The 142,872-nt window shown below is 32.9% G+C and overlaps 13 protein-coding genes, 3 long non-coding RNA genes and 5 pseudogenes across 24 annotated transcripts; 8 read left to right on the forward strand and 13 right to left on the reverse strand.

Moving 5' to 3' along the window:
* The first annotated feature begins 4,974 nt into the window (after positions 1–4,974).
* Positions 4,975–7,254, forward strand: LOC120218392 (annotated as a pseudogene).
* Positions 7,255–7,905: 651 nt separating this feature from the next.
* LOC120218506 (uncharacterized membrane protein At4g09580-like) lies at positions 7,906–10,733 on the reverse strand. The gene is made up of 4 exons (XM_039215420.1): positions 10,318–10,733; positions 9,186–9,453; positions 8,876–9,046; positions 7,906–8,336 (listed from the first exon to the last, which is right to left on the reverse strand). The coding sequence occupies exons 1-4, from the start codon at positions 10,581–10,583 to the stop codon at positions 8,205–8,207; spliced, it is 837 nt and encodes a 278-aa protein (XP_039071351.1). The 5' UTR covers positions 10,584–10,733; the 3' UTR covers positions 7,906–8,204.
* Positions 10,734–12,835: 2,102 nt separating this feature from the next.
* On the reverse strand, positions 12,836–17,307 carry LOC120218435. Its single transcript, XR_005525237.1, has 4 exons — positions 17,080–17,307; positions 16,955–16,995; positions 15,752–15,754; positions 12,836–12,873 (listed from the first exon to the last, which is right to left on the reverse strand). It is a non-coding gene; the product is annotated as an uncharacterized LOC120218435 (long non-coding RNA).
* Positions 17,308–21,687: 4,380 nt separating this feature from the next.
* On the forward strand, positions 21,688–24,807 carry LOC120218509. Its single transcript, XR_005525241.1, has 3 exons — positions 21,688–22,305; positions 23,330–23,667; positions 24,758–24,807. It is a non-coding gene; the product is annotated as an uncharacterized LOC120218509 (long non-coding RNA).
* A 37-nt stretch (positions 24,808–24,844) lies between these two features.
* On the forward strand, positions 24,845–26,111 carry LOC120218507 (annotated as a pseudogene).
* Positions 26,112–27,276: 1,165 nt separating this feature from the next.
* Positions 27,277–29,506, reverse strand: LOC120218394 (annotated as a pseudogene).
* A 106-nt stretch (positions 29,507–29,612) lies between these two features.
* Positions 29,613–30,324, reverse strand: LOC120218508. Its single transcript, XR_005525240.1, has 3 exons — positions 30,228–30,324; positions 29,785–30,152; positions 29,613–29,700 (listed from the first exon to the last, which is right to left on the reverse strand). It is a non-coding gene; the product is annotated as an uncharacterized LOC120218508 (long non-coding RNA).
* Positions 30,325–36,013: 5,689 nt separating this feature from the next.
* On the reverse strand, positions 36,014–61,760 carry LOC120218510 (sucrose transport protein SUC2-like). 2 transcript variants are annotated; one of them, XM_039215422.1, is made up of 6 exons: positions 61,756–61,760; positions 53,515–54,783; positions 52,967–53,030; positions 51,518–51,561; positions 51,258–51,430; positions 36,014–36,055 (listed from the first exon to the last, which is right to left on the reverse strand). In XM_039215422.1, coding segments are annotated over exons 1-6 (1,554 nt in total). In that variant the 5' UTR covers positions 61,759–61,760; the 3' UTR covers positions 36,014–36,054. The 2 variants fall into 2 exon arrangements, with proteins under 2 accessions (XP_039071353.1, XP_039071352.1); XM_039215421.1 differs by lacking the exons at positions 36,014–36,055; positions 61,756–61,760 and having other exon boundaries at positions 51,032–51,430; positions 53,515–54,779.
* LOC120218512 (protein SENSITIVE TO PROTON RHIZOTOXICITY 1-like) lies at positions 37,819–39,780 on the forward strand. Of its 2 annotated transcripts, XM_039215424.1 has the most exons (3): positions 37,821–37,923; positions 38,319–38,424; positions 38,497–39,780. In XM_039215424.1, exons 2-3 carry the CDS (start codon positions 38,358–38,360, stop codon positions 39,705–39,707), a joined length of 1,278 nt encoding a protein of 425 aa, XP_039071355.1. In that variant the 5' UTR covers positions 37,821–37,923; positions 38,319–38,357; the 3' UTR covers positions 39,708–39,780. The 2 variants fall into 2 exon arrangements, with proteins under 2 accessions (XP_039071354.1, XP_039071355.1); XM_039215423.1 differs by having other exon boundaries at positions 37,819–37,923; positions 38,319–39,780.
* LOC120218513 (transmembrane protein 18-like) lies at positions 39,978–42,971 on the reverse strand. Of its 2 annotated transcripts, none has more exons than XM_039215427.1 (4): positions 42,565–42,971; positions 42,021–42,126; positions 40,454–40,606; positions 39,978–40,380 (listed from the first exon to the last, which is right to left on the reverse strand). In XM_039215427.1, exons 1-4 carry the CDS (start codon positions 42,703–42,705, stop codon positions 40,286–40,288), a joined length of 495 nt encoding a protein of 164 aa, XP_039071358.1. In that variant the 5' UTR covers positions 42,706–42,971; the 3' UTR covers positions 39,978–40,285. The 2 variants fall into 2 exon arrangements, with proteins under 2 accessions (XP_039071358.1, XP_039071357.1); XM_039215426.1 differs by having other exon boundaries at positions 39,988–40,380; positions 40,458–40,606; positions 42,565–42,959.
* On the reverse strand, positions 44,647–49,257 carry LOC120218658 (annotated as a pseudogene).
* Positions 61,761–69,347: 7,587 nt separating the features above from the next.
* LOC120218514 (protein PSK SIMULATOR 1-like) lies at positions 69,348–81,700 on the reverse strand. Its single transcript, XM_039215428.1, has 13 exons — positions 81,528–81,700; positions 80,651–81,273; positions 79,672–79,997; positions 79,452–79,544; positions 79,271–79,361; positions 78,797–78,890; positions 71,555–71,652; positions 71,275–71,344; positions 71,021–71,124; positions 70,662–70,778; positions 70,425–70,501; positions 70,261–70,305; positions 69,348–70,180 (listed from the first exon to the last, which is right to left on the reverse strand). The coding sequence occupies exons 2-13, from the start codon at positions 80,981–80,983 to the stop codon at positions 69,667–69,669; spliced, it is 1,962 nt and encodes a 653-aa protein (XP_039071359.1). The 5' UTR covers positions 80,984–81,273; positions 81,528–81,700; the 3' UTR covers positions 69,348–69,666.
* Positions 81,701–89,193: 7,493 nt separating this feature from the next.
* Positions 89,194–91,608, reverse strand: LOC120218516 (probable arabinosyltransferase ARAD1). The gene is made up of 3 exons (XM_039215431.1): positions 90,960–91,608; positions 89,952–90,205; positions 89,194–89,845 (listed from the first exon to the last, which is right to left on the reverse strand). Exons 1-3 carry the CDS (start codon positions 91,591–91,593, stop codon positions 89,294–89,296), a joined length of 1,440 nt encoding a protein of 479 aa, XP_039071362.1. The 5' UTR covers positions 91,594–91,608; the 3' UTR covers positions 89,194–89,293.
* A 4,037-nt stretch (positions 91,609–95,645) lies between these two features.
* On the reverse strand, positions 95,646–98,554 carry LOC120218515 (NAC domain-containing protein 17-like). Of its 2 annotated transcripts, XM_039215430.1 has the most exons (5): positions 98,208–98,554; positions 97,355–97,632; positions 96,459–97,256; positions 96,251–96,380; positions 95,646–96,072 (listed from the first exon to the last, which is right to left on the reverse strand). In XM_039215430.1, exons 1-5 carry the CDS (start codon positions 98,416–98,418, stop codon positions 95,747–95,749), a joined length of 1,743 nt encoding a protein of 580 aa, XP_039071361.1. In that variant the 5' UTR covers positions 98,419–98,554; the 3' UTR covers positions 95,646–95,746. The 2 variants fall into 2 exon arrangements, with proteins under 2 accessions (XP_039071361.1, XP_039071360.1); XM_039215429.1 differs by having other exon boundaries at positions 96,251–97,256.
* A 2,051-nt stretch (positions 98,555–100,605) lies between these two features.
* On the reverse strand, positions 100,606–107,453 carry LOC120218517 (tRNA pseudouridine(38/39) synthase-like). Of its 2 annotated transcripts, XM_039215433.1 has the most exons (15): positions 107,266–107,453; positions 107,110–107,169; positions 106,575–106,647; positions 105,427–105,499; positions 104,801–104,846; positions 104,490–104,600; positions 104,289–104,376; positions 103,290–103,386; positions 103,022–103,082; positions 102,796–102,926; positions 102,514–102,631; positions 102,117–102,240; positions 101,774–101,881; positions 101,603–101,674; positions 100,606–100,842 (listed from the first exon to the last, which is right to left on the reverse strand). In XM_039215433.1, exons 1-15 carry the CDS (start codon positions 107,347–107,349, stop codon positions 100,799–100,801), a joined length of 1,290 nt encoding a protein of 429 aa, XP_039071364.1. In that variant the 5' UTR covers positions 107,350–107,453; the 3' UTR covers positions 100,606–100,798. The 2 variants fall into 2 exon arrangements, with proteins under 2 accessions (XP_039071364.1, XP_039071363.1); XM_039215432.1 differs by lacking the exon at positions 100,606–100,842 and having other exon boundaries at positions 101,532–101,674.
* Positions 107,454–108,497: 1,044 nt separating this feature from the next.
* LOC120218350 lies at positions 108,498–110,392 on the forward strand. Its single transcript, XM_039215313.1, has 3 exons — positions 108,498–108,662; positions 108,747–108,884; positions 110,250–110,392. The coding sequence occupies exons 1-3, from the start codon at positions 108,572–108,574 to the stop codon at positions 110,264–110,266; spliced, it is 246 nt and encodes an 81-aa protein (XP_039071244.1). The 5' UTR covers positions 108,498–108,571; the 3' UTR covers positions 110,267–110,392.
* A 4,222-nt stretch (positions 110,393–114,614) lies between these two features.
* LOC120218518 (MA3 DOMAIN-CONTAINING TRANSLATION REGULATORY FACTOR 2-like) lies at positions 114,615–117,640 on the forward strand. 4 transcript variants are annotated; one of them, XM_039215436.1, is made up of 4 exons: positions 114,615–114,683; positions 114,718–114,781; positions 115,054–115,133; positions 115,277–117,225. In XM_039215436.1, the coding sequence occupies exons 3-4, from the start codon at positions 115,071–115,073 to the stop codon at positions 117,107–117,109; spliced, it is 1,896 nt and encodes a 631-aa protein (XP_039071367.1). In that variant the 5' UTR covers positions 114,615–114,683; positions 114,718–114,781; positions 115,054–115,070; the 3' UTR covers positions 117,110–117,225. The 4 variants fall into 4 exon arrangements, with proteins under 4 accessions (XP_039071367.1, XP_039071368.1, XP_039071366.1 ...); XM_039215437.1 differs by having other exon boundaries at positions 114,616–114,683; positions 115,054–115,134; positions 115,305–117,223; XM_039215435.1 differs by lacking the exon at positions 114,615–114,683 and adding an exon at positions 117,362–117,640 and having other exon boundaries at positions 114,712–114,895; positions 115,036–115,133; positions 115,277–117,115.
* A 2,445-nt stretch (positions 117,641–120,085) lies between these two features.
* Positions 120,086–123,112, forward strand: LOC120218354 (ras-related protein Rab7-like). Its single transcript, XM_039215315.1, has 7 exons — positions 120,086–120,245; positions 120,364–120,390; positions 120,505–120,604; positions 120,702–120,848; positions 122,157–122,237; positions 122,330–122,475; positions 122,787–123,112. The coding sequence occupies exons 1-7, from the start codon at positions 120,193–120,195 to the stop codon at positions 122,848–122,850; spliced, it is 618 nt and encodes a 205-aa protein (XP_039071246.1). The 5' UTR covers positions 120,086–120,192; the 3' UTR covers positions 122,851–123,112.
* A 232-nt stretch (positions 123,113–123,344) lies between these two features.
* LOC120218395 lies at positions 123,345–125,473 on the reverse strand (annotated as a pseudogene).
* Positions 125,474–126,078: 605 nt separating this feature from the next.
* On the reverse strand, positions 126,079–127,574 carry LOC120218654 (MRN complex-interacting protein-like). Its single transcript, XM_039215579.1, has 4 exons — positions 127,374–127,574; positions 126,970–127,288; positions 126,727–126,894; positions 126,079–126,537 (listed from the first exon to the last, which is right to left on the reverse strand). The coding sequence occupies exons 1-4, from the start codon at positions 127,425–127,427 to the stop codon at positions 126,224–126,226; spliced, it is 855 nt and encodes a 284-aa protein (XP_039071510.1). The 5' UTR covers positions 127,428–127,574; the 3' UTR covers positions 126,079–126,223.
* Positions 127,575–128,524: 950 nt separating this feature from the next.
* On the forward strand, positions 128,525–129,374 carry LOC120218442. Its single transcript, XM_039215370.1, has one exon. It carries the CDS (start codon positions 128,552–128,554, stop codon positions 129,026–129,028), a length of 477 nt encoding a protein of 158 aa, XP_039071301.1. The 5' UTR covers positions 128,525–128,551; the 3' UTR covers positions 129,029–129,374.
* The last annotated feature ends 13,498 nt before the right edge of the window (positions 129,375–142,872 follow it).

Here is a 142,872-nt window from a genome sequence, read left to right on the forward strand (position 1 = left end):
TAATTTATTAGTCTTTTAGATTATAAGTTCAGATAAGATTCAAGTTTAAGGTAAAAATATTTGATTTAATTTAACCCGAAAAATAATGTAATTATAGTTTATATATTTAAAGATAATTACAACAATATCATTCTTTTTTTCAATTAAATATCTATTTTATCATATAAAATTAAATTTTAAATATATTTATCAGGATGGGTCGAATTGGTGTGAGTTTTATCTTAAAAGGTGGGTTAAGTTTTGGGTTGGGTGAAGCTATCCTAAACCTGGATCATGTAGGTTTGAGGTGGAAGGCATATTTTTATCGAGTCGGATCGAGTTAGTCGAAAACCTAAACGTAATATTAAATATAACTTTAAAAGAATTAATAATTGGATGGTTGAAATAAAAATTAAATATGACACTTCAAAGCATCATATAGAATTGAAGTGAAGGTATATTTGTTTTATTTTCTCAGATGCAATTATGGTCTCGGATTGTTATATTTTTAACAATCTTAAGATATAGTAAACTGTTCTTTATCATTAATTTTTCATAATGATAATGATTATTTATCATTATTATTTATATATATTCTCGGATTAACAACTTTGTCCAACAAATTGAAGTGAAATCTCCATAGAAATGCATAGTCTATCCGGTTCAAAGAATTGTTTTAAGAATAAGAACCCTTATTCCCAATGTAATAAGCAAAAAAAGAAAGAAAAAAAACACTGATATAGGGTAAGCTAAACAGAAAGAGCTTGACGCTCAGGGTCGGAAACTCGAGTTCTGAATCGGTCGATGAAGGCCGAGGCTCTACGGTCGATACCCGGTTCAGCGGTCCAGCGTCTCCCGTCTTCGTCGCTACGCCATGTCCTCCTCACGTAAATGCCGTCCTCGCTCATGTCGTCGGCTCCGTTCGAACAGCACGATGCGAATATGCTGAATATGGAGAAGGATGAAGGAGATTTCCTGTGCTTGGTGTAACCGGTTGAACCCATTGCAGTTCCGAGTCTTTAAATATCTCACGCCCGTAGCAGCTTCGCTTGTTGTTGGTTTTGGCTATGCTTGTGGCTTGAGAATGAGAGATTGTGTGTAGTATTTATAACGACAAACCACTTGAATGGGACACGCGGTTTTTGGATTTGGTCCCTTTATTATACTCAAATTTGAGATTTAGTCCCTTTATTTTAATCTGATCTAACTTAGTCCTCATCATCAGTTAGTCCAAGTAGCTAACACCAATAGCTATTCCAATACAAAAACATACATGTAAACATGATGAGTTAGAGGTGGAAAAGGGGGTCAATTAAAAGTAGGACTAAGTCCTAGATTCAAGCATAGTAAAGGGATCAAAACTACAATTTATACGTAGAATTTTATGTTAGAGGGGGCAAACTTATAAAATTTTAGGAGTAACGAACTTATAAACTCTTTTGGAGCAAAAATAGATTATCACTATAAAATACAAAGAAAATACTTAAATTATTTGAGAATTTAAAATTTTGAGAAAGCGACCGTCGTGCAGCCCCCTCGGTCCATCCGTGGATATTCGACAATGACATAAACATAGAGATAGAGATAGAGATACATATTAAGAATGAGGATGCATGGCTGTAAAAATTGAGGAAAGCAAAAGCATAAATGTTATAGTCCTCTGCTTTAGTTTATTGACCGAACCACTTTGTTTTTGCTGTTACTTTGGTATCGTATCTTCCGTCTTTATTTGTATATTTATTCATAGCATAAGGTACAGAGTTCACCTACCTGTTTTCCTGTAAAGTGTTTCCCTACGGCTACTCAGCTTGCTTCTATCACTACTTTATTATCCTTTTTTTGCCTATGTGGTGCTAATGGTACTGTCGCATGCAATTACTATTATTTAATCCACCATCACAGAAAACGTGAAGGAAGGGAGTAGGAAGCACATTGGGCACAATACCTAGCTAATTAAGCAACCACTTTCGAATATGGACCCTTGGATTGGATTCCATTAGATTGCAGCCAGATTAGTCGATTAAGAAAATTTAATGTTTAGATTTTAGGATTCATGTATTTGGATATAGCAAAATAATATTGTATTTTGTGTCGAAGTAAAGGGGTGATTAAAACTCAATTCGACTAGAAAAACCGACTCGAATTTCATACATTTAACTTGACTAGAAAAGCACGAACCAAGCAACCTTGGTGGTAAAGAAATTGTTGTTATTTCTTGAGGTCCCGGATTTGAGCACCAACCATACGAGGAGTGTGAGCGTTCAATGTCAAATGGTTGAAAGTTATCTTTAAACGTACTACCTTGTAGTACTTATCACATATTAATAAAAAAAATAACTATAAAAAATTTCAAATAAAGTTTGAATGATAAAATATCACTTGTCAACCAACTAACTAAAAATTATTTAACTCGAGTAACTTGAATATTCACCCTTAATTCCTTCTACCCATAATCCCTTCATCGTTTAAGTTTAGTTTTGATCAAATTTGAATCACATGTTATTGTAACACTATAGAATGACCATGTAACTTCAATTCTTATGGAATATCTATGTAACTCCAATTTCTATTTTTAACAATAAATTTACTATTTTTACAATTTAATCTCTTAACTTTATATTTTATTTAATTTATTTTTACTGTATTTATTTGTGCAAATTCTTTCTTTCGTTATTCCTAAGCTCTTTACACTTTAACCGATACTTTTTCCTTAAAATACATTCTTTAAAAAAATTATAAATATATTTTATGATTTTAGATGTCATTTAATTTATTAAATAACAATAAAATTTGAAAAAATATGATATGAATATATATATATATGTGTGTTGTGTATGATTAGAGAAAGTTATTAAATTGTATCAACTCACATCATAATCTTATAAATATTGACAAATAAATTTAAATAGAAACAAAAAAATTTGACTCGAAAGTTTTCTATTAAAGTTTGAATCCTAAAATAAAACTTATCAGTTTGACTAATTCAAATTTTTTTAATTCGACTCGACTTAATCAAATACTTAATTCTAATCAAAGTATAAGTATAGCAAGGTCGTGATTGTAGTAGGACTGTTCACACTTGGTCTATACTTTAGGTATAGATGCTTCAATTTCTTTATCTTTGTGATACAAGTTGCAATTAAGAATTTGGTGAACCAGTCGAAGCATAGCTGCATAGGGACTTCTTCTGGGGAAACGTTGTTCAAACTTGGCTCCCATGGCATCAATCGAAAGGTGGACGGTAACCTCAACAAGTGGGGATCAATGGGTTGACCGAAGTGGTTATTATTTTCAAAAAATTTAAATTCTCATATGATGTAAATATTTTTTTTATCAATAATCTGTTTTTGTTTCTTAAAATTTTATAAATTTGCATCCTTAAATTTTATAAGTTTGTCTTTAACATAAAATCATGTATCCGTCCCTTAGTACGATATAACGATCACATCATGCCGTGATTAGCTTCATATTTCACTTTGGTTTCATCTACTATTATCAATGTATGTTAGGTTAACTTTCCCTCCAACGTAAGAGCAAGAGTTAACAAACACTGATGCTTAAGCAGCAAATACATGATTTATATGTATAAAGAAGGGTAAACTATACGTTTAGTATTTAAACTATTATTTTTATTATGTTTTGCTCATCTAACTATGTTTTATTTCAAAATACACATAACATTACATTTTGATTTCATTTTAATTACCCATCGTTAAAAAATTAACATAACTACTGGCGTTAATTTTTTAAAAAAATTTCAATGATGAGATGACATTACCTTATGGGGACATATCAGTATAATTATTAATTTTTTAAAAGTGGGTGACCAAAATGAAATCAAAATATTATATTAAACATGATTTTGAAACAAAGAATAGTTGAATGATCAAAACGGAATAAAAGTGATAGTTGGAATACTAAATATATAACTTACCCTATAAAGAGCCTAGACATCCTTTAAGAGCCCATGTATCACGAGATTATATCACTTAAAGCCCAAAAATGGTGGGATTATTTACTGTATTTTATTCAAAGGATATTGTTGGAGCATATTCTAAATATAATTCGTGGAGATATTGCTAAGATATCACAGAGATAATCATAGCTGGAACGCAATGGGACCCAAACTTTGGAAAAATATTATTAGATTAATTTTAAGAAATATTTAATTTTCTTAAAAAATATTTAATTATTTAATGTATTGTTAGTGGACACCAATGCCATTGTGTCTCATTGTGTACTCTCAAGTGGTGTCAAGCCTGTCACCTAACTTAAGTGGCGAAGATCTTGTGTTTGATTTGCACCATCGAAACTATGAAGATGAGTAGCTTTATTTTAATGTCCTTCAGCAGATGTCGAAGGTGATGAACTGCTCAGAGATGCCTCAAATCCCTGATGTTTTAACTTTTAAGTTTCATATTTCTTTTTTAAAAAGGGAAAACTAGTTAACAACCTAATGATGCCTTCATGAACAAGAACCACTCCCCTAAATTTCAAACTCTAAAACAGAATGAGTGAATAAGTGGCTGAAATTGAAGCCAGCAAATAGAAATGGAATGGATGGATTGAATACACGCAACATATAAATATAGTAATCCTATACAGAAAAATCCAAAAAAAAAGAACACCCAAACTTTGGAGCTTCGTTTTCATTTTCATGGATGCCACCACGTCGTTGACGTCGAGTCACCAATGAATAGAAAATAAATACTTAAACATTCTTGTCAGAAAACAAAACGATAATTTAAGAGATCCTGTCTGAAGATAATTTGTTGGCAATGACCACGAAACTAGTAGGAAATCGCACGGTTTTGCCATACGAGACCCCGAGACTAAGGGACCATTACGTGTTGGGGACGAAGCTCGGGCAAGGCCAATTCGGCACCACCTATCGATGCATCCACAAATCCACCGGCGCCATTTACGCCTGCAAGTCGATCCCGAAGCGCAAACTCGTGTGTCGGATTTACGACGACGTTTGGAGGGATACAGATCATGCACCAGTTGTCCGACCACCCGAGCGTGGTGCAGATCAAGGGAACTTTTGAAGATTCTGTGTTTGTTCATTGGTCATGGAGATTTGTGAAGGTGGTGAACTTTTGATAGGATCGTGGCTAAAGGTCATTATAGTGAAAGGGAGGCTGCTAAGCTTATCAAAACCATGTGGGTGTTGTTGAGGCTGCCATTCTTTGGGGTCATGCATAGAGATCTCAAGCCTGAGAATTCTTGTTCGATTCCCCTGGTGATGATGCCGTTCTCAATATATGACCTCCATTGGTCCTTTAAATAATTAGAAAAAGTTAAGGAAAATCATACTCGTGTCCGACACTCACACCGAGTCTGAGTATCATAGCTGTGGAATGTTGGTTCTGGTTTGCTTGGTTTGAACAATGTTCTGTTATACAATGATGTCCTAAATAGTGTAATACAATGTATATAAACCTTGTTCAACATTTACTGGGATGTCTGTAACCAGAAATTGCTTGGAAAACTCCATGCTGATGTCGAGATCGGCATCGCCTCAATTCCGGGTTGTGTCTCTGGTACCAAATTCTGCTTGCTGCTATGATACATTCGCTTGGAAACTTCACACCTATTCCACTTGCTAGCGATTTCCCTTGTGTTTTCATGGCGTTTCTCTTGTCGTTAATGGCGGTTGCTTTTGCAGGACAACGTTATTCCGATGTTGTCGGGAGTCCCTTTTAGTTGCACCAGAGGTCTTGTGCAAGCATTATGGACCAGAAATAGATATATGGAGTGCTGGTGTTATCCTTTATATCTTATTGAGTGGGTTCCACCCATTTTGGGCAGGTAAGAGTCATGTATCCTGCAACAGTTGGTCTCATTCTCACGTTCTTAAATTCTAGAGCAGTGTTTTACTTTTCGTCTCTGCTCGTAGAGACGGAATCCGGGATATTCAGACAGATTTTACATGGGAAACTTAAACTTCGCATCCGAGCCATGGCCTAATATCTCTGAAAGTGCGAAAGATCTAATACTAAAGATGCTCGAGAGGCACCCGAGGCAGAGAATTTCTGCTTATCAAGTCCTATGTAAGTCATTGATACTTTGTCATCCAAATGCCATTTCCCTACCTTTTCTTTTATGTGTGGAAGTCACTGCAGTGGGTTCATTATGCTCAGGTCACCCGTGGATCGTCGATGATAGAGTTGCCCCGGACAAACCTCTGGATTCAGCCGTGCTGTCACGCCTGAAGCAGTTCTCGGCAATGAACAAACTTAAAAAGTTGGCTTTGCGCGTATGTGATCATCGGTTATCTTCTACACCGAATTGCTGAAATAAGTAGCCTTTATATGTATGTTTCGCATCCCATTCTGTTCCACTGGAAACCAAAATATTGCAGGTAATTGCAGAAAGACTCTCGGAGAAGAAATCGGTGGTCTGAAAGAGTTATTCAAAATGATCGACACGGACAACAGCGGGACGATAACATTTCAGGAACTCAAAGATGGTTTAAAGAGAGTGGGATCTGAACTAATGGAATCCGAAATCAAAGCTTTGATGGAAGCTGTAACTATTCTTTCTCCTCAAATCAATGTTACTTTACAACATGATTGAGTGATTGATGAAAATCACAAATGTTGCCATGGCAGGCTGATATTGACAACAACGGAACGATTGACTACGGCGAATTCATCGCCGCGACACTGCACATGAACAAGATGGAGAGAGAGGAAAACATACTTGCCGCTTTCACCTATTTCGACAAAGACGGTAGTGGCTACATCACCATAGATGAACTCCAACAAGCTTGCAAAGAGTACGGCCTAGGGGACGTTCCGCTTGAGGACATGATCCGAGAAATCGACCAAGATAACCTGCACATGAACAAGATGGAGAGAGAGGAAAACATACTTGCCGCTTTCACCTATTTCGACAAAGACGGTAGTGGCTACATCACCATAGATGAACTCCAACAAGCTTGCAAAGAGTACGGCCTAGGGGACGTTCCGCTTGAGGACATGATCCGAGAAATCGACCAAGATAACGTAAGTGCATAACTGTTTCGACATTATAATTCCGATTGTTGTTGCTGATATGATCAAAAAATGGTAGGATGGGAGAATAGATTATGGGGAATTTGCAGCAATGATGAGAAAGGGAGATGGGTTGGGAAGAAGCAAAAGCTTGAGAAATAACATCAACATGAACATAGCTGATGCATTTGGAGTGGGAGTGAAAGACATAACATCACTGCCCCCCACTACTACTACTACCTCTTGTCCTTCTTCTAGTTAGCTACTTTTTTAAAAAAAATTATTTTACATTTACGTTTATAAATTACCATACTCAAATCCAAACCAAAGGTTAACCTACAGGAATGTTTTCTTTGGTTGAGATTTTGTATAGACACTATGATTTTATTCATTTATTTTCAAGCTGATTCTTTTGCAATGGACCAGATGATGTTGTTCTTTGCTTTGTGCCAATAAAAACACTTTTATCTATTATTTATTTAATTTTTTTAATACAAAGAATGAAATTTCGATAATTGAAGTAGCTTTCTGCAAAAGCAGTTCAATCGAATCCACCTCCAGGACCGTTACAGTTAACAGTTACGGAGTCTCGACATTGAAACTTGACATAGATTACTTCAACAACACTGGAAACATGTTATCATTGAACCTGATTGTAAAGTGATAACTAATGTTACAAAAACTGAGTTTCGTAACATGTTATCATTGAATCTGACTGTTCCGAAAACAGGGTTTCGCCCCCAAGGGAGTTGCAAGACCTTTTGTAACTTTATCTTCTTATGATGAATGTCGAACCCAGAAAAAGAATGGCACAAATCAGCTATATTTAAAATGACAAACTATTATTACTGGATACGCTACATATGAGTACAGCTTTTACATATTCTACAGCAACATTATCATGTAGTGCTGTCTGTAAAAGTAAAACTGGAGAAAATGGCGTACAAAGCATTTCTAGTAAAAAGAAAAGTTGACTCCCAAATGTTCTAAATAATCTAATTGGGAGATGACTTTGAGTTAACATAACATTGAAAATAAAAGTTACCTGCCCTGTGCTTTTCATATTTTGTGACAATGCCTAGATCTTTTCAATATCCTGCTGCAGAAATGAGGATCTTCTAGTATGCACTATCGTTTCTTGGATCCTAAATTTGGAGATTGTAAATTTTGTATTCTTAATCCCCCGTTGTCAGTCAGGAGGATGCCACAAACTTCACCAACATCGCCTTATTCATATATCTTCTTTTTCTTCAGAAAGGTAGGAAATATGGAGACCATCCCGATAAGGAAAAGCACGGACAAGGTCTTGAAATCGTAGAGGTCCTTAACAGACCTGAGATCCCCAAGTGCAAGGCCAGCCTGAAAGAAGATACAATGGTGGTCCTAAATCAGATAAGGTATCTGAATATATATGGTTGCCATCTTTTTCTATCATTTGACTTGCATACGACACCAACAAATTGAAATTAATTTAATCTCAACACAAAGTTATAGACCCAACCCGATTCCATTACAGCGAATGATCCATTAAATGGAGACAAATAAAAATATCCAATGACATCCATTAACCCAACCTAACATTAGGAGAATGTATGACGTAAGAACCCTATTACAATGAGAACCAGTTCTTTATCAACAAGCACCTACTTCAACTTTTTTGATTGAAATCTCCCTAGATAGTCTATGGTTGAACAACTCCATATTTGGCTAAAAGTAGAAAACTGATGTAGACGGAATATCGCATCAGATTATATGTATAGTGATCTTGTAGAAACTTTTCTCATTCCAAATTGTAAAGAATGCACATCAATACCAACAGTAACCGAAAGAAATAGAAAAATGAAAATCAATCCGTAAGAATGCATGAAATTAACTGAGGTACATGGGAGGACACTTACTTTGACAGTTATATAGGAGGCTGGTATTAGGCCGATAAAAGTTGCTAAAAAGAACACATGAAACGGTATGTCAACAATTGGTGATGCCAAGTTGATAAATAGGTTGGGTAAAGTTGGAGTAATTCTCAGAAAGAGCATGTAATTCAGCAACTTGTCCCTTCGTTTTGCAATCTGATTCCACAGAGAGAAAAAAAGAGTCAAATTCAATAATAAAAAGAAGATAGGGTAAAACAAGTGAAAGATGCTAAATTAAGAAAAAACACAAACAAATAATTACAAAGACTGTAACAAGAGGAAAAAATGAGGGCACCTCAGCTTGAAAAAATCTTAATTTATCAGGCCACAACCAACTGACCAAAGGCCTGCCAATCAGCTTCGACAGAAAAAAGCAGGAGCATGCTCCAGCTGTGGCATTGAAGACAACCAAGAAAAGGCCTTTAACACCAAAGAGAGCTCCAGCTAGCAAAGACATGAAAATCGTTCCAGGAATCATAAAAGTTTGCATGAAGATATAAGTTGAGCAGTAACCCAAAATGAATTGTGTTGGGTAATCGTTTGCATATGTTGCAATATTATCTCTGAAAAAGAACAGAAAAACACGGACTTCAGTAAAATGAGTTGAAGCTAAAACATGAACACAGAAAGAAGTTATTCATGACAAAGTAGAAACACCCGGCAACAAGAAAGTAGTGAATAAACAAGTAAACTAAAGCAGATGATAGAAATAAATTAGGAATGGTAATTTCAGCAACAATGCATTGTTAATACATAGTGAGAGAAACTAATGAAACTTAATGATGGAATTTTGCATAAGAAAACACCAAATCAGAACTCAGCAACCAAAACAACCAAATCAAATGTTGATGCTGTTGTTTTAAATAAACAAGTGAACTTATACGCTAACTGTGATCCCTCAAAATACGACCACTCGGTATTGAAGGATCTCTATACAAGAAATATTTAGTACATAGTTGGATCCACTCGGTATGAAATATTCTCCCTACAATTTGCATTATCTGATGCCCTCACAAGATCCACATATGAACTAAACTCATCATTAGTCATAGATTGCTTTTAAACTCCCTAGTGCTTCACATTAAGGTGTATGGGATAGGGTAAGGACAAAACAAATGAAAGGATTCATTCCGGACAGAATATATATGATAAGAGTTCTCATCCACCGTTATCTTCACCTACAATCTAACACAAACGGAGGCATATTTCAATTTTAAAAAATGATTTGAACTATAATTATAAGCTAAAATAATCTCAATAGTTCTCTCTAGCTCAAAATCCTATAAACCACACGAAATCTAAAATGGGCATTCCGAAAATCAACAACATTCATCAAGTCCAAATATTTAAACCACAAATTATGCTTATTTCTTAGCCAATTGAGAGAGAACACCAGTTTTGACGATAAAAAAAGGGGGGAAACCTACTTAAGCAATCGCAGATCAGAGATGGAACGTGGGATCTTGAGTTTCCCGTACTCGGTAGCGGGCATGGTAAGGTAGATGCAGAACAAGCCGGTAGAAAAAATCAAGAAAACCCCGAAAAAGGCAGCCAATTCCCACCTTGAAACGGGAAATCTTTCCGATTTTAACCTCTTCCCCGACGGGGAATCGTCATCTTCCTTGATGCTGATGCTCAACAACGCCGCCGCAGCACTCTCCTCGTCCCTCAACACATTCCTCGGCGCCGCCATTTTAGAACATCGACAAGATAAAAGTGCACAAAAACAAAGCTGTGGGGGCACTTAGGATCCCGAAAGAATATAAATGACGACAATAAATGGAAACAAAAGATTGCTGAAGAATTAAAGAATCATTTATATGGGAATGGAAAGGGGTATTATGATGAACCCTAATTTGAAAATTTTGAATTGGATGTCCGAGACCCGAAGCGCTTTAAAGCAATGCTTTCTTTTTCTTGCGGTTTTTTTCTTTTCCTTTTTTGAATGAAACAGAAGAAACAGAACTATTTCAAAGACAAAGTTGTTCTTTTTATAAATTAAGAAAAATGGATGAAAAATGTCAAATATTTATATTTTATTTATTTAAATAAAATAGTTTATATTTTATGTTCAAAATATATATTATTAAAACTTAACACTTATTTATTTAATAATAATTTTTTACATAGAAATTAAATAATTATATAAAAGTATAAAAATCTTATTTTAATAATTTGTCTTGTTTAACCCCAAACTCAATATTACATCACAAAACCTCCAATAAAACTATTATAATATTCTGAAATTTAGGTTGACAATTTCAGGCAGAAGATCGGATTTTGAAAAAATATCGATTTTTTTAATTAAATTAAAAAAATGGAAATATTGTTAAGGGTGAAATTAAAAAATTAAGATAATTTGGGGTTTAAATAAAAAAAAGTATAGTTGATTGCTGAATTAATTTACAAAATTAAATTAAAGATTAACTTGAAAGAGAACCAAAATATTACGCTACCATTTATTATTATTTTTTTTAATTCATTGAAACTACCGATAACGAGTCTCCATTAAATATCACTGCATCTCATTTCTTCCATCAACGGTATGAAATTGTTAATCGAATATTGGAACATCATAGAAGTCCAAGTCTATCGGACAATGATATCCAAAAAAACACCGAACTCCGAAGAAATGCGTGACTGTGGAGACCAGAATAAAAATTGTGCTTGTGATCAGTTATGTCATTCTAGTATCGTGATTGTAAATCTACGAACATTACGATAATTTATTTAAAAATAATTGTGATTTTATATTATGGATACGATTTTGATATCGTGATAACCTTTAAAAAAATATCACGACGTGGATGTTGACTGTATTACAGCGGTCATTTAATATTACGATGGTGACACATAAAATTCAAAACTTAATAGGAAAGAACAAACACAGCGAAGGTGCAGCACAACACAACTTACTGTCGCTGGGCTTGATTCATTCAGTAGCGGATTCAGAAATTTAAGAATGAGATTTAAAATTTTAATTTTTTAAAAAAATAATAGGTATGAAAAAATTGTAATTTTTTCTTTTTTTTTAACACATTAAATTAAATTTAATCAATTTTCTAAAATAATAGAGATACATTTAACCTCTATGGGCCACTGGCTGGGCTTTCGCTTTGAGCTTTGAGTTTCATGAATTCGGATGCAATAATAACATACAACCAAGTGTATCTCTGTATTGCACTATTATTAGTTGACATTTCCAAATATAAATACAATGAAGTTAATTCATTTCCAAATATTCGTTATTCAATTTAATGGCCAAACCTGTATTGTCCAAACTAACCCATCTCTCGTTTATGACAAAAAGATATCATATTTGATTGTTAAAAAGGTCATAGATCCAAATCCTAAAGTTTGATAATAGAATAAACTAGATTAAGAAAGTAATCTTCACCGTTACGATACCCGATCCGAATTAATCGATTAATAGAATAAATATCAGTGGTTATATCCAAGAAAAAAAAGGAAAATAGAGTTCTCACCAACTTCAGGGCTCATGCCAAAGCCCATCCTAGATCCTAAAATCTCTATAAAAAGGCAGGTTTCCTCATCTACAGTCAACCGACACTCTTCGCTTCATCACATATAATCTCCATTAACAAAGTAGCAGGAGATGGCAAGCACCACCAAGGCATCATCATCACTGTTCCTTGCATCATTCTTTGCCTTGTGCTACTCTCAGAGGTATGCCATTGACCATTCATCCCTTTATGTACATGCATCGTAGCTGGCCGTTGTTAATTTTCGACACGAGCCCGATTTCCAGGTTGAAATGCTGATGGCTCAAGCTGCACCAGCACCGTGACAGGTCCAGGCACCCAGGTAAAACAAATGAAGTACTGAAGCACTCGTTTTTAGTATTGCTTTTGTGTTTTGAGCTGAAAACAATCATATGTATGCGCCATATGCAGTTGCAGATGAATGTTCGAAGAAATTTATTTTGCTGCATCTATATGCACACTTCTTCGGGCATTCATCTGCTCTTAATTCGGAGGTCTCACACGGAAGCTGCTCTTAACCTGACATTGGAAGCAGCCTACTATCCTATCTCCCCTTACTTCATTACATATGGGAATAAGGGTAAGCTAATAGATGCAGCAAAACATGGAGGCAAAAGATGTGTAACAAAACATGTGTAGCTTGCTGCCATAGGTGTCCTGATCATTGTGTACCTGATGGTCCTATAGCCTCTCGAGATTCATGCTATTGCTACTCCCATATCAGGACACATCATAACAAGTACAGGTGCCTTAGAGTCTACAGTTTAGACTCTATTTTTGCTTATTTATCTTTTTTTTTTGGTCAGTGGGAGAGTTTAGGAAATGGAATAAAGGAATAACAAAGACGTTGCTGTTTCTGTTGATTCATTACCATATGGGGGTATTTGTTTACAAGCTTAATGTTGGATTTTTTCCCTTTTCTTTTACTTCTATATACTAATAACAAAAATTAGAATAAAATATCATAGTATTTCATGTTATCAGTATTATTTTACTTACCATTTCAGTTCACGGGTAAACTGCAACAATGATTACTAAAGTTGGGTTAGGTTATTTTAATCACTGAAGTTTAAAAAATTATATTATGAACATTAATGTTATCAGTTTGTAAAAAAAAAAAAACTAAATTAAGGTGATCACAAAAACTTGATGTGATCGATGTATTAGGATGGTTGAGTTGGTATTGTTTGATCACTTTGACCTCTCTTTGGTCGATCATTTAACTTTCACTTGAAGAAAAAAAAAAATTCTAACATCTTGCCCTGTTCTAATCGAAAATATGAGTTGGAAATGTCACCCTAATTTACCCTTCACACATTTGACCCTCACTTGAAGATCATCATCGAGTATTCTTTTACCTAGGGATGGGCATGAGTTGAGTTGGATTGAAATTTTTGTCAATTCGACCCAACTCAAAAATTTTATATCATTCATTCGAAACTCGATCCGATCCAGGGTAATTTCACTAGACCCAAAATTCGACCTGGCTTTTGAGATAAAATTTGACTCCGACCTGAAATAATATAAAATTATTAATTTTATTCAATAAAATAAGGACTTAATTGAAAATAAATAATATAAAGAGGGTATTATTGTAATTCTCCTAAATATATAAGGTATAATTATATTATTTTTAGGTCGGGTAAGATATTTACCCTAAACCTGAATCCAACCCAACCCAAACTAATTTTTTTTAAAAAAAACCGACCCAATTGAATTAAGTCATATCAAAACCCATCAAATTTGGATCACATGTTCATCCCTTTAGGGGGTGTTTGGATTGGGGAATGTGGGATTCCCATGGGAATGGAATCCACATTCCCTCGTTTGGTTAGCCCGGGAATCCTATTCCCGGTAATGTAAGATACCAATAGTGGATTTTTTGGGGTATATTACCGGGAATGTCATTACCTCCCTTTCCTTAGGTATTGTTGGATTACCGGCGTTTTGGACTAAAATGCCCTTAAATTTTTATTTTTTTTCAAAAAATATATTTATTCTGTCATCGAATAATAAAAATTTTACGAATGTTAAATTACAAATTTATCCTTAAATTATTTTAGATTTACAAAAAAAAAAAATCTATAATTAAAATTTTATATAAAGTTCAAGGGTTTAAATAAAATTTACCCTTTCATTAAACTTTTTTTTTTTTTAATTTTGTAAAAAAAATATAAATATTATGAATTTAATTTTTTTAAAGAAAATATATAAATATTTTCCAACTTGTAATATTACACAAAATATAATTAGGACAATTTGGTCAAATATACATTCCAATAATCTTTTATTCCTTTAACCAAACGGTAATCTTACATTCCTGCTAAGCCAACCAAACACAAAATACAACATTCCCAGTAATGCTATTCCTTGGTAATTACATTCCGACTGGTAATCTTATATTCCGTGAAAAAACGCACCCTTAGGGTGTGTTTGGTTGGGGAATGTGAGATTCTCATGGGAATGAAATCCACATTGCCCGTTTGGTTGGCCTGGAATGTTATTCCCGGTAATCTTACATTATAGTAGATTTTTTTGGGTATTACCGGGAATGTCATTACCTCCATTTCCTTAGATATTGTTGGATTACCGGTGTTTTAGAGTAAAATGCCTTATATTTTTTTTCGAAAATATCCTTATTCTATCAATGAATAATAAAAATTCTACGAATGTTAAATTACAAATTTATCCTTAAACTATTTAGATTTACAAAAAAATATATAATTAAAATTTTATATGAAGTCAAGGGTTAAAATAAATTTTACCCTTTCATTAAACCTTTTTATATTTTCAATTTGCAAAAAAATATATAAAATTTTATGAATTTAAATTTTTTGAATAAAATATATAATATTTTCTAAATTGTTAAAAAAACAAATATATAATAAGGACAATTTGGTCAAAATACATTCCAATAATATCTTATTCCTTTAACCAAACACAATAATCTTACATTCCTGCTAAACCAACCAAACTCAAATACAACATTCCTAGTAATCATATTCCCTGGTAATCTTTTTTCTCACTGGTAATCTTACATTCTGTTAACCAAATACACCCTTAGAGGTTTTATCAAACCATCTTTTCTAACGAAATCAAAACATATATTCAAAGTTAAGTTTATCATCTAAATTAATATTCATATGAATCCTTAATTTCTCAAAAAAAATGAACCATAAATTCTACGAACCCTAAATTAATATGCGATACTAAACGATGGGGAATTGCTTGGTCTTTACAAATTTATGTTCAATTCGGGGTTTCATCCACTAAATTAGAGTGATTTAAGGGTTTTCTTAATGGTGTTTTGGCAAATTAAGGAAGATGAATGAACTTCTCATCTTTATTTCCCTTTAACCAACTTGGGATAGAGGAGTTAACCCTCTTGGAAGGGTTCCTCAATTTTAATTCATTTTAATCTAATTCTCTATCAATTTAACTAATTTCTAATATGTATTTAATTTTAGGACTCAAATGTAAGGAATTGACACCTAGCATGCTTACTCGTCAAAAAGTGCTAATTAAGTTGAAAAGGTTAATCACACAAGTGATCCTTTGATTTCTCTGTTGTTTTTAATTAGGCATCAAAAATTTTAATCTTTACACTTTCACCCATGAAATTTCAGTCTTTACAAATTGATCCTCAATTGAAAAAAAACTAAATCATAATTAACCAAGCTAACTTCTTTTGTTAGATATATTCAAGGGCTTAAAATATCAAATAAATCCCACGAAATTATGTTATTGCTTTGTATATTTTGGTTATGTTATTTTATTTAATTAGTCTTTCTCTGTTCATATAAAAAATGAATGATTTTATCTACTTTTGTAAAATCGTCTTTTCTCAAGATTGGATTTACATCACCTTTCCAGTTGGTTTTTTATTTGGTATTTTATGATGTACTCCTGTTTTGACTCATATTAATTTTTTGTAACATCTTTAATATTTTGTACTGAAATTTTTAGCCTAATGAAGAGAAAGTTATTTTAAAAGATTAAAATATTTATTGTTAGTATTGGAAAGTATTCCATATTCAATTAAGTTCAATTGGTTAAAATCTAGTTTGATTATGGATTAAAGTGAAAATCGATAAGTAAAAGGTGAAAGTTTAAAGACCAAATTCTAAAGGAAGCAAAAGAAGAAGCTTTGCATGGTTATTGACCCAAAAGTCAATATTAGTGGGAAATTATGAAAATTTGCAATATATGTATCAAGTACCATAATACAGGAATAGTGTAAAGTGATCATTAGTAATTTCATTTATTATATTGGAAAATAGGTGTTAAGGGCACTTGAACTTGTTATGGGTATTGATCTGGGAATAGCAATAACAGGAATCTCGGGGAGCTGTAGGACCCTTAGGCACACAATGATCGGGACACCTGTGGCAGCAAGCTACACATGCTTGGTTGCACATCTCTGCCTTCCATGATTTGCTGCATCTATACGCACACTTGTTCGGGCATTCATCTGCAACTGCATAATGCAAACATACATGTATGATTCATACACAAACACAACTAAATAAAGGGTTTTACACATACGCTATTCATTGTTTACCTGGGGGGCCTGGGGCTGGTGCTGCATGAGCCATCAGCAACCTGGAAATCGACATCGTCTCGAAATTAACGATGGCCAGCTACGAAACATGAACATATAGGGATGATGAATGGTGAATGGCATACCTCTGAGAGTAGCAAGGCAAAGAAGCGATGCAATGAACAGTGTTGATGTCTTGGTGGTGCTCGCATCATCTCCTGCTACTTTGTTGAGAGTGACGATGGAGATTGTGTGATGAAGCGAAGACAGCGTGGCTTTTTATAGAGATTTTTAGGGTCTAGGGATGAGCATCGGAGTGCTGAGAAACTTCCTTTTTTTCTTGATGCAGCTTTTCCCATGGTGTTTTCCTGATAATTGAGAGACGAATTACTATGGACAATATAGGTTTGGACATTAAATTAAATATAAAGTATAGCCCACACACATTATTTAATATCAGACATGTCGGTTAATTATTAATATCAGCTGCTACGATATTTTAATTTCTGTGTTGCACATAAAAATAATTTTAATAATTTAGTAAAAGGAAAGTTAATTGGATCCTACAAACTCAAATTATAATATCCATTTTAACTTGATTCTAAAATTTATATATCACTTAAAATAAAATATTCATATTATTACTTTAAAACAAGCGACAATTTCCCGTTACTATCTATTTTTATTGTTAGTGAATTAATAATTTTAAATCGATCTAAAAATTTTAATAAAAATAAAATATTAAAATTTAAAATATTTTTTTAAAAATGAAAATCAAAAATTAATTATGAATGATTTTTTTTTCAAATTTAAAAGTTATATTTATTATATTCATTTTCATTTATGTACTTTGTTGTATCTCCCAAGTAGATGGACTAAATCCATTGTATTTTATGTGGAAATCTTAAGAGTAATAATGATGCAGTACAGCTGCAGTTAGTTGTATATTATTATTGCATCAAAATTCAGAAAACTCAACGCGCAACACGACAGGGACAGCTAGTGTGCTGTGTTGCGTTTGTTTACTCGACGTGCCCAAATCCCTCTTTGATTAGTATTGTAATGAGTAGAATCGAAATTTAGTATTATTAAATTTGATTCGAAATTAAAAATTTAAAGTTGAATTTCACTCTATTTAAAAGTTATGAGTTTAAAAATTAGATTCGACTCGAATTCATAATCAAAAAATTAAAGTTCGACTCGAGCTTGATAAAATTTGAATTTAAATATATCAGTTTAACTCGATTTAACTTAAACTCAATTTCAGACCTAAACTTTAAATACATGGAAACGACAAATCTGCTTAGATATTACATTCAAAAATGAGTTTTTTTTCATAGGAGGTGGTACATATTTTATTTGTTCAAATGGAATAAGTTTTACAGTGTTCGAGAAAGATGTCTTAACCACCTGATAATATCAGATAGACAATTTTACTTGAATATTGTTTTTTTCTCTTTGGGCAGACGTCGGTTCTCATGTGTTTCATGATATAATGTCGTGATATACTAACATCTAAAAAGATAATATCGAAATATAAATACTTATTTCAAACAAAAAAAATTTTATACAATAAGTAAAAAAATATAGTTTAATCACATATTTTTCCATTAATCCTTTTATTAACAACACTACTTACTTGTGAGGATTTAACAACAAAAATGCCTTCTCTTTTACTCAAGTTATCCACCAGTGGTTCAACAATCATAGCATCATTAACCACAACCTCTTCCCCTATATCAGTAAGAGGATGGATCACATTGGTCCATTCTCACTAATGTTTCAAAGGTATAGAACCTGTAACAATCTCTGCTCAACAATAATGTAATCATGTATGTAGGAATGACAAAATCAGCAGTCTCTACACATACCTTAGTTAAGATCATCTCTATTGCTGCCGTATCGCATCGCGGTTGCAGATGTTATAATTTATTTTTTCAAAATATAATTATGTTTTTATATTACACATACGGTGTGGAAATTACTTTAAAAAGTAGTACGAGATGTGGTGTCGCAATTACTTTGGAAAATATTAATCCACATAGCTAAACTCTTTTGAGTGAAGAGGAACTCCGCTAAGATGAATCCACATCGGCATCTTCTTCAAGTCAAAATCGAGTTTCTTCAGATTTGGTTTCCACCTTCGCAAAACCACAGGTTTGTTCTGAATGTGCCAAGGCCCATTTTCCAGAACCCAATCTCGCGCCATAGCATCCAAAAATTGAAGAATGAACAAAATATTCACCAGTAGACTTTACTTCTACTGATCCCATATTAAGAAGCTTCTCCATCAACCAAAATCTGGTGGAACCCCTAAAATTGGGCCACCAGTAAGTCCGGCATCTTCAAGCACCTCAGATGACAGCTATATAGGGATGGAACCATCAGTAGAACTCTAGGTTTGATTCACACCCGCATCAAACAATTTCTTTCAATCAAGACCACTACCATATCTCGAAAGAAAATACAAAAGAAATCAGAAAGAAGAAGTAGAGAAATCGAACAATAATCGAGGAAGAACGAGGAGAACCTATCAGATGCACAAAAGACTTGCTAAAATGCACCTCGATCTCCCTTAACGTGCGCCAATGAAACTGCTTTTCTAAATCTTTGTTTCCATGAAATGCCAAATCAAGAAAAAGGATTTAAATTCTTGATTGCACGGATCCGACAAATTAATCCGTTTTCTTCAGGAAAACCCAAAAGAAGTGGCAAAGTATCGTGTAGTTTTTATTGGACAAAATACATTAAAGATCATTAAATTGTATTTAAATAAATTTTTAATTATTAAATTTTTAAAAATTATAAATAATTATTAAATTTATTCCGTTATTGTAAAATAATTATTAAACTTATTCAGTTATTGCAAAAAAAAAAATTACCATAATAACTATAACGATAAAAGTATACAATGATTCATCGATTATAAATATTACTTTGTTGAGTCTTTAAAATATTAAAAGTTACAAATAATTTTATGACTATAGGACGTTATTTTGTGGAGTTTTCTAACTATTAAAATTATAAAATGGTCACATTACTATTAATATATTCTAAACTCGTCATTTTTATTAAAAATTGACGATCATCTTAGCTGGACATTAACATGGTAACAAGATATAAATGTGATCTCATAACTATTTCATTTGTATTTTGTGGATCGACTATCCGTTTATATTATGTCGTCGAACCAATGCTTGAAACACATGCCATCGAGCTAGTTTGAAAGCACGGTGGTACCAATAGACATCATTAAAATATGATTTTATTATATCTTAGTAGCAAATTAACGTCCAACTCATACGACTGTCAATTTTTTAATAGAAAATGATGAGTTTGGAACACGTGAATAGTTAGGTGATCATTTTGTAACTTTTAATAGCATGGGACTCAACAAACTAACATCTTAAATTAGAGGGACATTTTATAATTTTTAATAATTGAGAGACTCAACAAAAAAATCTTATAATCGATGAACAATTTATGTTAATAATTTTTATAGAATAATTTAATAAATTTTATTTTTATATTTTTAAGTTTAATTACTTCAGTGACTTAGTATGTCATTTAGCCTTTTAAATTTGATTCAAAACTCATCTCCGATCCTTTCTTCCCCAAACTCTCTCAAAATAATTTATTTCTTTTTTGTTTTCTAAAAATACATTCCTTAATTCACACTTCAAATCTTTCTTTCCTTTTTCTTCTTTTTCTCTCTCTACACAGAAAATTTATAATACAAATTTTATTTTTATTTTTTTCTCTTCCTAGAAGGCAGAGTAAGCTAAGTAGAGAGTGAGAGAGGAAAATAATTTTACAATGCTATAATGGCTCAGTACAGGCAACAGTATCAATACAGCAATGGGACGGCGTCAGATCACGTGGCCATTGGTGTTCGGGGAGGAGGCGCCGGGAACAAGGCTGTTCGATGGCGCCGATCGGGACGCGCCGAACCGCCGAATCTCCTTTGGCTCTCTCGTCGTTGTTTTGTTCGTCGTGCTTTTTGTAACTGTTCTCGTATACTATTACATCTCTGCTGATAATAATGACATCGTAAAGGTTGGTTTTGGATTTCTACTGCGAATTTTGGAATTTTCGATCTCCTTTTTGTTTTTCTTTGGGGAAAAAAGGCGAGAGAGTGAATTTTCAGAATTCGTTTGCTACTGGCTATCAGCACATTTTTATAGATTAATTCCTTATTTATGGATCAATGCTAGTTGTTTATACTAGGATTCGTTGGATTCAGAAAATGGATAAAAAAGAGAGGAACAATTTGAATGAGTTTAGGTTCCAAACATAAGAGAAATTATTATTTGTGGCTAAAATAAATTAGAGGTTTGGGTGTTTGAAACTTTCCATTGTTTAGTATATGCGATTTTATCATGTTGGCACTACCTTTTCATGTCATTAGATTAACACAAATTTGATTTGTTTCGGTTAAATGAGTGGAATAACTTTCCTTTTAGGGCTTAAGTTTGACATTTTTCAGTTAATGTAATAGAATGAATGTTTTTTTATATTAATTTTAACATTCCAAATATGAAAATTCAATATGATCTGTTGCTGGGGGAACTTGTGAACTAGATGTATGTTTCTGCAGGGTTAAATAGTTACCAATCGGAGGAGATTTGAAGGTTGATTCTGATTTCCTCACAATGTGACACGAATGGAAAATTTTAAAATCCTTAACTTTGGCAATGGTTCTGTATCACATGGCCGTGATTCACGATATCGGGATAGGGATGATAGGAGGATGATGATTACAATGATGCAGTAGAGAACAACATCACAGATTCTAGATATGTGCATCTTGATGGTGGCCATATTCCCACGAAAGTAAAGAATAAGAAAAGGGCTTCCCTTGATTCCGACAAGGAGCTAGATCGTAGAGTTGCTGGGTTGTACAATGAAGCTGGTCGCAATGAATTAAAAATGTATGAAGCAGAATATGAGGCATCTCTAAAGGGAGGGGGCAAATCTAAAAAAAGAACTTGGAAATAACCATCAGTTTTCTGATGGTAAGGATTTTGGAATCAGTGATGAGGTTAATGCTGATGACAATTATGATGATGGCATTGATTCTAGTGATACTCAAAAGGATGAATATGATGATTTTGCACGGGACAAGGACTATATTTTAGATGAAGCGAAATCTCATGATGAGAATGTTACTGAGTCCTCTACTTCCTTAAATGCTAAAACTCACAAAGAACATATTGTCAAAGAGGTTAGGAAAAATCCACTTTCTCTAGGGAGGCCTCTCAAGATGTTGATGATGTTGGTTCTGGTTCTCATCATGTTGGTTCCTTTAGTCGTAAATCTGGAAAAACTCAAAAGCAGATCAAAGAAAAAGCCAAGGCGCCGGAAATTTTCAGGTATTCTACAATTTTTAGTTAATGTCAGATATCCTTACACAATGCATAGACTTGTCTGTCTGTGTACATTAAATTCAGCTTGAGGATTGAAAGAACCTTGAGGATTAGGATTCATTTGGTGGGTTCGTATGCAAATTCTGTTTACTTAAACGGAATTAGAAGGAAAGACTGTGGATTTATATGAAGAGCTTAAAATACTTGAGTTGGGAGATCAAAACTGAAATTCCTGATGGCTTTATGCCAAACATATTTCATACCTTTAAATTTCTTGATGACGTGTCACCCATCTAAACAACAAAAAACTTTGTCAGGTTTGATAAAACATTTTCCTACGTAGCACCCTAATCAAATTACAAGAGGATAGTTAAAATTTAATCTCAAAGCAGTGCAGGAAAGGCTAAAACACCAGTTTTCAGCTAACATGTATATTATACATTTGATGCTTGAGCAGAACTTTAAAGTTGCAGTGACATGGTATAGTAACTGGTCTCTTTCATATTTTGGTCTCCCAACTCTGTATTTTAAGCTCATATAGGCTCTTATTTTGCTACACATGATAGGAGTGTTAATTGGTCTTAACCCACATTTGTTGCTTTTAGGTTGGATGCTTAACAGTCACGAATTAAAAATTTTAAGTACCCATTAGCTTCATTGAAATTAATTTAGCTTAGTTTGAATCTCTTTACCAATATACATCTTGATGGAATTGCTCTCATTTGGCAAATAGTTCTTCTCCTCCATATCAAGTCAAGGATGGTTGATATTTGCTAGCATTTTTCTTTAACAATAAATTTGCTTCAGTAAGCTTGCTGATAGTGGTGAGATCCCTGCATTTTAAATTCATATATCAGTTCTTGTACACCATCAAAGGCCTTCTTAAAGAAAAAGAAAAGATAAGAAGGAAAGAAGAAGGGCCTCATGAAATTCTAGATCTAAGTTTTCTCCTTGTTCTTTATCTGCTGAAACTATGTATTCTTTATATTTGCCTCTTCTTCTAGAGTAACATTTTACTTTTAATTCTTAGGCTCTTGTGAGATGAAATTAAAAATCAACACACCTTGTGGAGCCTGTAGAAAGTCGAAAGTTGCACGATTTTCCTTACAGTATACACAAATGGAGAAGCCTGAAGGAGAACAATGGATACATAAATTTGCGGGGATCAGAGTTTACAAGAACGGAGGAATCTTTTTTGGCGCGTGATAAAAGGATAATTGTGGGTTTGTTAAAGGTCCACAAGGATATCCAACCACTGGCTTTGATCTGGCAGAAGATGATGTGAATTATATCAGCAGGTGCCACATTGCTGTCATTTCTTGCATTTTTGGAAATTCAGATCGATTGAGGTTACCTGCTGGCAAAATGGTACGGGGATAATCTTTTTTCTGGGAAACTTGGTATTAATGTCCTTTGTGGTTGTTTTTGAATTATAGAATAAATGCATGCATGTTTCTAGTGGTAGCTGTGCATTTCTTCATCTTCTGTTTGATAACTTGATGAGTTTTAGCCTCAATCATTAATCAATAAGAAACCTTTATGTTGCTGTTGACAACCTAACCCTGCACACATTCATGTGTATCTATCCAAATATAGTAGAAATAAGTTGGCATTCTCTTTGCCGTTCTCCTTTCTTTACTCAGCAAAGCATTACTTTGGTACTTCCATTCGTCCTCCCTCCCTGTTATCTCTTCTTTAGACCGTCTTCACTCATAACCCATCTCTTCATTTGGGTGTACTGATTATTATTGTTCATATGATATGTTGATGTTTGCATTAGATTTGTGATTTTATTTTAGAATTAGCAAATTTTGTTCTCCTTTTGTATGGCACTTTTAGGTTTCCTGAACGCCGAAGGCTGTATTAATTCACAGACTTCAGACTGGAAAGAGAAAAGAAAAGAGAAAAAAAAACAGTTTCAGAAGCCAGAAGAAACAAGTAGATTCTATTCCACATTCCACCGATTTATAACTGGCCAAAATTTTATTGTTTGGCAAAGATGTCCCAAAAACATTGTTTGGTTCAGTAAGGTGGATGAAGGCAAGATTTGGTTCTGTGCCCACCAGCATTTCAATTCAAATCTCTGTCCCTTTCCTCAACCCAACCCCGACTCTTATTGGAGGTGACATGATATGTTCTGGAGCTAAGATTTTTAGAGGGAAAAGGAAAACAATCGCATAGCTTGAAAAACAAAAAGCTTGCTCCTGTTAGGTTGAATGGCACAAAATCTAACCGGGAGGAAGGACCTGCCATTTCTGTCGGCATTATTTGAATCTATTTGACTATTTTGCTACATGGTTTCATTCATACATGTATTATCGCACTGTTCATACATGTATTATCGCACTGTCATTCTTAAATGGCTATAATGCACATCCATTTTGTTTATCATTGAATTACTTGAGCAAAATGTGGTATGAATTATAACAATGGCACAATCATCATTTTCTGCTGGTAGGTTACTCATCAAGGAAAAATGCCTGCTTTGTTATGTTTTGGATGAGTTACAATGCAAACACTTTATTCAGAAGGTCAACACCGGATGGTGGTTTTATCGGTTTATGGAAGATGTGGTTGTAAAGAATCTTCCTTATGATGATATGCGCAGAGTAGGAAAAATACCAAAAATGTTACCGCATCGACTATTTCCTTTTGCAAGGTTTGAATTGGATATTTGGAGATTTTTATCTCATAATGCATCCACTAGTTTTTTTGTATGTTTCGGATTTTGTATTAGTTAGTATTCTCTTCTTCTATTAGTTATAACATACTAAAACCCTAACCGACAGTTAGGTTGGCTTTTTATTCGACATTTCGTGACAGTTTTCGCGAATGAAGTTTTCTTTAGCAGTAGTAAGTTGTATATTACGATTATTGGTTTTGTGATGTATTATTTAGACAGGCTTGACGTTTGTTTCGTAACGTTTCCGCTCTCAGGTACTCAATCTGGTTAGACAGCAAACTACGTTTACAGCGTGACCCTTGCAACTCCTGGACTACTTCTTGTGGCGAAAAGGTCACGAGTATGCCATTTCTAATCACTTACACTCAAGCATCCTTACAGGATTTTGTGCTTTTATTTTGTTGTTTGAAGTGTTTGGTGTGTGTATGCAGATGTGCCTGAAGGTTCTTTTATTGTTAGAGCACACCCCAATGTCGAATCTGTTCTCGTGTCTTTGGTTCAACGAGGTTGAGCGGTTTACTCCCGTGATCAGCTAAGTTTCTCATATACATACCAGAAATTGAGAAAGATGAATCCCGACAAACCCTTTTATCTAAACATGTTCAAGGTAAAGAACTCTGACAAAAAATGGTTTTGGATTTTAAAATTGAACATCTTATTCATCTCTAGTTTCTTCAATCTAAGGATTGTGAGAGGAGAGCCGTAGCGAAGTTGTTTCGACATAGATCGGATGAGAAGCTGAACGTCCAACAACGGGCAACTGTATAAAACATGTTTATTATCAGACCTTTGCCGTTGAATATGAAAAAGAAAAGAATTTTGTACACTTTCCTTGGCCACGCCGGTTCAATTGCTCATAAAGAAAGTAACAAGTTGCAGCAGTGCTGGTTATCGTGACATAGTATGACAGATTCCGAGGAAATGAGAGAAGCAGATATGAATTTTCTCGAGCTTGGTATGTCGAGCATGGCTCCGTCTGCTTCATTGTTCATCGTTCTTTGTTCTTTTGTTCACATTGATTGCTTCGTCCGTAGGTAATGAAGCACTTATACTAATGTACTTCTTACACCCAAAATGTTGTATTATTGTTACTATCATCAATTTTTTGAACCACTTATGTTTATATCAGTTTTAGTACACCAGAGTTGCTTGGATCCGACCCGAAAATTAAATCTCTCACATGTATTCGACCTGATCTGGGCTTGGGAGAGTCCCACCCAACCCGAAATCCAATTTGATATTGTAAGTCTAAATTTACATTTGACCTGACTTAATATATATATTAAAATTTTCATTTTATAAGGTAAAACAAGGACATAATTAAAAAATAAAATAAAATAGAAAGAGGTATTGTTATAATCATCTCTGAATTATAAGGGATAATTATAATATTATATCGAGTTAGAATGGGTTGGAGTTTTTTATCCTAGACATGACATGACTCCACCTTAAAAAAACCCGATCCAATCAAATCTTAATTTTTAAAATAATCGACTGGACTGAGTTGGAACTTGTCGGGTCCGAGTTAAATGCATCCCTAGCCGCAAGCCTATCAAGCACAGCAAGCCAAGCCATGTATGAATTACCAAGGCATTGTTAGCCTTAAAATCAGTTTGAGAGCCACCCACAACAGGCAGAAGGGCTCTAAGCTTCAGCATCTTCTTCCACAACCAACTCTGACTACGTGTGCCTTGTAACACATCATTACCCTTCAGCCTATAAATCTCCACCCCAAGCCATCCAAAGAGATCATGATTTACTCCAGACAGAACACAAGCTTTGTTCCATGATAATGTCTCATGTCAAGTCTTCATTCTTTCTTTGGTGAACAGGGATGGATTGAGGAGGATAACGGAAGTGATCGTCCCTTAAAAGTTTCAAATTCTAGTATAATTTAGATTTTTTTTTTTAATTTTCTATTAGTAACTTATTTTGTCCCTAATATAAAATCTTTTCTCAAACCTTTAGCACCATTCTTCATTAACAACAACAGAAAAACATAGGCAGAGTTATGCAAACTCTAACCCCTTCTCCGTCAAGCTCTAGTGACTTATCATTCATGGGAAACAAAAGCAGCATTCACCTCCTCTTTTGTCACTTCCTAGTTAGATTTTCTTTCCACATATCAAAAACCAAATGTTCGGTTCATGGTACTTTTAACATCAATCTTATGTTTTGTAATCTAATGTGATGCTCTGAATCTGTTCTTTGAATGGATCGGATCGTGATCGGGGTGTTACAGTTTTACTCTTAGAGACGATATTGTTAGACAAGATAATCACAAACTCCGAACATAAACCGTAAAACGAATATATTAAAAAAAGAATTTCTTATCAATGCAGCTGGTTACAGAACTAGCTGTTTCTAAAACACTTGAGAGCTCTGATAACTTTATATATATAAATCCCAACACAAAATAAGGCTGCAATCTGCAAAATGCCATTTCTGTATATTCCAGTTAACTTCGATCCAATCTCTACAAGTTTCATCCTCATACAGGAGATGAAGATGAAGACCCCTTTGCATTAACCTTCTGCATCTCAAATACCAATGGAGACTCCTCCTTGGGACTAATTGGTTTAGACTCAATGGATCCCTTATTCTTCTTCTTCGCCTTCTTGCCCAACCAACAGCCCTTCGCGAATATGCTCCTCGAATATGGCCTTCTTATACGAACTTCCCATCTGTGAATTAATCCCAAGCTTTGTATCAGTTTACAGAAGAAAATAGCTTATCCTATTCTGGTTATTGTAGTTCATAATGAATGTTACCTGTGTGACAAACGCATATAGGGGCAGGGTACTATAACCGCAGACGAACTGAACGAATACCCTAATAACAACCAAATAAGATCACGTTAATGCTTGAACGTTGAATATGTTATCGGAAACATGGAGAAGTAGTCGAGTTGAAACCGAGTTTGTTTGTTATGTTCATACCCTATGACTAGTCTGGGGATAATGAAACGAACTTGACCCATCATGCATGAGTGGAAACCGTATTGGACCTGTATGGAAGATGAAAAGGTTGTTATTTACTGAATATATGGAGAATGACATGTAGGTAATGTTGCAAGGACATTGTGTATTTTACCCATCCAGGCGAAAAAGGCCATTCAAAAGAATTTTGGAAGAGGATGATGTGAATGAGGCGGAGAACGAGTCGTGGCCTGTTGAACCAGAAATGGTTATCTGAGGGTTGAACCACCAGCTCCCTTCCACCACTATGTGTTTCTCAGCTACCTCTTGAGCTAGTTGTGTGATTATATGCTCCAACTTGGTGCCAACAGCAAGCAAAAGCTGCCAAAGGGAAAACCATTGTCAATACACTATATGCCTGCCTAGCTGATTCAACATGGTACAATAATTCTTAAGTGTTTATTTGAATCACTCACGATGAAGGGAATGAATGCTATCCAAAAATACGTATGCCAACCTGCGAAAGGAACCGAATATCGATTTTTGAGTCAAAATTAACAATCTTCACTGGCTGATTCAGACATGAAACCAGTAACTAACACCATAGTTCATGTCTCATCAAGTGGCAAGTGCTTGTATCTAAGAACAAGACACGTGGGAAAAAATTATTCGGTAACTTACCAACAAAATTCAGCAACAGGAAGATGACAACAAATGCCCAAAGATACCAACTGCAGGTAAGTGATTGATGAAATGAAAGTTTAGCATCTGGTACATGTTGATGAATAGAAACATAGAGAAAGTATCATTCTTCGCCAAAGGTGAGCAATGACATAAAAGCTTATGAGGCTAAGCATATATTGAACTATTTGATTGAAGTTTAGCTGTGTAGGACACAAGAACACTGCAGCTAACATCTTGTTGTCATGAACTGACCTTATCCCGACGACTTTCTTGAAATCGGCTTCGAGAGCACGCATCATGTAGTTGTGAAAATTAAACTTTGGATTTCCCCTGCAATGAGTCTAAGAAAAGAAATTTTGCAGAAGGTGAGGGAAGAGAATTGACGCATTGAAAATGAATAAAAAACAGAACGAAATAAGATTAATTCGATTAACTTACCATGACGAAGCCTAGTCTTAGTGCTATATAATCCGATTTTGTCACAGATCCGTAGAATTGCTTGAAAAAAGAATACTGAAAGCAAATCAAAGCCATTAAAACTATGGTACTGTGTTATTATACCAATGAGTTAGATGATCATGACAAGATCTTGACTTACCACCCATCCTTGTAGCTCTGAATTCTTTCCAATGCGAGGAACCGATTCCGTATAAATCATGTTCTTGGACCTGTGTGATCTTGTTTTCACAACTGCAAAGTAACATTTACATCACAAAATAGCTATAAAAGTTAAAAGTTTTGAAGAATCCCAGAGCTGCATTGTTGATAAAGGATAGGCATATCATACAAGTATATCCTAATGGCCATTGATTCAGATATATAAAAGTTTAGGAATTAGCGATCGGTATTTGGTACCTCCAGTCGGATCATTCCATATCCTTAGTAATTTCCTCCCAACGTTTCCATTGATGGATTGAATCATACGTAAAAGGACATGTCAGAAGGAGCAGAAAGCAATGGCATTAGAATCAGATGAATCAGAGTATTTTAATGGGGAAACTACTTTGTGCTTCCGAAAACAATGGTTAGAGCACAGAAAGTCACATGTACGACCGCCAGCACAAAGATCATATGTAGATGGTGCAACGCTGTGGTCGATAACAATGGAACTTTCTCCTGGATTGAAATTGGACATAATTGCAGTTAATAAAGCACATGGTTTCATTCAAGCCAGAATTGTTAGCATTAAAAAAGGGATACCTTAGCAGCACAGTAGGCAACAGCGGGATCGGAGGCTCAGCAAGAAGATGACGACCGATACCACCGGGGAAGAAAGGAGGAAATAGGGTCTGGAAGTGTTCTTTGGTTACTTCTTTTTTTCCGACAAGGAAGCCATTGATCAGCCAAATTATTTGACATACATATTTTGTTAATTCTCTCTTGGAACACTGTCAGTAACAGTGATATGAATCCCAGCAACAAACTCTACAACCACACACAAAACATTATTTTGTATGCATATCGGCACGACACGAAACCGAATTCCGACACGATTTTTTAGAGTGTTACATACCTTCTTGATCTTCTGCAAGGCCTCAAGAGAGGTTCTGATTTCTCTTCTTCAAGTACTGAAAAACCAAAGGGTCATTGAGACACTTCATCAAACACACACACACATAGACAATGCAGAAATCGAAACATACCTTGCCAAGGAAATGGAGGAGTCTTTCAACAGCAAGGGAAATGAAGACAATGACGAAGCAGACAACAGCCACACCCATGTCGGAGAGTATTCCAAGGTTGTTCCTCTTCAGACATAATTCCCAGATTTTCGATATTCACACGTCTTGTAATGTAAATACCACGTCATTCGATGTGGTTAAGTTTTAACGGTGGGTATCAAATTGAAACATAAATCAAACGTTAGGGATGATTTAAAAAAACTAAAGTTTAAGTATTAAAATGGAAGAAAAGTGATAATTTAGGTACTAAATATGTAGTTTACCCATTTAACTTTTAGTTAATCAAAAATTTAATGCAAAAGATCCAAACAATTCAATTCATTGAGATATGAGGATATCCAAATCAAGGAAAAAAGGGTACCTAGGATTTTTATTAACAAAATTACGTGCTATATTTAATTTTTGACCCTTAAAAATACTCAAAAATATTAAACTCTTATTCGATTTTTTTTGAACAACCATATAATTATTTGAGTAGATATTTTTTTAATAGTCTAGGATGTTTATAATGTAGTATATGTTTAGAATTTTCTTAGTCAACTGACAACAAACATGTACCCTACAAACGTAGTTGCTCAAACATAAAACCTATAGGGAGAATAACATTTCTCTTTTCCACTGAAACCACTTAATGTGTTCTTATTTGTGTAGATATAAACAAAGTTAAATCTTTATTCGATTATTTTAAATGTTAAGCCCTTATTTGAACAATTTCTAAAAAGTTAGACCCTCTTTAAGGGATGTGGGGTAGTTTAATCACGGCAGTGATGACGCCGCCATCACCGCTCATTTTATCTACTTAAACTCAAGTCAATGAATATGTTGATTTTTTTATTAATTTAAGTTGAATACAAGATATTATACATATAAAGATTTTTAATTATTTAATATTCGACGTTTATATCTATACATACGTAATACTCGAATCTAATACTTCAAGAAATAATAACAATTTATTAACTATAAGTTACCATCAACATATTGACTTGAATGTTCATTTACATGTTACTGCGTGCAATTATGCAATTTTGATATATATATTGGTTTTATATGATATAATTTAATATATCTTAATTATTAAATATAATCCATATACAAATAAATTATTTGCGTTACTTAAATACTTGTTAATATTATATTTTAGTATGTTTTCAGAACCGGACCGGTTAGCGAACCGGTCATGCTATCAGTTCACTGGTTCAATCGGTCGAATCGGTCCGACCGGTCGAAAGAACCGGACGACATCATAATTATTTAAAAATTAAATAAAAATACCAAAAATATTTAATAAAAATAATTTTTTTATATCACAAGTCATATTCAAAGCCAGTCATAACATATAAGTTAAAACCATAAAATCAAGTGAAACAAAATGATTCAAATTAACTACAACATAATATTTAAGGTAAAACATATTAAATAATAAATATAATTATATAACTATAATTAAAAAATAAATTTGGGGCTAAAAAAATCATAACAAAATGATGTTGTTTGGTTTAATTTTTTTTTTAAAAAACAATCCCACATGACTAAGAAACATAGAAGAGCATCCCAAAAGTCTAAAGAGTAAAAATATGAGAACAAAACAATACCACATTGCTAAGAAACATATAAGAGCATCACAACTAACTTCTATAAATAATAAAGGTAATTTGACATTCAAAATCATGGAGCTTTTTGGTGAGCATTGAGTGAACTATTCTTTCACTTCAATCAAGCTTGAATTTTAGGCTTCAATTGAGCTTCTAATTTTTTTAGTTCAAGCCTTTTTGAGTTCAAGTTTCAATATTATATTTCGAGTTCGAGTTGAACTTTATAATTTTTAACTTGTGAGTTTGAGTGGAGTTGAGATTACTTTTAAAGTTTTCAAGTTCGAGTCGAGCTCAGCAATACTCGAGTTCGACTTGGCTCGTTTAACAAACGACGTTTGGTTTAATTTAAAAAAAAAACAAAATTTTTGGTTTTTTCCGGTTTTCAGCCGGTCCGGTTCGAACGGTTCAGCGGTTCTAGTTGGTTCACTAGTAGAGGTTCAATCGGTTTAGATTGAACCGGACTAGGTAACGGTTCCTGATTGAACCGGTCGGTCCGGTCCGGTTTTCAAAACAATGTATTTTAGGATGAAAGAAAATATTTTATGTGAAAATATATATATATATATATATATATATAATTTTAGATTTATTTAATAATAATCTTAACAAATTATATATTATATCAAGAACAAGTTCAATATTTAAAATATACTGTTCACCTTTTCATTATTATTTAATTGTATTTTTATTTAAAACTATATTTAATTGTTTTATTTATAATTATAATTTCATTTGAATATGTTTTTTCTTTATTAATATGAGATGAGTATAAAGTAATATATGTTTAAAGACTCTTAACCATTTAAGATTGAACACACGTACCCCTAGAATACATGATGCTTGAAATCGGAACCTCAGAGAACTATAACAACTCCTTAATCATTGAAGTCGCTTGATTCGTACTCATTTGGAAATATTAAATATAAAAGTAAATATTTTTAAATAAAAAAACTTAGTAATTATGTTTGATAAGAAACTTTAAAAACTTAATGATATCGTTTGTGAAAATTACATATCCAAATAATTAGATGAGATAATTCAACAGATGGCCCCTAAATTAATCTTATTTTAAATTGATTCTTAAACTTTAAAATGTTTTTATATTAAGATAAAATTATGACTTCTATTCTATTGATTCCTGAATCTTAAAAATTTCTTTATCACTCCTCAAACTACATGTATCATTCTTCTTTTAATCTTTCTATTAATGTGTCATTAACTACACTAATTAAAAAAATTTATCTATTTTTGAATGTCTTGTGTATTGAACCCGTAACTTTATAAAAAAAATTTTAAGACTTCTAAAAATAAATTAATTTTTTATAAGTTCACAAGTTCAATTTGAATGACCTTTAAAAACATGTTAATCTTTTTAATCAATTGAATTAACGACACGAAACAGAATATTCAAAATAAAATGATACAGGTAGTTTAAGAATTGATATAAAACATTCTAAAATAAATGAGTCATAATTTCAAGACTAAAATAAAATATTTTAATATTTAAAAGTGAATTTAAAATAAAAATAATAGTATGAGGACCTCTTGGATCAAAAGTGAAACTTCAAAGAACTATGATGAGCCCATACCCAATCAAGCCTAGCAGTCAAGCCCAAATGTTTTTTTTTCCTATTCAACATCAAACATCATAACTCGGGTATTTATGGTCGGTTAACCGCACCGTTTAGTCTAGATGATTATAACGGTTTCTAATTTTTTTAATCTTAACTTAGTCATTAAAATAATTAACCGTTAATATTTACTCGTTATTAACGGTTCAGTTACAAGTTAATCGGAGGTTAACCTATTATAATTTTTTTGATCTTAACCTAGTTATTAAACTTTATTTCGCACTAAAAAATTTGAGGTTTGAGGTTTGAGAAAGATGATGTAATTCTATATTTAAAAAAAATATTTATGTAGGGTTTCCTTTAAAATATAGGAGGTAGAAATTATGATTTAAAATTTAAATTTTAAAATTTTAGGATCTAAACTCAATATTTTTCTCTTCTATTTATTCAATCTATAAGAGAAATTCGAAGTTAACTCTTTGTTTTGTACATTTGAGATTGAGTTCATAATGAGAGGTAATAATTTTTTTAATAGTCTGGAGTGATTATAAAGTAGTATATGTTTAATTTTTTCTTAATTATCGACTAACATATATTTACAAACGCAGCTGCTTATACTCGGAACCTTTAAAGAGAACAACGTTTTCTTTAAGATATCAACTGAAAACTTTTAACCACATGCTTGAGATATTATTTCACATCATATTAAAATATTCTAACTTTATATAATCCCACTAATATGTGGAAAATGGGATCAAACATTCACAATAATTTAGAACATTGCCTTATATATATAAAAAGATTTCTAATTGCGTGACAATTATTATAATAATACGGTCACGAAACAATTTATTGACAATAACTAGCAATAGATTTCAATAGATATGAAGAAATATCGAATAATAAGTTGATCTGGTGAGATGAGACATTATATTGTTTAAACAAAGTCAAAATTTATAATATGATATTTACAAATAGAACAAACTAGTCTAGAAAGGTCACATAATAATGATTACAACATTGTATAATGTGACATAACTGAAAGGATCAAATGGTATATCTCTCCTTCTCTCTAGAGGAATTATTTGGGAGGGGTCACCATCTTTGAAGACAATTAGTTTGGTGGAAGAGATTATCCCTTATGATCTACCTAGAGCGTTTAACTCGAATTTAAATTGGTATAAATTAATTAATATATAAATACTGAAAAATTATAAAAAAATATTTTATTTTTTATTACCTTTTTAATAAATAGAATTAATAATGTTTAAAATTTTATGAATCAAATATTCTTTAATATACCGAAAAATAACATTTGATTCAATGAAGAAAATAATACTCCTACAAGAACAGAGGAGAATCCTCCATGAAAGTCACCAATCAGGGTGTGTTTGGTTCATAGAATGTAAGATTACTGAGAATGTTGTATTTTATGTTTGGTTGGTTTAGCAGAAATGTAATATTATTGTGTTTGGTTAAAAAAATAAAAGATTATTGGAATGTATATTTGATCAAATTGTCCTTATTATATATTTATTTTTTAACAAGTTGGAAAATATTTGTATATTTTCTTTAAAAAATTTAAATTCATAAAATTTGTATTTTTTTTACAAAATTGAAAATATAAAAAAGTTTAATGAAAGGGTAAAATTTTATTTTAACCCATGAATTTCATATATAATTTTAATTATAGATTTTTTTTGTAAATCTAAAATAATTTAAGAATAAATTTGTAATTTAACATTCGCAGAATTTTTATTATTCAATGATAGAATAATGATATTTTTGAAGAAAAAAAATTTAAGGGCATTTTAGTTTAAAACGCCGGAAATCCAACAATACATAAGGAAAATGAGATAATGACATTTCCAGTAATATATCCAAAAAAATCTACTATTGGTAATAAAACACTACTGTAATAAGTTTTCATGTCAACCAAATATGAGAATGTGGATTCTATTCCCATGGGAATCCCACATTCCTTAAACCAAACAACCAATAGGATAAAGCTTCTCCATCGTCACTGCGTGCGTATGCATTTGATGTTAAATATGATGGCTTGCTTTAGGCGTGCCGTGACATGGCTTCACCTTCAATATGCACCGTTTATTTCTACAATTATTTTATATAAATAGTATACAATTACTTTAAAACTGGATTATAATTATCTTTAACATTTTGAGTTCGAAATTACATATGCACTGATGTACGATGTTTATTTTAAACAATTAAGATTTTTTTAATAGATATTACTTTGTATTAATCATAGACTTACAACAATATTTTTAATCAATATCACGTTAAAAATAAAAACTATTTTTTATAATCATCAATATTCAATCTATTGATTAATTAATCAGATAATCTAGCGCGACAATCTATTATAAAAGAGAGTTTCACATATTTACAATATCAAATTTTAAATATTGTATCCTTTCAGAAGATTTAACGACAGAGTAATTGCATTTGTAGGGGTTTGTATACCTCGTTAATAGTCTTTAAATAGATATTACTTTATAATCGTATCATAAATTATTCTCGAAAAATATTCGATTTAGTGATGGAATAAAATGGCATGGGAAAGGATTGGGGGAGTTTGTTGGATGAAAGGCAACTCATTCATCTCCCACCAACTCAACAACTTGGGGTTGGAATTTGGGGAGGGGTCTACAATTCGGACCACCATTGTGCATCTGTCCATAATTTTAATAATTGTGTCCCATGTATGATTGTTGCCATTATTTGGTTGGCTCACACATCATCATGTTGGAGTTGGAAAAATCACGTGTCGAAATTTGGAGTTTTTACTTCAACAAAAACATTATATAAAAGGGAAAGCGAAATTGAAAATATAGTTGGAGTTAGCCTAAAGAAAAAAAATATATAAAATGATTAATTTATTAAATGTTAGGGGATTTTTTTTTGTTTGAAATGAAAGTTAGAAATCTAAACGTTTTAAAAACTAGAATAAGGGATAAAATAAGTATTTTATGGACATTAAGGACTAATTTTAATATTATACCAAAAGAAAATGTGGAATCTACATGCACACTCACCAGCCACCACCTTTGTGCGGTAGAAAGTGGGGAAAGAGGGTCCTAGAACCTGGAGCTGGCGTAGTTCCTGTCACCCTTCCTTCACAGTCCCCAATAAAATACCAAAATTAAATAAATAAACTAATAATACAAATCCTTAGCAATAATAAATATATTTAGGTTAAAGTATATAAATGAGTACTCAATTTTGATAATATTTTTTTAGTGTTTTGATTATTAAAAGTTATAAAATAGTACATCGTCTATAAGGTATTACTTTATTGAGTTTCTCGACTATTAAAATTATAAAATAATATTATTTTGTTATATTCCAAATTCTTCATTTTTCTTTAAAAACGGTAGTCTGAACATGTTAACTGGGATATGATAGTTGTTTGAGATTATGAGATCATATTTTATCATATCTCAGTCAGCACATTAACGTCTAGTTCAAACTTTGGCAACTTTTTAACCAAAAAGACGAGTTTAGAACATATAAATAGTCAGATGACCATTTTGTTACTTTTAATAGTCGGAATACCCAACAAAACAATACTTTATAGTTAATAAATTATTTTATAACTTTTAATAATCGAAATATTCAACAAAATAATATTCTATAATCGAAAAACTACTTTTATACTTCACCGATAAGTTTAATGATTTTAATTTAATTTGATGACATCTTCTATTTTTTTAATTTTGGTCCTATTATTCATCAAAGAAAAAGGTCAATTAAATTTGTTGCATGTAATGGGTCCCTTCCACTCTTATGAGTCTTTTGTCTTCATTTAGCCTCCACCCTCCTTTGTCCAAACCTTAAGATGATGAATTAAATGAGGGGTAAATTACATATTTAATTATTCTTAGCAGTGATGTAGTTTATTCTTAGGGTAGATATGTATCTATTTTGAAATTTGGTTTTTTAGTTAATTATTCATTTTATTGATCATATTTATTTTAAAATTTTATTTGTGTCTATCCCATATAAAAATTTTATTTTATTAATATATATGTGTTCACCCTAAAAAATATTTCTAGATTCATCACAGACTATTATTGTAATTTTGTTTTGGTCACTCAATTTGGTTTTTAAAAATCACATCTAATGTTATTGATTGAATAGTTGAGCACTAAAATAATTAGTGATTAAATGCGTAATTTACTCTTAAATCATTAAAGTTTTAAGCCACCAACTAAACCCAAATCAAACCATCAAAAAGTTTATTGATTGATTGGGTTGACTTCTCCTTGTCTTTGTCTTTGCTTTTACCCCACTTAACATTAGCAACTGTAATCTCTCTTCTTTGTTAAACAGAAATATTACAGTAACCATTGTTCTGAACCTCATTTTGCAGATAAATTGGGTGGGGTCCAAGTTTATTTCTCCTATTCTCCATCTCTCTTTAGAACCTTGAAATTGGAACCAACAGCATCTGAAGCTATCTTGAATATGGTATGTTCTCTCTTGGTTAATTTTATTACCCTTTAGTTTAAAGTTTTGATTTTTAAGCTTTGGTAGCTCAAAAAATTGGCCTTCCCCCCCCCCCCTTGTGTGGGTATTTAGGAGCATGATGAGATGTTTTCTGAAACTTCAAAAAGAGTTTTGGGGATTTTGATTCATTCTAAGGAAGGTTTATGGGATGTTGAGGTTGTTTTACTGTTTTTCTGCAACTCTAAAGAGAAAAAAGGCAGTTTTTTGTCATTTTAATGGTGGGAAAGGAAAGGGGTTGCTGGATTTCATGATTAAATTTGGTGCGTGAAATTTGATTCTTGTTTCCTTGCATGTTTATGGTACCAAAATAGTATTCTATCTGGTGATTGTTGTTGAAATTTGTTGGAAATTTGCAGATTTGAGTACAAATTGGATCTTGATATCAAGGCCAAACAATGGATCATAAAGAGGGGAAACACACATGTTTTACCAGTTTCAGCACTCAAAATCAGAAGAAATGGGAGGATCCCTCCATTTTGGATTACAGCAGGAGGATTGAAGCACCTTTGCAGTGTGACCCCAATGCCCAAATCAAACTCCCTGACCCTCTCAATGAGTTGCTTCAAGCCAGCAAAGTCCAAGACTGGGATCCAACTACAATGCTAAACAATCTCTCTTTCTTGGAGCAGAAGATCCATCAACTTCAGGGTCTGGTGCATTCAATCATTGGAAGAAGGGGTCAAGTGTTGGGGCAAGTTCAACCAGGTGAATTTGTAGCTCAGCAGCAACTGCTGGTCACTGCCGATCTCACTTCGATCATCGTTCAGTTGATATCGACCGCCGGTAGTCTTTTACCTTATGTTAAGCGTGCACAGAGTGCACACTCACTATCTCTTGGACATTTTCAGCCACAAAATGGTGGTGGTGGTGGAAGCGGTGTCTCCGAGCTGCAAAACTCTGTTGATTTTAGTACTAATGTGGAACATGAATTGAAAGATGAGGAAGATGGTGAGGAATTAGCGGAGAATCTTTTTCCAGGGACATATGAGATATTGCAGTTAGAGAAGGAGGAGATCCTGGCACCCCACACTCATTTCTGCACCATATGTGGCAAAGGATTCAAGCGAGATGCAAATTTACGGATGCACATGAGAGGGCACGGAGACGAGTATAAAACGCCGGCAGCACTCGCGAAACCCAACAAAGAATCCGGCTCTGAACCGGCCCTCATCAAGAGATATTCGTGCCCTTTCGCAGGTTGCAAGAGGAACAAGGATCACAAAAAGTTTCAGCCTCTTAAAACCATCTTGTGTGTCAAGAACCATTACAGGAGAACCCACTGTGACAAGAGCTTCACTTGCAGCAGATGCAACACCAAGAAATTCTCGGTCATCGCCGATCTCAAGACTCACGAGAAGCATTGTGGTAAAGATAAATGGATTTGCTCGTGCGGCACGACATTTTCGAGGAAAGATAAACTATTTGGTCATATAGCTCTCTTCCAGGGACACACTCCAGCAATCCCCTTGGATGACACTAAAGATTCCAATGGGACATGTGATCCGGGCAATAGTGGTGAAGCCATGAATAAGGTTGAAAGCATGAATATGGTCAACTTTTCGTCAAGTGTGAATGTTAAAGGGAGCATCGACGATTCTGCCGGTTGTTTCTCACCGTTGAACTTTGAGACATGCAATTTCAGTGGGTTTCACGAGTTCCCTCGACCACCATTTGATGATTCAGAGAGTTCATTGGCATTTCTCCTTTCAGGGTCTTGTAGTTACACTCAAGAGACTGGAGAATAATAATAACAAATAACAATAATGTTGGGTGGTCTTGGCTATTGTCTCTGGACTAGATTTGTATTGTAAGGCAGGCTTTATGTAATTAGTTGTTTAAATAAAATGCTAATTCTAAGGAAAAGAAAGTCCTTCGTTCGTTCTTCATGCCGAGGCCCGAATATGAAAATCCAATCCGGTCAACTTGAGCAAGTAATAGGAGATAACCAGAACCTGAAATAATCAAAATTCTAAAACAAGTTGAAGTTGGAATGGCCTGAGCAAAATACAATCCGAACTCGAAATTGACCCGAACAAAAATGACTTTAAAACCCAAATTGAATGAAAAGTAGTACTAAAATGAAAGTTGACGGAAATATTTGTCTATATTGGTGTTAAAACCAACTCCTTTGAATAGGTATGTTTCGGCTGCATGAACCAGCCAAGCTAATCTCCGGATTCTTCGAATCGGCTTTCTGCCATCTTTTTCTTGTCACCAATTTCCAGCTTCTCATCCTCTTTCTCAGTCCCGATTTTCCTTATGCAGTTGATAAATGCACATGCTATTGAACTAGGAGAGGGCAGCAATGCACCACCAGCCCATTTCAGTCCTGCTTGTTGCGGGAAAGCCTTGCACGGTGTCTGAGTTCGGCCTTTTTCCAACGAACTATTAGGTAACACTGCAAAACAGAGTGTTTATCTGCAGAAAGTAGCAGGTTTAGAGAAAGGGGGTAAAAGTTTTCATAAAGGAGGACAAAGAATGAGTTCCTCACTGACCAAGATGATGATGGCAATAGTGAGAAGAGGTCCGGACCAGAGCACCGATAAGAAAAGTCCACTTGGTTCAAAATAGTTTTGGGTTGCAAATTTCTTCCAGTTGTCACCAAGTAATCTATTCAGTGACTCGGCAAAATATACACCAAGCACTACAAAATCATAATCATGCAAATAAATTAGAATTGCAAAGTATATTAGAAATCAATAGTACTGGATATATTGATGGAAAGTAAACAGTAGTTTTGTCTTCTTATGCTTATGTGCCTTCGGATCCAGCTCACTGCTTTGGAATGGTTGTTGACATAGGCAAGTTTAATACTAAGTTACTGATGGTTACTCAGGTAGGGCAGGTAGATTGTATTTACTAAGATTTGTTAATCAAAATTTCCAACAGTAACAAAAGTAAATACATGAGTAAGATCTGTAGCCCATTAATGGATATAAACTCGTTCTCTCGTGATTCCTTTAATGGCAAGACGACCCCTTGTAGGCTTAAAACCATCTATATGTATGACAACTTCAGAAATTTCAACTTTGTTTTGTGCTACATCGACTCTATAAATGGTTCACAATGGAAATTTTATAACGAATTCCGAAATGTTCAGTCCTATTTCTTTGATTCCTTGCTTGAAGTAAAGAGTAATTAGAAGGTACCCTGTAAGGAAGATTTGCTACTTTATTTTCCATATCTACATGGCTGACTACCAAGGTTACAGACTTACGGGGCTTGGGGCCAGGAGCAGAGCAAGGAAGTGTGCGTGCCCTCACATATGAAGATGAACACAGGTTCTTTAACCTTTCAAGTCATCTACTATTATTATTTGGAACCAGCAAGAGTTCTTTCAGGTAAATCTCATCCATTTGATCGACACCTCAAAGACTAGGCTTCTATCTCCAAATCACCAACTTGGCATGCGACAATTTGATTATATTCCTATGATGCAAAACAGGTCATATATAATTTCTAGGCCAGCTGTAGAATGAGACAACTATATTTTGCTTCACAATCTATATGTTTTACTCACTCTCATTACTTCTGCGTTTCGATCACTGGTCATATATCTGCAAGGTATCACATTGCCCATCTAATATGAAGTATATGTATCAAATATATGCATCAGCATGTATCCTTCTCACATCTGGAATTTCAGATTACAAGACTACGTATTACCGTAAGACGTAAGACAAAACGAGTAATTAAGACATCAGAATTCATCAGGAACTTTAAATAACCATGGCCTAACGAAATATTGTTAATGGGATGGAAGCTGTTAAATTCTATTCAATGTCCTGGAATATCTACCACCTGATTTAAGATTAATAGCAAACTACTGGGCCAACTAATTATGATATATTAAAGTGCAATGTTATGTGTCATTAATCATTCATGATTCAACCAAAAGAAGAAGGCTTATTTACGAAGCTTCACATTTAAATAAAGCAAGTAATCAATATGATTAGTAACAACTATCATAAATACAAAAAGGAAAGATCGAAGACTCTTAGTCAAAATACTCGTATGTGTACAATGATTATCGATAACACATAAAGCGATAAACTTACATGTCAGAAGGAACAGACACATCTGGAAATTAGTATTCTTCCTGGAGAAGATTGTTGTTATCAGTAAGACAACATGGAATGCCAGTAAGGACATCAACCATGGTTCCTGCAAAAAGAGGGCGAAAAAGTGAGAGAACTGTTCTCAATAGATGGCGGGTCATGAACTCAAGCAATAAAGAACCATAACATTTTTAGAGAAACATATATCCATGGTTCACAAACCATGTTCATCATCTTTAATTAGAAAACCACTTATCAGGAGAGATTTAAAGAGTGATCTTTTCCGGAATAACGGCCATTATATAACGGTAACTGTAACGACTGAAACACTTGTTGCATAACCACAATACCGCAATGACCGCGATGCTATTGCAGTCCTTTAACCGACACTAACACTTAGAAATTCTAGAACCAACATTAGCACATTTTCATATGTTAAAAGCTCCGAATTGAACCCTCGCCTCCCGCGATCTGAGTTTCACCTCGAATTCTTGGAAACAATTAGAAACAAACAATATATAGTGGGAAAAGAGAGGAAGCGGACCTTCCAGTCGATGGCGTGGAAGAAACCGATGAAGTTATCGTAAGCGGGTCGGATACCAGATCGGATCTCCGACGATAGCTTTTGAACTAGATCCGACATTAATTCCATGTGCCCCTCCATAGCTGATCTCAACTCTTCCATGCCTTCTTTTTTTATCAGATTCAGATCTCAAAAGCTCAAAACAAATATTACGTACATCAAACGGTCAGTAAATGGAAAACGAGATCGGCGGACAGCGGAGTCTTTGGTTTTATATATACTTTGCAGTTTCTCTCTCGACTTACGTAGAAGAACGGTAGCCGAGAGAAAGGATGAAGAATTGCGGGATTTTCTGGGTTTTATGATGAATTTGCGAAATATTTGCTTCATTGTTTATTTGGGCTTAAATTCTGGTACAAGTCCCTATACTTTTCATGTATTTAAAATTAAATTTATATTTTTTAAATTGAAAAACTCAAATCCAATTTTTAATACCGTCGATATATTTTCTTTAAATTTGTTGATTTGATGTTTTAAAATTATAAATTTTATTTTGGGTTAAATTTTGATTCAAGTCCTTCTACTTTTCATACATTTAATATTTAATCTATATTTTTAAAATTTAAAACTCAATATCTAATTATTAATATCATTAATATTTTTATTAAGTTTGTTTATGTGAATTTTAAAATTAAAAAATTACTAACTCTATAGTCATGAAACCCAAAAATATGATGTTATAATAGACTTGAATTTAATAAAAAAATCTAACAATATTAATAATTTAATTTTTAAAATTTAAAAATAAATATTGAATTTGTAAAAATAAAAGAAAAATGACTATATTTTAAATATATGAACAACATAGAACCTTGGAACATAGTTTAACCTTTATTTGGAGTACGCTTTCATCCTTGAGACATTTTTTTCTAATTAATCCTTGACACAATTTTTTTTCTAATTAATTTGAGATGAATATAAAGTAGTATATGTTCAAAGACTATTAATTATTTAATATTGAACATTTATACTCTTACATACGTGGCGCTTGAATCCAAAAATTTTAAAAAATAATAATAATTTTTTAAACACTAAGATCACTTTATTCGTGTAAATTTTTATCGATGTATTATATTATAATTATAATGTATATTATCATGTTATGATTGCGGATGTTACACAACATATAACAATTATGTTTATGTGATTTGTTTATTAAATTTTCAATTTTTATTTTTTTTCTCGAATGATACGCTGATTTTTTATTAGATCAAAGGTAATGTACAAGAAAGATAATATAATCCTGATATGAAAATTTAAAGGCCATGAAGAAAAATAAATTCAAAATCTTCTTTTGAATACATGATTCATCTTCTAAAAAACTTCAACAATTATCAATAATCTCTCGTCTCTATTCGAACTTACACATAATATTAATGTAGACATAGAGATTGAGAGAATTAATTTGACAGATAGTTTCATGAATAATTTTAAATATATTAATAAATTGACGTAAAATATAATCTATCTATACAAAACCATCAATCTTTCTTGATCAAATGGTACAACGTACCAAATACAATATCAAATAATCTTATGAACTTTTGAGGAAGATTTAGAAAGTGTCATTTGTTAGATAATCGATTTAATTCCATCAATCGATGTTATATTTTAAAGTGTTCAAGTTCGATTTAGTTCACATTTAAATAATGTTAAAAGCACCCTATATAGATGGTTCACACGTCTTTGACACACAAAACATGTAGAAAAATACAACATTAGTTACCTTACCCTACCTTGCAGCTGAAGCTTTCTTCAGTTTCTTCCTGTTAAAGATGCGGAGAGCTGAACTTAGTATTGGCAAACTTGTGCTCATGTCAATGTAAGCCAGTAACCACATCGATTTTCCGTTATGATGGAAAGATGACTCAACCATCTTTTTGTCGTACGATCACATCGAACGACTTGATGCGTTGCAGGCTTGAAGATTCTCCCGAAACCTCACAAATGCTGCTGCCTGCAACTTCCGACTTTCCTTCTGCCAACTGCTGTTTTTGTTCCGATGCTAAAACCACCGTTTTATCGTGAATATTCCGAACTTGGCGAAGTGTTCGACTACTTTGTTTTCCGCATGCTCTTTTACCAACTGCAGCCACCATTCTGTCTTCTGCAATGTTCACGTATGGACCCTGATCGACGATGATTCCATCGAGACCTCCCGTGCTGAAGTCTCTGTCTGCAAATGCATCAAGACTACTTCATACACCTAGGAAGGGCAATTTAAATGCAATGAACATGAAAGAAGCAAACCTTGTTTATGTGCATATGTGGATTAGAGTGAAGTACATCGAGAAATTCATCGGCGGCCCTAACCCACCTGCATAGTTAAAAGAAAAAAAAGTACATGCCGTAACACGTCCGCCATTCGACGTCTGAAGAAATTTCTTGAAATTCTTTTATCATGGGAAGCCTGATATAGCATCAATTGATTTGAGAAACATGTTAAACTCGTTAGTTACGTACTAACGTGAAGCTATGAATTACCAGAGCCTGGATGCAGTTATTCCCTCGAAAAATGCCAGATGCCCTCCATGTCGTGATGTGGCCAACACGATATTTTTATTTGCCCTGTTAAAGACGGATTTACATGATCAGTTGCTCAAAATAACACAAGAAACTCGAAGATAGCACTCAGCAGAGCATGTTTGCAAGAGCTCCACCTGCATTCATCCCAAGGAATATCTTCTCTTGCACAGATGGGATCGTCTAGAGAACCGATACAGAGCAACTGCACCGACACATTTTGCACATAGGGAGAGCTGCTAGAAATCCTATAGTAGGTATCCACAGTCTGAGAGAACAGTATGATACTTTTGGTAACTCGAAATATAACAGCAAAGAAGAAACAATGGATGAAGTTCCAAATGGTACCTCAACTTTTCCAACAAGGCATGTAGCAAAGTAATCGAAATCTCGAATCGAATGCGACTATTGAAGGCCAAAAGGATAAACCATCGAAGTGTAAGATCTAAGGAAGAGAAGCATAACAAAATAACTTGAATGGAAATTGACACTTCTCGTGAAGTACTACCGAAGGTGATAAGTGATAACCAACGAAGTCGGCAGCAACGTAAAGGAGGTAACGTCGAAAAACTATGTACTAGCAGTAAACATAAGTATGCAAGTTGTGAAAAAAGGGGAGCAAAGTTCAGAATCCAAAAGAACAGCATGTTTTCATTTTTGGATCTATATTATAACCATCCTAGTGAAAATCCAAAATAAAGAGGGTCTTCATATCAAAATAAAAAACCGACCTTTTTTTATTCCTTCCCAATTAACCAATTGAGAATAGCGAGGATCATGCCTACAATAAACATCGAGCTCGAAACCGGTTACTAGGACCGCCATTCAGGATTCAAATCTGTCAACTTATTCGAGGAAAGCAGAGAAGACGTACATTTTTGCATAACCTTGAAGGCCAATTGCTATGGCTCTATCATATAACTTCTGAAGTAGCCTGTGGCATATAAACCTGTCACCGATCTGCATAATATTTAACCAGATGATGAACAATTGCAGATTCATATGGATGAACACATATCCAGCTATGACGTCAAAACACGAGTAACTCGATGCGGCTAAAGCAGATATAGCATTATAACATGTAATGGAACTTTGAGAAATTGCTTCCATAATACTTTTTCCACTTAAAAACCTCAAAAGACAATAGCTACATTTTGGTATAGATAAAACACTAACCACAAGGTCCCATGGGGAGCAAACAGCAACTGCTCCAGTTACAGGTACTTTCTCCCTATCCTCTCCGAGATATTTCACCTGTCGAAAATAATTCGTACTACAATGTCAAACGGCCTACAGAAAAACTACTTTTTATCTTTTTATGTGGAAATCATACAGCCGTTTATAGGACCAATAGGATGGACTTCAAACCAACTTATTCCAATCTAAATAAGCTGAAAAGAGGGAATTCACAAGAATCAGAGATGCTAAACATTTGTTTCTTTTAAAAAGACGAAGAAATATCCTATACATCGACAGTGAATAACTGGCATATGACATAGACGAGACCAGTGGTCGACGTAAATCGAGCAATAGAGTTCGTAATAAAAAAAATCCCAAAGAAAAAGAATTGCAGACCAAGTAACACACCAGAATCTTGGCACCAATGCTAGTTCCAATAGCAAAATAAAGGAGCCTTCGGGTACTGATGATGGAGATAATCAATGACTGCTCGGGCATCCTCTGTGCAGCCAGCATTATAAAAGCAATCAGACTGCAAAAGTGTTATTACAAAATACATCATTAAAGAAATAAATCTATTACACATTAGCAATGCTAAGTTTCATAAAAATCATGAAGAAATTATTAGTATTAACAGAATGGTTAAGTGAGGGCTGATCTTTATTCGACTTTACGATAGCTCTTAACATCTCCAAAATTTGCCAGAGGAGGTACAAAACACCTCAGCTTTTAACCAATTAACTATAGTTTTCATTCATAAATCATACATACATCTTCATTGGAGCATGGCATACAGGCCAAATACAACCTAATTCTATTTTAATCAGACACGGAATTCAGCGCTATATACAGGTACGGTAAACTTTTTTCGAAGTATGTCCATTTGGTAGGAAGGACAGATCCCCATAGCTCTTGAATATCTATCAGATACAGGTATTTTAAGGAAAATGAAACATCTGAGAATCATAGGCCTAATTGATCTACTATTATCAGGTTGAATACCTAATGTTATATCCTTTTTTTTTAATCAAACTATTACTGCATTTCGATCAACCGTCCATGAACTTCATTGTTTGTAAAGCTCATTAGTTAAACAAAAAACCAAAGTATTTCTCAATGTTGATTGATTTCACTGGCCAATAGAAAATAGTTATATGGAAGTTCAAATGTCCAGTAAAATTCCTACTCGAACAGACTAACTGGAAAAAGAATACATAGAACACATGTTTAGTGAGCTGAAGCTAGGAGGGAACATAAAAGAAAATGGACAACTCACAGTAATCGAAACGCCACCGAGTCCTTGGTGGTTGCTAACAACAACATTCCATCCATGTTTTGCGAATCCAAATGCAAGGTGCTTGATGTACTGCCATAAGAATTATATAAAGAAAACTCCAATTTAGTAAACTATATTCCACAACAATCTCTTTAATAGTGAGATTATCAAACACATTAAAAGTAAGAACTTTTATTAAAAAAAACCATGAATTTTTTAGTAGCTCCTATCATATATCACCCAAGAGAGAAAAAGAAGACATTAAATCTTCAAAACTTAACCTTGCATAAAATACTAAAAGATTCCAAAAAAAAAACACAACAAATCTAGAAGTCTTGCACTTTCCATCAGAACTTGTGAGCCAGTCTAGAGCTATGGTTCCACCATCAGAAGCATGAAAAAGTTGTCTGAGTAAACATAGACATACAAGTATTTGTGAGATAAAAGCACGTGGACCAACATATATATATGCTTTCGTTCCAAATCAAAAACATCCTAAGAGAGAGCAAAGTGGAAATTTTGGGACCTGCGGCAGCTCAAAGCTGGAAGGTTCCCCAAGAAATTGAGGAAAGCAGTCTGAAAATGAGGACTTGATAACCATGGGGTCGCTAAATACCTGCAATGATTTACCAATTCACAACAAAACAAGATCATGGTTCAAAGCGAAAAAACCTTTTATGTACCTCTGGAGACACTCTCCGAAAACCTCCCAATCTCCTAATACTTCATCAACAATTAATCTTTACACAGGCCTTCTCTTGCTGAAGTCCTTAAAAACTTACGTCCTCAAACACAAACTTTAAAGTCAACTGCAGTGCATAGACGAGAACTAAAAATGACGTCTGACCACCAGATCTTTCTGTCTACAAATAGTTATAATCTGACAAGCACACTAAACATCAGATTCAGACCCACTGTAAATACTACAATCGAGATTGGAAAGGGTATGATGAACTACTCATATCCAGTGATCCTCTTTCTTCCTCCTGATAATCCATCTCTTCTTTTTCAAACACCAACGAACAGTCATTCTCTCATCGACAGTATCGACCGTGAATCTTCATCTAAACTAGACAGTTGAATCTCCCACGACCCACGATATCATCTTATTCTTATCAACAAAACCAAATTTGAATGTAAAACCAGGAAAAGATTGAAAAAAAAGGTACCTGCCATGAAGGATCCGACACTTGGAAACCACGCCATTGTAGATATGGGAAATCGGGTGAAAGGTTAAACCAACAGGAGCACCTCGGAATCTCGAAAAAAAATCTTCGAAGAAATGAAATTCCAGGAAATTGTAAAAGAAAACTACCCATACCAGCATACATGCCAGCACATAGTGCCAAACGGCAATCGAAGAAAGGGCGGCGAATAGCTGTTTTTATGCATTGAAGGTAGATTCAACCATGAAATCAATCAGTCCATGTCCATTTGACTAAGCTTTGGAGAAAACATCAATGGTTAAATCATATAAAACTTGGGAGTTTGGGAGAATAAGCATTTCATGCAGAAAAAATTCAAAAAAAAATGTCGTCCTTTTCTTTTTAATGGGTTTCCAGTATTCATGGAAAGAGTGAAAGTAGGAGAGAAATATGGAGGAATTTACTTTTGGTTTTCTATTTGGATGGAAAATGGTGGCAGTTGAGAATTTGGTGTTGGTAGGTGAGAAATTTAAGTGCATTAATGTCGAACAATGGCATCATCATCAATCATATCCCAATTATGAGAAGATAAACAACATAAATTGTAATGAGTAGAAAACATTCACAGCTCTTTTGATTGCCAATTGCCAGCAGCTGAGAGCAAGGGCTTTTGACCATAATTGTTTAGAGTGGCCTGAAATGGAGAATATGATCACTTTCTCCTAATTGATGAAACAAAGCATTCAAGAGAACTTTGCTGCCCCAATTGAACAATCTTTCATGGTCCTAGTTGGTAGCTTGATAAGGATTTTCATAGCAATGGCATACCTTGGAATGTGTGAATTGAAACTTGCACACTTCCGTTCTACAACACCAAATCTAATTAATTTAATGACTAATTAGAACTTGAGTAAATATATAATAGTTTCTCTTCACACAAACAACTTTAATTCTTATAAGGTAAGGATTCTTAGTGACCAACTTTAATTCTCTCTAGTGAAGAGAGATGAGTATTTATTTTCCCTGTGCATGATGTTACACTTGGCATAGTGATATCATAGTGGAATAGTCTTCCTTTTACACGCTTTGTGTAGGATCTTTACTTATCATCTTTTCATTACGATATTTGCATGTCGATTTTATTTGATCTCTTTTTCATCTCTTAGTGATTTTTTACTCATCCTCTTCTCGATTGACATTCCACCAAATTTTAGAGTAATCTTTTTTTTCTCGTGCCAATTGATTTTACTTGCAGATCGCAGTGGTTTAGATAGTGGGAAACAGAAAGATTATGTTAACGATTAGCGGTTCACTCATGGTGTTGACGGATAACCATTAATCAACATAGGTTATCTCTGGAGGATTTTTTTTCTCAGCAACAAAACGAATTTCATCACGGTTTACAAGGGAATGCGAACCCTTCCCTGTTGATGGAAAGAAATCAATATTTATTTTTCTCGTGCATGGTGTCATACGTGGCTTATGATGTCATATAAAAGCAATTTTTTTATGACACTTTTCACGAAGGTTGTAATGGTTTAGCCTTTATATCACAGTTAATTGTTTTATAGGAAGGTAGCTTTTTCGATGGGACCTATCTGTGGAGGAGCAAGATACAATAGTCTTAATCTCTAGATTTATAAAAAAAATTATTTTAGAGAGATATAATTCTTTTTTAGTCGAGCTAGCTTTCATGTCTCTCAAACTATCACATCACCCAATATTAACAGTCTTACTTTCACAGTCAACTTAACAACAACCATCCCATTATCAGGCAACCTGATTTATGATGCAGGTAGTCCTCCAGCTACTTGCCTTTGAACCTTGCACAACCTCCATTGTTCGTACTTGACAAAATATTTCTTGTACTCGTTTAAACACGACACGACAACAAGATATGTGTTAGATCTTTTGGATACTACTGATTATAGGAATATATATAAAATTTTATATAATGGGAGTAAATAAATTATCAATAGAAAATATAATAAAAATATCTAAATTTTATAAGAATTTAAATTTTTTAGAATTTAATTTTTTTAAGGGTGACAATTGCTTCCGTAAGCCCCATCAGTTCATCTCTATTGCTTGTGATAGGGTTTTTTTTTTTTTAAGTAAACACATATGGTATCATTGTCTATTGTTTTTAATTGGGTTATATTTTTTTACTCGAATGGTGTCTATCTCTTTATCATTTGATCTAACATATATCGATTAATTTAGTTAGAGAATGTATGGTAGAAAGCAAACATAACTGAATAGTTATTTCCAACTTTCATTGATCAAAGGCCCATATGCAGAAATGCAAGCTGAGGTTATAAACTTAACGGAAGATTTCTTTTCTTTTCCCTGCAAACTTCCCTATAAACTTAAAACAATACATAAGGATGCATGGGACTGAGCCATGACTGCTTTGCATCAGAAGCAAATATTATGTCGAAAACAAGAAATCTACACCAAGCGGCACATGCATGCAAAAGGCTTCCGAGTACTGCACATAATCAGACCTGCTTGATTTATTCATAAATCACTAATGGCCTCCGCCCATTCCCGGCGAAAGGGATACTTGTTTTGGTGGGTTCGGCAACGCCAGTATCGCCAACAATGCACTGACGGCCGCCGCTATTGACCCGAGCACAAAGGCCGGCAAGTTTCCTCCCCCGAATGCATCATCCAAAGGCCCACTAACTACAGATATAAACATCTGCAAGTTTTTTTTACATACAAATCAATCATCTTTAGAGTTAAAAGTGTTCATGATTATGCAACTCAAATATCACACGTTTCTCACCTGTGGGATAACTATAGACATGTTTAACACTCCTAGAGAAAGACCTGCCATGTTCAGAAAGTTCCATTGAATCAGTGTATATGGATATGCATATGTATATGTATATGTATATGTATATGTATATGTATATGTATATGTATATGTATATGTATATGTATATGTATATGTATATGTATATGTATATGTATATGTATATGTATATGTATATGTATATGTATATGTATATGTATATGTATATGTATATGTATATGTATATGTATATGTATATGTATGTATATGTATATGTATATGTATATGTATATGTATATGTATATGTATATGTATATGTATATGTATATGTATATGTATATGTATATGTATATGTATATGTATATGTATATGTATATGTATATGTATGTATATGTATATGTATATGTATATGTATGTATATGTATATGTATATGTATATGTATATGTATATGTATATGTATATGTATATGTATATGTATATGTATATGTATATGTATATGTATATGTATATGTATGTATATGTATATGTATATGTATATGTATATGTATGTATATGTATATGTATATGTATATGTATATGTATATGTATATGTATATGTATATGTATATGTATATGTATATGTATATGTATATGTATATGTATATGTATATATATGTATATGTATATGTATATGTATATGTATATGTATATGTATATGTATATGTATATGTATATGTATATGTATATGTATATGTATATGTATATGTATATGTATATGTATATGTATATGTATATGTATATGTATATGTATATGTATATGTATATGTATATGTATGTATATGTATATGTATATGTATATGTATATGTATATGTATATGTATATGTATATGTATATGTATATGTATATGTATATGTATATGTATATGTATATGTATATGTATAATCACAAAATTATACTCTTAACATTTATATAAATGGTCACTTTACCTTTTATTTTTCTTCTAGAGTATTTTATTTTCTAATATTTAAATTTTTGATCAAAATAAATATTGTTAGATGAAAATCATTATTTAACCAACAATCAATCTATATTGTTGATGTGATATTTTTACATGTGTCACGTAACTCAAACTAAAGATATTGTATGTGTCATGTCGCCTAAAATAATGACATGATATATATCACGTCATCCAGAGTAACGACGTGTCATGTGTTATGTCATCAAAAATAATGAGGTAACATATAATTGAATCTATAGAAAAATATTATGTCTGCAACATAGGTTAACTGTTAGTTAACTAACAGTTTTCATCTATCAATATTTGATTTGATCAAAAATTTAAATGTTGAAGATAAAATACACAAAAAAATAAAATAGATGATAAAGTGATTATTTGTGTAAATATTTAGGATTATTTTGTCATATATATGTGTGTATGTAGAAGTTATTGAGACTTTACCTTGACCGCCACCTGCAGAAGAGCAGTAGATGGACGCAAGAGCGAATGGGATACTGTATGTTACCTGCATGAAGACGAGTTGTGTGGTAAATCATGGATAATCAATTTTTCCAAAGACTTTTCAACTCATAGAAAATGGTTCAATTATTGTACTTAGTTTCTTACTGATTATGAAATTAGTGATTGTTTTGACCAGATTACCGTGTATTTCAAGCGAAAGCTACATTCCAATAGACCTCTTTGTTTTTGTCTATCATTTTCTAGGCCACAAGGGTCAGATATTTAATTGACTCTCTATGGATTAGGATGGCCACTTGAGTGTCACCTGATGGATTATAATCTAATATTATAATTATTTTTTATATATCTAGAGATAATTATAATCTCTTTCTATATTATTTTTTCATTTAAATCTTTACTTTATCTAATAAAAATGAATATAATATATATATATATATATTCGAATATAAAAAAGATTTAATCTTAGAACCGAATTCAGACAATAATGCTTAGAAACGAAAGCGAGAGAAGAGAGTAAATGGACTAACCGCAAGTGGAATACCCAAAATTCCGAATACAGCCAACGCAGAGCCTTGAACCTGAGCTGGAGGATGGGCAAGCTCGGGTCCAGCATGTCGTCTCCATGCCTCGGCAGCCTTGGTGATCAACACCGTCGACGCCAAGCACGCACACAAGACAAAGTTCACGACCGCCCACACGTTCTTCACCCCACCGATCAACCGCCCCACCGGCTCCAACGCCAGCGAGGTCAACCCCAACACGATCGAGTTGATCATCAGCCCCAACGCACCCGCCCGCACGCCTTCGCCATAAATCTTCACTTCGTGTGCGTTCCCTTTCACTTTCCCTCCATACACCTCCGTCCCCATCCAGTCGGTGTCGAACAACAAGAACGGGAACCACGCTATCCAGTTAAGGCAAGTCACCAGCAGCAATATCCACATTGGCTTCTTCAAGCTCTTGAAAGCCGACACGACCTCGCCAACGAAAGGCGACGTTTTTTTCGTCTCGTCTTCGTCGACTTGCTTCGTGAACGGAGATTCTTTGACGGTTGTCACGGCGGTTACGGTGACTAAGACGAGGATTACGATATCGATGATGAAGCATGATTTGAGGTTAGCACAATAAATGTCGCAGGCTTTTGTTTTTGTAAAGGGAAAGATCTTGTAAAGGCGGGAGTAAGAACCGGCGGCGTAGCCCAACACGTTGCCGACCGCCATGAAAAACGAGAACCAACCATTGGCCGTCCTCATCTTTTTGTGGTCGTTAGCCGATAAGTCGGCGAGTAGAGCCCGACACGGACCTTGCAACATGTTGTTAGAGACGTCGAGGATCCAAAACCCGACGACGAATATCGCGACGGCTCTCGGTTTGGTCGATTTCTCCAATGAATCGCCTGCATGGTGGCCCATGTCTTTAGCGAAACCGATGAGGAAGACGGCGATGGAGACCGAAGCAGCTCCGGCGACGATAAAGGGTCGGCGTCGACCGAACCGAGAGGTGCACCGGTCACTGTTGTAACCCACGATGGGTTGAACAAGGAGGCCGGAGATGGGACCGCAGAGCCAAATGAAAGCCGCCCATGTGTGGGGAACGCCGAGGGTCTGGACGTATGGGGTTAAAAGAGACAGCTGCAGAGCCCAGCCAAACTGGATACCAGCGGCAATGGAGGCGACGGTGATGATTTTCCTTATCGAGCTCGGAGATGGCGGGTTGATAACTCCGTTTTCCATTGTAGTTGCCGATGTGTTTACCTGTAAAACTAAACTCCTTTGTGTTACAAATATATAAACATTCTTCCAAGCTGAAAAATATTAAAAACAATAATAATATTTAAAAAAATAAACATAAGTCCTTGTCTCTATCATATGATTTTCATGTCGGTAAAAATATAAAATATATTTCTTTATTTTGAAATCATTTATGTATTTAAAAGTATAGTTTTAAATTAAAATTATTTGAAATTTCATATTTTCTTAAGATGTTAAACTTGTTTATTGTGTAAGTGAAAATATATTTATTGAGAAGGAAATAAGATTATAATCTATTGACTATGTTAGCTTCCAATTTTAACGTTGAAACTACTAATTTTTTGGATCTTTCGTCAATAATTTTTTTTAGGGTGAATTACTTATATATTCATTTAATTATTATATTAATTTTATTTTAATTACTTAATTATTTATTTTCTGTTAAAAATAAGCAGATTGCTGACTTGATAATTTGTATTTTTTTAATGAGGGTGTAATATTGTTTTATGTTGACATGTCAATATCATTACTAATTTTTTAATGATGGGTGACTAAAACAGAATCAAAATATAACATTTGATATTATTAAAAAAATATTTAAATAAAAAAATAGAATTAAAATGACTGTTAGATGATTAAATATATAATTTACCTTAATTTTTAATACGATCGAGAATGATATCAAAAATTAAAATCCTTTAGACTTAAAAAATTATCACTTCATAAAAAAATAGTTTTATTATCCTTGGATCATGCAAATCTTTTTTAAAAAGTTAATAATATACTTAATTATAATAAAATATATAAAAGTAATTATAAATTAAATTATTTGATTTTACAAACTAAATTTTATGTGGATAAAAAGGCAGAAACCGACCACAGAAAACTTTGCAAGCGTGTGTGTGAAGGTCGCATGTCTGAATTCCTTCTTGTAATGATTCGTTATATTCTTGTAATTATTCTCGGACACGTCAAGCTTATGCTAAAGTCTATATTCACTCTGTTTTCTATATTATCCATCATGATTCTGGTTGCACTAAATCATTAATAGTTGAAAATATTCTATTCACGCAAATAATCAATTATAAAATAAAATAAAAAGGCAATAAAAATTGTTCTTCCATACTTAATAGTTGAAATTTATATTTAATAATTATTTTTATAACTTTTGAAAGTTCAGTGACTAAAACGACATTTTGAACATAGTTCAGTGACTTCTAATGTACTTTACCTTTAATTAAAAACAAAATTTTAATTTAATTAAATATGTATTGCATATTAAATAGTTTCATAATTTACATGTGTACTTTGGAATTATTGGATGGCAATTCAAATTTGAAAATGGACAAATCAAATCTTTTAAAACTTTAATAAATTAATTCATGTGAAATATATTCCCTTCTATTTCTAAAAATACACTATTTTATTAATCAAAAGGTGAATAAAATAATCAAAATTACATGACCTTTATTCCCACCTAATCCAAGTAAAGGTATTAATTATTATTTTAATATCAAATTATATACACACGCAAGTTGATACTCGAAGAAAATCATACAAAGTCAAAAAGTATACGACCATTCCAATTACATAATATTTTCATAAACTAACACTACAAATTATTCTTTAAAATTGGCCTTAAGGTTTAATTAATTAATTGAAGGTTCAATCCTCAAATTTAACTGGAGATGATTAAAAAAACACTATCAACTACTAGTTAGTCTGATGGGATGAATCATTTGACTCTTTATATATCAAGAGTTCAAATATTTATATTATGAATTGAGCAAATTGAGTTAAGAAAATCGTCTCATAATAAATCTTTATAATACATGATTTGAATTAATCGATAGGTTAGAAAATTAAAATAAATACTTTAAGATTAACCTAAATGTGAATTGAGCAAACAAAGTTAAGAGAATTGTCTGTCTTACAATAAATATTTATAATACATGATCTGAATTAATTGGTAGGTTAGAAAATTAAAATAAATACTTTAAGATTAACTAAAATATGAATAGAACAAACTAAGTTAAGAGAATCGTGTCATGATAAATCTTTATAATAGATGATATGAATGGTAGGTTAGAAAATCAAAATAAATACTTTAAGATTAACCCACAATTTTAATGAATTAAACGTTACTATCAAAAACCCTTTATTTCTTCTCCACTAAACCATGATTTGAAAGGGAAAAGAAATGAACATAAACATGAAACCGACAAGTACTCCCTAAACAACAGTACAAATCTCAGGTTTCATCACTTACCAGTTCCTTCTGTATGAGAGCTAATCTGCTGGAAAATCCACCACCTTCTCCTTCTTCAAAGCTTGAGGTTTTATGAGATAGAGAGGGAAAGAGAAAACTAAGTGTTGAAGAGTTCTAAGCTCTACAGTTTGGAATGCAGTGGAAAGGGAGAATCCGTAAATCTATTTATATAGGCATTGGTTTTCAATTTGTGAAATGGAACAGTTCAATCATACAAGCTGGCTTTTTTTTTTATTATTATTGTTTGTAAATACTGTTTGGCTGCCAAGAAAAATATGTGCTTATAAGCATGTGGATATTGCCTAATAGCAATGGAATTCTTTTGGCAGGAGATTCTTTTTCTCTCCTTTTCTTTCTCGTTTTGTGTTACAGAAAGAAGAATATTTACAAAAACATACATGTGGGAAAAAGGAGATTCACTACTCTTACTAGCAATAATACAAGAGTTAAGGTGTGAGAAGATCTTGATTTTTTTTTTAAATATATTAAATTTCTAAATTGTTTTATGTTCAAAAATTTTCTTTTGATCAATATTGATGGCTACTTATAATATTTTTTAAAATAATTTATATTCATGATACATTAAGATGTTTCCATGCATCAGTTTATTAACTCTTTAGTATTTTATTTAGAATTTTAATATCTTTTAGCATTTTTCTTTAAAATTTACTTCATTAATATATATTTACCTCATTCGTGATATTAAAATTCAAATTATCGGACCAAATAGATAAAAAGTCGTTATAATTTATCTCCCCATATAACATATTCGTTGTCCATCTCCAATTGAGTTGAGGGTGGACACATATTCATTCTGAAATATGAATTTTCTTCATTTATTTACCTATTTTATTTGTATTTACCTAATATAAAAATTATGTTATTAATATATATATGTTCACCGTCAAAAATATTTTTGGATCCGTTGTTACCGTCTAGGTATGTTTATGCCTTTCTTAGTGTGAAAGAGAAGGAATATTGGGTTTGCTTTTTCAGATGCATTACCCCTTCTTTACTAGCTTATTCCCAGTTGAGTGCCGGATAGAGTTTTTCATCCCACTCTATCCACACATTTATATTCAATTATATATTCAGATACACATTGAATGCAAAGATTTTAATTTTTTTGTTAATTATTTTATTATAATTTATTTATCGATTGATTCAGATAAAATATTATAAAAATGCTCATAAAATGAATTGTCTTCTAAATCATATTTATCACATTTATAATATTAAAATTTAAATGTTTAATTTTACTTAGAAAATCTAACGTTGTTGGCAACACGGCAATTTCTTTAAGAAGTAAATAGACAATTCAGTATTTAATTTATGTATAATAAACCAATAATAAGTTTTATTATGCTTAGTCCCTATTTTATTCAACTTGATAATTTAGTTTCAACACTTTAATTTCTTATAGTTTAGTCCAAATCACTAATCCATGTCATTTTCACGATTCAAAACTGTTTTTTCCAACAAAAAAAAATATAAAACCATCTCAACCGACTATTTAATGATATTAATGATATGAACAAAAGCATTACAATATAATAGCAGTACGATTAAATTATATTAAATTAAAGTATATAGATTAAATAATTATACATAATCGAATATAAAAAGGACTAAAGATCTACTTACAATATGATAAATTCAAAAAAGTGCTTTTTTAGGTATAATAAAAGAAAAAGAGACTTTTTTATTTATTTTAAGATTATAATTTTATGATTCGTGTTTATTTCTTTGTTATACATCCAAACTTTAACCCATAATTTCGTCCATACTCTTTTTGCCATTTGGGCATCTTGTGATCCGAGACTAAGTTGAAAGAATAGGGTAGGCCTAAAAGAAAAATATAAAGAATTTTAGAAGACACTAGAAACAGGGTTGAACCAAACTACGCATGCTATGGCATGGGACCATGGGCTAGACCTTTCCCAATTAAAATGACCGTTGACCAACCTTTTTCGATAAAATAAATTTTAAAAATACAATTTAGGTTGTACATAACAACATTTTCTGTTGCAATCGAAAATGTTATATTTTTTATAATATTTTTGATTATAAATATTAAGCCATATGTAATGTAACTTTTCAGTTGTATCCGAAATGTTATAAATTTATATAACTTTTTAAGTTGAACAATATAATATTCTAAGTTGAAAATCGTTTTAAATTAACCTTAAATTAGGTTACCACACACAGAACTACCCTTCCCATAAGCTGCCAAGACAATGGGCTCACCCCAAAGTTTTCAAACCTACCATGCTTTGCTGCTGCTTCCACGGACCACTCTCTTTTTCCATCATCCCACTCTCATATTATTCTTTTTTTCGAATATCTTTTAATATTCTATAGTCGTTTTGAGTCAATGATGGATATTGATAAAACAGTTCGAGGAATCAAATTAAAACTTAAATTCTTTTTGAAGATTGCGTTGAAAATGTCAAAAAAATGAGGGGTTTAATGATTCTTTTTGAAAAATGGAGGGACCTAGTTAAAAATATTAAAATATTCGAGTTTTAATAAAAACTTAAAGGACTTGATTCAAATTTTCCCATTTTTAGGAAGCTAAGGCGTATTATCTTTCATGACGTTCTCTGCTTTGATTGCTAATTATATTTAGAATTGAGTCGCATTAAATTTTCTTACGTGATCTTTCGACGTTTGATAATTATTTTAAGCCAATTCTGAATATTGAAAAAATAGTTTGAGAAGTCAAGTTTCTAATTGAAAATTCCGAAAAAAAAGGAGGGGTTAATGATTTTTTAAAATGGAGGAGCCAATTAAAAATTTAAAATATTTGGGCCTCAATGAAAATTCTTAAAAATCTTAAAGGGCTTAATTCAAATTTATATTTTTTCAAGTCACATGAAACTTTGTACGGATAGTGAGTTGGTTTAATTTATTTTCTCCATAATACGATTTAAACTCGTGATCTTAAAAGATATTGAATTTCTTATTACTCGATTAAATCCGAGTCATTTTCGTATATTATTCTTGCATCCATTTACCTTCCATGAAGCCTTTTCCATGGTATTCCTCTTGGGAGAAAAAAAGAAAGCAAGAGTTGGGATGGCATCTGCATAGATCCATTTGCCATGGAACATTTGGGTGACATGATTGTCTAAGTGACTCAAAGCATCTTTTTTTTTATGATATGATTGGGAGCATATATTCATGGCTGCCGGTTCTGAAATCAGTTTCCTATGACGATATTGCTCCACTTTCTGGATTTTCCTTTTTGCTGCAGTTGATCGTATGAGGTGGTGAGTTTTATGCCAAATTCCCATTCCAATTATGACCACAAATAATAACACCGAAAGAGCTTTGGAATTTACAACCCCTCCCCCTTTGCCTTGCCTTGCCTCGTAAGAAATATCTCATTTCGAACCTACTTCTCCGCTTACTGTGATGATTCAAACTCCGGACTCTGATTAAAGAATCTAATGTATCATCTCGATAGATATTGTAGATACTTATGATGGGGACAAACCTCCCAAGTTAGTCTTCTCCATTCATAATGTCAAAATTCAAACTCTCGAGTTTAATTAAGGAGCTTAACGTCTCATCTCGAGAGATATTGCAAAGATCTATTACGAGATAACCCTCTTGATCTAGTCTTCTTCATTCACAATATCAAGATTCAAACTTTTGACCTTAATTAGGGAACCTAGCTTCCCATCTCGATAAATATTGCAAAGACTCATTATGAGGAAAACCCTCCCGGTCCAATCTTCTCTATCCATAATGTCAGGATTCAAACTCCTAACCTTTATTAAAGAGCTTCATGTCTCAATTCGATAGATATTGTAATGACTCATTATGGGAACAACCCTCCCGATCCAGTCTTCTCTATTCACAATGTTAAGATTCAAACTTTTGATCTTAATTAAAAAAACTTAATATCTCATCTTATTAAATCATTGATAATCAGTAACTAACAAGATTTTGTTTTAAACACAAAATTAATGTCCTAAGAACTTAAACTTTTATTTTCGAAGTTTTGACTTACGTAAAACATTTACTTATAAATTCTCTCTAAACTTATTACAATTTGAGTCTAATTATGACAGACATTATCTAAATATATTTGAGTCGTGAGTTTGATTGTATATTTCGAATATAAAAAAAAAAACTAAAAGAACAAAAAATAGTATGATGGAGAGTTGGATGTAATGAAGTGGGTCAAGATTGTGAATCCACCATGCTAGGGTTCAACATATCCATTTAATATGATTCTATGTATGTAACATCATTATTACTACTATGTTTTTACATCTCTTTTTAATGCTTTTACAATTGTCAAGAATTTGTTAGTTGACGACACATTATTGTCTTTAAACGAGGAGTGGACCAAGACATCCTAAGATTTATGTTATTTTTATGTATATTTTTTATATTCATATGGTTTTTTAAATATTTGATTAATTAATTCGAATCAAATATTACAAAGATTTATTATAAGAATAATCTTTTCAAGTTTCAACTTTTCTTTACTCACAACATTAAAATTTAGATTATTAACTTTACTTTAGAAATCTAACCTCTCATCTTATTAGATCAAGCAGTAATTATCACTAACACCAATTATAATTTATTTGCAAACAAATTATACCTTTATCTGGGCTAAGCTAAAAAGTTATAATGGGATTTGAATAAAAAATTTACTAATTTTTAAGTATAAATATATAATAATAATAATAATAATAATAAATGACAATATTTTTGTGTGTGTCATAGACCATGAAATGGAATCATTTTATAAAATAAATGTGAATGATTTGATCTAAGTTCTAGATGAAATTCTGTTGGATAACATGGCAGAGAGTGTATTCCTTTATCTCTTTAATAGATTCTAGACGTAATGTAAGTTATTATCTTACATTAGACTAGTCACGTACCATAAATAATTATTATATATATATATATATTCTATGACACTAATTTTAAATTACTCTTTTAATATGATACATAATTTTTTAAAATATTTAATATGATATTTTGTAAATTAAATATTCTATTAAGATAGCATGCCCAAGTTTTTTGTATTATTTTTCTCCAATGATTCTCTTTAGTATCAAAATCAAACTTGGCATCTGCCATATAATTTCGTCCATATCGGTTGAATTGTTTGACTTAAAAAAAAGCTTAATACCTACTTTAGTCTCTTTATTTTAGGTAAAATTCCAATCTTATCATTTTATTATTCTTGAATCAATTTCATTTCTAAAATTTTAATTTATTATTACTTTAGTTGTTGGACGGATTTTTTAGAAAATAAATGATGTGGCATGATCAAATTGTACCACGTGTAAAAGGAATATTTAAAATGATATTTATTACACGTGGTAAAATCTGATTGGGCCACATGACAATTTTATTGGAATTTTTTTAGAGTTAAAGTGATAATAACTTAAAAAATGAGGGGTCAAATTGATAAAAGAATAAAATAATCAAAATAAAAAGTGTATTAAAGTAGAAGGGCCATTTTAGGTATTAAGGCGTAAAAGCAAAAATCAATGTGAAAACGGAACACAAAGGGATCCGAAGCAACAGTCGTGAAGATTATGACCAGACCTTTGTGGAAAAACAAAACAAGTTTATGAGCAGACAAAAAAGAAAACATGGGACTGAACTGACTGACCTAGATCTACGTCTAAGACAATAATATTAAAGATAAGGTAAACTACAATGCTAGTCATTTAACTTTTAGGATGTTTTCATTTTGGTCATCAAGCTTTTATAACTTGCATTATTGTTACTAAACTTTTATTTCGCCTTCATTACGATCATTGTCATTGGTTGTCGTTAGAAAACCCTGACGTGAAGTCTTCTTCCCCTAATAGACCTAATTTTTTAAAGTCTTAGTAATTGTAAAAGTAGAGTTTTCGGTGAGCGAAGGTTATCGATCAATCTTTAATGGTGGAAATGTAATACCCCAAATTTTGACCAGTGACTAAAATGTATGTTTTGAAAGTATAATAGCTAAAGTATAAACTTTGAAAAGTTTAGGACCCAAAATTTGTAATTTTTAAAAGTTATATATATTTTATGCCTGTAAATAAAAAGTTTGGATTAAAACAGATATTTTAGTGGGATCATATTTTTGGTACGAGAATTGTGATAAAAGTTATAAAGCAGTAAATTTCGGTATTGAAATCAGATAATCGGAACGAACCGGAATTTAATGAAAATTTGAAGGATGTTATAAAATGGTTGGAAATATTATTTTCATATTTTCAATCAGAGAAATTTGGCTCAGAACAGTGCAATTTTTCAGATTTGACCAAGCAAATGGAATTTTAGTGACTAAAATACAATTTTTGAAAATTGCATGGTCAATTTCAAAAGTCAAAGTCAAGTTGTATCATCTTTGACCAAGGAATATTTTAATAGAAGATAATACAATGGCATTTGGTAATTTTCAAGATTTATTAAGGGCAATTTTGGTATTTGGTCCAAAAAGGAATAAAAAAAGTCATTTAATTAGTTTTTAAGGTTAATAATTAGAGATATTTTTTGAGAACCATCGTGAAACTCTTCTCTCTTCTCCAGCTAGCTGCTGAAACCCATAGACAAGGTGAGTCAATTTGTTTTCCTCTATTTTTGATCAAATTTGGTGAGTTTTGGGATTAAATTGTGAAATAGGAAATTATTCTATCCTATTTTCTCTACAAGATGGTATAATTATTTCTTGGTTTCATGCTTAAATGTGAAAATGGGTATTTATGGTGGATGAAGGGGAAGTGTGATTTTTATGATTAAAGATCAATTCTTGATATTAGAAGTGTTGTAAGAATTGAAGAAGAACCAATGATGCAAATTAATGAAAACAGTTTAGATTTTTCGAATTTGGCAGTGAGTTTGAAAATTCACCAGAAATTTTATAAAAATAATTTGGAGGTGATTTTTATATATTATGTTCATATATCAATTTAGTTTTGTTTAAAACGAACGGAGATCAATTTCAATGTGTATAAAAAAAGATATGAATTTTTAACTGAAGAAATGTCAGAAAAACGGGCAGTATATTCTGCACAAAACAGATTATGTTGATCAACTTTGAAAATTCACCATAAATTGTACAGAATGAATTAGAAGGATTTATTTATATGGATAGATTCGTATTCGAGTCTAGTTTTCAATGGAAGAAACGGAATTAAATTCCAGTGTGTATATCAACACAGAATACTGATTCTTTAAAGGTATTGTTGTCTGAATATGGAAATTTTAGAATTTAAGTTGAAATGGAATAGAAGATGGAGAGTAATTTTTAAATGTAAAAGTACCATTAGGGTGAGTTAGAATAATTCTGGAAATTCTGGAAAGTGTGCTGATTTTGGAGTTTAAGTATTAAGTTGGGATTGAATTTTAAGTTTATCAAGTTGTAAGGTTGAAATTGAAAAGCCTAAGAAAGTTTAGGATGAAATTGTAAGCATTTGAGTGTTGAATTATTGATTTTAACTTTTATTTTAGTTGCTGGAAATTTTATATATTTGATGGGAAATAATCATAATAGTGAAGAGCTATTATGAAATTAAAGGAAAAGTTGAGTTGAATTCTAGAAAGAATTTAAAATATGTGGTTAGATTTTATAATTCGTAACAGTTGAAGAATCATGCTGAAAATAATTATTTATGGAATTGAATAAGTGTTTCGATAAGTTGAAGTTATAATGGAGTTATGAGTTTGGTTGTTATCGATTTAGTTATCGATTTTACTATATAGATTTTCAAATGTTAAAACGAGCTTATATTAGTACAATACTAATATGTAGTTCGAACAATTTTTGTTTTAAAATTTGGTATTGTCAGACTACGTTAAATCTAGCAATCCGAACGATTCGAAAGGAAAGGACAAAGCTCGTGACTAGGATTATTATATACAAGTTCTGTAGTAAGGCAAAGGTGAATGCAGTTATTTATTTAATTATTTTGATCGAGGATGACTTGCGATCAGTCAACCTCATTCCAATTTACAGTATGATTTATAAAGATTATTTTTATAATATTTTATATCAATTTTATGAATGATTTAGGGTATGAACTGCCCAAGCATGATATTTTGATTATGGATTTAATTATGACACATAAGCCCATTGTATGTATAATGAGAATTATGGGTACACTTGGCATGCCATTAGTTGAGTATTATCAGCTTTGGTACATTCGTGTATCAATGTTATCATATCAGCTTTGGTACATTCGTGTATCAATGTTATCCTATCAGCTTTGGTACATTCGTGTATCAATGTCCAGCACCGTTGGTGCTTATTCAAGTTATGATGGCACTGAAGTGCATCATATCTCAATATCAGTTACGATTTGCACCATGTTGTGCATAGTGCGCACCTTACTCGCGCATCTTATGTTCTTATAAATATGCATTGGGCTATGAAAATGAATATGCAAGTTGTGAATGATTTTCAGTTAAAAGAAACATGATGTGCTTATTTTATTAGATATGATTTATCAGAATTTTCATGAGTTCATGATTTAAAAAGAAATTTCAGGTCTCAGTGAAGAAATCGACTTGGATAAGTTGGTTTGCCAGTTTAATATTTTAAGTTGAATTATTTTATTTACGTTTATGATAAATTTCAGATTTCACTCACCCTAGATTATGATTGCCTCACTAAGTTATACTTAGCGCGTGATGATTTCATGCGTAGGTTCTAATAAGGATAAGTACGATCAGTAAGGAGCTATCGGAGCATCTTTCTGGAAAGACATACATATCATCAGTATCAGTAAGACGTCTATGATGTTTCTTTTGACTTATAGTGGCATGTATAATTATGTCAGTAGTTTCTAATTATCGTATTTATTTTAAATAATTTGTAATAATAAACTAGAACTATTTTAGTTTATTTTACTTAGTTTAGTTTTATCGGTATCTATGTATGACAAGAATTTATTACATTATTATGTTTTTAAAAGATTTTATGAAAAGGCATGGTTTAGTAAAATTACTGAATAAATAATGAATTTATTTTCCTGTAATAAAGAAATAAATTATAAGCTGAAATATACTTTAATCTAGAGTGTTTTAAAAAAAAACAAATTTTTACGGAAATTTTAGTTCAGTAAATGTTTTCAAGTTGATGTGACATCTTTGACTAATATATTGAGACATATACGGGTTAAGGGTGTTACAGGAAATATTTTATTAGATCAGAAGATTAACATAATTCGATTTTAAGTTGGGGTAAATTATATCATTCTTCATTGAACTATATTCTCTCTCTCCTATTTTCCTTACTTAACTTTCAATTTTTCTAATTTGCTCACTGAACTTTACGAATTGAATCAATTTACTCACTCGACCGTTGACGTGTCAGTTTTTATTTTTTAATATAAAAAAATTGAGAAAATAAAAAAAATTTGAAGGTGGTCGGATGTCACTGTCGGCCACCGTCGACAACCGTAGATGGTGGTCATTCGGTCAAAAAATTTAATGGGTCGCTTCACCTCGACACCGTGAGTCCAAATCCGACATCTAGTTTGTCGGAACTTGCTCCAAAGTCCACAAATTTGAGATGGAAACAACCACAAGATTCATACTCAGGGGGTCAAGATGAACTGACCCATGAAATTTGAGACCGAACAGCCACCATCAACGACAGTGGACGATGGTCATAATGAAAATGGCATGGTGGCTGGCGGTGGCAACCAATTGCAAAATAGAGAGAAAATAGAGAAAGAAAAAGGGAAAAATAAAAAATGAAAAATAAAAAAAGATTTTATAATATATTCAAAATGACGTCGATTTGATGTATATTTGAGTTTTTCAAAATGACGTCGTTTTGATACTTATGTCATTTCTTGTGCCATATCATAACATCGTTAAATAGTTAACGACAGAGTGAGCAAATTGATTCAATTCGTAAAGTTCAGTGAACAAATTAAAAAAATTAAAAATTGGTAAGAAAAATAGGAGAGAAAGTATAGTTCAGTGAATAACAATATAATTTACTCTTTAAATTTATTTGACGGTTAATAGTGGTAGATAAAAAATTTAACTTTTAGTTTTTAATAGTTCATCGTCTCTTTTTGTAGTCATTTTTGCCTCTGTTCGATAATTTTTTTTTGACTCTTCTTCTCTTTCTTTCACTTCAACTCATAAAAAAAAATAATAATAATAAACCTTTCAATCTCCTTACATCTCAAGTCGTTCATAATCAAAACTAAAATTTAAAACTTTTCAAACTATCATTATCAACCTTTGAAATCAAACTATGTTAATTTCCTGATCAAACAAATCATTCATTCTATTATGAATCTTAGGGTTTTTTTAAAGAAGATTTTAACGTATCACATCAATATTTATTAATTGTAACTAAAGACATTAATCATAATGAAAGTGAATTAAAAGTTAAGTGACTTTAATACAAGTTTATTAAGTTTGATAAGCAAAGTAAAGGTATATTAAACGTTCAGAAACCACTAATATAGTTTAACCTAAACAATAAAGACAAAATCGTTGACTTCTAATAGCCCACAAATTTTGACTAATGAGCCTGACACGTCACACAATAACGGCACTCTCAAGTTGTATTGAAATTTAACTGTTTATAAGCAATCGGCTTATTCAGGTTGCCTTAGATTTGGAAAAATAAAAGGTAAACTATAAAAATGGTCACTAAACTTTGAGTAAGATCTTGTTTTCCTACTAAACTTTTAAAAATTATAAATTGACAACTAAAATTATTTATTTGTAACAAAATAGTCACTTAACGTTAACTAGTTAACGTCAGTCACATAAAGCTGAGGTAAACTATTAAAAGCTTACTTGGACGGTGGAGTGCCACTTTGTAGATAGACAATTTCTTATGTAATATCAAAACCTTGTGATAGACGCTTCTCAAACTCAACCAAAACCTTCACTTTCTCATCCTCTTCAGCTTAACCTTCAAGAAATTTTGATCAAGAAAGCGTCTATCTCTAGCGTGGTGCTCCACTGTCAAGGTAAGCTGTTAATGGTCCACCTCAGTTTTCTGTGACTGAAACTAACAACGGATAACGTTGAGGGGCCATTTTATTACAAATCGTTAACTTTAGTGATCAGTTTACAACTTTTGATAGTTCAATAGAAAAAACAAAAACTTACTCAAAGTTTATGTTAGAAGTGGTGAACTTATAAAATTGTAAGTAGAGGAGAACTTATAAAATTTTGGGGGGAGAAAACATATTTTCAATAGAAAATACAAAGAAAATATCTAAAACATATATGAATTTGAAATTTTTAGGCGGGGCGACCGCCCCCTTAGATTCATCCCTGATAGTATCTATTAAAAATTCTCAACTATTTGACAATGAATGCTCACACTCTTATATATGTGGTGCTCAAACATGAGACATTAAGAAATAATAATAAGTCTCTTAACCACTTAAGTCATTTGGTTCGTATAAATTTAAAGGAATTTAATTTACATAATTTGATTCTTTTAGGAGTCCTGTAATTATGCAGGATAGTATGATCTTGACACCCATGAGTGTTGAGGAAGGTTACTCGTTTTCCTTCCCTAAAATCTTAATATACGAATATTAAATTATCTATTTGTTAAAAAAATTTATAGATATTGCACGAACCAACTGACTTTAGTGGTTAAAGAATTCATTATTCTCCTTAGATGTTACAGGTTCGAGCACTAACATAGTACGTTCATTGTCAATGATTGAGAGTATTTGAACAAATATCACCTTGTATTTACCCCAAATGTATTAATTTTTAAAAATATATATATATATTTGATTTAAAATAGTATTAAAATATAAAATATAATTGATGTTAATATTTTAGTAGAAATAACTAACTTTTTAATTTTTTCTGGTGACATGATAAAAATGATAAAATAACTAATGCTAATTTAATAATGAGAAAATAACCTCAGTGACCAAAAATCCCAGATAATATACGATTTTGATCAACTTTTTTTGGATTTGCGAAAATGACCAACAAAATCGCAATGCGATCTCCACTATCGCAAATTCGCGTTGCATTTCGCTTTGCGATAGTTGAATTGAAAATCGCGTACCGTAGAGACCTAATAAGAGAATATAGTTTTTTTTTTCCAGAGATATGTTATCGCCAGGATCAGAGAAAACAGATCGAATGTTATCGCTTAATGACCATGTCGAGGAAAGAACGAACGAGTTCAACCAACAAGCAGAGAAAACAGATTGAATGTTAGCCAGCATCAGATAAGAGATCGAATATTTCTCTCGAGGAACTTTGAATCATGTTGTAAGATACACGAATCCGCTTATCTATCGAACTTGGAGCTTTTGAGTTTATTCATGGCATCAAAGAATGGATCATCAACAGGGAGATGATACCAAAAAGAGGAGCAGAGATTTATAATTATTATGAAATGGTGAAATATTCTGTACATATAGAACCAAGGAGAGAACTATTGGCTTGAAAACAGTTTAAATTCTTCCTTAAACGAATACATTCATCACTCCCTACACTTTTCACTCGTAAGAAAAAGAACAGCTTGTATCACTCGGCATCTGCTTCGTAAACTCGCCAAAAATATCGCCAACTGCAAAACGGTTTCGCACCCAACACGTAAAATTGCAGCAGATGGACTTCTACATGAGCAAAAGCAAAAGTCCTCTTTGCCTATGAATCACAAATTCAACATATAGTTACAGACTTCGAAGTGTGTCCACTCGATCGATGACATCCAATGCCTTGATTCGATTAATATCAAAGTCGATGAAAGGAACCGATGACAGTCTCCGGATAGGGAAGGAGTCTTTCTTTGCTTGACTTGTTGGAGAGTGGCTACTGCTTTTACTCAACCTATGGTGCTTGACTGACCTAGTGTTTGCAGTGTCAAATTCCTGGCTCTTACTTATTCCAGGTGTTTTTTTCCTCTTACACACGTCTCGAAGCATCTCTTGATCTTCGACAGTCAACATAGACGACGGGGACTGCTTGTGAGTCGATAGTTGAATCGTCTTCTGGTTCAGGGACCTAATTGGAGACTTAACAGGGGATCTTATTCCACCATTACTGGCCCTTACTTGGGTAATAAGATGGTGGAGCCACACTACCAGATCAAGGATATAAGCTTCGGTTTTGTCCTTGTCCGCGTGGTGTAGCGTCTCGATTCTCAGCAAGTCAGTCTGGCCAGCTGGTTTACGGTTCATCTCTGACCTGAAAATTTTAAAACAAAAACCGCGTTTTGAAAACCGATAACATCGAGGAAACGAAAGGCATCTAGATTCGGAAGTTACCCGGTGTTCGCCCATTCTCCGACCCAGCCAAACCCGTGATGAGCTCTAATTAGAACAATTTGCAACAACAGAAACAAGGATGAGTTGTTGGAAATATACTTGAAAGAACAACTACAAGTAGCAGGCAATGACAAAATAAGCCACTGTGAGAGAGAACTATTTACTTGGTTGTATTTGTGGCAATCGGAACAAGCCACTGCAATGTTTTCTCCATTTCGGCTTTGATCTGTGGGACAGTTAGCTGCAAGGAAATTTCGAAAATGTATCGGTCAGCACATACTACAAGTAAACATTTTAAACAGGCTTAAGGCTAGCAGCATCTTCAAAATCCAAAAAGAAAGTGTGATAGTTAAGCAAATAGCAACTAATATTTCAAGTATCGAGATTATCGGACATCACACCTCTTCCTTTAACTGAAAGGACTGCAGTCTGAACCGCAGAGCGGACTTTATAGTAGGTGGCAGCCCTTGGTATAAAGAATCCCTTGTATTAGGGGGCACAGAATTTGATCGAGACACCTGAGGAGTACATTGGAGTTAAACAAAATCCACATGTTCAATGCTCGTGGCGTATAATTGAGATAGTAATACAAAGTAGCCCCCATCCTTAATCTATAAGACAATATTGTATACTCGCTAAATTGTCAAGGGAGCGATTCTGTCATCCTTTCTAAGTGTTCCAAAAATAAATCACCGCGAATTAAAGGAAATAAAGCAAAGACGTAAAAGAAGATTGGTTCAGCAGAACATGATTAACTTACAAGAGTATCAATTTGGGTGATGATATTAGCATAATGTAAAGCAAGACCGCCCGTTCCCAACTTCTTATGACTGTTGACAGAACCTTTAACCGATTTATCACCATCTGCAACGTCACAGGAAAAAAGCAACACCACTTCATAAATATAACAGGTTTAAGCAAGCGCACAAACCATAAAGTTAAGTACTTCACAAATTACTTGATAAAATAATTCCGTTTCCAAATGCTCCGAGTTCAATTATTTTGAATTCTTACCAGCAGTACCAAATGCCTCGTGAATCTCCAAGTGCAAGAAATGAACAATATCTACAAGCTTCTCCATGACCTATGAATACAAGGAATAAAACTTCCACTAATATATATTAACTTCAAAATAGAGCAGCAAACGAAACTGGTAAATCGGGTGCAAAAGCTCCCATAAGTTTAGACTCCATGAAACGACAAAAAAGGATGACGAACAATGCAATTTTTACAATATCATAAATATATGAAAAATAATAACTAAGAAAGAATATGCATAGAGCTTTGTTAGTACCTGTTCCAAAATCCTAGACCAAAGGGATTTTTTCTTCAAATTTTTCACATGCTTCTTTTGACTCTTTAACTCTGCTCTCAATATTGCAAGGTTGTCTCCTACATGCCAAAACCAAAATAATCTCAAAACGGAAGGGCTTCAATGACATTAACTATATTCCGTAAAATTACCATCGAAGGGGGGAAAACTTAATGTATAACACCTTCATCTTTACAAGAAACAAGACAATAAAAATTACAGCTCAGCAATTTTTTAGGACAAGAAATATCGTCTTTGACTTGACCTAGGCCTCTTAAAGCAAATGTAAAAACGACTTGCTGAGTTCAACAACGGAATGGCAACTGGCCAATAAAAATATGAAGGTGGAATTTGAATTAGTATGTTTTATATTAAAATAAGTACAGTGGGGTATGACCATGAGTGAGAAAAGTAGAGAGAGAAAGAGAGCGGGTGCGTTTGGTCATTCATTCTCCGGTGAGGAATGGACTGTTTTTGTTGGAAATCTTAGTAAGAGAGTTACCAGAAGTGAGTTAAGAGAGATTTTCAACCATTATGGTAGAATAGTGAGGGTCTTTATCCCAAGTTTTATGGTTAAAACGAATTATAAGTCATCAACGTTTGCTTTTGTGCAATATGCGGTGGAGGAAGGTTGCAGAAGAGCAGTTATGAATGTAAATGGAACGTTGATTGATGGGAAGAGAGTCACTGTGGGGGTGGCTAAGTATAAGAGGGGCCGGAAGAGAGATGCAGAGGTTAAAAGATCTCAGCTGGAAGGAATTAAGCCATGTAGAGAAGCTAATGGCAGACAGCAGGTTGACTTGGAGTCACCGAGAAGTTTGAGAGATGGCAGAACGTATAAGGAGGTTGTGAATGTGGATAACAGTAGGAGTGTGGATCAACAAAGAAGGGTGAACAGGGAAGGTCAGAAGAAAGCAAAAGGAGTAAGAAATGTCTGGGATATGCACATCCCTTCAGAAGATTTTTGCTGGGTGAAAAATTCCTTAACAGGGATTTTTAAAGATACATTTCAGCCTGTTATGGTGGTGCGAGCTTTGGCAAAAGAGGGGTTCCAGGTCAAGATAGTAAAGTGGGGATATGTTAGGAACGCATGCATTATTATCTTCAATACAAATGAAGAGTTCCTGAAGGCGTGGTCGAGTCTTAGAGAGAAACTTTACTGCTGGTTTGATTGGGTAGATCCATTGTTGAGTGAAGATGGAGTCCCTTTGGCTTATTGCTTGGTCGAGTTGGTTGGGTTACCGCTTCTTAGTTGGAGTATTCCTTTTCTAGAGAAGCTTGGAGGAAAGTGGGGAAAGGTTGTTTGTATCCCGGAGGGAACAAGAAACAGAGATGACCTCTCTTCGGCTAGAATGCTGCTAAGGGTGGCAAGTCCGTTCGATGTACAAGAATCTGTTATTGTAGGATCTTATGGCAGATCGTTTAAAGTTAAAGTTAATGTGGGATCCAGCTCTAATGCTTTCTCTGAAGCTTATGGAGACGTGAGGCAGACTGTGTCATTTGGCAACTGCAATGACGAAGTGTCAAAGGAGGAAGATGGTAGAAACAAAGATAAGGTAGGAGACAACAGGGAGAACTCTGCGGAAGGTTTCTGGTCAAAAGTTGACACGTGGCTTCAGAAAAGTCAAGAAAGGAGGACGTTAGAAGAAGGTGGAGATCAGGATTTGGAAAATAAGTCAGACACTCTGCCCAATAGTAATGGGGTGTCAGACAAGTTTGAATTTGAATTAAATACCAGGGGGGAGTTTGCAGGCCTTGGGCTGAGAGAGGTTGCAGCCCAGAGTTCAGCCCATTCGGAGTCTAATTGGGAGGCTTATTCTCCTGTTACTAAAATTATTCCAGCTGGCCCTGCTGTGAAGTTGAATTGGGCTAGGCTAGCAAACAAGAATAAGGAGCAGAATCTGTCTGAATTTTTTGCAGAAGAAAGAAGTGTATCAATAGAAGAAGGAAAAATGGGGATATGGAAGATGAAGATATTATGATAGGTTTGTCAATTAGGAGTGCTCCTGTTGGCAGAAGGGGAAGAGGACGCTATGCCCGAGTTTATAAAAGGTCAAGAGATAGAAGAATATGGTTGTGTCCAGCTATTGAAGATGATGTCTTCTGTCCCATGGCTTCTCCGAAGCTTAAGCAGAACAATTCTGTTCCTAGAAGTATACAGCAGTTTCCTACGAATAGTATTGGAAAGGGACAAGATAAGGACTTCAATGGTTCTGCCGATTTTCAGAATACATCTACGGTCCCTACCATTTGTAATGATGGTGTTGAAAGGGTGGAAGCTATTTCTGTGAATGCTTCAGGGAAAGGAAATGAAAAGAGAAGGAAGAGAAGGAAGAGGAGAGCCTTAATTTCTGAAGCTATTGACTTGGTTAATATTTCGACTGCTTCTTCTTCCTCTTTTGTGGAATTACTGAAGGAAGCAGTGGATACTTGGGAAGTGTGTGAGATGTTAGGTATTTCATTTAAGGAAGGGAAGGAGGCTTTTATTGATAAATTATTATGTCTTGGTCAAGAGACAGATGCAGTTAGGGGTGGATGAAGGCTGCTCAGTTTTAGCTGAGTGTAGGGGGAGTAATTCTTTTTTATGAATAATTTTAGTATTATTTCGTGGAACATTAGGGGTCTTGGGAGGAGGGAGAAGTGTGTAGCTGCAGCAAGGTTAGTCAAGAAGACGAAACCAGTTTTTCTTTTCATTCAAGAATCTAAGTTGGAAAGATGCCATGGGGCGATTTTTAGAAGGATTGGAGGTAACTTGTTAAAGGGGGTGTTGGTTTCTCCAGCACAGGGGTCATCGGGGGGATTGATTACATTGTGGAATGAGAACGTGGTTCAAGTCATTGATCAGTTTGTGCATAGTAGGTTTCTGGCGTTAGTAGGAAAATCTAAGCATGGTTCTATGGAGTTTGTAGCTATTAATGTTTATGGGCCTCCAGTCGAAGCTGAGAAGGAGGTTTTTTATGGGGAGTTGCTGAAGTATGTTAGAGCTCTAAATTTACCAGTGTGTCTAGGGGGAGACTTCAACGCGTATCTTGATTCAGAAGAAAAGATAGGCAAATCACAAAATTGGCATACTATGGATATTTTCAGGTCATTCGTACAAAAAGCCAATCTCATTAACTTGCCTATGTCAGGAGGTTCTTTCACTTGGTGCAGTAATAGAGAATCTTCAACATGGGTGAAATTGGATAGGTTCCTTATCTGCGCAAGATTCCTTAAGATTTTCCCTAACATTGTGCAGTCGATTTTACCGAAATCTATTTCAGACCATAATCCAGTCTTGCTGGAGGATAAATCTACAAATTGGGGTCCAAAACCTTTTAGGTTCTTTAATTTTCTATTAGAAGAACAAGGTTTTGATGATTTAGTTGCAGACTCACTGGAAGTAGAAGAGAAGAAGAACAATAGTGGTGGAATTTTCAGAATACTGCAGGGTGCAAAAAATGAAATCAGAAACTGGTCTGGAAGTGGACATTTAGGGCTGTCAGAGTCAATTTCGTTGCTGGAAATTAAAATTAACAGTCTGGATTTAAAGTGTCAAGGTGGAAAGCAGTCTGCAGGGGATTGGGCACAATTGATTGAGTCTAAAAAGGAATTATGGAGACTGTTAAGGATTGAGGAGAGAATTTGGTTTCAAAAATCTAGAAACAGATGGATTAAAGATGGAGACAGGAATACAAGGTTTTTTCATCTTAGTGCATTGAAAAGGAATAGATTCAACACTATTCATTCGATCAATTTTAAAGGCAAAGTTATTTCGGATCCAGAAAAGATAAAAGACAGTGTGTTTAAGTTTTTCAAGAATGCATATAATGAAAAAACTACACTGGAAGTTGAGGGCTTGAATTTTGATTTTAAACAGTTGTCTCAAGTTCAAAGTGATTCTCTAGAAGAGGTGTTTACAGAGCAAGAAGTGTGGCAAGCAATTTCATCTTCGGATAGTGCAAAAGCACCAGGGCCGGATGGTTTCACAATGGGTTTTTACAAGAAGTATTGGAATTTGTTGAAGGTGAAGATTATGGAGTTTTTTTCAGATTTCTACAATGGAAAGCGGTGGGTTCATGGAGTGAATCATGCTTTTATTACCTTGATTCCAAAGAAAGGTAATCCTGAGAGTATTGAAGATTATAGACCTATTAGTCTAGTGGGCAGCTTGTATAAGATTCTCTCTAAGGTTCTTTCGAAAAGACTTTCTTCTTGTGTTAAAGATATTGTTAGCCCTACACAGTTTGCGTTTATTCCGGGGAGGCAATTGTTGGATTGCGCCTGTTTAGCAAATGAAGGCATAGATTATTGGAGGAAACAAGGGCTGCAGGGGGTTGTTTTCAAAGTGGATTTTAGCAGAGCTTATGACACCGTGGATTGGCAGATTCTGTTAAGGCTTATGAAGGAGATGGGCTTCGGAGAAAGGTGGTGTTCTTGGATAAATAAGTGTATTTCTACAGCTTCTATATCTATTCTACTGAATGGGTCTCCTACAAAAGAGTTTCATATTGCTAAAGGTTTGCGACAAGGATGTAGTCTTTCTCCTCTTTTGTTTAATGTGGTTGGTGAACTCCTTCATATGATGTTAAATAAAGCTGTGGAATTAGGATTATTTCAAGGGTTTTCTTTTGGAAATGTGCAAAACAGTTTCAATTTGACCCATCTTCAGTTTGCGGATGACCTAATTATTTTTTGTCGAGCCTCCATCACTCAAATTAAAAACGTTAGACGAGTGTTGATGATTTTTAGTTTTATGACGGGGCTTCATCTTAATTTAGTTAAGAGTAAATTGTATGGTATTAATGTGGAGGAGGACACACTGAGAATTTGGGCTAGGGACATTGGCTGCTCTATTGGTTCATTTCCGACAGTCTATTTAGGCCTTCCGCTAGGGGCTAAAAGAAACTGTGAGAAACTGTGGGAGCCAGTCCTAGCTAACTTTGATAAGAAATTGGCGGGATGGAAAGCTTCTTCTTTGTCTATGGCCGGTAGATTGGTGCTTATTAAGTCGGTTTTATCCTCTTTACCTATCTTTTATCTCGCTATTTTCAAGATTCCAGCTAAAATCTGTCAAAAATTAAACTCTTTGATGGCGAATTTTTTATGGGGTGGAGGAGAAGAAAAGAAGAAAATGCATTGGGTGAGTTGGAATAAAATTTGTAAACCGAAGTGTGGAGGTGGTCTAGGAGTTGTTGATTTGAAGCTTATTAATAGAGCACTATTGGGAAAGTGGGTGTGGAAGTTTGCCAACGAAAAAGAATCTTTGTGGAAAAAGTTCTTATGTTCTAAACATAGTGTTAGTTGTCTTTCTATGGATGTCAATAAAGTCTCCTCCCATAAGGACTCTTGGATTTGGAGAGGTATTGTGAATAGCTACATGAAGGATGATTTCTTTGGAGGATGCATTAGATCTCATGCGAGGTTACAAGTTGGGAATGGCAATTCGATTTTCTTTTGGAAAGATACATGGTTGGGGGATTTTCCATTGAAAGTTCTTTTTCCTAGGATTTTTGCTCTGTCAACAAATCAAGGGGGTAAGGTTGCTGAATTTGGTAGTTTTGATTTGAATGGTTGGGAGTGGAATATTAAGACTAGGAGGAATCTATGCGATTGGGAAGTGGCTCAGCTGGTTGATCTATTGGACAAGCTCAATGTTATCAAATTAAATGAATCTTTGGAGGATTGCATGCTTTGGGTTGGTGCGGGCGAGGGTTTGTATTCCGTTAAAGCTTGCACGAAATCTTTCTACTCAGTGGATGAGGATAACTTTAGGTGGAACAAATGTGTTTGGCAAGGTCTGGTTCCTCCTAGAGTAGAGGTTTTCCTTTGGCAACTATCACTTAATAAAGTAGCGGTTAGAGGGGAATTGAAGAAAAGGGGGGTTCACTTAGGGGAGGACTCTCTATGCCCCTTTTGCAATCAAGCAGAGGAATCAGTTCATCATCTGTTTATTTACTGCCAGTTTTCCTGGGTACTATGGAACAGAATCATAGCCTACTGGGGTATCAAGTTAGCCTTACCTACTGATCCTTCATCAATTATAATTTCATGGTCTGTTCTTAGGCCATTTTCTAATATGTGGAAGTTTATTCCGGGGGCTGTTTTATGGTCGATTTGGAAGATGAGAAACGAAATTGTTTTTGAAAGAGGCAAGCTGGACACATCCTCATTGTTTTTCACAGTCAGGTTAAGGCTTGCGAAATGGTTCCTAGCTAAGTATCCTTTATCCTCTATTCAAGTGGACTCTCTAATTGGTGATCCTTCATTGGCTGATAATATTTCAGCTTCTCTTGATTCGAACAGGCCTGTGGTTTACTGGAGTCCTCCTCCAGTCGATTTTTTTAAGTTTAACGTGGATGGAGCAGTTAGTAGGGTTGGGTTGTTAGCAGGAATTGGGGGCATTCTTAGAGATTGGAATCGGATTAAATTGATGTCGTTTTCAGAAAAAATAGGGCCTACTCCTATTATTTTAGCAGAGTTAAAAGCTATCAAAAGAGGAATAGACATCTTTGTGTCATCAGAATGGGTATTGAAGGGAAGGCTTATTATTGAATCTGATTGCAAGCTAGCTGTGGAGTGGTTGAAATATCAGGAGTCAGTTCCTCCTTTTCTTTTAAATTTTGTCAAGGATATTGCGGATGCGGTTTCTGAGTATGAGGTCATTGTGAGGTGGATTCCGAGAAGATGTAATTGCGAGGCAGATTTGCTTGCAAAGGAGGGGATTGGGTAGTGGGTCACTTTTTTAGTACTGAGTTCGGAGGTTTTTAATCAAGGCGTTATAAGAGTGTGCTTAAGTTTTATGTATCTTAAAGGAGTGGTTCTAGTTTTATGTAATTTTTACATTATCAATATATTAAGGTTCTCTATTCCTCCTTCCCCTAGTAGGTTCTGACCTCATGGTAAGGGCTACTTAGAAGGAGGTTTTTATGAGACCTACTTTTCCTATCAAAAAAAAAAAAAAATATGAAGGTGGAATGAATTCAAAGGAAACAACATAGCAGTGCACGTAGAACTTGACAGTTTACAAACGAAGTGTCATTAAAATGGGCACTAGAATGTGTAGAAGGCCGATGAAAAAGAAAAAAGCTGCTGATATATAGAAACAATTACCTTTTTCTGTATCTCTATTCAAAATCCTATGTGCATATTAGTGTAGAAACACGAATATTAACTCTTTGTTAACCTAGAAGTATATGTCACAAAAAACTAAAAATTATAATAGAGAGATAAAGAACAGGTTACCCCTTTGAGCAGCATTTGAACTATCCTCTTCCTGAAGCTTACGTCGATAATCTTGATCAAATCTGTCCAAGGCATGCAACTCATGATATAATTCCTGCAAAGAAAACAAAATGGCATCAATATAGCTTAAACAAATTCTAAATAGATAATTCAGAGAAGGAATTCTGAACTGTGCCGTGTTAATCCTAACAAGCCTTACAATTATGATATCTACCCACCAGCTCATATTCAGACGAAAGACTAGTGACCCCCCCAACACCCCCAAAACAAACACACACACACACACAAACAAAAACCAATCTATTTTCCATGTACCATATCATTCAATGTCTCAAAACAGAAGAGGGGGGAGAGGGGGCAAAAAAATAATTTCACAACTTCGTACGAGACGGAAGATATACAAATCATCTTGGTTTAGACAATATAATCTTAGGGAGCAGCTTTCTTGTTATAGCAGTAAGACCAAGAACTTACGGCTGTATAATGAACAAAACTCATCAGCTGTTGCATTATTGGCTCTGCTTCTTCCTTCAATTGCTTTTCAAGTGTAAGTTCCGAACCCAACCTGAAAGTATAAAAGATAGAGCAGGTATGAATATTTGTATCTTACTCTAATTCATAGATAATACTTAAAGAGCACAAGCCGAGACATTACTTTTCAAAATAACGATCCAAATTGTGCCATTGAGGGTCTTTACAACGGTTCCCAAAACGTACCACCTCTCCGGAAAAAACTTTTAACTCATCCCTGTTGAAGTTGGGGAAAAAAATGAGCCTCTTATATTCTTCGAGAACATAAACACCGTTTTAGAATATTAACAAATTATATAACAGAATCGTTTTCAAAGCAATATGGCATTCTCTGCATTATCTACCTCTTATCAGCAGCTGCAATTCTCAGGAGTTCATCCATATCTCGTGATATTAAATTCTGTACTCCTTCTGACCGAAGGACCACCTCTTTTAAATGTCTAATATTCTCCTTAGAAAGCGACTGCATCAGATTGGCACCTTTAACAATAGTATTTGCAACTTCAAAAGATAGAATTGATATTTTATTCCCTTTCGTCGTTACCCCCGAGGTAAAGCCACTGCCAAGGTTCAAACTCGTCATGCTACTACCAAGGGTGTCCAGAACATCCACCGCCTTTCCAAACCCAGCAGTACCGGCTCTACCTAAAAGAGAGCTAACCTCGGAAACCTGCAAAAATAGGCAACCAATTGATCTTCTGAAAAACTGTGAAGCATGTTTGATATATTATACTCATTGAATGAAGTTTGCAATTCATAACAGTAGAACCAGAAGCATCCCTCTTTGCTCTAATCTCAGCTGGGAACTAACAACCGACAATTATATAATGCTAGAATCCAAAGCATTAAAATATTAGAACAATCAACAACCTGACTCGTTCTATACATATTTAAGGGGAAAAGGGGAAAATAATGGAAGTTATCATGAGTATGACTGCACTCATACTGATGACTCAATGGCATAGGAAAAGATTACCAGGAACAAATTAGAATCATTTTAGTTTATAGTTCAGAACTATAGTCTCATTTCAATTCGTTCTCCAAATACATTAACAACAATCAAAGTGAAAAAGATTGGCAAAATGCTCATCCTAATTATGGTGAGTTGCCTTTTAAAGAAGAATCTACGGGAATAGTATATATACAAGAAAGATATCTCAATAGCCCCATAAGGCATTTGTTATAAAGCTTCCTTCTATCACGAAACACAGTTTTCTCGTGGAGTTACACCATATGAACCATCGGTATCAGTGTTTGAAGTTTAAATATAATTCATGATAACAGTTTACTTCAACGCTACATAATTCAAAAATTTGAACTTACCTTCACAACAGCAACCTGCTTAGACTTGGTTGATCTAGATTTATTAGATAGCACCCTCGGCAAACGAGGAATCCCATCATTGATAATGTCATCTGGATTCATACCATATGGACCCGTACTGATCTCTGGAAATGAAAAGGGCTCTTTTAACTCCATGCCTGCATTGTCTGCACTGTCCTCAGCAGGAGGAGCCGGAATGGTGTTTATCTTCGCGGGCAGTTCCCGGGTCTGAACAACCCCTCCAGACCCTCGACCAAAATGGCCATTCACATTGGGAAAGCCTCCACTGGGAGCATTATCTACAGTGGATCTCCTCGAGCAAAGCCCACCCATTTACGCCAATCACCGCGAATCTTACACTTCAGCGTTGACAGAAATTTTCCATAAAACAAAGCCAACAAACTCCCAACTATGAAACCAATCTAAAAAGAAAATCTAATCAAAAGCTCCTAACTTCAAACAAAACTGAACCAATTCAACTGATAGGAGACTCTTAGCTACTTATCGAATTCATAGCAGTCTAAACCTAGAGATATAAACTAGCCAAGTCCCAGAAAAGCATTCAAGGTACCAATTATTATCCATGCTAAAGCTCCAGTCCATTAACCCCAAGTCTCACCAAACTGCAAAAACAGCAAGAAGACAAGCAAGCAAGCAAATCCATTAATACAAATTTCAAACAAAGCAGCAACCCAGCTCACAGCATCTCTACAAATATGCAAAAGCACAAATCAGACACAAAAACAAAGGATTTTGACTGTGCTTGACTATAATAAAGAAAACCCAGAAAACAGGGAAAATACCCAATTAGCAAAACGAGAAGAAAAATCAAAATTCGGAGATCAAAATACTAAAAAATGTTAATCTAAAAGCTTACCAGGTTGGGAGACAGAAAAAGGATTGGATCTGAGAAGGGAGGAAAATTGTAAGAGATGCCGGGTTCTGTCGTTTACTAACACAAAAAACCGAATTTTACACATAATATAAATAAAAAGTATATATATATATAATTTAATGATGGTGAAGCTAAGAAGAAGAGATCAGTAACCACAGCCAAAACAAGATGAAATTATATATATTTATGTGAAAATTACAGTGAGAAAGAGAAGAGTAGCCATTACATACCCAAAATCAGAACTTATTTTTGACTTTTTTATACACGGATTTACTTTCTTCTTATAAGCATTTGGTTAAATTTTGTGAAAGATCCTATAGAATGTTTTTTTTAAATTAGCCCCTTTAATATAATTTTATAATTCCTTTATTTTCAATTGTGATTCAAATCTTTTATAGTAAACTACATGTTTAGTTCTTAAACTATTACTTTTATTTTATTATGATACATAAACTTTATTTTTTTTAAATTATACCTAACGTTTAGTTTATGTTTCATTTTCGTTTCCGCCTATATTATTAAAATAAATTAGAATGATTAAAATGTGAATAATTTGAAAGTTGAGTAATTAAATTGAAAATGTTTAAACTTTAATGACCAAAATAGGAGTGAAAAGATAGTTGAGTGATGAATGATGTAATTTACCCATAAAATTACTACACATCAATTCATTAAGTTTTCAACAATAGGTTACCAAAATAAAAATTAAACTAAACATTAGGTATGTTTTTGAAAAAATAAAATTTAAATACCAAAATGAAACAAAAATAATATTTTAGATACTAAATGTATAATTTATCCAATGTTCTATATTAAAAATATATTGATGATAGGTTATAGACCCACTAAGACCACTCTTATTTTCTCCTCTAATCTTTCCCTTCCCCTCTTATTTGAGATTAGGATTTGAATTAAGATGTATATAATCGTATGTTTGCACCTCATGAATAACAAAGATATAACGCGTTAAAAGACAAAAGAAAATCAACTGTTAAAGATAAAAATTTAAACTAACTAATTCTTCTAGATTTTTTTAATAAGTTATATCTAAATTGCTCATACGATATGCGCTCAATGTTTAAAGTTTGATCTATATAACTTTTTTTTTGATAAATTTGGAGTGTATACAAGTTAATATTTTTCAAAGAATCTCAGTCATTTGACAATAAACGCCCATACCCCTGACATATACGATGTTCGAACCCGTGACTCCAAAAGATAACAACAAATCTTTTAACCACTGATATCGCTTGATTCGTGTTGATCTATATAATTTATATATGTTGTACATCATACTCAAGTTAATAATTAGTGTATAAATTAAGGGTCCGTTTGTTTCATGTAAAATAATTTTCGAAAAACGTTTTCTTCACTTTTCAGTGTTTGGTTGGAGGAAAATAGATTAGTGAATGTAAAACATTTCCATTGTCAACAGAATTTCCTTTGCATTTTCTGGAAAATGACTTACGGTTTAATTTTTCGTAAATCATTTTTTAAAAATTTAACTTCAAAGCATAAATACTCAAAATAATATTATTTTATCAATTTAATATTAATATGATATTTTAGTATCATTTTAATAAAAATATTAATTATTAGCATATTTAAAATATATTTATTAATATTTTTAATAATATAATATAATAATATTATTATTACAATAATATACTCAATTATATTATAATATATTCTTATTTTAATAATATATAATAAATTGTTAATAAAAGTTATATTATTTATTAATTTCTTGAAAATAATATTATTGAATTATTAATAGTGGATACTTTTATTTATGTATTTAATATTAATATAATAGTCTAATAATATTATAAGAATTCCTTAAAATATATTTATTAATAATTTTAAAATACAATATAATATTTTTATTTTTATAGATATTCAATATAATTTATCATATTTTTATTTTAATAGAATATACTAGAGTTAATATTTTTATTTATAAAATTATAGAAATAATATTGGCATAAATATTATTAAATAAATTATTCTAATATTTTTAAAATAATAATATTAAGTTTTTATAATAAATAATATTATTTATTATATTTTATATTTGCAATAAACAATTTCTAAAAAAATTATTAACTAGTGAAAAATGGTTTACACAACATCTTCCAAACACTTGAATGTTTTAAAATTAAAAAAAAATTATAGCTAAAACAATTTTTTTGAAAAAATCCAAGGTGTGAAATGTGGAATTCATATGGCGAAAACATCGAGTCATACATTGACAACTATGGTTTTCAGAACCGGATCGGTCAGCGAACTGGCTTTGCTACTGGTTCGAACCGGTCGTAAAAATCGGACGACGTCATAATTATTTAAAAAATTAAATAAAAATACCAAAAACATTTCATAAAAAATCAAAAAAATCTAGGTTGAACCGGTTCACAGTCCGGTCCGGTTCGAGCGATTTAAAGCCGGTTCGAACGGTTCCTTGCGATTCACTAGAATCGGGATAAAATGGACCGAACTAGATAGTGATTTCCGGTTGAACCGGCCGGTTCGATTCGGTTTTTAAAACACTGTTGACAACTTTTGAGTGACTCAGTTATAGCCAAATTTGGTAATGTTTGACACAAGTGGTCAACTTCATAGTGGTCTAATTAAAATTAACACTTGCAAATTCTTATGAATTATTTTGCTTTGCCTTGGAGCGTTGGGTTTTCCAATTCACCAAATAGGACGAAAATATTAGGGAAAGGACCCCTAAGTGTGAATGTTTTTTTTATTGAGATTATGCTTTCATTTTTGTATTCAACAAGACCGAGTCAATGATATGCACCGGGGATCAAATCAAAGAGCTTAATATTTAATTTTTATTTTAAATTTTTATTTAATTTCATTATCTTTCGGATAAACTACACTGGTAGTCACTGAATTTTTTAAATACTCGTACTCTGATCAATGAAATTGATTTTTTATTGGAATTACTGTTGTTAAGAAATAGTTCATTTCGATCATTACACCGGTAAAAACCGAGTCAATATCCACATGTCATTTTATCTATTCAAACTAAGATGATAATACATGCCTTTTTCTTGTTAATAAGAAAATATAAGATGTCAGGGATTAAATTGAAACCTAGAAAGAGATTTAATACCACCAATATGGTTGGTTCAAGTGGTAAGCATCGTAATATTGTTTAAGCAAACTCTCGAGTTCGAGTATTTGTGTATGCAGAAAATCTCTGTCGAGAGACTCACCCACTAAAGACATGTCTACGATTTGGGTCGATCCGAATTAGTCAAGACGAAGACTTAAAATCAGGACGGTAACAAAAAAAAAGGGTTTAATGCCTAACCACTAGTAAAATGTTATAATTTTAATAAAATGTTATTTTAATTAAATTGTGATTGAAATTAATTTTGTGAAAATGTATTAATCATAATATATATTATAAAATAACATAAAAACAAATTTCTAACATCATTTATAATTTAGGAAAAAACAATAACAAAATAAATGATATATGCTTTGTATTTTTAACTCTATAACATTTTAAAATATTCAACACAAATATATATTGAGTAATATATTTTTATTAATTTAATCTATACCCATTTATTTTTATTTTCAAAGAAAGCTGATATATATATATATATTATAAAGCACATCAATCATAAATATTGTCATAAAATGTGAATGCTAAGTGTGTATATATGACTTTTGCATGACTTAATTTCTACTTTCAGTTCTGTTATTTGAACTATGCACTTTGGAATTTGGTTCAGCAACTACCGAAAGCTCATCTTAGAATTTGACCTCCCTGGATTGGTAGAAATTGTTCATTTGGTCCTTGAAATTTTAAAGTTTTCAATTAATGTAAAAGCAAATTTTCTCTTTGATCCCTTAATTTGATAAAACTATTTTTTAAATCTTTACAACTATAAAATTTTCGATTAATCAAATGATAAAATTGTTTTTTAATATCTAAACATTTATAATACAATCTTTGACCTCCCCAATAAAAGTTTTCTGACTCGCCCCCCAATTACTAAGTAAGGACAAAAAGAATGAAAGGTACAAAAATATGCATTTCTCACCACTGTTCATCACCGTCTTTTATTATTGTTAAGCACACGGTCTTTTAATAAATAGATAAAGTAACTTCTAATCTTTAAATTCGATAACTTTTTCAACTTAGTCCCCAATTTTTTGAAAGTTGAGTTTTTGGCTCATTATTATCCATTCTGATGATGCCGCAATAAAATGAAAAATTTAGCCCACAAATTACTCTGAAAATTATTAAATATCAAAATGTCACCATTCTACTAATATTTATTTAAATGCTATCCTTTCAAATAAAGTGCTTTCTAATGGAAGCGTCTTAAGTATACGTGTCAAATGTGTGTTCTACAATTAAATTAGCTTTGATTTTATAAGAAATTTAATTGTTCAAAATTTACTCAAATTCATTGTGATATGAGAATTCGAAAGAAAAATAAAGAACCTAAAAGATGTGGGCATTGCAAGTGGTGTTGTACTCACATTGAAGACGCCATGGATGATGTAGAAGTAGACAGAGCGAGCAACAAACGACAAGAAGAGAATAACAGTATATTGGAAAACATGGTCTTCCACACATGTTCAAGCAACATCGTAAAACATCATACTCGGTTTCAAAAAACAAGAACCAGAACAAGTTTAGCCTTAAGCAAAGGAGCAAATGGACGAAAAAGAAGATGTACAAAAAGATCTATCTAGTATACATGGGCGAAACTTAGTGGAGACTAGTGGGGCTATGCCCCCAACCCAAAAATATATATATTAAATTAGGGTAAATTACATATTTAAAAATCACTTAGATATCATTTATTAAAAAGAATTAATATATATTTTTATATTATTGTTTTATTTTAAAATGAAAGAAAATATATTTTCTCTCATTTCAAGATAAAAAAAATCTTTGTATTTTTTTCTGGTTGGTTTTCATTTCTTTGAATTGTTTATTTTCGTTGAATTGAGGACTTCAATTAAATTATCAAGTATTAATTATTTTTAAATATTTTTCAATTTATTTTATATTCATAATTTTATTTTAAATATTTAAATTTATTATGTTCATGAATTTTCATCTCTACAAATAAAAATTTAGACACACATATATGTGAAAATATTTTAAAATGCCTCTAAATATCTTAATTATTATATAAAATTTAAAATTTATTGATTAAATTTGTATATCATGTGAATTTATTATAAAATAAAATTAATATATTTTTATGATTATATGTTACATGTTATATGAGATCATAGACAAACAAAAAAGATTAGATAAATTTTGTTTCTTCAAATTTTTATATTAACAAATGAATTTCAAAGATTTATAAAATTTTCTTTTATTATTTCAATATATAATTTACATGACAAAAGTACTAAAATATTTTAATATATATATATATATATATATATATATATATATATATATATTAAAAAATGAACCCTCGTAAGCTAATGTTGAGGTCCACCACTACTTGTACAGCCGTATAGTTATGGGCTAGGGCTAGGGCAACTCAAAGGGACAAAGAGGACAGCAATGACTGAGGTGCAGCCATTTTCCGATACATTTAGGATGAAAAGCATGAGAACATGGCATCCGAGCAGCATATGATCCGACTTTAAAACCCTCCTCTCCGTCTTCCACTCGAACCGGAACCGTCCCGTAATGATATGTTTCAAAACCCTCCAAAACTCTACTCTTGATTAACTCAAGGCAGCTCTCGCTTACATCAACAAAAGCCTCTATCACCGATTCTAAATGTAAGACTTTGCAGTTCAATCCACTATTAAACGAGATCTCCAGTCCGCGTTGGATGATCGTATACGTCAACATTTCGTGGGAATCGCTGCTGATCCCCACACTCGTGAAGGCGGGAGCAAGAAGCCGGAGAATCCCGTCGCGTTGGTTGAGGAGCGTGAGATCAAAAGTAACGGTTTCTTGATCGGGGATGGGGAAGGAGTCGGCGCAGTCTAAGCACCTGAAAGTGAGAGTGAAGTTTATGGTTAATTGAATTTGGAGTTGAGAGAGAGGTAGCTGTTGATTGGATTCTCTAATGATCCGGGATGCGAAAACATGGTGGACGAAGCCATTGTACGTGAAACCCATTCACCAACAACAAACTTGGATGAGATCGGAGGAGGAGACGAGGCTTTTCAGCTCTAACGATCAGAATCATGTTTTTCAATATTGTTACTTGTGGCGGCGTGGAATTTATAGGGATGTCAATAGCGGTGTGAGATGAGAATTTAATGCACGTTAAAATTTAATGAGTAGCATTAAATATACAATTCTTTTAATTTAGAATAAATTACACTATTCTTCACTAAACTATACTCTATCTCCTATTTTATTCACTGTACTTTTATTTTTTCTAATTTATTCACTGAACTTTTAAATTCCTCCTATTTTGATCACTCTGAATTATTTTATTATTATTTTTGTTTGATGTAACATTTTTAATTATCCAGAAGGTGGTCGTACACCATCGCCGACTACTATCGATCATCTTAGATGGTGACCATTCGGTTACAAATTTCATGGGTCGTTTCGTCTCGACATCCTAAGTCTGAATCCACCATCCATTTTGTTAGAACTTGTTCTAAAGTCTATGAATTGGAAATCAAAAGTGAGGAAAACCAAAATATTTCAGTCAAGATTCATGAGTTTTTTGGACATTTTCTGGTGACACAACCACCAAATTTAGACTCAAGGGGTCGAGTCGAACCAACACATAAAATTTAGGATCGAATGATCACCATAATGATAAGCAACGACATGAATTTTTTCAAAATCGAGGATCGAAATCGAACATGCCATAAAACATAAAGAACAACTGTACCCTAATCATTTTATATTAAATAATAGATAACATAGCAGTTCACCATTCATAACAAAGTAGTAACTCATAATAAGCAAGATAATAAGGCTTGATAAATATTTATACCTTTTAGGCCTCTGGTGGGTGTTAAAATTACATTTTAAGCCTTTATTTAATGTTTACTTCGTTTTCTTTTTATTGGTTTTTAATTATTTTAAATTTTATTTATTTATGCCATCCTCAAATATGTCAAATAAATTATATTCAACCTTTTCATTTAGTTATTTTCTAAATCTTTTTATTTTAAAATGTTTAATTAATTAATTTTATGTAATAAAGAGACTTATAAATTATATAATTACCTAATTAATTAAAATACTTGAATAAATTTATAAAAATAAGACATTGACCTTTTAAATATTATTAAAAATATTTTAGAAAATAAAAATCTATTTCTTTAGGTTATTGTCCTCGATGATCAGTTTCGTTTACATTTCAATGCCATTGTCATCTTTAAGTCTAAACATATAATCCCTGATTTTTTGGTATACCGTATACCACCGGTACATTATGTATTAATAGATTAATTCGAATCGACTTTTTTATAGGCTTAATACGAGAACGACTCTCTAAACCCAATAATTAATCTCACCGCGACTGTTATTTTTATCTCATCGGAATTAATTTCACCGTTGGGATTTATTTCGCCAGAATCAATCTCACCAGAATCAATCTCACCGTCCATCCGAACGGACCCTAAATCCGAAAAACTATATCATTAACAAGTGTACTTTTAAGGGGCAAGCTTCAAAACTAAAACTATTGCATTTCTCATGCATGCAATCTTAAAGAAAGAATGAAGTACACGTAACAAAAAAAACATGAAATGTACCTTCAATGTTACATTCAAGTGCAATGGCATCGTAGAGGGGTCGATGTATTCGCAGGTTTTCGTTTCTCACGAATAATGGCTTCCTTAATAGCAGGCAATTTTTGATGAACCTTTCTCCAAATATGATTTACGGCACCATCCGGAGGGATTGGCCCAATACCGCCTGGATGACCGTAATCATACACAAAAACAGGCTGAGCCTTAGCCATGGCTCGACGGTGTTCGTTCCTATGTTTTTCGGAGATGCTTCTAAGATGAGAAACGAGCCAATTTGGTTTCAAAGCATCACTCACGGCTACAAAAACTGAAAATGTCGAGTAATCCAGCATCCCTTCAAAGGGAAGCTCGATATTGTCGCTGACAATCACTGGTATACAAAGGCTTTGAATGGCATCGAAGAGTCGGCATGAAGTGGGAGTATCACCAGCTGGGTGCAAGCAGAACTCGGAAGACCTCATCCCCTTAATTGACTGCTCTCTACCGGTGGCATTAGGGAACCCTTCTTCCATAATGACTCCTGGTTCATTAACCAACAAGTCCCATAATTTTTCTCGAACTAGGCCACCCTGCAAATTTTGATAACATTTAACTCAGCAAAGGACGTTCAAAGTTTTGAACCGTATCCATTCAAGGAGTGTAGCTAGATTCAGTGTTAGGTTGTTAGATGCTAACCTGGTGCCTATGTTTAGCTCCCTTAAAATAAAGGAGGGTGTGTCGTTTCTGGTTTTCCGATAGCCGCAACCGAGGAAGCAGATGGGTATATGGGACAATCACATCTTTAAGCAATGAAACTTGGGTGTGACGTATCATGACTGATGAGGTACCATCGGATGATTTCGTATCAAGCCTATACCACCCACCAAAATCCACAACCAGTAGAACCGCTGGGGCTATCTCCTCTCTGAAATGCCACATTGCAACAGGGTCTGTCAAAGAATACTTCAAGGTTTAACATAACCCAACTCTTTTTCCGTTCATTTCTTTTGCACTGATGGTAAAGATATCGATGTAATGTCGAGAAGGAACCAAATCAAAATGAAAAGTTCGAACGAAATATTGTGCAAATTTCAGCCAATAATATTCCTAAACCTATTTTTTCAGAATCTAAAGCTAGCTAGATAAATTTGACAATCCCATCCTCGCACAATAGAAGCTGAACAAAACAACTGTTTATCTCGTCTGGCCATGAAGCTCATTGCCATCTCTCGTTTCTACCAACCAATTTCGTGAAGGGCTTAGTTTTAGACACTCTCATTTTGTCCGAAAGACTAGTTTCTATGTCATTACAAGACTTAATTACCAAATAGCAGAAATAAAAGATCCACCACCACATTACCCTCGACCTCACTATCAAACCTTCATCAACAAGCTTCCCCTACAATAATAGCAGTCTTCTATCGAACACGGCATTGTTCCGGATGCCAATGTCGTTGATTCTCTATGCAAATTGCACAGCGGCTGTTGCAATCATTTTCCATACAGCATGCAAACTTAAATTTACCATTTACTTCTTTACACTAAAAGATACTATTGAGCACTCTCTAACACAATTTCAGCAACTAGAATGATACAAAGAACGAGTAATGAGCAACAATGTAACAGTCTAAATGTACAAAAGGGTAAGCATTAAGCAAATGAATTTAAATTATATAAAATAATTAAAAATGATTATCAGATTACCAGTGAGAACAAAGACATGATCACGGCCTCCAAATCGTTTCCAAGCATCAGTGTTCTTCAAAAAATCCATCACTTGCTTTTGCCTCGAGTAATCCCCATTCCCAGATTTCTTCCTAAAAGCACCGCTTCCGGATCCCAGTTCCATTTCAGCACTCAGTGTAGCAAAGAAGGGAACAAAAACAACGTCAGCCTCGTTAGCATCGAAGACCCTTTTGGCAAAAGAAGCGGTCCTCATTTCTTGAGGGGTTTCCAAGTCACCCATGATCCAGTACTCCGCACTGTATTGCTTGATCAATGGATTCTCGGGGTAAGGAGGGTATTTGGCGGGTTTTGAGATGTGGGTGGTCGAGATCTGGTGGTCTGGGTCGGTGGGGATTCGAGAATCGGGGTGATTGGAATCCCAGTATTGTTGGAGTAAGCCATAGTTGAGGGATCTGGGAAGGTCGGGTACGTAGACTTTAATGGAGTTTTGGAAGGAAAGGAAGTGATTTTGGGGAAAGGAATTTGTGGGTTTTGTAGCAGGAGAGCTGAAGAAGAAAAAGATGACGGTGAAGAAAGAAAGGGAAAGGAGGAGACTGAAGGTGAGAAACAGGGATTTTGCTGCTGCTGCTGTTGTACTACTTTTGATTGCCATTTTTTTTTTTTTGCTTTGATCTTTAGTTTCCTTCTACAACTCCTGCGTTTTTTTTCCATGTTCGATATGGAGATTTGGCAGGGACTATATGAATTTATTTGGGTAAAGTACACAAATGGTCCTCCACTATAGGACGTTATTCTCCAAGTATTAAAAGTTACAAAATGATATATTGATTATAGGACATTACTTTATTAAATCATCGACTATTAAAAGTTACAAAATAATCACCTAACTATTCATATGTTCCAAATTCATCATTTTCCGTTAAAAAATTAACAATAATCTGAGTTGAGAGTTAACATGCTGATTGTGATAAAATTTGATCTCAGAATCTTAAGCGACTATCATATAACAGTCAGCATGTTAACGTCCAGCTCAGACAACCGATAAAATTTTAACGAAATATGACAAATTTAGAACATATAATTAGTCAGGTGACCATTTTGTAACTTTTAATAGTCGAGGGACTCAATAAAACAACACATTACAGTCAAAAGACCATTTTGTATTTTTTACTAGTCAGAAGACCTAACAAAGAAACATCCTATAATCGTGGGACCATTTATGTAATTTACCCAATTTATCTTTCATCTTAAATTTAAAAATTTAATTTTAAATATAAGATAAATATAAAATAATATTTATTCAAAGACTTTTAATCGTTTAACAATAAACCCTCATATCTTACATAACTAAAATCTAAAAAATTAACAACAAATCATTTGATCGTTATCTTACTTTACTCATAAATCTTAAATTTTCAATCAAAAATATTAGAATTTTAAATTTAAATATTAAATTTTTATAAAATTCAACTTGTAAATCATAAATCTTAAATAAAATTTGAAACTCTAAAATTTATATGTTCCATCTATTAAATAATTTTCGTGGAGTCTTTAACGGAATACTTTTGCCGGAAAAATTGTATACACAATAAAATGTAATTTCTCTAATTTAGTTGTTTAATGGTTTAAGTATAATAAAGGCCTAATAAAAAAATAATGGTGTTTGTAGTGTGTATATTGTCAGCAGATTAAGAAAATTCGACTACTAATTTATAATGATAATTATAATTTAAAGATGAAATTAGAATATTTAAAAGTTTAAAGACTAATTTAAAATGAGAATCATACTTTAAAAACATTGTGATACAATTAATTCTTAATATTGATGTATAATATTTCAAATATATATTAAATAATACAAATTGTAAATTTTGAAAGAAAATAAAAATATAAAAGAATTGAATGATTGGTTTGTTGAACAATGATAGTGAAGCATTGGTTGGGTAAATATAGTGGGTGAGTAATGAATGGTAAAAATGAATTGTATGGGCAAATCAGAGCAAAGGCTCTTAATGTTATTTCAGTAATTTACCAACTGTTGGGAAACAGTAAATTCAATCATCTCTCTGTGACACATCAAAGCAGGTTAGTGATTGGAAAAAAAATAGGGTAAAATAAAATTTATCAACTGTTGGCCACCAGTAAATTCAATCACTTCTCTGTGACGATAAAAGCAGGTTATTTTTTTAATTAAATTTAAACTAGATGCTCCTCATCAATTCCACAACACATATGTAACTTAAATTTATCTCTTTGAAGATAACTTTAATTTACTATCTTTTTAATTTAATCTTTTAATTTTTAATTTTTATTCAATTTGATCCTCTGATTATAACTTTTTTTTATTAATTATTATACTCATGTCAATAATTTGTTCCCAAAATCTTTAAAAATAATAGTATAAATATATTATATAATTTTAGAAGATTTTAATTTATTAAACAACATTATAAATTTACTTACACATGTAAAAAAGAATATATATATATATATATATATATATGAAGAGTCGTTTAAATTAAAATCAATTAATATCACAACAATATAAATAATTATATTTAAATTGAACAAAAGTCCAATAAACATATTAGATTGACTAAAATTTTATAATCTCAACTTAACTCAGATTTGTCTTGCACGCCTTGAATAATAATGAAAACAAATGGTTAATATGAAGGAACATGGTAGTATTTGCCATTACACATGCACATATAAACAATGGGGAAAGACTCAGCCATGGAGCACTTGAAGCTCACCATCACCCTCTTGCATGGGAAGCACCCCCCCCCCCCACACGCATGTAAACAGTCCGGCAAGCTTGACCCCGTCGGCTCTAACTCCGTCGCCACCGCCGACCCTTCCTGCATAAACATTATTTATCCCAACTCAGAAATTCAAAACTATAGAAGGAGGTGATGAGGTCAAGTTGGTGAAAAACCAACCACGGGTCCTTCCTCTCCGAATTCCATGTCTTTGCCATGGCTGCTTGCTGCACACATGCATGTAAAATGATTGGCTTCAGTGATGAAATTTGAGGGAAAAAAATGGCTTGTAATGCACAAATTACCATGGTGATGATGGTGGGGAGCAGGAAGGGTGAATGAACAAGCCAGCAAGAGAATTACAACTAGCAATGATGCACCAACTCTACAACATGACTTGTTCATGTTCCTTGTTTGTATGTATCTAACAAAGCAGATTTGAGAAAGTTCTCAAGGAATTTATGATTTCATAAGATGAACTGGCATGCAAGACAAAACCCTTAAATGTAGAAACTGATTCATTTCACATGACCCACAGCTATATTTTCAATGGATTTCACATTAAAAGTTACAGTAAAATGGATACAAAATTAGGTTATTAAAAAAAATATAATATATGAATTATAGAAGAATTCAAAATTTCCATAAAAATACGACCGTACCCCTCTTGAACCATCCCTGCCTTCGTTGTATTATGAACTGTAAAAGTACATTCAAAACTTCAAATTACAAATATAGTTCGGTCTAATGTTAGTTGATTTGGTCACTTTTAAGTTGTGAAAAACCTAAACAAAATTGTTTAAATATTTGAGCAATGATGATGAAATGTTAAGAGGTTTAACCCAACAAATCATTTGTCACAGTACATTTTGCCTACTGGTGTTTACAGGTTTTACCTAACAAATCAATGTTTTATGGCAATTATTACCATTCTGATATTTCACTTTTCATATCAAAGAAAATTATGTAAGTTAAAATTTTTAATCAATTTTGGGAGGCACTGACTAAAAATAATTGAATAAAAAATATATATATATTATTTATTTTTAAAAATTACAAAAATAATCATCAATTTTTTTTAAAAAAATTATATAATTATTATAAAAGAGATTGTTATAAATATTTAAAAAAGTTATTAACCGTTTTATTATTTTTATAACTTTAATGATTAAAACAATTATTTAAAATTTAATAAATAAAAAAATATCTGAGTTTAGCTCAATAATCTATAAAGTTCAAAGCAATTTAGTTTTTTTTATTATAATAAGAAAAAATAAAAAAAATTTGTTAAAAAGCATAATTTTAAAATTAATTCCTAATATCTAAAAAATAGTTATTTTAGATTTTGTGTTTTAAAGACTTTAGCTCTTAATATTCTACTTTTGAAATAATTTTTTTATAAAATAATCAACCTTTTTTATAAAATAATCAACCTTTATTGTTGTTAAATCATTTTCATATGTATGTAATAACTACATATATATTTAATAATATATATATATATATATATTAAATCATCAATTAAATACATGTAAAAATATTAATGTCAACAACATATATTAACTTTTTACTCACCTAATGTTTCTAAAAAAATATTATCTTGACTAAATCTCATTGAAACACTGAGGATTAAATTTATGAAAAGAATAAGAATCATAATAACCATTCATGCAAATGTTCTTTAAAAACACGACAAAAATACAAATTGTCCTTTTAAAAAACATTTTTTTATCAAAAAATAAAGTAAATTCTGAAGGAAGAAAGAACCAAATTTGAATATATGGTCAATTAATGAACTAACTCTATTAATGACAGAGCACATAAGAAATAGTACAGTGTGCAAAAGCATTGAAATGGGTACACAACCATGCCCTCTATGCCCTCCGATTGAATAAGATTTTGGCCCTCCATAAAGACCCTTGACTTAAAATGAAACATAATAGACATAAACAAGCAGGCACTAAGGCTTCCTCTACATTCAAAACTAATGTTAGATATACATATCGTTCAAATGTGTAATGCCATGCAATGGTTCCAACTTGTTCACGAGATAGGTTTCCTAAAGACCCTAATTGTTCCTATCAAGAACCATAAAACAGCACACAAGGCACCCAAAATAGAAATAATAAAGAACCCCTTGTTCCTGCTTCTCCTCCTACCAGTTCCAGAAGCTGAAACATTAGCATTTATTTTCAATCTACTAAAGCTAGACAATCGCTCAAAAGCACGGTTTACCAATGGACTCTCCGCTGCAGAAGCGGGAGTTGTAGGTATCGACTCCACAAATGACCACAGAGAAGAAGAAAACCAGCCTCCACCTCCGTCATTTTTGTCACCTTGGTCTTGCTTAGTACCGTTGAATACAAAACCTAAACATGATAAAGAAAAAAACATATATAAGCATAGGTTCCAGTTCCCTTTTTTTATTTCTTTACAAAGGGTTTTTGCCATGTCTAGCCAACCATCCGTCTCATCAAGAGCTCCGAAAGGATGGAATATAAGATAAGTTCACAAAAATTTCCATATTGATTTCCACATTTGTTCTACCTGAAGTTGGAGATGCATTCCCAAGATTTGATCCTGATGGACTGAACACATCACCACTTTGGTCATGAGTCCAAAGTGAACCATTAATCTGATCCGTTTGCAGCTGTTGATTCTGATCATGGTAACCCACCTGGTTCACAGTTGAATTGAACATCAATTGCTGATTCGTCAAGTTCACGTTTGGACCATAATTAGACTGATAACCCACCTGGTTAAACATATTATCTCCCGAGCTATTCATTTGAGGCTGCATCAACCGCTGATCCATCAGGCCTATATTAGATTGATATTCCAACTGGTAACTTGCCTGATGTATCATATTATCATACGAGAGTGGAGCTGTTCCTTGATCAATAGGCCCAATGTCCTGTAGAAACATGGCAGCATCATGGTACAGGTCAAATTCACTCAGCCCATCCACCTCATTGAACTGCATATTCTCCATAGGTTTCTTGACATCAGAGATCAAAGGTTCAGGACCAAGGAGATCATCAATTTCCAAGAAATCCGTCTCACAAAACTGGGGGAAGTGTTCAAAGTTGTTAACACTGGATGTGACCTCAGGTGCCTCCTGCAACTGCAATTGAGAAGTAGGTGACTGAGAGAATTCAAAGCTTCCTTGACCCTGGATAACTGCGAGTGGCTCTGGAAACAGAATATCTCTTGGAGATGGGTCCAGCAAGGTACTTTGTGTCTCGTCCACACTGACAACCTGAGGCAATACACGGCTACCATGAGCTTGTGGTTGTGCAAATGCAGGCTCATCAGCTAATTGTCTCATGAACTCCTCAATATCATGCAAAGGCGGCAGATCTTGAGCATCAGCTTTTACATTATCACCAGAAATAGCCTCATCAGCTGGCTTCACAGGAGTGATGGTATCTACAGGATTACTATCATATTCCTCATCTGCCCACGCTTCTTCTTTAAACGGTGCCCCGTACTGTTCACCGTTTTTAGGACCAGGTCCGCTTTTTTTATACAGTTTATAGAGAGCATAGTAATCCTGAAAAGCAAATGAGAAACACGTAATTAAGAAACAGCTCATATATACCAGACGAAAACTGGAAAATCTTCTGAACAAACATAATTTCAACCGCATACCTTTACATTTTGGCACCTCTTCAGTTCCTCTTCGTCGAGGGTATATTCATGCATGACCCAATCAGTTCTCTCACCCCTAGGTGCACGTCCTCTGTAGAAAACTAATGTTTTCTTGATTCCAACCGTTCGAGAATTGCAAGTAACAGTACGATCCTTTCCAGTTGCCTTCCAATACCCATGTATGGTTGCCCTATTTGACCTAGCTCCATTAGGGTACTTCCTGTCCCTTGGACAGAAAAAGAACCACTGTCTATCCCCATTCTTCAGTATGGATTGTCCTGAAAAGCATTTTTTTTGTTTATTAGATGACACGAACGAATAAAACAAAACCCAAGGCTAGATACCAGCAAACATTATCTATTGATAGCAGCAAGAATTTCAAATAGGTACAAAGACAAACCATTTCTAAATCATGCACGATGATGGATTCGTCCAACAATTTTACAATTCAAAATTCCAGCGGAATCGATTACAAAAACTATTACCAAAGAAACAATCCAATTAGTGTGCAAAGCAAACTAAATTCAACGCGGCCCAAAACATATTTTTAAATCAATAGATCAAAACAACAATTAGCATATAAAGAATCAATGTCCAGATAATCCTCATAAGATGAACTCGTAAAGAAATAAAAAAAAAACAAATTAATTACAGATACAATCAAAACAATGCCCTAAAAGGCAATTTAATCGAACTTAAACCAAGTCAAAGCACCAAAACAACACTCAAAATACTAACAACAGTGAAACCAACAAAATAAAAGACGTATCGCCGGAGAAAACTCATATCAACAATCAAAAACTAAAAAAAACCCCCAAATTTTTAGGGGTTTAAAACGAAAAGGGAAAATTACCCGGCAATTCCTCGGGATCCCACTTGTAAACATCAGTTTCCCTTATGATATCAAGCTTGAGCCTTTTTTTACAGATCTTTCTCTTTAAGTAATAAAGAATCAGCTCTTCGTCGGTTGGGTGGAACCGAAACCCCGGTGGCCACACATCATCGTCCCCAAAACATGAATCAGACGTCACAGCAGTCGCCACCGCCGCCGCCGATACCTTCATCCCTCTTGATAATAGTAAAAAACTTTTTTTGTTTTTTTTTCAGTAAATGGACAAAAACTAGAAAAAAGAAATCCTGATCAAGAGGGCTAAAAGCTGATCAAAACCCAAATCTGAAAACAAAACAAAAAAATAATTTTTCACATTATAAAGAATTGCAGTCAAAGGGGGGAACTTTTGGAAGAGAAGTAAAGCGATGAAGAGTGGGTGGACGAGGGAACTTTATAATAGACGTTTTTAAAAAACCCGACTGATCCAAACCGGTTTGTCCAAATTCTTGTTCTACCGATCCCGCGGTCTTTCTTTCCTGGGAGGTTCCTCGTGTTGAAAAAACATTGTGCTTGCGACTCACCTTTTAGTCAAATGTAACGCTTGTCTTTTTCAATCATTAATAATTAAGAAAATATTATAATTTAAATTAATTAATTAATCAATTTATTATTATTATTATTATTAAAATATCTAAAATTATCATTCTAATATTTTTAAACTATAAATATATTTTAGAGGAGCACAAATATTTTATTTTGATAATATGAAATGTGTGTAAATAAAATGTTGATTTCCAACTATATAGTGTTTTATTGAGTTCCCTACCCATTAAAAAGAGCTTACTATAAGATGTTTTGTTGAACCATCTGATTATTAAAAGTTACAAAATAGTCATCTGACTTTTCTTAAATTCTAAAATCATCCATTTTCATTACAAAATTGGCGCTTGTCTGAACTAAACGTTAACCTGTTGAATTGAGATATAAGTCATATGTTAATAATATATACTGACACCGCTGTTACTTTCAAGCACTGGCTCGCCAGCATAATATTTCAAGCACTAGCTCGATAGAATAATGTAAATAGAGATTCGATCCACAAAATACAACTAAAACAATATTGAGATCATATTTTATCATATCACAATCAACATGTTAATGTTCATCTCAAACGACTGCTATTTTTTTAATAGAAAATGATGAATTTAAAACATATAAATAGTCTGATGATCATTTTGTAACTTTTAATAGTCGTCGGACTCAACAAAATAATACCTTATAATCAGGAGACTATTTTATAATTTTTAATAGTTAAAAAACTTAACAAAACAATATTCTATAATTAGGGGACTATTTGTATACCCTAAAATTTTATTTCCATAAAAGTAATAATAGTAAGGCAACAACGTAGTATTTGGATTACCATTGTCTATGATATCTTGGTTAAAACAAAGTTAGACTTAAGAACTTTCAAGTATTTAAGTTGAAGTTTTAATTTTATGTAAAAATTTTATTTTAATTTAAATCTCATCATATTTTTTTCAAGAGTAATATCAGATTTTGACATTCAATTTTAAAGATCAATTTAACGATTTTTGAAGAAAAACCATCATATAATGTGTTGATATATAACGTAAAACTTCGACTATAATTTCCTTCATAGTATATATTAAATAAAAAATTTAAAAAAATGAACTAACCAACATAAATTTACCGTAATTTATAGCAGAAAAAAGCCTAAAATTGTCAAACTATAAGATTATTAAAAAAAATCAAATTAGAATCAATTAAAATATTATAGAATAGATTTTCTCTAAATGATTTTATAACTTTTATTAATAAATATTATGAAAATATGGGAAAATAAAAAAATTCATGATTAAAAAAATTAAAAAGGACTATTGAAATAAAAAAAACTTAGAAAAAACTAACTTGTAGGATAAGGTAATAATTTAAAATATAAATATAAATTTATATATTTATTGACAATTTAAGTCAAATATATAAAAATTATATTTTGAGAGTATCAATTTAAAATGATATAAATATATTAATAATTTAAAAAATAAAAATAAAAAGGATTTCAAACATTTTGAGGGCCAAAAAGACATTATACGTAGTATAGATGAAAAATGCATTGGTCAAGTTCTTTCATTTAAGAAATATTAGTCAATGCTTTGAATGAACCCATTGTACTGAAAAGGACCAAAAGGCCCCCCAAATGCACACCCCACACGTCACACACACACGCATACATACGCATACATGCATAAATATGAACGAGTGTACATAGACACATGCATGCATACAAGCAAACATACATGTATGCATGCACACATACAAACATGCATGGACACAGACACACGAGTGTGCCTGTTGTACACGCTTTAACCTTGCTAACAATATACCCAATGAAAATAGCAATATAATGATCAAGTTTCAACCGTTTGTAAAAGTAGCATATTTCCTTGCACAAGTAAACATGTTACAAACAACTCAAACAATGAAAATTTTCCACTCATTCCATTAGCACAAATATTAAACTTTGAGGTGTACTGTGAAGGATACCTGAGTCGACACTGTAGAGCGTCAACTCCACATGATTTTGCACTTTATCTTTTTGAATCAAGTTTGGCACGTCGTTCTCTGTACGATGCTGCAAAAAATGAGTTGGTCTAGGTCATGTTAACTTGAAGAAGTTGAAGAAAACGTACAGGATGCCAGTTGCATTCTACGGAGCGTAAAGAAGATGAGTACTTGAAAATGTGAGACTTGTTGAAAGATTAAAAACATTTCACTTGTTGACCAAAACAAAAGTCGTCTCCGTCAATAGTTGGTGTTCGTCAACGCATCAACGGTAAAAAACTCAGATAATTAAGCTATCAATTTCTTTTATCCTATATTCCTATTCCTCGTTACGGAACTCATCATCATCTAGTTCAAATGTAAGGAAAGATTAAGGGCAAATGAAAGTAAAGGGAGGCCGCCCCCACACTTTCCAAAAAGAGAGATGGTATTTAAGATTATAAGGAACCCTACACTAGAAGCCATTCGTTTCTTCCAAAACAAACATTTCCTCGATGACTAACTAGTCAACTACGGCGATGGTTGCTTTTCCAATAAAACCTCAGGGCATTGATCGGACTTGATATTTTTCTAACTTGCAAGGTTGTCGAGTTTTTCATAATGAACATTATGCGCATCACGAATTCCTAGATGAAGTATGATCTAAACTGCCACCATTGAAATACACAAGCAAACTTTTGAATTTTCCTAGATAAGTTTCTCTTTGTTGCTAATAAATATATCGAGCCACACCTTTTTAAATGTCCTAATGTATATGAATAATGCAGGGTAGCATCATTTTCTAGCAGTGATGGCATTTTTAACGAAAGCTAGAGTGTAGCAGCACTTACGCTCAGTTGGCCGTGACAAGAGAGGAATGTGGGAAGCGACCTCGATTGTTCCGTCATTCAGTAAGCTCTGATCTGAAAAAAGTCAAAACTCTTTCACTGAGATATATCAACATAGATAATAAAACAGTAAGACCTTGATAGCAATGATATGGTAGAACTTGGTTTCTGCACCATTTGCTATAGGCAAGCAACTCAGAGCAGCTTCCTGAAAAATTGCTGATTGCAGCTGGTATGCTCGACCCTCATTTTCCAAGTGTATACGCAGTGCTTGCCCAGAATCTAGTAATAAAACCACTGGATAATTCAAATATTTCAAACATAAATGATTGCCGACTGGGAAAATGTGCAAGTGATATATGGATGCAAATGGTAAACTTTCATGTTTGCTTATGGATCAGGTCAAATTGTAGCATAGAAATCAGTACCCTATGTTCAGCAATGAGTCAAAGATATGAGGTCGTTCTTGTTGTTGGTGTTGTTGGGGTGTGTGTGTGTATTTTTTGGTATCATGTACCTGAGGAGCAAATAAACTTGACGTCTTCGAATTCACAGGATTGAAGGACCAGTGGTATCTCTGGAGACATGGCATACTGAGGTTTTCTTGGCGTCTTCTCAATGTCCAATAATACATCTATCACCTACACAAAATTGATTCATAGGTCACTTGATGTGAATGTAACTCATGCCAAAAGGTAAAGATGCATGCATAACACTAGAAATATGTAAAAAAATAAATAAACAAGAAAATATATTTGGATTGGCCACAGGTATCATGCTGGTCAATATCGGGAAAAGGACCAGCTTGCAGGAGTAATACTTGGTTCCAGTGTCTGTTTAATTCCACCTCTAACCTAGCAAAGCAATTTTCAAAAACTGAAGACAAAGAAGTAAAGAGAATAAAAGTCACGCACGTCAACTGATTCGAGACCTTGGCCGATCATAAATAGCACAGCAACTATGCACCGCACCTGATGCCATAGGAAGGCACTACCTTTAACTTTAATAGCACAAAGCTGATCACCTTCAAACCTGCAAGTAACAATAGAAGATTATCCACTTCATACATACATAAAATTGACCCTTAGAATCTACCATTCTACCTAATATAAATATAAAATATGTGCATGGTGTATGTGTGTGTATATATATACATATAATCTCACTAGAATCGACTGAAACAAATAGAAAGTCACCTCATATTAGAAGAAGAAATTTCAAACTGTGTAATACGTCGCCTGTAGTTGTGTACATTGGCTGCATCCATCTTACAAAAGTTTCTAAAGTCGTGTTCTCCAATAAATTTCTTTCCAGCATTCTCCATAGCCTAACAATAAATAAATATACATATATATTGCATCACTATGTCTTCTTAAATCTGATGAGAACCCACACAGTCATCCATGTAAAGAGAATGCTTACTGGGAGATTCAAATTTCCTCTCCAAAAGAAGTATTTATATTCTCTAGACAAACAACTGAACCTGCACTGACAGACAATATGACATCACTTCACCAATAAGATAACTAATATAATAAGTTCAAAAAGAAATATATAATGGTAACAATGAGCCAATAATTCTGGCTACTATAAATCCATCTAGGATGAATTTGGTTTTAACTATCCTTTGTAAACTGAATCATCCTCAAAATGAAAAAAAGAAATAAACTTTTTCAAATTTTAGAAAGACCTTGCACTGAAATCAATTGAAACAGGACTCCATCCTAAAATTCGAATATCGCTTGGAAGAACTCGGTTCAGTACTCTCACATAATCAATTTCTCCTTCTGATAAAAATTCAAAAAAGTAACAACAGCATAAGTTATGATAAAATATATATTTCGTTCCTTTTCACTTCATTGTCAACGTGTTTACATTTTTCTAAAGAAGTTGGAGGTAATAAAGTGATAAGGCTATATAGAAAATGCAGTGCATTTTACTTTATATCTACTCGGTTTTTCTTGCAGAGACCAATTCGCATGCCTTCTAACTTTGAAGTTTGGAATAGTTTCAAGTAGGATGGGGAAAGAGCTTATTAATCATCTGATGAGTGATGATGTGCTATTCAGATTAGGCAAAATTCAACAAAATAGAATGATGATGTGATTGTCAGGCAAATAGAAACTAAAGAATTATTCAAACTTCAATTAGTTTCTAATCTTGATCTAAATTTTTATTTTCCTACAACTTGTGAGTTCTGTACTAGTTTGCCCCAATTATGCATGTGTATTGTACCCTCCACTATAGGAATTGCTCAGGAGTCTATTTGACAGCACAAGTGAGAAAATTAAAGACATTTTACACTGAAGGATTTTATTCATATCAGCACTACTTTGGCCCACAGTTTTTCATTCTAGTTTCTCCAATTGTATAACGAGGTCGAGGTCTCATGATGAAAAAGTGAGACTGCTAAGACATTTGGTGAAAAAATATAATATTCAAAGCTCTTTAAACAGTTTGATCTACCCTCAAACCAAAATTGTTTGTCCCAAATGAAATTCTATCTGTTGCTAGCTTTATTAATTAAAAATAAGTATTTTCATGTTCAATTTCAAATTTGCAATTGGACCTAGAAAATGATAGAATTCAAGGATTTGGAACAAGAAAAATCCATGAAACACCAACATCAAATTATTGTCACAGAACAACTTTTACTTAAAGAGTCTCCAGGATAGAATAAGTTGCTGACCAATTTGCATCTCCGAAATTAATTCTCCTGAAAGTTTGTTGTTTGCATCAGTTTCTTTGAGGTTTGACCTTAAAAACAGTGCAATCACCTGCATCGAGCATTTTTTCATGTTCTTAGCATTCAATAGGTAAACGGTAAACGGTAAACCATGGTTCAAAATTACTGTTAGATTAAAGGAGGTTCTTCTACTGATCAGCTTACTTGGCCAACAGAGGACACCCCCTTATCTGTTCTGCCACATCTTGAGTACTGTGATTCCTTCCTGTCACCAACTAAAAGCCTTGTTTTCTCGAGAGCTTTGAAAATTTCAGACTGCATAAATGCTGGAGTTATATGAATATATCCGAGAAAGAAGCTAACTGAATAATACACATCTGATACAAGTTCAAGTATATTATGATTTAAGAGTTAGTTTCTTTTCTTCTCAAAAATATTTTTTACAAAGATTCAAATAAATCTTGCACTTATCATTCATCAGCTGTAAATTTCCAAAATATCTTTAAGAACCCTACCTCAACAGTGGGATCCATTTGTGCTTCTGAAGCAAAACCATAAAACCTGTCATATAGCACCTGGAATTATAAGGCTTTGTTGCTTTCTACAGTCTTTACCAATTTATAAATTTTAATTTCTTTTTAAAATATTATTGGTTCTACAATCAAATGATAAAATGAAGCAGACTTCTAAGGCCAGAAAAAAAAGAGTCCCTGCTAATGCAGATAATATATATCTCTTACCCTACCAAGGCTGGTATCAGAAGGGCTTAATCTTGATATGATCTTAAATTAACTTTTCAAATATATTTAATAGGAATCTTACAGATAAACTACGTAACGAAACTAATGCCATGTAGATACTAGAAGAAACTCAGTCCAAGTCCAAGATTCAATGTCTCAATCTCTTCAAAATGCCAGCAAGTATAAATGCAGGTAGCAGTATTACATACTATAGGGGAAACAAGTCTAGGTGTTGTTACTGTTCTCAAAGAGATGCTGCCCTAGCACCTATCTGGCTGGAATGAAGGCTGAACCAAGCTAAATGAAATAAACTGTGCAACCATTAAAACTATTTCTTCCTCCATAACTACTCAGTTGCTATTTTTCATTTTCCTACAAGGGATTATGATTAAATTGTGTACCTTTGACCAAAATACATGACTTTTAGAGCAACATATCTCTTGGGATGGTGACTCATAACTGTCAAATTATAACCTGTTTAGAAAGTATAGAATTTGATACATAAGAAGATGATAAGCAAAATACTACTACAATTACCTAATCAAGGAAAATATTTTACTAGGACAGTATCTTAATACACTTCAGGGTTAAAACGGTGCAACTGAACAGAAGCTGAGTAACTGTTGCTCTATAACAGATTACCTATGCAGCATTTTATGAAATACGAATAATGTAACACGTCTCCAATTTCATATCTCATGAATCAATTGATGGTCATTGGCAGGCAAAAGAAAAGAAACTACGTTACATATGTTTGAAATAATCCCATATAGATATGTGAATAAGAATTTGGCATGTAAAATTTTCTTCTTTTCATCAAATGCATACATCAAATCTGCAATCGCTGTTTATTTTCAGAAGCTGCATAGGAAACTTAAAACAGGAAGGATAGACCAATCATAGAAACCAAAAGAATACAACGAAGTAGACACCAACAAGATCAATTCAAAATAGCCAAATTGCATTAAATTCATTGTCAGAAAAAAAAAACATGAATAATGATCAGATCCTGATGGCATAAAGATTATTTATTTTCTGCATCTTTGGTAAATCCCTCCTTATTTCTTTCATATCTTTTATTAACAATACATCACTTCATAGGTGGAAATGTATATATATATACTTCAGGCTTTTCTGCTCTATCATATTTTATTTATCAGCAATTCAGCATATTAAACTTGACTATTGCACAGCACACTAGTGGAGTATCTTCTCTAATAAACTAGTTGGATGGTTTTAACATGAATCTAACATTGACTCTCACATTTAACATAAATAAAAGAATGCATGGTGGAGGACGTCTATTGGACCAAAAAGAAATTCATCATTAAAAAGCCAAAATTTTCTCATTAAGGTTTTATACAAATTGGCAAACTTGTTTGTCACATGAAAGAAGCAATATTTGATGAGATAAAGTAGAAACTTTCAAAACAAAGCCATTGCCCGTTTACTTGAATCACAAGAAGCAATCCATTGAGAATTTTCCTCGCTGTAAACTAACTCAAATGACATTTTAGATCAATCAATAGACAGAGACTAGAAAAGAAACCTGGATTTCTTTCTATTGCTTTCTTTTTTCTGGTCTTATCACCTCCAGTGTTTTTTCTCTGACTTTCTACACCCTGTTTGAAGCATTCGACATCAGAACCGTTATAGTCTCATAAGTAACCAATTAAAAGTCTCATAAGTAACCAATTAAAAGTATTACAAGAAAAACTTCCCCTCCCCATCTCAATAAGGTGTATATAAATCATAAACCAAACATGGTCTATAACTAGTACCACACTCCCAAGGGCCAGGAAGCTTTTACAAAGTACATCAAAGACTACTTAATTGTAAATTGAAGCTTCATCCTTTAATATAGCAACAAATTGATCATTTTACTAATAAAAATATCAAATAAATCTTGTCAAAAGAAAAACAAAAGTAGCAAAATGAACTACTGAAAAAAAATGGTGCAAATATGACACTTCTTTTGTAAATTCTTTGATATACAGAATGGCAGAAAAAGGAAACATTACAGATAATAATTATAATAACAACAAAATAGCGATAAAGAAAGAAAATCAAAGTCAGTAAAGAACCTTATGGCAACAACATTTGGAGAGTTGAGATGATAGCTTCGCGTTCTCAGCCTCCAATTCCTGATTAATAAATTACAAACATAAGAAATTCAAATTGATGAATAGTATGAGATTTGACAAGCAATGGAAATTAAAAAGCAGGAAAAGCAAGAGGACCTGGACTCTGTTTTGGATACTCTGTAGTTGGGATATCAAGCTACCGGCGACATCACTTCCGGACTCGCTTGTTGCGTTTGACATTTTCAAAACACCAACGCCGGTGAATCGTTGTTAAAGCAGGTAAGTATCGCCTCCCGTTTTGTTCCGTTTCTCTCTCCCCCGGGACAAAGGAGATTTTGTTCGAAATGAACTACAACGTCTCTAAACTACGACGTATTGAACTTCAGTTTTTTTTTACTTAATGTAAAAATAATATTTTTTTCCAGTTATACTGTTAGGTGCGTAATATTTTTTTTCGTTACATTTTTAAATGTCTACTCAATAACAATCGTTAAAAATTATTAATCGATATGTGTCAAGTTTATATTTTGGCTTAATATAAAAATAAATGATCAAATTACACTGTAAGTTAATTTTAGGTACTTAAAAAAATTCGTTAAAAATAAGTGTCTAATATTTTCTTTGTTATACTTTTAGGTGTCTATGTAGTAACGGCCGTTAAAAACTTAGTAATATTATTAATTTAAGAGCATGTAACTTAAAAATCTCTCATTTCAACCCAATTACCAACTGTCATCGGTTATTATTAGTCGCCTTCATCATTGTCGAACGAACATTCATTTGTCGTCGGACCTCCACTACCGACAATCCTTCTCGTCATTGTCTCAATCTTCCTAAATCCATAAATCCAAACTTAAATTTTTAACCTAATATCCTAATTCCTAATCTGATCTCAAATTTATCGTTCTCACCCTGAGTTAATTTTAGGGATTTTTGAAGATAATGGAGGGGTTTTGAACGCAATTGAATAGGAGAATTTTTTTACGTAGTCGAATAAGTTGTGCATACGAAAATGAGAAAGAATTATGTCCTAAAAAATATTTTTTAAAATAATATTTTATTTTTAAATAAATAAAATTTTAAAAATGTATATAAACACGACATATGTTAAATAACGATTGAATTTAACTACCATTATTACATAGACATCTAAAATTGTATAGTCGAAAATGTTAAGCACGTAAAGTTAACATACTTTTTTATATTAAAAAAATATAAATATGACATGTTTCACTTAACGAACTTTTTTAACGGTCAGTATTACGTAGTCATAAAGTGTAACGAAGAAAAATTATTTGAATACCTAAAATAAACTTAGAGTATAATTTGATATTTTTTTATATTAAACTTACTTATAATCGAAATTCATAATCTTCTGGTAATATAATTACTGCAATGAACAAGTTTGCTCATCTAATATCACAAAAATCAAGAGGGACGGAAAGCAAGAAGGGTGAGAGAGATGGCGGTGAGCGCAACGGTGATCGGAGCACTGCTGGGGCTGGGCACTCAGATGTACTCCAACGCCCTCCGCAAGCTGCCTTATATGCGGCGTGAGATTTCTTTGTTTTTTTATCTATTCATTTTAACTGTATTTGTTCCACACTTGGTTTGTGAATATCGGAATTGAAATGCAGATCCATGGGAGCACGTTTTGGGCATGGGTCTCGGCGCAGTTTTCGTGAATCAGCTCGTCAAATGGGACGCTCAGCTCCAACAGGACCTCGACAAAATGCTCGAAAAGGCCAAGGCAGCCAACGAGCGCCGCTACTTCGGTCGGTATTACAGTCTCTTCTTTTATTTTCATTTCATTACATTGCTTTGCTTTTGGTACTGTATTTGGATCTAGTAGTAGTTGTTGCAGAGAAACTGTCCTCAATATTTTGAAGTGTCATGGTACAAGAAATGTGATTAAAACCCTAGAATGGATGGCAATGTCAAACAGTGAATTTCTCTTGTAGAGTAGATATTTCAACAAAGATTCATGTATCTTTATCTTGAATATTGGAACCAATGAATTCAGTTGGGATTGCGTTTTGGAGTTTAAAGAATAAAATCCATTGGTCTTCACTCTTCACCTAACAATCCTTTTTTTTGGTTTTGGTTCATTGGGATATAGATAGAAAAAAAATAGATTTTCTTCATTTGTGGATCACTCGAATATATGCAGTAGTGCGTAGAATGTGGTATTCTATAGTTATAAAAACTTCAACTAACATCGGTTCTTTAAGTTAATGATTACGTTGCATGTTCTCCTAAACGCTTGATTCTACGATAGCATCCGAAAAACCTGGAATTTGGCAATAATTGCTGAAATTATTCTTAGTTCCATGGCCCTCTTGAATTTCTTCTGTATTAGACTTATTGCTGATATTATATTGAATCTGAAACTTATACTTCTCAGTAAGTTGGAGAACAAGATTGAAATCCAGAAGTCTAACTTTTTTGTTATAAATCTTCTTTTTCGATGGACTGCCAACTGGTCTTAAATCGTGCTGTGGCTAGAGGTTCACATCTTCCACAAACTGACTTCATACCATAAACTCATAAGACTTTTGCATATATTCTGTTAAAGGAATGCACGCTTGCTTGCTTAAGAGTAGCAGCCTCGTCTCACTTCTTGTCATGATAATTAGGCAATAAATATTTCTTTGAATGTGGATTTCATCTCATTCTATGTACTGATTTGTGGTTGTCCCAACCTGGTGACGATTCTTTCTACACCCTACGACCATACCTATGACCAGGGACAGACGTATGATCTGATGTTAGGGAACGAAAACAGATTATCAATAGAAAATATCTGATATTTTGATAATTTTAAACCCTCCGCCTCGGTCCATCCCTACCTTTTCTATTACCATAGTGTTGTTATTCTTGATCAGCTTTTCCTTTTCTTGCAGTGCTATACCATTATTTCTTGAAGATGTTATGCATGTACAATTATAATGTAACTTCTCCATGCACTCCCTTCTGAAATTACTAACTCCGGAAGTACATATTCTAATCAGCTGCACTAGTGATTATTTTGAGACCTTTCTCTGCATAAGTTCGAGACTGAAGTTACTCATGTCGTCTGCTTGCATAGCATTGTTCTGTCGTAAATTTCCTCACACTCTCTCGCTTGCTTGAAATTGCAGATGAAGATGATGATTAATGTTTTTCCTTATCATTAGATAAACCTGCACCAAGCAATGGTCACAAAATTGGTTCGGATTGTTCGTTGCAAAACCTTTAAACTTAACATCTTTTGTTTCTTTTGTTGGGCATCCATGCCTTTTCGGTGCAAACTGGCTGCTGCAAGTGCTCATGTAATAAATAGAAAATTTTCAAAAAATTGCACTATTTTTTGTGCTATGGTGTTTCTTAAATTTGAAATTATATTCAATGTATGAGGATTTAGTTTTGAGTTATATCTGCTCCGGTCTGTTTTGCGGTACGGAAAATTGTCTTCGGGAATAAGATTACGCGAAAGTATTATTATTTGGCAATATTAACATGAATGTTACATTATAGGTAATGTAAGATTGTTGTTTGGTTGAGAAAATGAAAGATTGGAGTATATTACATTTAATTGTCTTTATAATATCATTTAGGGTAAACTATAAAGGAGGTCACGTTTGTTTTAGTAAAATTTTATTTTAATCGTTCAGTTTAAAAAAAATTATGTTATGGGCACTAAACTTATTTATTTATTATGAAATGGTCTCTCAAATGTTAACCCTATCGATGATGTGGTGTGTTAACATAAATAATTTGACTCGGTATTGTTAAAATAAATGTTGGTTTGGCCTAATATGTCGTGACATATGTCACTATCTGATTAGATGATTTAATTTATTGAATTAAACTAAAATTATAATAAAAACTGATGGAATATAAGTAATAAAGATTAAATATGTAATTATAGTAGTTTTATTAATTACCACGTCAATTCTTTTGTTAAATGTTAATTATAGGTGTCTTGGTTGACATCATTTAAATAGTTAAGTTGACTAATTGATAAAATTAAAAGATCGATGATTATATAAGAATCCTCATAATTAAATGGTCATCTATGTATATTATCATTTATTTTAATATAATAAAAATATTAAAATCTATTATATAGTATAAAAGTTAGTTGAAATTCAATGATTAATATTCGATTTATGTATTAGTAGTGGATTTAATTCATATATTTTAATTCAATTATTTTAGTTCTTTTTTTTTCAAAATTCAAAATTTCAATAACAATTTAGATAATAACTACGAAATTTCTCTAATTAAATTTTGTCATTATATATATTGACTGTAAATCTAATATATGTTAAATTCACAGCTGAATTATAATACAAATATTTACATCATTTCATTTATTTGTTTGTTTCATGTGATATTCAAATTTTAACTGCTCTTCCTTTTCTTGTCACCACATGACAACCTAAGGTTTCTGTCTCTTTTTTCTTTAAGGGTAAAGTATAGTAATGGTCACTGAACATTTTTGAAGCTTGCATTTAGGTCCCCCAACTTTTAAAACTTACAATACAATCCCCCAACATTTATTCCGTTTGCAATATGGTCCCCCAACTTAAACCACCGTTAGAAATTAGGGTAAATTATATAAAAGGTTATTGAACTTTTCAGACACTTGAATTTAGGTCCCCCAACTTTTAAAACTTGCAAAACAATCCTCAATTTCATTCTAAACCCCAATTTCCAAAGTAATTCAATTTCATTCTAAACCCTAAATTTCAAAATAATTCAATTAAATTTAATTATGTCAGATTTATTATTATTTAATTTCATCTTATTTCATGTGATACGTATTGTTTATATAAATATAATAGTATAATTCTTAACTGTTGAATAAATTTTTTAATTAAAAAAAGTAGTTAGGATATAGAAGAGGTTGAAAATAATTCGAATTTTAAATTTATAAAATGTTATTTTGACGTATAAATAAAAATGTAAACTACTAGGTTGACAACTTAACTATCTAGCCCTTTTTACTTTTGTCATCGATCTTTTAAATTTATCAATCATACAACATAATTATTTAACTGTTTCAACTAAGCCACTAGTCGTTACCAATTGATACAAATGATGAAGTGGCAATTAAAAGGAATTGGCATTATTATACATTCAGTCTTTATTATTTATATAATCAATTTGATCCTAAATTAAATAGAATTTAATAAATTAATCATTTAATTAGGATCTGACATGTGTTAGCACATGATCATGACACGTGTCATTGGTGACACATGTCACCACCTAATTATTTATATATGCTATCAATTTGGTCCTAAATTAAATAAAATTTAATAAATTAATCATTTAACCAGGATCTGACATGTGTTAACGCATGATCATGATATATGTTATTGGTGACACATGTCATCACCTAATTAGAAGAAAATTAAGTTACAAAGAAGTAAAATTTGGGTCTTGGGCAAACTCAAACCTGAGTCACGCAAATGAAAGATACAGGGTGGAGCCACTAAGCTAACACCATCGTTTGCGTTAAGAGATATACAATAATACATATACTAATAGTATGACCAATGCCAGAAAAAAAAGAATATATTGGAAAATGGAAATAATGAGATTTGAAATTCGGTAAAAAATTTGAAAGCAATTAATGATGGGAAAATATTATATTTTTTTACAATAAAAAATATTATATTTGATAAATTGTTTGATAGATTTAATATATTTTTTAAATATTAGTTGATACAATATTTTAAAAGAATAAATTTAAGATTTATATATTTTTAAACTAAATTTAATAATTATATTTTTCATATTTATAATTCATGATTATATATATAATCTTAAGTTGAGTATTTCTAATATAATTAATAATTTTAATTTCTTATTAAAAATAAAATATTCAAAAAATATAAATGATTCATACATTAATATATGAATATTTTTTTTTATTTATACATCTCAATATAAATATACATTTATATAAATATATGTTTATTCGTATATTGAAATATTTTGATTAAAATATAAACATATTTTAAATACTAGTTTATACAAGAAAAATAAAATATATCAAAAATATAAATGATTCATACATTTAAATATAAATTGAATCATTTATATTTTCTATACATCTATATTTAATAAGAAAATAAAATTATTGGGGGACTGTTTTGCAAGTTTTAAAAGTTGGTGACCTAAATTCAAGTGCTTGAAAAGTTCAATGACCGTTTATATAATTTACCCTAATTTTCTAACAGTGATTTAAGTTAGGGACCATATTGTAAATGAATAAATGTTGGGGGACTGTATTGCAAGTTTTAAAAGTTGGGGGACCTAAATGCAAGCTTCAGAAATGTTCAGTGACCATTACTATACTTTACCCTTTCTTTAATTTATTTATGATAATCACATAATGCGGAGGACTAAAGTCATAAATTTACTTAAGTTTGAGGGATTAAATTCATAAAATTACTGAAGTTTAAGGGTTGATTACAGAATAAGACCTTTACCATTTGACATGGCATGACAATTGCATTGAGCCATGAAAATTTGAGCAAATTGAGCGAGTTACCCGTGATAATTTATCCCGTTTCAAAAGGCTAAATCCAGCCGTTGAAACCCTACACTTTTCAAAATCTCCGTCCATCCATAACGGAACTCCAACAGCTTTTTTGCAACCGACTCTCTCCCGTTTTGAACTAAAACCTGAAACTCACTCACAAACAAAAGCACACAAGAAATAAAATCGCTTCACCAAAAAAAGGAAAAAATATTAAAAAAACAGAGAATCGGACCGCCGGTGTGATACGTCGCTCCGGCGAACGGTATATTCAGACGTCTTTCATTGTTTCTCCTTTCAAGTTCTTCTATCTAGTTTTGATTCTTTTCTTTCGATTCTATTTTTTTTTATCGATTTATGTAAGGAATGATTGGTTATATGAATGCTTGAATCCAAAATTTTTGAATTTTTGAGGCTAGATTGTTCGTGCAATGATTTTTAAATTCCTGCTTTTTGAAATTGATGTTGATTTTTATATACTTCAATATTCGATTTACTAATGTTTTTAAGAATCAATTTAATGGTTTTGATAAGATTATTTGGGTTCTTTGCTAATTGTTATCCAATATTTATGTGACGCATATTCTGTGATGCATATCGGATTTGAAAGATCAAATATATGAGAAAACGATGGAAAATATCGAGTATATCCGTACGAGACACACACACATATTCGATATGGGAATTTACAGTTTTCAAGTTTTGTAAAATAATTAGTTTGACTTCTTTTCTGCAGCTTAAAGGAATAATTGCTCTTCTTGAAGGATTATTGAAAATTCTTCAGATCAATCTTGCTAGCTTCTATAACCCCCTTCAGTAAACTCTGTAGAACTTGATGAAGTGGATCGAGACATTAAAGGATCTATTGCGAGATAACAAAACATCAATAATTTTCTGTCGAAATTAGAATGTGGATACTACTTGTGAAGGTGTGATAGGCAGTTAGAGAGATCCTAGCACCCAATTTTTCCAACATCTTTTAGTCTATGCAGTTTAATGGTGTGGCGGTGTGTTCTTCAACTTGAAGGAATAAGTGGAAAGTGGTGAGTAGTGAAGAATCTGATAAAATGAACGGCACTGGTGGTTTTATATCAGATGAAAACCGGGAGATTCTCCAATCAGCTTCAGGGAGTGAAGGTCCATTATCTTCTTCTTCAAAATCTCCAAGGTCAACACAGGTCCATGGCAAAGGTAGTCCAGTTAATCATGATAGGCAATCACGTTCTCCAATAGATGGTCATCCTAAGAAAGGTAACTAATTATACTAATATCAGTCCAAAATCTAGTTACTAGACAATAGCAAAAAACGCATTAAGGAATCCAAATTGAGTGACTGTGAAAGCCGATACCATTTAGTTCATTGTTGATCTTGTTCAACAATTTCATTGCAGGTGGTTGTGGTGGCAAAGGAACTTGGGGAGGGTTAATGGACACTGATTCCAGTTATCCTCTTGACTCAAAGGACCCAAACTATGATAGCAGTGAGGAAGTTAGTCCACTATATGTTCCTTCTACTTTGTCTGGATTTTTGTTGTTGTTCTATCTTTTTGTTACTTCAAATTTCCCGATGATGATTAACACCTTTTAAAGGATTCAAAGCTCAGTTTGATTAAAAAGTTGTGCTTGATGCAGGAATGTGAACATCCAAATGCAAGAAAATCAGCTCCCGATTTTGATGCATATAAAAAGAAAGTGACAATAATAGTGGAGGAATACTTTGCTACTGATGATGTTGTCTCAGCTACCAATGAATTAAAAGAACTTGCAATGCCCAGCTATAATTATTACTTTGTTAAAAAGCTTGTCTCTATGGCTATGGATAGGCATGACCATGAAAAAGAAATGGCTGCTGTCCTATTATCTGCACTCTATGCTGATGTGATTGATGCTCCACAGGTTTACAGAGGCTTTAGTAAATTGGTGGAATCTGCAGATGACTTGATTGTGGACATACCAGATACAGTTGATATTCTTGCTTTGTTTATAGCTCGAGCTGTTGTTGATGACATACTCCCTCCTGCATTCCTTAACAAACAGAGGGAGCTCTTACCTAATGATTCAAAGGGGGTGGAAGTCTTGGAAAGAGCTGAGAAAGGGTATCTAGCAGCTCCTATGCACGCTGAAACTATAGAGCGTCGCTGGAGGGTTGGTAAGAAAACAGTTGAGGATGTGAAAGCAAGGATAAACAACTTGTTGATCGAGTATGTAGCGAGTGGTGACAAGAAAGAGGCTTATAGATGCATAAAGGATTTGAAAGTTTCCTTCTTCCATCATGAAATAGTTAAACGAGCGCTTGTTATGGCAATGGAAAATCGGAAAGCTGAAGATAGACTACTGGATCTACTCAAAGAAACAGCTGAAGAAAGCCTGATAAACTCAAGTCAAATTACAAAGGGATTTGATAGGATGATTGACACAGTTGACGATTTGTCCCTTGACATACCAGATGCGCAGAAGATACTGAAGTCTTTAATTTCTAAGGCAACATCTGATGGTTGGTTGTGCGCTTCATCTTTGAGGTCGTTATCATTGGAGCCTAGAAATAAATCATTCGAAGACAATTTTACTAAAACTTTCAAGTTGAAGTGTCAAACAATCATTCAAGAATATTTCTTGACTGGTGATATCTCGGAGGTTTTTAGCTGTCTAGAAGCAGAAAATAAAACTTCTTCAGGCGAACTGAATTCTATTTTTGTTAAAAGGCTGATAACTTTAGCTATGGATCGGAAGAACAGGGAGAAAGAAATGGCATCTGTTTTGCTATCATCTTTATTTTTTCCTGCAGATGATGTAGTAGATGGGTTTGTGATGTTGATAGAATCTGCAGATGATACTGCTCTAGATAATCCAGTTGTTGTTGAGGATCTTGCTATGTTTTTGGCTAGAGCAGTGGTGGATGAAGCTTTAGCCCCACAACACCTGGAAGAGGTTGGGAGCCAATTTTCAGGGACAGACTCTGTTGGGGCCAAAGTGCTTCAAATGGCAAATTCATTACTAAAGGCTCCCCTTTCTGGAGAGCGCATCTTAAGGTGTTGGGGTGGCGGTGGTAGCAGTACGCCAGGATGGGCTGTTGACGATGTGAAACTCAAAATAGCAAAGCTATTAGAGGAATATGAATCCGGAGGAGACATTAGGGAAGCTTATCGGTGCATTAAGGAATTAGCCATGCCATTTTTCCACCACGAGGTTGTAAAGAAAGCACTGGTGATCGTTATGGAGAAAAAGAATGACAGACTTTGGGGTTTTCTTGCACATTGTTTTGGCTCAGGGCTCATAACCATGAACCAGATGACAAAGGGTTTCTCAAGGGTAGAAGAATGTCTCGACGACTTGGCTCTCGACGTGCCTGATGCCCGAAAGCAGTTTCTAGCATATGTCGAGAAAGCAAAGACTATAGGATGGTTGGATTCATCATTTCATTATGGAAATTCCAAAAATGGTAAAGAGAATGGGGCCTGCCTATGATAACGAGTAAGTTTTCTCATCATTTGCTACACCGCGTTCTATAAAACATTCAACATACTAAAATGGGATTCGAATCCCAGATTTACTAGATGCCACATTTTAAAGGTGTCTGGTTGAACCAACTGGACCAAGCCATGAAATTTTAATGGCTCGATTTAATCGTATTTGACAAATTGATTAAACCAGATTACTCTACACTGAGCAGAGCTGACATGGTTCAAATGTTTTACTCTTGAAATTAACCATTCATAGGTTTCCAGGGAAATCAAGTTGACTACCTTCTAGCTGTGCCCTGGTTTTGCAGACAATAAGTTAAGAAATCGACTTGAATTTCGACATCCGCCCGACACTGCATTCTTGTTGGAAGTCAGCATGCTTTTTGCTATTACAACTTCGGTATTTATGTTCTTTGGTACTTAAGTTTTTGCACAACTCCAACATCCAACATCTCGAAATTTGACCAGATGACATGTTGGAGATTGTTTCATCACATTGTTCTCCGGATCCTATTTTTTGTTGCATTGCATTCGAACAGCTTCTTGAATTGTCATTTAAATTTTGATCTTATTTATTTAGGTAGAGAGCTCTTTTATGTTGTTTTTTCCCCCTCTTGTTTAGTATGAATTCGGTTTTGCACGGCGAACTATATATATATATATATATATATTTTTTTTTTTTGGTAAACTACTCATTTTGTCTTCCACTTATTCCTGTTTTAATCATCTAATTATTATTTTAAATTATATTTAATGTTATATTTTATTTATGTTTTGATCATCCGTTGTTAGGTTTAACCGTTGACGTAAATAATGATATAATATGATATGATATAATAATAGTTATAGCTCTCAAAACTTGCATATATGTTTAATTCAAAATAATTCAATAAATCTTTCATATTTAAAAATCCTATCAATTTGATCCTCATTGTTATTTGAAATAATTATTAAATTGTCAAATTTACATTAACTCTGTGAATTATAGTGATGCAATTGGCATCAGCTACACTATCCCTCTTATGAATTGAATTTGTTCCAAGCTTCCCGAAAATAGAGAAGCCAACAAAAAAAATTAGCCTAAAACATACATTGCTTATCATCTACAGTCGCTAAAAGAATAAAGTCACACACCAGAAACCAACCTTTAGAAGGTGGAAGACCTTTATCACAAATCCACTTGCGTTGAATGGTTACACCTAGAGGTCGTTAAGTTCGATAAATTTTGTTCGACTCGTGCTCGTTAAAAAAATTTGTTGCTCGACTCGTTACTCATTAAGCTCGTAAAATTTTAATCAATTCGTGATCATTAAAAAAACTTGTTGCTCGTTGCTCTTTCCTCTTTGCTTGACTCGTTGCTCGTTAAATTCGTCAGAATTATTTACTTGTTTTTTAACTATATGTATAATCTAATAAACTAATAATTATTATTTTAATATTTTCCTTGTTGTTTAACTAAAATTAATAAATTAGAAATAATTATTAATTAATAATTTGGCATCTTTCTTATTATATATTAACAAATTATTAATTAAAAAATTAACGGAATATTTTTTAAGGTAACTACTAATTTTTTTTAAACAAAAGATTAACAAACAACTTACAATTTTATCGAGTTAAATTAAATTTTGTTCGACTCAACTTGTTAAAATATCGAATTGGAAATTAATTAATTCGAATTCGAACAAATAGTGGCTTTCCTGTGTAAGCTTTCTTTACAAGAGCTGAAGTTATAATTTCTAGCAATGGAATTGGCTGCCAACCAATCTCTGGACCAAGGATCAGTTTTCAGTTCCAAATAACTATACAAAGGAAATGACAAGCAGGTTATGGATGCTATTTGTCACGGACTTAATCGCTCAATAAGCCTCGTGCGGCCTTAGCTCCTTTTCGCCCCTCGCAATAGCTAAGTCAGCCTCACTCGAACTCGTGCTAGTGAAAGGATTAACAAGGAAACAAAGAAGAAAGGAAAGAACTTAGAGGAGAATAACCTACCATTATAAGAGGAGGCCTTTGAAGGATCCTTCTCCGGCAATCACAAATTCCATATTATCATATTTTCCGACCAGTTATTTTTTCTCGATATGATTTTTATATAAGTATTATTAGGTCACGTGATCTGTTAAAATCAAATTCATTATCAGATGGTTATATCTATTCAGTCTACCAATATATAATAATAATAAATCAATAATAGTTCACACTATTACCTAGAATTACTATAAAACCCTCCACACTAGAATTATGGAAGGACTTCTCCGCTTCTTTTTTTACCTTCACTTCTCAAACACCGATGATATTGATCGTTTATTACTCCATCATTGATCATCTGTTACGTTTCTCTGTTCAATTTAAAAGGGATGAATCGTCCGTCACTATTCAAAATATTACCATTAATAATCGGTGCGATCAACATAGAACACCCTTATAAAAAAGAAAAGGTCGATATACACCCTAAGAACAAAATAACCAATATTGTCCTCCAACTTCTTCCTAAAATTTACCATGATGTAATTAATTTCATCTGGCCGGCGTGTTCTAGGATTAGAAGTTTAAAGATCGGTTGTAGCTAATTAAGTAAAATTTATATTTTTTGGTAGATTAAATTGATCATTAAATTATGTTAGGATTATTTTTTCTCAATAATTAAAAAAAACAAAATAATAATTAGATTTATCGAACTATTATAAAATGATCACTACGCTTTATAAAGTAGTGACAAATTTTAATACGTTTAAGGGATCTATTTAGTATTTTGACGAGTTTAATGGTTAATTTTAATAGTTTCATAAAATGTTATCATCGTTTTAAAATTTCAGCGACTAAAAATATTATTCAGTTTAGTCACCATTTGTGTGCCTAGTGATAAATATAAATAATGTAATTTTAGTAAATCCATTTCTACAGTAAAAGGCAGATAATATCCTTCCATGAAGAATTGCTCAGATATTTTTAGTAAATTCATATCTGCAGTAATATAAAAGAATCCAAAGTGAATTCCTGGGGGTAATGATTAAGATGTTTGTTGTTCATTTCTTTTGAAAACGTGAACCAAATCTATATAAATCAAAGCAGAAATTTGCCGCCATGTCATTGCAAAAGCGAACCTTGCTGAAGGTCATCGTTCTCGGCGATAGCGGGTACGATCATTTCCGATCTTAATTTTCAATTCCCATGGAAAGAAAATTCATGAATTTTGTTTTGCGGTTTCGTAAAATGTGGTTATATGTTTAATTGCTTTCGCGTCAATGTCGTCAGGGTGGGCAAGACGTCGTTGATGAATCAGTATCCTTTCGAGTTTCAACGGTCGCTTTCTTCTTCTTATTTTTGGGTAATTTTTGTAGATCTTGATTTTTTCTATAAGGTACATTGTTTCCGGAATTAACCGATTGAATTTAGATATGTTCATATGAAGTTTAGTCAACAATATAAAGCAACCATTGGTGCAGATTTCGTCACTAAAGAACTCCAGATTGACGAACGCAATGTCACTCTTCAAGTTGTTTCTTTTCCTTTTAATATTATCATTATTTATTTTGATTGTTTCCATGTTCTTTTCAGCTAAAATTTGAAGGGGTTTTTTCTTTTTTGGATAGATATGGGATACTGCAGGGCAGGAAAGGTTTCAGAGCCTTGGAGTTGCCTTCTATAGGGGTGCAGATTGTTGTGTGTTGGTATACGATGTTAATGTGATAAAATCATTTGATAACCTTGATAATTGGCATGAGGAGTTTCTTAAACAGGTTTCTCTTTTCCCCTTTCTTTTTATCTCTTTTTTCATTTCATTTCGTTTTCATGTCTCATGTTCGGGGTTCGAAGTATCTCTTCCAACAATATTATCTTCTAAGTTCGAACATGGACTCTTTCCTAGACTGCACCCAACACTTGTTGGTTTTAGTTCTTCATCAAATTGCATGCCACTTTATGTAATTCTTGAAGTTAAAAACTCAGTTGGTAGAGCGCAAGGCTCTTAATCTTGTGGTCGTGGGATCGAGCCTTACGGTGGGCAATTCATAATTCTGACTGCCGGAGGTCTTCCACGAAAGCTCCTCTCAACCCGTTGGGGGCAGCCTACTACCTTACCTCCCCCTCACCCTCACCCTCACCCTCACCCTCACCCCATTACATATGGGAATAGGATCAACTAATTTTTGAAGTTAAAAACTCGATTCGATTTTGCTCGACTCAAAAAAAATTCAAATTTAACTTGAGTTATAAAACAAAACTTGAATAACTCAAAAGTTTTAGCAATTAGTGGATTAGTTTTCACATTTGAGTCGAGTCCCTCAATTTTGCATGATACATGTATATCACATGTGAAAAAAATTCATATGTATATCATATATGATTAAAGAAAATCATACTTTAATATTGTAAATATTTATAATTAAACTTAAACATAAACTCGAACAACTCACTTTACTTGACTCGAAAAAATTTCAAATAAAGTTTGAATTATAAAATATAGTACTAGACAACTTAAATACTCGAAATTTTTTAACTCAACTCGACTCTACCAATACTCAAACCTAATTGACATTGTTATAAAGAATGACATGAACAATGTGCTGTGCATCAGTTATTTTTGGGCTTGCAATGCATTATATGTTTCCAGAGGAAAAAAAAAAGCAGAATCCTAGAAAACTTTCCCGATGACATTGTAGGAACAAATTTTGATAAATTCTTTATGAGAAACATACATAGTGATTACTTATTTGAATTAAAAACCTTACATGAGCAAAACTTTCTTGCAAGATGGTGTCTTTTGTGGTAAAATCACTCAAGTACTGAACTGAGAAAAAATATGCTTCCATATAATATTCGTCGAAATTTATTTTCTCAGCTAGTGATCTTGTTACAATGACCGGACGACATGACATCTTTTTGGAAGACGGCCGGACGCATGACATCTTCTACATGCATAGAGATTAAAAGATGTGTCGTCCGATCATCTTCTAAGAGGACGCCATATCATCTGGCCATCTTCTTTAATAACTATTATTTGTGAAAGTGAACATGCTGATATGGTTTCGATTCTCATTTCGCGCCAGGCAAATCCTACCGACCCCAAGACGTTTCCGTTTATATTGCTCGGAAACAAGATAGATTTAGATGGTGGCAATAGTCGAGTGGTAAGGATTTATAGTTTCTATATATACTTGTGAATTTTCTTGTCTTCACAGTACCCGAGAGTTTCATTGGTGGTGTGTTGAGCCATATGTAGGTCTCCGAGACGAAAGCAAAAGACTGGTGTGCTTCGAAAGAAAACATACCTTACTTCGAAACATCAGCAAAAGAAGATATCAACGTCGATGAAGCGTTTCATTGCATTGCCAAAACTGCTCTCGCGAATGAGCGCGAGCAGGACATGTTAGTTTATCTCTTTTCTCGAGGCCTATCCCATTCCCTGTGTTTTGAGTGCACTTTGGTAAATAAGTTACATTCTTTAATGAACGAACATGAATATACCCTTGTTCTTGTTCATTCAATTCGTTTACGGGCTAATTGCTCTTATAATGTGTCATTGACCTAGAAAGGAGCATGGTTTCATCAAGCACTGCAGATTCAGATATGATCATTATCTTTGTCATGCATTTTTCTTTTACTGCATGGCTGTGTTCTTTAGCATACGCTTTTGGGACATTATATAGCTAATGTCCTATTTGTGTATGATTTAGCAGATATTTCCAGGGCATCCCAGATGTTGTCACTCAGACTGAGCAAAAAGGTGGCTGTGCATGCTGATTACAAGCCAAGCTCCTTATATTCTTGGTTGTTCAATGCCGTCATATTTCCCGGTTCCTATGATTCTTATCCATTTTTTTATTTTATATATATACATTTGTATTCTAATATCCTTTGATTGAAGCATTATTCGAAATTAATTTTGCTTTTGGTAGAGATGAAGTAAAAGAGCTAAAATTTTGTAGAATCCCAGGTGATTTTGCTTTTAGTTTTAACTAGGGCTATATGTTCAAATTGTAATATTTGGATGAGCTTTCAATCAAAGTGATGATGATGATTGATCATGTTTTCAATGGACTTAATTTATGTAGCTACAGATTTCATTTATTCACACCTTTACAACTGAAAGTTCAGTTCATATAACCGAACTTATGAGATATAGGTTTAAAGTTCGAATCTCGGCATCGGCAGATAACTGCATCTGCAGATTTTGTTTCTCCCCGACAAATAAACGCCGATCGAGAAATCACCGATATAAAGCGAGGAACTCGATATATTTGTTCAGACGAAACTTCCAAATCTCAGAGGACGGACGGAGAACTTCGACTAGAAGGCATGTTCGGAGGGGGACTACGAATGCTTGTTTCAGTGTTGCTGCCATTCTTCACTATCAGGACAGTGTTTCATTCCCCAAATCCATATGTTTGCCTTCCTGGCAGTGCATTGCCCATACTCCTGCTCACAACATTCGAACAAAATTCGGGTTTTATAGAACCGACATATAGATAATAGCATGTTCAAAATCACCAAAATTATAGAAAGATACCAGGATTGTTAGCTTTAAATCTGATAGTCAGCCATCCTATCCTTTCACAGGGGGTGAAGCAGTTCTGAGGTAAGGTGGATCAACTAGATTATATGTTTCTGGGTCTGTTGCGCTGCTGAAATTCCCATAACCCTCTCCGAGTACGTAGAACTTATGCCCATGTATGTACATAGAATGCTCGTCCGATGCATTCAACAGATTCGTCGACTGAAACACGATCTCAACTTCTTCTTTGTATTCCAAAATCTTCACCTTCGTCCCCTTCAACGGATGCGTACTAGTATCTCTCGAATCAGCTACAAAGTCAAAGTAATAGGGCGGCTCATCCGGAAAATCCGAGGTATAGAATCCACTCAAGTTCCTAGAACAAAAATCTTTGATATGGTAACTACTTCTAGTTGTTGTATATCAAATATATTCCTAGTTAACAGCAAAAGTTTTAAAGGGGGAGAGCTTTTACCTGTAATAAGCTTGAAAGCACATCTGTTGACGGGTTCACCCAGCTTATATAGTTTAAGCTTGAAAGAAGAGTATAGTCCATCTATCCATGGAAGCTGTTATGTACATTCGAGTAGTTACATTTCTCGGAACATCTATAGGATGTTCTTTGCTCCCCAGGCTTTTCAAACGATTCCTGAATTGCATTGCAGAATCATAGTCGGTATAAGAAGGCAGGGTTTCGGGACAGGAAGGCGGTGACTGTTTGTTGTACCTCCCTCTATAGTTGAGAATTGCTGTAACATTCGTTTTATCATATCCGGTAAAAACCGTATTATCGGTGTAATGTTGTCTACCGGCCATGTAATAACGACCGGGAGATTGATTTGCTTCGATTAAACGTCTAACGTCTGACCAGTTGCTAACATGACATAACTAGTAGTAAAAGGTTTCAGGTAGATTCCATCGATTCCAACAACTGTCAGATTATCCCTGCTATTGCAAAGAACTCTTCATCCATCAATGCATTGACTAATCGAATCAAGTATGTCTTCCCGACTCGCCATCGGTATGCCTTCTCTGCAACACAAGGTCAATACATATGATAATGTATATTACGTCTGTAAGTGAACTTAATCTGCTTAGGTGTGGTGATCAATCATCTCAAAAACTTAAACCGATAGGAAAAGTGTTCAACTATTTTATTAGCCTTGCAAGTGAATCTAACTGCAGAATAAAGATAAAAACTAGAGAAGGATAAGAACACTCCCAAGGGGTAATGAGAAGTACTAAAGGGGAAAAGGGTTGTCAGGATTCGAGCTCGAAAGCTTTAATATCGAGTTGAATCGGATTAAAACTCTTAAGCCGATAGGAAATGGTCCCACATTTGGTTAGCTATATATATTGACAGATTAGGGTACCTTTAGAGCATGCACAGAAATCTCCTGCTTAGCCGTTGATGATATAAGCATCAGATATAGGTACATCTTTCCCAGTTCTCAGGATCTCTCTGATTACCTTGTTTATATCATAGGTAAACCAAGTTCCTGCATGTATGCATACATACAATAGGCAAAACCCAAGTCAGTTTCATGATTCAAAATACATAATATAGTATTTTACTAGTACACGGGTGCTGGACACAGATGCATACATACATACATACATCCTGGGAATTGGCCATTGACAACCAACATGCTCTTGGTCATCCACAGCCTGGTAAAGTTCTTCTCTTCCACCTACATACAAGATCATCATCATCATCACTGTATGATATACATATATACATATATACATATAATTCGATTTAAAAGTACTTACAACAAAGTCGTGATAGTGAATTTCAGCTTCTGCGTCCCAAGGGGAAATCCCAGTTAGGAACATAAGTAATATAGGGAGTGATGCTGGTGCTACAGCCATGGGTTCTTTGCAGGAAGATCATTAAAGTTTGGATATTTTTATTTCAATTGCTAAAATTTCAAAAATTATATTAAATTTAAAAAAATAAAATTAAAAATCAATATTAAAAAATAAAAAACAAATTAATTTCTGAAGTATGTTAACTTCAATTTATTTTGTAATATATATGTGAATCCATTATCTCATTCTTTTACCATCTTCGATTAACGATAATTATCAATATTGATTTCAAACATATTAAATAAAATATTTTTATAATAATAATTTGAAAGGTTTCAAAACAGAATATTGGTTTTGCAAGAAATTATAGATGAAGGGTAGCCTGGTAGCAATGATTTTTTAAAATCCTAGCCGCTCAATTTTTTTAAAAAAAAAATAGAAATTTGAGTTTTTGAAGTTTAGTTAAAAATCACTTTTACAACCATGATTTTAAATCAATTTTTGGGTATTTAGTATTGTTTATAGGATGAAAAACACATTACTAAAAGCATTCTCAAATTGGTCGTAAAAGAAAATATTGTTTTCCCTATATGTTTTGGATTCGAACAACTATGTTAGCAAGTTGTATAATTATCAATTGGTTAAGAATATTAACATATATTATATTATAATCATCTCATACTAATAAAAAATTTGAAAACAAGATCTCTATAGCCCAACTAATCCAATAAGCTAATCAATCTCTTGGTCATTACTTTCGCAACCCTGTAAGGGGGAAAAACCAGAGAAGATAATGAACTGACATTATATTCACGTGAAATCAGGGTGGATCTCATCTTCAACGATTTGATAGTTGATGGATTCAGTGTTGCCTTCACCATCTCCCCATTTGTTGACAAGATGCTGTGCAGAGCTTGTTGGACAAATATGTTCCTCCTCATCTTCTGTTATGTAAAGGCTCCACTTTGAATTCCCTTTAGCAGCTGCTGCTGCTGCTGTTGTTGGCTTGATTTTCCTTATTGAATCCACAATGTTCCCTGCATCTCTTAGTCTAAAGCTGCTTCGTTTTGAAGCACTTGTGGCAGTGTCTCCTAATGCCTGCTGCTGCCTAAATGGCTTCTCATCTGCAACACAAAATATATTGTATAATCATATATACATATGCACGAACCAAGTGACTTCGGTGATAAAGAAATTGTACGAACATTTAATGCTCAATAGCTGGAAGTTTCTTTGAACATATATACTTTAAAGATAAAGTCATCAACTCCGAAGATGAACTGTAAAAGGAATTAAAAAGTTGCTGTAATTACTTTGTGCAGGGAGCATGGAATCCGTTCTGCCATTCCTCTTGGATAAAACAGGCTTATAACGTTGATGATGATCGCTGCCTTCATCATTATCATAGTTCCTTAATTTGGGCCTCTCGAATTTCTCCTTTGCTGGCAACTCTGTCACTATCTCTGGCTCTAAATCATCCCCTACACCATACATAAACTAATACATACATACATACATATTATAGTGGCAGTAAAATTTATTTTTCCAAGTATGACCTTGTTCCTCTTCTTGTAAAACTGATTCGGGTTCAACACGATTCTCTGAGTCGAGATACTCGGTCCAATCGGTACGCCTCTTCTTCGGATTCTCCAGATGATCACCACCGCCATCTTCGTCGTCATCTTCGAAATCAATATCGTACACCGAATCGAAGGGTTGGTTTTGATCGGTGAACTTGCGGGACATATTGAAAGACTGGACGACCTTGCGGACGTCTTTAGCCATGGGACCCTGGGCAAACACCTTCAGAACCGATTGCTTTTGATTGCAAACCACGCACGTCCAATTGTTGCGGCTCTTCTTCCTTTGTTTCACCTGCGATTTAATCCACCGTTTTTCATGGGGATTCGGTTGACTTTGCTTAAATCGAAAGATAAAAGAACTATTAACTTCGATTCACCTGCATTGTGGAGCATTGGCAGCATTGCAGAGCTACAAAAATGGCGGTAGACATAATATGGGTTTTCAACCTGTTTTTCCCTTTACTCTCCTCTGTTTGTCAAACTGTTTTCGTTTCTGGGTTACTCCGATTTAAGGGGGAGGTCGGGATGAGCGGGACATTTTAGATTTTTCACCTTTCGCCATTTGGCGCGAAACGTGCTGAGGGCTAAAGGGTTGGTTTTAGGTTAAGAATAGGGATGCACATTATATTCGAATTTGACGGGTTCTTATTCGATTTTATTTTATTAAGTTGACATTTTTAAAAGAATTTAAGTTTAAAACGAGTATTTTAGATGATAAATTCAGATCGGATTTGAATTTATAGTAAAAAATGTTCAACCTGACCTAATTGAAAAAACAATATAATTATACCTATCCGTATGAAATTAAAAAGTATATTACTTTTTTTTATAGTTTTAGAAGTTGTTTTTCTATTCAGATAAATTACATATATAACCATTTAATTATAAAAAATTAAATTGATTATTGATATTTTAATTTTATTAATCTGGTATGAACTAAGTGATCTCAGTGGTTAAGAGATTATTATTTTCTTGAAATAGATACTACCTTGTATTCATCATGGATTTATCAAAAAAATAAAAAATAATAATAATTTTATCAATCCGACCACTTAATTATTTAAATGATGTCAACCAAGTCACCAATATTTTGGTAGTTAAAAATTAATATAACTATACATTTAATCCTCATTAGTTATATATTTTATCGATTTATAATTATATCAATTTTAACTCTGTTAACTATTAATAATTGATGACTTGATTTATATTATTTAAATAATTAAGTAGTTTGATTGTCAAAACTAAAAAATATATGATCATATTAGAATATCCTATAATTTAAATTTGCTCTAAAAACTATAAATGTATTACGCATCAATTAAAGTTGCATCGAATTTATAAATTGATAACTAGAACGACATAAGTACCAAATTGATATCCTATTGATACTTTGAAAACAAAAGAAATATTTAAAAGTTTGGGACTAATTTTGAGTTCTGAACATAGTTTGAGGACCTTTATTGAATTAATACTTAATTTATATCTTACGCTTTCTTCTTCCTGTCCTAGCCCCTTTTTGCGTTTGATCAGAGCTGAGAAAAAAATTCAAAAAATGCGTACTCGTTCTCAAATCTCACTGTGCAAATACTTTCTGAGATACCCTCTTGAATCTTATCCAAAGCCCACGTCTTCGTTTCTCATTAACTCGCTTTCAGCGATTCCTACTCAACTCGTTCCCAGCTCAGTCCGATGTCCAAAACCCAACCTTTTCCAACACCCAATCCACCAAATTTCGTTGAAGTACGGCACTGATTCGGCAGCACCCGAGTTGGATGTGAACAAGGAAGTTGATTCAATCAACCTCAAGTTCGCGGAGGCAAGAGAGGAGATAGAGATGGCAATGGAGTCTAAAGAGACTGTTTATTTCAACGAAGAAGCAGAATGTGCTCGTGCTGCTGTTAAGGAGGTTCTGGACATGTTTGAAGGGCTTTCAGGAAAGCTACCCGAGTCGAAAAAGGCGGCTTTGCAGCGCTCCATGGGGCTCAAGATTGAGCAGCTCAAGGCTGAGCTTCAGCAGTTGGATGATTGATGAGGTTAATTTTAATTGGTTTCTGCTCAAAATCAGAACTTTGAATCTGCTTTGCTTCACTTGTAACACTTGGTAGAGAATTAGAGATGAAAGATTGGTGATTTTAGCAGTGGCATTTGATTTAAAGCATATATGATTTTGAATGATGAGTTATGATGTTATGGTTATATGGTTATAGATTATGATTTTGATGGTGATGATAAAGGAAAATTTGTAGCATTTAGTGGAAACTATTTTTTAGAAGTTTTGTGAACTTGTATGATCTAAGATGATGATTGCATGCTTATTGTTGCTTTATCTGATATAATTCAATAGAAATTGGTGGCTTCTTTGGGAGTAATGCTCAGACTAGGTTGGTTATTGATTTTGCCTGAACATTTAGGCCATAGTTCAGAGATTCATATGTACAACTGTGAGAATTTTGGTATTAATTCTACCCTACTCATCGAGCAAGGGTTTTGTCAAGTCTCGTCAGCTCTTATCATCCCTTTCCCTCACCCTCTCTCTTTAATTCACTTGGGGCTTTTTTCTTATGATCTGATCTTCCATCTACATTGTCTTTAACGTTTTTAGTGAGCTTGGTTCTCTCCATCGACCATCGTTTATGTTCTTTTCAGCTTTTTCATTCAGGCTGGTTATCTTGGTGCTATGCCTACACTCTACTCTGCTTTCTCTTCGAGATCTCGATCTGGTTTCTCAAGGGAAGAACTAAGTTTGGGCTGAAGCTTCCTGCAGTGGTTTGTGCGCAAACATTTTTTTTTGTTCGAACCGTAATCCTAGCTGGCGCTAGAGCTTTAGATTTCATAGAGGGACTTGGCTTAAAGGCTAGCCACATACTTTAGAGCCTCAGGTTTTATTGAGTTTTCATGCTTGTCTTGGTTGCTTTGGAGGCCTTTGTTTCTTTGTTATGTTGATGCTTAATGCTGCATGCCTCCTTTTGTCTTTGCAATCCTATGTTTCTTTCTTCACTCATGGTGATGCTCTAGGTTTGATTTGAAGTACCATATTCGATTAAGTTTCCGTTTCATTTGGTTCACTTTTGGTTTGAGTAATGACTAAATATATTCGATTCGACTCAAGTAGTGTTGCCTTCTGACTATCTAAGTTAGCAGATCTTATGCCATACTTGGTCATAGGCAAACCTTCTAGATTTCTTCTATAGGTTGCTAGTAAGCCTATGTATTTCCTTCCAGTGTTGCATAACTCTGAGTGATAGGGTCAATTAAGCACTTAATTCAAACAAAAACACTTTCTTCCATAATCGAAGTTGAGTAACCAAGCATTTGTAACCACGAAAATACAAATATTCGTACAACATTTGAACTATAGAGATTGTGTTGATGTATCGATACTTCTTCGATTTCGTTTGAAGCGGATTTTATTGCCTTGGTGATCTGAAGTAGAATGCAGGGAAGGAAATATTTCTCTAGTTCCGACAGAATGGCCAAGATGTTAGCTTCTCTTCCAGAGATCGTCGTGTACATTTCACATGCAGTCGGGGCAAGACTCAGAGTCCTTCCTTTTTTACAAGTTAATATTCCGGCATTCCGACCTCGATTCACTTTCAATATCGGCGGTTCTGCAATATGCATCAGATAAACCTCGATTCAAGATTATGTCGGAAACTCTCAAAATGCAAAGATCTCAACCACGGCCCTCGGTTACCTGAGAGATATTTTGTCGGGAAAGAGCGACTTCACGACAGGAACCTTGACCTTCTCGTCCTCTTTAAGGAATTCGGAAACAGAAACGAATCGGGATTTGCTCATATTTGAGATATGGAGCAACCCACTGCAACACAGTGAATTACAAAGAATTACAAAGTGAATGTTCAAAATGTGTAGGAATCCAGATTTTACCCGTTCGACGTTTCAAACCCTTCTTCCCACACTCATTCTAAATTAGTCTCTAAAGTTTTTAACATTCCAATTTCATCCATAAATTATAACTCTTTCTAAATTGGTCCACAAACTTTTAAAATTTTAAATGTCTCCAAACTATGACCCTCATTTTAGTCCCTAAACTTTTGAATGTTTCATCCCCGGATTTTTGAATGGTTTTGAGGGTGTTATTGAAATGTTAAAAAGTTCAGTGGGATTATTTTGGCTTTCATGTATGGCTTTTTCGAAATGTATTGTTGTTTGTGTTCTGTCATCGATTGTGAGAGTTCTTTTTCCTCCACTTAAGTTTAGAGAGATTTTTTAACAAGGCCCTGCTCGTTTTACGTTGTTTTATATGCGGTGCAATTTAAATAACATACAAAACTTCCCCCTTCAAAAAAAAGTTCAAAATTTCAGGAAACATAATAAAGGTCATAATTAGAAATGAATTGAAATGTTCAAAAGTTTAGAGACCAATATAAAATGAGAATTTGGAAATGAAATTGAAATGTTCAAAAGTTTAAGATCTAATTTAATTTAAAATTATAGTTATAATTTGTATGTGTGATCAGGGATAGACCTAAGGAGAGTGGCCGACCGTTCCCCCTAAAATTTTTATATTCTTATGTATTTTATATATTTTTTTTGTATTTTTTATTAATAATTTGTTTTCATTCTTTTAAAAATTTATAAATTCATCTTTCTAACATAAAATCCTCCATATGTACATATTGTGTGTGATGTAATAATCTATATGAAAAATGAAAATATAATAATTAATAAGTTACATTTCACTGTTTGGAGAAGGAAAGAAAACAATAATTGATTGCATTAAGCCATTAACAAAGAAAAATCACAAATAATGTAGCGAAATTATATATTCAAATAAAAAAAGCTAAAAAAAGTTGACAATAAAAGACAGCTTACCTATAATTTCAAACATAATATATATATATATATATATATATATATATATATATATATATATATGTGGTGTTGATGCCAGAAAAGATTGATTGATTTTGGTTTAAAAATGGATTAACTTTTGATAATGATGAGTGAACGAAAGAGAAAGCTTCAACACCACACAATACAAATTCAACTTGCTTCCCTTCTTCTTTTTTTTTTATAAAAAAAAGTCGTTTCACGTTAGAGGTGTTTACTTGATTAGTCTTGTTAATGATCAATTAAATTAAAATTTATCAAAATTAAATTTATTAAAGTTGTTGATTATAATCCGAATCGAATTTTTTTTAAAAATTATTAACTGAATAAAAAAATGGTTAATTCGATTAGTTTTCGAATTAACCAAAATTTATTATAAGTTTTTAGTTAAATTAATTTGAGCTTAGTATGTGTATTTTTTTCATTTTGGTCAAATTTTAATTAGATATTGAAAGTTTAATTAAAAATAGTTGGGTCTTAAAATATATATTCAATATATATATATAATATGTTATATATTTAATATTTCTAGTTAATTCCATTAATTAATTGATTTTGAATATAATTAATCAATAATCAAAATTTTAAAAAATATATTCTTAATCCCTAATTGGTCCAATACCTAATTTCCCGATCGGTTAATCGGACTAAATTTTGATTCGGTGATGGGTTAATCACTATACTATTTCTTATTTTTAAAATATTTTTTCTCTCTTAATTTTTTCAATTTTAATGCAAATTGTAAATGTAACAACTTAAAGGCAAAATAAATTATTAGTCCTTACTTTTATTGGTTTTATCATTTTGCCTCTTAACTTTTAAATATAAATATTTATTAATTGAATAATAAGATTTTCTCATCATATATGTTTATAACTTTTAAGGGTTAATTTTATATCTAATAAAACCAAACAACAAAATAATACAAAAAATCTTAAATTGGTTTTTGTCCACTGCCAAAATGGGTGGGTTGAATTTGTACATTATATATGTATAGAAATTTATTTGATAGATAAGTTGGTTTAAATTTTAGTTTATTTAATTTATATATTTTAATAATATGTGTTTTATTTAGGATTTAAAAGTTTATGAGTACAGAGTGTAAAGTCAGTCATCTAAATGTTTAGTATTTAAGATTAAATTCGACAGATTGTATAAATAAAATAAAATATATGTATAAAATAATAACTCGCTAAAAATGAAATTTATGATCTGACTGAATTTAAGCCAAATTTAAATCAGATATTATCATACTTTATATCTATAATTTATTAAAATATTTAATATGGTATTTGTATTTTTAAAATGTTCATTATGTTACATGGCCTTTAACAAAATTTTCAATATATACATGTACTTTTATAAAATATCTAATATGGTAGGTGTATTTTTAAAATATCCAATGTGATATATATACTTTGTCAATATGTCCAATATACATGTACTTTGTTAATAGGGTACCTAAGGTTAGGGATGAGCGTTCGATCAATTTGAGTAAAAAAATTTTGAGTTATTCCAGTTGACTAGTCCAATTTTATAGCTCAAAATTTTTTTGAAATTTTATCGAGCCGAGTTGTTCGAATTTCTGTTTAAATTTATTTGTAAATATTTATAATATTATTGCATTATTTTATTCGGCTTGACTCGAATTTTATTTTTTTACTCAAGTCGAGTTTATAAAATTGAATCAATTCAAATCGAGTCAAAAATATCAATTTTTAGACTCGATACAAGTTTTGCTCACCCCTACCTAAGATTAACGTCGTTAGTATCATGCATGAATTATCATTTCTTATTATAATATTTAGCTTAATACTATTAGTAAATGACAAAAAAATCATTGAATAGGTGCAAGAACCAAGTGGCATCCGTGGTAAAAGAATTGGTTTTATTATTTATTTATATTTGAACAGACATTGCCTTATAGTTATCCCAGATTAATAAAAAAAATACTATTTTAGGTATTTTAAAAGTATATGTGTCACATTGAATATTTTAAAAATAAAGATAATATATTAGATAAATGTTCATAATACTTGCACTAAATATGATGTTATCTCATTCAAATAGAATATCAATATAATATTTAAATCTATCTAGATTTGTAAACATTTACCTAAACTCACCTGTGTGACTAAAGATAAAATTATATTTATTATTAAAATTTAGAATGTAAACAACCTGACATGTCCATTTTGAAAATAACATTGTGTATTTATTATATGCATGAAATTCCATCAAGTTGATTTATGGTAATGGTTTTTGTAACAAGAAGATTCTCCTATTTAACCAAATTAATTACATGTAAGAATTTTGAATGCAAAAAAAAATTATTGTTTCTTTTAAATTTTTTTATTGATCGATTAATTCAGGTTGAATATTGTATAGATTTATCATGGGATGATCTTTTGAACCCGGTTGATTTCATTTACAACGTCAAAATACTAATCCCAAACCTTAATGTTCAATTAAATAAAAAATTTAAAAACTTAATTTTTTTCCTTCAAAAATTTAAGAGCTTTAGTCACCCTTAAACCACAAAACTAGGTCAAGTTGAGACCTCTAGAATCTCCTATACAATAACTTTCAATTATTATGCAAACACATAGTTGACTTTTTAAAAAAATATATATAATATGACTGATGTTAAAATAATTTATGTAAGCAAATAAAAAATTTTCAATTTTAATAGGAAAAATGAAAGGCTAAAACATTTCAACTTGTCAATTACAAATCTATAATAATAATCATAATTAATTATAATTAGATAAGACAAGCTAATGCTTGGTGATGTTGATAATCATAATAATAGTTAATGAATATTTATATAATATAATTGGACAGCTAAGGAGATGGGGTGTGTAAATTTAATCATTCTTGAACTAAGGGTTAAATACATCCGATTTCATTAAACTACATTCAAATAACCATTTTGGCTGTTAAATTTTTGAAAATCTTAAAATGATCATTAAATTTATCAATATTTTACCAAATTATCATTGTTGTTTTATAATAAATGTGAAAGTTTGATAAATTTAGTGATAATTTTGTAAAGATCTAATAAAATCCAATGACTATTTTATAACAATTTTATAAATTGAATGACCAAAACAATCATTTAAATATAGTTTAGTGACCTATGATGTACTTTACCCTTAAACTAATTATTGGAAAATAAAATAATAATATTATAATATATCTGTTGGCAATGATGATGGGACCATTACAAGTGGCATTGGTATACAGGTTAATTGTGAAAGCCTGCCCCTTTGTTTTGATAAGCAGCATGTTATGCTATAATCAAGCGTTGAACAATGAATGAATCACAAACTATATTTTAAGATTTTGTTGCTGAAATGATAGGATGATTTAATTTATTTAATTAAGCCTGGTCTAATCTCCAATGATAATTTAACTTGGTTTAATCTTCAAGAAATAAAAGGTTACAAAATAAAATAATAATTGTTGAAAACATTTTGATATTTCGATATAACAAATTAAGTTAAATGAATTTTAAGATTTTCCAAATGATTTTCTAAGTATATTCGATAGAATTATTCGAATATCAAAACATTACTCCAAATCTTTCAAAGATCATTTTTAATCCTTACTCAAAGTGTAAAATTAAGTTTTAATCTTAAAACAATTCAAAATAATTTTACAAAGTATTTCGAACTATTTCAAAGCCAAAAATTTCAGATTGCTCAGAGGGAACCGATTCCCCCTGAATGGTTTGGCTCAGAGAATTCCAGTATGCTCGGAGGGAACTGATTCCCCCCAGGGGGTACCGATTCCCCCCTTGTATAACGGTCGAAATATTTGAATTTTACACTTAGGGAACCGATTCCCCATAGGGGGTACCGATTCCCCCCACGCTCCAAACTATTTTATTAATTGTTTTCACACTAAAACGGCTATATTATTTTCTCTAATCATTCCCAACGTTCAGAAGTGATTCAAGGTGTATTTAAGCAAGTTTAGAAGCCACTGATCAACAACAAAAAAAACATCAAGCAATTAGAATCAAGAGAGAATCAAAGAGAAAGCATCAAACCTCAAGTTTGAGCATTTCAAGCCTATTTTTCATTCAATATTCATTTTGCTTTCAAGAACACTTATTGTGCTCAATTGTATTTATTCTTGAGTGTTCTTTCTTTGTTCTAGAATTGTGCAAACATAATTACCTTGTGAGGTTTTTTTTTTTGTAAGTTTGCAAATTTGTATTTCTCTTTGAGAAAAGAGTGTTATCAAGAATTTGGGTATATTCTTGAGGGAGTTGTAAGGTTATCTCTTTGGCCTCAAAAGAAAGAACAAATTAGTGAATTTGTTGGAAAATCCTTAGTGTGGATAGCTAAGGTAGTGGACGTAGACTTTGGTTGATAAAGTCGAATCACTCTAAATCGCTATGCAATTTCTTTCAATTTTCTGCAAAAGCTTCCACCAAAATTTTTATTGCCAATACCCCCTCTTGGCCGATTCAGTCAATCGATTAACTCAACAATTGGCATCAGATCCTAACTCATTTAAAGGTTTAATCGCCTCTTGAGTCGATCCGGGAAGAGTTAAATCGATAAAGATGGCGTCTACTTCTGGTTCATTCTCAATGGAAGAATCCAGACCTATTGACGTACCTCCACACTTCAATGGAACAAATTATCGTCATTGGAAGAGGTGTATGATGATATTCATCAAAGCATTTGATATGGAAGCTTGAATGATAATCAAGAAAGGATATCCTCTCCTACTAAGAAGGCAAAGAAGTTGAGTGTTCAAGAACGGAAGGAAGCTCAACAAAACTCAAAGGCTATGCACATGTTGTGTTGTGCAATTGATCCTAATGTATATAAAGGAGTTTCTTATTGTTCAAGTGCCAAGAAAATGTGGGATAAGCTTGAGGAGATCTATAGAGACAAGGAAGAAGAAGAACCAATAAAAGTGGTGTCTCTATTAGCTCTCACAGAGCCAAAGGTATCTTCTAACTCAATCAAATTCAAAATCTTTTAATGAGTTACAAGATGCTTATGATAAATTATTTTCGGAGTTTGAGACCATGAACTCCAAATACAATAAATTGATTTCTAAATTTATTGCTAAAAATGATCTTCTTTTGAAAGCTAAAACAGACTTGAAAAATCAAAATGAAATGTTGAGAAATGAGTTAGAGCTTTCAAAAATAAAATCTGAAAACTTTGAAAAAGAAATTTTCAAATTAAACAAACTTCTTCTAGAAATGAAAATAGATTTTGAAAATCAAAATGAAATCTTGAAGAAGGATTTAGAACTCTCAAAAATGAAATTTGAAAGTATCGAAAAAGAAAATTTCAATTTGAAAGATAAGCTTGAATGTTTAACAAGAGAAAAAGAGATCATTCTAAATAATTCATCTAGTTCAATAATGACAATATGTTCACATTGTCATTATCATGGTCATAAGGAACATATTTGTCCTTTAAATAAAGGAAAACGATTTAAAATTAGACAAGTATGGGTTCCAAAAGGAACAAGAGGCATTGAAACTAATGTTCAAGGATCCAAAGCAATTTGGATACCAAAATCTACTTAAATGTCTCTTGTAGGTGTGTGAGAGCAATGGTGATAAAGATGATGATATTCAAGATGCTCTAGCCACACATGAAAAAGGAATGGGTAACCTCTAAACTTAATGTTTTTTTTATTTGGTTGTTCATTTAGTTTATGCATGCATGAGGTTTTAAATGTTAAATAATTCTAAATGATTATGTTTTGTCTCATGTATGTTGAAAAATATTGTATGATGAACATAATAATTTTTGGTAATGTTTTATAAACTCTAGTTCATCATATATTTTTTTGGTCAAAATTGTTTTTAAAATGTAATTGATATCTCTTTAACAATTGATATCGATTTTTCAAGAACTTTGGTTTTGCAAAATTTTGACCTGAAATTTTTCTTAATGTTTATGCATAGATTTTTGTTTAAATATTATAAAGTTTTAATACATAACATTTTCAAAAACTTTATGCATGTGCTCTTAATCTCTATAATCAACATTGCATAATGTTTTATATGTGAATTGGTTAAAAGCATAATCTTTTGAAAAATAAATTTGATAAAAGATACAATGTTTTATTTTAAATGATTGCAAAATTGATTGACATTGCATCTATTTTCGATTATGCTTGTTGGTCATAAAATAGGGATATATACATGATGCATTTAGATTTTATTGATATGACTATTTTGTGCCTAGTTGCTAGGGATGAGCATGATAATTTGTTATGGCATAGGAGACTAGGACATGCTAGTATGAGTGTTTTACAACGGTTAGTTCAAGGAGAATTGGTTCGAGGGCTGCCTAAACTAAAATTTGATAATGATAAAATTTGTGATGCTTGTGCTAAAGGAAAACAAAAGTGAGTTTCTTTTAAATCCATTAATGATGTGTCAACTAGTAGAGTATTACAATTGATCCATATAGATCTTTTTGGGCCAACTAGGACTACTAGCTTGGGTGGAAAACAATATGCATTTGTCTTGGTAGATGACTATTCTAGATATACTTGGGTTCTACTCTTAAGTACTAAAGATGAAGCGTTAAAAAATTCATCATGTTTTCAAAAGAAATCCAAAATGATAAAGGTTACTATATAACTAGTGTTAGGAGTGATCATGGCACTGAATTTGAAAATCTTGGATTTACTGAGTTTTGTAATTCTAATGGTATTAGTCACAATTTTTTAGCACCTAGAACCCCTCAACAAAATGGAGTTGTTGAGAGGAAAAATCGAACTTTAGAAGAAATGGCTAGAACCATGCTTTGTGAAAATAATTTGCCAAAATATTTTTTGGGCGGAAGCCACAAATACCGCTTGTTATGTTGTAAATAGAGTAATGATTAGGCCAATTTTAAAGAAAACTCCATATGAAATTTTCAAAAATAAAAAGTCTAACATTAGCTATTTTCATCCTTTTGGATGTAAATGTTTTGTTTTGAACAACAGTAAAGAAAACCTTGGCAAATTTGATGCTAAAAGTGATGAAGGAATTTTTCTGGGTTATTCCTTAAATTCTAAAGCCTATCGTGTATTTAATAAAAAAACTTTAGTTGTAGAAGAGTCTATACATGTTGTTTTCGATGATAATCTCCTTCCGAGGAAGGATTCTTGTGTGAATGATGATGTAGGTGTTATAAATACAAATGACATTAGACATGACATTGGAGAACCATCATCAAAGGAAGAAACGAAAAATGAGGAAACTCATGATCCTCTTGAGAATCCAACCATTGAAGAAAGGGAAGTATTTTATCCAAGAGAGTACAACTATGTCAAGGATGGTGAAATTATTGGTGATCCATCCAAAGGGGTAACAACTCGATCTTCTCTTAGAAATATTTGTAATTATGTTGCATTTATCTCATGCATAGAGCCTAAGAATATTAAAGAAGCATTAAATCATGAACATTGGATTATGGCTATGCAAGAAGAGTTAAATCAATTTGAGAGAAGTAAAGTATGGACATTAGTTGAAAGGCCTAGTAATAAATTTATTGTAGGTACTAGATGGGTATTTAGGAATAAGCTTGTTGAGAGTGGTAATATAGTGAGAAACAAGGCTAGACTTGTTGCTCAAGGGTATACTCAAGAAGAGGGTATAGACTATGATGAAACATACGCTCCCATAGCTAGGATGGAAGCAATTAGAATGTTATTAGCATTTGCATGTTTTAATGAATTTAAATTATATCAAATGGATGTTAAAAGTGCATTTTTAAATGGTTTTATAAAAGAAGAAGTGTATATGGAACAACCTCCAGGTTTTGAAGATTCAAATTTTTCGGATCATGTTTTAAAATTGACAAAAGCTCTTTATGGTTTAAAGCAAGCTCCTAGAGCTTGGTATGAAAGATTGTCAAATTTTTTAATTTAAAAAGGTTTTTCAAAAGGGAAGGTTGACACTACATTGTTTTTGAAGCATAAACGTAAAGATTTATTAGTAGTTCAAATTTATGTTGATGATATAATATTTGGTTCTACTAATGATGTTCTTTGCCAAGAATTTTCTAAGCTAATGCAAAGTGAGTTTGAGATGAGCATGATGGGGGAGCTCTCATTTTTCTTGGGACTCCAAATCAAGCAAAGAAAAGATGGCATCTTCATCAATCAAGCTAAGTACGTCAAAGATATGCTCAAGAAGTTTGGACTGGAAAATGGGAAACCTCATGACACTCCAATGAGCTCTTCAACAAAGCTTGACTTAGATGAAGGAGATAAATGTGTAGATGTTAAATTATATAGGTCAATGATTGGATCTCTACTTTATCTAACTGCAAGTAGACCGGATATTATGTTTAGTGTTTGCTTATGTGCTAGATTTCAATCATGTCCTAAGGAATCACATTTACTAGTTGTTAAGAGAATCTTTAGATACCTTAAGGACACTCCTAGTTTAGGACTTTGGTATCCTAGAGACTCTAGCTTTAGCTTGCATGATTTTTCTGATGCGGATTATGGAGGATGCAAATTAGATAGGAAAAGCACCTCAGGTACTTTCCAATTCCTTGGAAATATGCTAATTTCTTGGTTTTCAAAGAAACAAAATTGTGTTGTATTATTTACCACTGAAGCCGAATACATTTCAGCTGGTAGTTGTTGTGCACATGTTTTATGGATGAAACAACAACTTTTTGATTATGGAATTGAAGTATGTACCATTCCTATCAAGTGTGACAATACTAGTGCTATTTATCTCACTAAAAATCCCATCCAACACTCTGAAACTAAGCACATTGAAATAAGACATCACTTCATTAGAGACCATGTCACTAAGGAAGATGTGGTTCTAGAATTTGTTGATACTTTGCACCAATTAGCGGATATCTTTACAAAACCTTTAGACAATGAACGATTTTGGACATTTAGGAGAGAATTAGGTTTGACCAACCTATCTTCATTGAGTGTTTAAAATAATTTTAGCACTTTTAATAATAAATGAAAAATGTTTATAATAGTAATTTTTGATTGCATTCATTGCTATTAGTTAGGGGGAGTTTATGATTCTTGATGAAAAATTAATTTTATGTTCAAATATCGTTTAAAGATTAATTGAATTGTTTGAACATGATTAATTTTCAATATATGAGTTGCCAATACCACTAGAGTAAATTAATTTAGCATTTTAGGTGTTTAAAATCGGATTTTAACATTTTGGTGCAGAGGGAATCGATCCCCCCTTGAGGGAACCGATTTCCCCTTTGAAGGGGAACCGATTCCCCCCACAGGGGAATCGATACCCCCTGGGGTCCTGGTTATACACGGGCAGAACCCTTATTTTTACTCAAAACCCTCCTTTCTCTTCACGCCGTTTCTTCCCTCAACTCTCTCCCTATCTCCATTTTTTCCTCAAATTATCGATTTTAATCGGAATTCACTTCAAATATCATCTCCTAAACTTGCAATCATCATTAAAATCGTGCAAACAACATCAAAATCCACTCAATCTCATCCTTCAAGGTAAAATTTTCTAAACTCCATATTTTATTGATTTTGAACATAGGGCTTGTTTTAATTAGTTCTAGGATGAACTTTAGATCGGGCATTGATTGTTTAGTGATTAGAAACTAGATATTACAACCAATTTCATCAAAAACACAAGAATTTTCCAAATTTTTTAAATTTTCGAAATTATTAAAAAAAATGTTAATTTTCAAATTATCGTGTTTTGATTAAATTATGTTGTTGTTATGAAAACTATACATATATTGTTTCTCAAAACCATATTTTTCAAAAGTTTTTCAAAAAAAAAAACTTTACCCATTAGGATTGATTTAGAGAACCTTGAAATATTGAGGACTCAATTGAGTTTTGGGATTGATTAAATTGCATACATGTGTTTTCTAAATTGCAGGTTATCAATTCTATTCCGATTTCCTAAACCATGTCAAATCCTAAACGTGCTAGGTCATCATCTAGTCGCTCATACCGTCAACCAAATCCACCTCCAAATCCTCCTCCTATTCCAATTTCTAATCCTAATCCCATTGATCCTAACTTGACTATCCAAAATTCGTGTTTCAATCATCCTGGTCCTAGAAATCATCGTTTTTGGTATTATCAATATTTCGACTCTTACAAAATCCGGGAAGAACGTATTCTTTCTCGTCAAGCTATGTTAACTATCAATTTTAAATATCTTCCTCTTTTACAATAGTGGAAATTTTATAAACTATTTGACCTTGAACCCATCGTTTACCATCAACTTGTTCGTATTTTCTATTCTAATGCCGTTTGTGTTAAAAACCAAACTGAAACCGAAACCATATGAATTCGTTCCTACCTCCTAGGACAATTCTTATATATTGACTCGGCTTACATAACCAATACATTCGGACTAGATAATGATGGTATTTCAAATGAAAAACTCGTTATAAAAGAAGGGTTAGTGCAAGTGTCTTAGACATTCATGAACGTTTTCTTCATCTAATGATTTCTTGGTGGTTTCGACCATCCGAAGGTCGTTATTCTACTCTTAGAGCCTTAGATCTTTGGTGGTTACATTGTTTCAAAAACAATATTAAAATTAACCTACCTCATATTATTTTTGCTGAAATTGTTGAAACCGTAAATCTTGTTCCTAACAAGAAACTCTGTTCATCTCTTGTTTACGGTTGCATTTTGAGTAATCTGTTTTCCAAAGCTGGGCTTAGAGTCGGTCTAGATGTCGTTTTTCCCCTTAAGAAACAAATTAACCTTCTTTCCTTAACGAGAGTGGGATGTATTAAGGATAAGGAAACCGGTGAATGGGTTCGATCTTCTGCAAATACTCTGGGAGCTAGTTCTTCACAAGCTCCACCCGAAGCTGACGAAGATCTCGAGCTTGAGCAATTAATGCGAGACATCGATGAAGCCGAAGATGAGCCTGAGCAGCCCGAGGAGCAAGCACAACAAACGCATCAAATGCCTCCATATTTCCAATCCTTTATGGAGACATTCGATTTTTGATACGCTACCATGGATTCACACTTTTCTTCTATAGAGTCC

Source organism: Hibiscus syriacus, unplaced genomic scaffold, assembly GCF_006381635.1.
Source record: "Hibiscus syriacus cultivar Baekdansim isolate YM2019G1 unplaced genomic scaffold, ASM638163v2 tig00110198_pilon, whole genome shotgun sequence".
NCBI lineage: Eukaryota > Viridiplantae > Streptophyta > Magnoliopsida > Malvales > Malvaceae > Hibiscus > Hibiscus syriacus.

Bases quoted from the DNA above. Each gene is read 5' to 3' on its own strand.
- LOC120218354 (XM_039215315.1), top strand. From the start codon at position 120,193: ATGTCATTGCAAAAGCGAACCTTGCTGAAGGTCATCGTTCTCGGCGAT. The intron at 120,849-122,156 runs GTTTCTCTTTTC...ATTTCGCGCCAG, and splicing joins ATGAGGAGTTTCTTAAACAG to GCAAATCCTACCGACCCCAA. The intron at 122,238-122,329 runs GTAAGGATTTAT...AGCCATATGTAG, and splicing joins ATGGTGGCAATAGTCGAGTG to GTCTCCGAGACGAAAGCAAA.
- LOC120218518 (XM_039215435.1), top strand. From the start codon at position 114,712: ATGAACGGCACTGGTGGTTTTATATCAGATGAAAACCGGGAGATTCTC. The intron at 114,896-115,035 runs GTAACTAATTAT...ATTTCATTGCAG, and splicing joins AGATGGTCATCCTAAGAAAG to GTGGTTGTGGTGGCAAAGGA. The intron at 115,134-115,276 runs GTTAGTCCACTA...TGCTTGATGCAG, and splicing joins ACTATGATAGCAGTGAGGAA to GAATGTGAACATCCAAATGC.
- LOC120218515 (XM_039215429.1), bottom strand. From the start codon at position 98,418: ATGAAGGTATCGGCGGCGGCGGTGGCGACTGCTGTGACGTCTGATTCA. The intron at 97,633-98,207 runs GTAATTTTCCCT...AATGCTTTTCAG, and splicing joins GGATCCCGAGGAATTGCCGG to GACAATCCATACTGAAGAAT. The intron at 97,257-97,354 runs GTATGCGGTTGA...TTTGCTTTTCAG, and splicing joins AGAGGTGCCAAAATGTAAAG to GATTACTATGCTCTCTATAA.
- LOC120218506 (XM_039215420.1), bottom strand. From the start codon at position 10,583: ATGGCGGCGCCGAGGAATGTGTTGAGGGACGAGGAGAGTGCTGCGGCG. The intron at 9,047-9,185 runs GTGCCCTCATTT...CTGTGGAATCAG, and splicing joins TAAGATTTTTTCAAGCTGAG to ATTGCAAAACGAAGGGACAA. The intron at 8,337-8,875 runs GTAAGTGTCCTC...ATCTTCTTTCAG, and splicing joins CCTCCTATATAACTGTCAAA to GCTGGCCTTGCACTTGGGGA.
- LOC120218514 (XM_039215428.1), bottom strand. From the start codon at position 80,983: ATGGGTGGGCTTTGCTCGAGGAGATCCACTGTAGATAATGCTCCCAGT. The intron at 79,998-80,650 runs GTAAGTTCAAAT...CTATTTTTGCAG, and splicing joins AGCAGGTTGCTGTTGTGAAG to GTTTCCGAGGTTAGCTCTCT. The intron at 70,502-70,661 runs GTGTGATGTCCG...ATTTCCTTGCAG, and splicing joins CCTTTCAGTTAAAGGAAGAG to CTAACTGTCCCACAGATCAA.
- LOC120218654 (XM_039215579.1), bottom strand. From the start codon at position 127,427: ATGTCTACCGCCATTTTTGTAGCTCTGCAATGCTGCCAATGCTCCACA. The intron at 126,895-126,969 runs GTCATACTTGGA...TGTATGGTGTAG, and splicing joins TTTACAAGAAGAGGAACAAG to GGGATGATTTAGAGCCAGAG. The intron at 126,538-126,726 runs GTAATTACAGCA...TTTGTGTTGCAG, and splicing joins TTCCATGCTCCCTGCACAAA to ATGAGAAGCCATTTAGGCAG.
- LOC120218516 (XM_039215431.1), bottom strand. From the start codon at position 91,593: ATGGCAATCAAAAGTAGTACAACAGCAGCAGCAGCAAAATCCCTGTTT. The intron at 90,206-90,959 runs GTAATCTGATAA...ATTCTTTGACAG, and splicing joins TCATGTCTTTGTTCTCACTG to ACCCTGTTGCAATGTGGCAT. The intron at 89,846-89,951 runs GTTAGCATCTAA...CAAAATTTGCAG, and splicing joins GAGCTAAACATAGGCACCAG to GGTGGCCTAGTTCGAGAAAA.
- LOC120218513 (XM_039215427.1), bottom strand. From the start codon at position 42,705: ATGGAAGAGTTGAGATCAGCTATGGAGGGGCACATGGAATTAATGTCG. The intron at 40,607-42,020 runs GTAAGTTTATCG...ATGATTTTGTAG, and splicing joins GTGTCTGTTCCTTCTGACAT to TGCTTGGTGTATATTTTGCC. The intron at 40,381-40,453 runs GTGAGGAACTCA...TACTTTCTGCAG, and splicing joins TGCCATCATCATCTTGGTCA to ATAAACACTCTGTTTTGCAG.
- LOC120218510 (XM_039215422.1), bottom strand. The intron at 53,031-53,514 runs GTTAGTCCATTT...GTCTTCATGCAG, and splicing joins TTTTGGGTATTCCACTTGCG to GTAACATACAGTATCCCATT. The intron at 51,562-52,966 runs GTAAAGTCTCAA...TGAACATGGCAG, and splicing joins TTCTGCAGGTGGCGGTCAAG to GTCTTTCTCTAGGAGTGTTA.
- LOC120218517 (XM_039215432.1), bottom strand. From the start codon at position 107,349: ATGTCAAACGCAACAAGCGAGTCCGGAAGTGATGTCGCCGGTAGCTTG. The intron at 104,847-105,426 runs GTACACAATTTA...GCTATATGACAG, and splicing joins GTCATGTATTTTGGTCAAAG to GTTTTATGGTTTTGCTTCAG. The intron at 101,882-102,116 runs GTACATGATACC...TTTTATTACTAG, and splicing joins CAAGTTTATTTGCTCCTCAG to ATTCTGGGCAAGCACTGCGT.
- LOC120218350 (XM_039215313.1), top strand. From the start codon at position 108,572: ATGGCGGTGAGCGCAACGGTGATCGGAGCACTGCTGGGGCTGGGCACT. The intron at 108,663-108,746 runs GTGAGATTTCTT...ATTGAAATGCAG, and splicing joins CAAGCTGCCTTATATGCGGC to ATCCATGGGAGCACGTTTTG.
- LOC120218512 (XM_039215423.1), top strand. From the start codon at position 38,358: ATGGATCATAAAGAGGGGAAACACACATGTTTTACCAGTTTCAGCACT.
- LOC120218442 (XM_039215370.1), top strand. From the start codon at position 128,552: ATGCGTACTCGTTCTCAAATCTCACTGTGCAAATACTTTCTGAGATAC.